The sequence below is a fragment of the Rhinopithecus roxellana genome, chromosome 2, assembly GCF_007565055.1.
Source record: "Rhinopithecus roxellana isolate Shanxi Qingling chromosome 2, ASM756505v1, whole genome shotgun sequence".
Classification (NCBI taxonomy): Eukaryota; Metazoa; Chordata; class Mammalia; order Primates; family Cercopithecidae; genus Rhinopithecus; species Rhinopithecus roxellana.
This window is the reverse complement of record NC_044550.1, coordinates 887,325-1,031,503: the sequence shown is the minus strand read 5'-3', so window position 1 is coordinate 1,031,503 and position 144,179 is coordinate 887,325. Positions and strand designations below refer to the sequence as shown.

The 144,179-nt window shown below is 38.7% G+C and overlaps 1 protein-coding gene across 5 annotated transcripts; it reads left to right on the top strand.

The window, feature by feature from the left end:
* Positions 1-73,772: 73,772 nt before the first annotated feature.
* Positions 73,773-141,496, top strand: GPRIN3 (GPRIN family member 3). 5 transcript variants are annotated; one of them, XM_030916811.1, is made up of 3 exons: positions 122,150-122,373; positions 123,362-123,470; positions 132,569-141,496. In XM_030916811.1, exon 3 carries the CDS (start codon positions 132,693-132,695, stop codon positions 135,021-135,023), a length of 2,331 nt encoding a protein of 776 aa, XP_030772671.1. In that variant the 5' UTR covers positions 122,150-122,373; positions 123,362-123,470; positions 132,569-132,692; the 3' UTR covers positions 135,024-141,496. The 5 variants fall into 5 exon arrangements, 4 of the variants coding, with proteins under 4 accessions (XP_010374584.2, XP_030772668.1, XP_030772671.1 ...); XM_010376282.2 differs by lacking the exons at positions 122,150-122,373; positions 123,362-123,470 and adding an exon at positions 73,773-74,170; XR_004053243.1 differs by lacking the exons at positions 122,150-122,373; positions 123,362-123,470; positions 132,569-141,496 and adding exons at positions 74,739-74,930; positions 103,760-109,208.
* The last annotated feature ends 2,683 nt before the right edge of the window (positions 141,497-144,179 follow it).

Here is a 144,179-nt window from a genome sequence, read left to right as displayed (position 1 = left end):
TCTTTTGAAAGAGGCCTGCGAGGAGATAAGGAAGTATGCAAACAGGTAACAATTCTGTTCAAGCGTTATAGAAACAAGGTGAACCTGGCAAGCAGTTGACCACAAACAAGTTTTGCAACCTCTTCACACCCCTCCTGATGCCCAGATGTCCATAGGCACCAGTTACCACTTGACTTTAACCCCCTCTTTGTTCCCCGCTCCCCTAACATAAAAGGAGCCTAAATTTTTTTTTTTTTTTTTTTTTTTTTGAGACAGAGTCTGGCTCTGTTGCCCAGGCTGGAGTGCAGTGGCCGGATCTCAGCTCACTGCAAGCTCCGCCTCCCGGGTTTACGCCATTCTCCTGCCTCAGCCTCCCGAGTAGCTGGGACTACAGGCGCCCGCCACCTCGCCCGGCTAGTTTTTTGTATTTTTTTTAGCAGAGATGGGGTTTCAACGTGTTAGCCAGGATGGTCTCGATCTCCTGACCTCGTGATCTGCCCATCTCGGCCTCCCAAAGTGCTGGAACTTAATATGGTTCTTTGGGGCATTAGTCCTATATCTTCTTGGCTTACTAGCTCTCTGAAATACAGTCACTTTACTTGCCTCAACACCTTATCTCTCAACTTACTGGCTTTCTTGCAGCAAGAAGTATAAGCTTTGGATTCAACAGCATCATAAGGGCTTAAAATATTTTCTGCAGAAGTAATATAGCCTTGAGTCTTATAAATTATCCCAAGGTAAATTTAATTTAGTCAATTAGTCTTTTCTAGATAAAGAAAAAAATTGAGAGAAAGCCTCTATTGAGGACTCAGAGAATCTCCTGTGGGTCTATGGAAAGATCTACACCAAGTAATCAGAATATAGAACACTTTCAGTATCCACAGTTTGTCCTCTGAACAATTTCTCCTTCCTTGCTTTTTCTATTGTCTTTTAAATAAAAAAGATCAAAAGCAAAATTAATTGATGGATTATTATTTAAAATAAAGGAGTAAAATAGTAACAAGGGTATAGCAACAACCCCTCCAACTTGGTAAACAAAGTTGCCATAAGAATCCAACAAGAATCTTTATGGGAATTGGAAATAATTAAATAAAGTATATCACATCTTGAGTGTCAAATGAGGTTTAATTCAGAATTTATTCATAAGAGAAGATGATGGATAAAGCATTGAAGGCTAACTTCCTTGGCCAGAAAGAAACCAGGAACAGATTTTAGAGACTCATAAACCTAATGATAACAGCACTCACAGAGTTGGCAAGCACCCTGGGACTACACTACATGGCCAATGGAAAGGAAAATCAAGTTGAGAATGGAAATGAGAAGAAGTAGAATCATTAGGAATAACAGTAATCGTTAACATACACTGAGCACTTACTAGGAACCAGGCACTGGGCTAAGGGCTTCATTTACATCATTTAGTTCTCATATCACCTAACTTGTCTCCGTTTTTTTTTTTTTTCCCCTGAAAGCTTATTCTCTTGATGACTGGAATGATGCTTTAAAATGTAAATATGAGCTTATCACCCCCTCAAAATCCTCCCAAGTCTTCTAATCCACATCTTCCAAAGCCTTCTAATCACACAAGATGTAGTATATTTTATTTAAAGATTTCCAATTCCCATAAAGATTCTTGTTGGATTCTTACAGCAATTTTGTTTACCAAGTTGGAGTGGTTGTTGCCATACCCTTCTTTTCCTATTTTCTATTGCTTTACTCCTTTATTTTAAAGAATAATCTGTCAATTAATTTTGTTTTTGACATTTTTCTTTAAAAGACAATAGGAAAAACAAGGAAGGGGGAATTATTCTGAGAATAAGAACATTACAGGGAGAAGAAATAGCTTGAGCAAAGCAAAGGCATCAGATGGCTTACAGGCATGAATGATCCAGCCACCAGCTGACCCCAAGTTCATTTTCTAAAATTTCATAACCCTAGTGAGACTTCCACACTATCCTTTCTAAATTATCGCATTCATCTCTCTCTCTTTCTTTCTTTCTTTTTTTTTTTTTTTTTTTTTTTGTGACACAAGGTCTCACTCTGTCACCTAGGCAGGAGTACAGAGGTGTGATCTTGGCTCACTGAAACCTCTGCCTCCTGAGCTCAAGCGATCCTCCCACCTCAACCTCCCAAGTAGCTGGGACCACAGGTGCACACCACCATGCCTGGGTAATTTTTTGTGTGTTTTTTGTAGAGATTTGGTTTCACCATGTTGCTCAGGCTGGTCTCGAACTGCTGGGCTGAAAGCGATTCGCCTGCCTCAGCCTCCCAAAGTGCTGGGATTACAGGTGTGAGATCCCACACTCTCATTCATCCTTTTTCTATCCCCATACTCTACTTAACAGCACTTATCAGTACTTGAGATTATATTATATAAAATCAATTATTATTAATCATGGTACTTAAGTTCTGAAAAGTTTCTGTGAATACTGCATTAGCAAACACTGAACAATTACTCCTAAGAGAAATATAGGGTGAGGTTCCTATGAGTCTCTGGAGACAAAATGTTTGTCAACTGATCAATATATAACCTTGTTTTGTGTGTGTTTCTGTTGAAAGATGTGATTTAATACATATTGTTGATTCGTTAACATTGAACATATCGCCAACAGCACTATAACTCATACCAGAAAGCAGCTTATCTAACATACATATTCTCTCTGTTTAAGGCATATCACAGCCTTGTTGAGATTAGTAACACTAGACAGCACTTCAGCACTACTCTCAGGGGCCAGTGGAAATAGCAAAATAAACAGAAAGCACAAAAATGTGAAAAATGTTGCACCAAGTAGAACACACAAAAAAGCCCACTTTACATTATAAGGGTTAAAACAAGAATGCAGAGAGCATGGCCTTGACTAATTTCAGCTGAGAATGTGTGCACAGAGTGACTCAAATTTTTTGCCATTCTGGGCCGATGTGTGAATGACCACAAAGTTGTTATAATTGTTAATTTTGGAGATTACAAATATACTTTAGCAAGTAGATAATTAGCAAGCACAGAATATGCAAATAATGAAGACTGGCTCTATGTATTCATCCATGTTGCATTATGTATCCCCCCTTCTTGATATCTAAGCAAGCTCTACAATAGCAAAGATGTTTTCTGGTTTGCTTTTTCTTCAGCATCTAGACCAGCACTGTCCACAAGAAATGTAATGTGTGTGCACCACAAATGTGAGCTACTTATGTAATTTTAAATGTTTCAGTAAACACATTAAAAAAGAAACATGAAATTAATTTTCATAACTTATTAATTTGCCATAATATATCCCAAATATTATTTGAACATCTAGTAAGTAACAAAGTATTAACATAAAATTTTACTTCCTTTATTTCAGATCTTTGAAATCCACATATATTTCATACTTAAACAGCACACTTCAATTTGGACTAGACACATTTTAGGTGCTCAATAGCTGCGTGTGGTTAGTGGCTTATCATATTAGACAGCACAGGTCTAGAAAAATGACTGGTACATATTAAGTCCCCAGTAAACATTGATGAGTGAATTCATTTATTAATTTCTTCTAAATCCCAGACACTGGGCTGAGAAGTTTACATCCTTTACATCACTTAATCCACACAATCACCCTTCTGTTAGCTATAACTATCCTCATTTTACACACTTAGTAATAGAGATGCACTAATAGAGATGCCCACAGTCACATAGAATTCCAGAACAAGGAAGGACTTGAATATCCAACCATCTGACCAAATCTAATGTCTCCAAATATGTCTTCATTAAAAGGTACTAATACAGTTTTACTTACACTACCCATTAAAATATTAGTTGAAATATTTTTGACTATGGGAGGGACTACCTGGTTCTAGAAGAATTTCAAGTTTGGCCAAATACAGAGTGTATAACTTACTGTTTTTAAAACTAGATAATGCTAATGAACATGATTATTATATGCCTGAGTGGTATTGTCACCCAAGAGCCTATCTATCTGCTCTCTCCATAACCTACTGGAGACTAATTAGAAAGACAGTAGCAGTAGGCTTTGGGGCACGAAGCAACAGGCATCTTGCACTATTGTTGCTGACAACCTGAGATGCTTTGCATTATTGCAGGGAATGAGGTGGAAAAAGGCATTGTTTTCCTTGGAAACCACATGGTGCCCCCTCATTCTCAAAATCTGTGAAAGACCTTTCGCTCTTTTTCCTTATCCATGAAACAAACATTACATTTTTACACAAATTTATGAAATAAAAAAATACCGCATGACATCTAGTGAATGGCAATGTAATAATCAATTCACAATATTTACCTTCTTATGATTCCAAAAACAACTCAGGGCAGCTTAATCAATTAATAAGAACAACCCATCACTACTTAACACAAACAACTTATTTTTTCTGCTCCAATCCTGCTTGCACAAAAATCTGCAAGATTAATCAGAGTTAATTCATTAGAGAGCAAAAAATGGAGACAAAAGAAAGTTACTCAGTCAGAGCAGCCACCGAATAATAAAACTCATTTCGTTTCTGTTCAAATTGAAGAGCTCTTGGTATCAGACTAAAAATTGCAAATCATGTTTTCAATTTCCCTGAAGCCAGACTCTGATTACAGCAAATGTTACACCACTGGATTTCCTCGGTTGGCAGAATGTTACACACTCATGGAAAAAGTAACCAGGACACTTCAGTCCGTGAAGAGGGCTCCACACTCCAGGCCTCTGCCTCTAAAATAAGCAACATGCAACAGGCGCTACTACAGACCTTCAAGTGTGCTGCCTAAGTCATATTTTCCTACAGTGAAAGAGCTTTTAAATAGAAAAAACAATCAGCACTGTTTTCCTAATTCACATATTGTTTCTGTGTTGGGTTTTTGTTTTTGTTTTGCCTTAGTCTCTCTCTGAATGTGGAATTCCAAATAAATAAACCATATATGTCTACCAGATATCATCACCAAAGCAACTTGAGCTGAACCACAAGTTTGCATTCAGGTTTAAAATCTAACATGATGAGAAGAAATGGTCCATCTTCTCCGAGAAGATCATAATGTTTTAGGGAAATGTCTAAGAAACAAATGACTGGAGTTGCTGGTATTTCAATGCAAATGAGAGAGGTACGTATTTAGAAGTGGCAGTGCTGAGAAAAAATTAGTCTAACATAGATTTTATTTTGATTCCGTTGGTTTTGGAAAATTTCCCAGTATGAAACTATAAAACAAGTCCCATGAAAGTTGTTTTAAAAATTCAAATGTGTACAAGGTGGCAAACTATATGCTATAATGTGACCTGTAGTTCAATTGGCAATTTTAGTCAGGACACAGAAAATAGAGCAGAGCCCAACAGGGAAAGAAAACATTGTTCCTTTGCAGGTCAGATAGCATGGTTGGAGGCCATAGGGAGGCCTAGAAGGGAAATGAAAATAGACAGCTCTGGAAGGATCAGCATTCCAAACTTGCACCAGCCTTGGCTGCAGTCACTAGCCAAATTGGCTACATGTCACAATGCCCAATCTGCATTTCCTTATAGGAGATGATGTTGATGATATCCCTCATTTAACAATGTGTGTTCTGATATTCCTCACAAGACCTTCTGTAATATCTTCCCTAAGTTCTCTCTATCAAAGTTATTGTGATCACCATGCATATAGCTGAGGTTTGAGAAGCTATGCTGTGAATGTAAAATATACTTCCTTCAGAGAAAGACTTTCCTTCATTATTCACTCATTCATTTACTAAACACATATTTATTGATGTGCCTTCCATGTGCCAGTTACTGTTGAAGGGTCAGGCATACAGAAATTTATGCCACAAACACAGCTCTTGACATTCTGGCACTTCCTTTCTTGATGGAGAAGACAGATATTAAATAAGACAGCATGTAAATAATATAATTCCAGACAATGAAACACCAGGGTCAAGAATCAGATCCAGGCAGGCAGTAGTGCAGCTCAGACTGGTTAACTCTTTCAAATTCTGTAGAAGCCTTGCGGTCTCCCAACTTGCTCTAGCATGGATTAGGTCTCATTGAGCTAACTTATACAGAGTATCCTGAATGTCGCTGCCAACCCTACAAAAGAGCTGACACAGAGTAGCAATAAAAGGCAGGGCAAAACTGATGACAGTATCATCAGGGAAGGAGACAGGGTGACCAGGAATCATGCTAAGAAAATAGACAGTGGTGTTGTAGAGAGTGGAGGTTGTACTCTAAGTAGGGAGGTCAAGGAGGGCTTCTAAGGTACTGATACTTGAGAACAGAAGTCTCATGGTGCAAAACTCTGGAGGAAAACTGATAGAGGCAGAAGAATCCTGAGCCCAGATACAGTTTCAGGTAGTCAAGGAACTGTAAGAAAGTCAAGGAGTTTAAATTATGATGAGCAAGGAGAATCAGCAAAAGAAGACGAGATCAGAAGGCAGATCACATAGGATCTTGTACACCATGGTAAGAAGTGGGGTGTTAATTTTAAATGTAGTGGAATGCCTTGGAGGGCATTAAATTGGAGCAAGTTGATGTGAATCAAAATGGTTAAACTCTTCATATGAAGATGGCACAAAAAGAGGACATAACCAGCAATCATTTCTCTGTTGTAAGTTGACATCAGCCCTGGAAGTAGAGAAAATTAGAGCTGGGAGCAGGCAGATTATGCAAACAGGCGCTGTAGAAAAGATTTGAGAATTATCTGAAGCCAGTGACCTAGGTCAAGTGATAGAGCAGTATTATGGAACAGACATGCTTTTTCAAATATGTAGCACTCAGGGAAGATAATGGACTATCAACATGTCATGAAGTCTGCTGGGTCTTGTCAAACCTCCTGGCCATTGCTCACTCTTGCTGCTTTTTGTGGGAAGAAATGCCACCTCCAAAAAAGACTAGAAAAACATCTTTAGTAACTAGGATATGTTGGGATCAGAAACTGAAATGTTTAGATTGAAAGGTGTTGATTCTCTGGTTACCTTCTGTAGTAGCTAGGGTGGAGTTTCCTTGGACCTTCCTTCAAGAGATACTGCTGCAAGTTTCTCTCCTGCTGCAGTCCTTCAGGGTCCCCTGCAGAGACCCCTCTCTCTCACCTACTGTCCCCAGGTAACCCCCAGCCAATGACATGCATGCTAGAGGTACTGAGACCTGCCAATTTCTACCCAATGTAAGACTCCTCTAATGGATACTTTCTGCTCTAGAGAAACTGCCCAGTGGCTGGCCAAAATGCTCTCAGACCTGGCACCACAGTCTGAACGCCTTTCTACCCAATTCTTCTCCCATCACCCTTTCCTTTCACAGGATTCAGATCTGAATTGCCCTGTAAAGGTTTTTCCTACTCCTGTTGCTGCTCCTCTTTATCTTTCATGGACAAAACTTATAATAAATCTCTCATATCCCTAACTCCATCTTGGCATCTGCTTCTCAGAGAACCTGACATGACACAGAAATTGATACGCTTCCACTAAAAGTTGGAAGTGGAATGTGAATTGCAAGCAGAAACATGGCCTTGTGGTGAAGAGCCCACATGCCCTGTCTTTTGTCCCAAAATTTTGACACAATTATTCATACTAATAGGATAGAGGCACAAAGCCAAATGTTCTAGGAGCTATAGGAGCTCTTAGAAAACATGTTTGATACATTCAAGGGGATATGAGAAAGAGGGGCCCCTTAGGGAAAGAATGAATTCATAAGAAGAGAAAGGCTTAAGATGAAAACAGTTGTGAAAAAGGAACTGAATACAATAAGAAAATAATATGAAAATCCCCCAAATACAGCAACAAATTTAAAGTCAGCATTGGTGGCAATCAAAAAACAAAACATTAAAGGTGGAAAACTGCATTAAATGATATTAACAACCAAATTAATAGATAAAATAAAATAAGAGGAAAAACAAAGAAGCCAACGTATAAATCATGAATATTACTAAAGACCAAATATGAGAAATGGAAATGTAATAATAGTAAATAAGGAAATCTTTGCTGAACTGAATGGAAGCCTGTGTAGGTACAATGAAAACTTTCATTGTGTTCCATGGAAAATTAATTTTAAAATACATATATTATAGCAATTTTAATTTCAAGGATAAAGAAAAAAGGTTAACAATCACCCAACCAAGGGGGAAAAAGAGAGATTTACCTACAAAGCACAAAAATTAGGCTGGCTTCAATATATGTGGTAGTTAATCACCATATAAAATATATTTACTTTTACTGGTAATTAAATAAATTTGTAGCAAATAGCAAAGTTTTATGTTTCCTTATGTTTTTAATGATGGAAAGGAATATGTTAAGTATTTTCAAAACTGCTCTTGAAAGTAGATTTTGTGACAAAATATTTTGGATTCATTTGGTTTCATTCATCAACATTTCACTTAATAATTCTACTTCTGGCAATCACATCTAATGAAATAATGTGATATACAAACAAATATTTAGGCATAAAGATGTTCATTAACTTGTTCTAGTAAAAATGGAAGCAATGTCAACATCCAAAATAAAGAAAACTTTAAATAAATGATAATACATGATTACAATGGAATACTTTGCAGCTTTTAAAATAATATTCATAAGAAATTTAAATAATAAGGAAATGTTTTAATATTATAATCTAATGATAAGAGAGAAAGCAGGACGTAAAGCTATCTAGCTATCTATGTACAGGCCTACTTCAGAGATATAGTTAATTGAGTGCCAGGCCACTGAAATAAGGCAAATATTACAATAAAGTAAATCGTGCAAACTTTTTGGTTTCCCAGTGCATCTGAAAGTTGTGTTTACACTATACAATAGTCTATTAACTGTGCAATTATGTCTAAAACAACAATATAAATATCTTAATTTAAAAATACTTTATTGCTAGAAATTGCTAAAGATCATCTGAGCCTTCAGAAAGTCATAAACTTTTGGCTGGTGGAGGGTCTTGTCTTGATGTTGACGGCTGCTGACTGATCAGGGCGGTGGTTACTGAAGGCTGGGGTAGCTGTGGCAATTTCTTAAAATACGACAATAAAGTTTGCTGCATCTATTGACTCTTCCTTTCATGAAAGATTTCTCTGTAGCTTGTGAGGCTGTTTGATAGCATTTTACCCACAGTAGAACTTCTCTCAAAATGGAGTCAATCCTCTCAAACTCTGCCACTGCTTTTTCAACAAAGGTTATATAATATTCTAAAGTCTTTTTCGTCATTTTAACAGTGTTCATGGCATCTTCGCCCAGAGTAGATACTATTTCAAGAAACTGCTTCCTTTGCTCATCCATAAGAAGCAACCCCTCATCTGTTGAAGTTTTGTCATAAGATTACAGCAATGCAGTCACATCTTCAGGCTCTACTACTAATTCTAGTTCTCTTACTATTTCTGCCATATCTGCAGTTACTTCCCCATCTTATGCCCCTCAAAATCATCCATGAGGGTTGGAACCAACTTCTTCTAAACTCCTGTTAATGCTGATATTTTGACTTCCTCTCATGAATGTTCTGAATGGCAACTAGAATGGTGAATAATTTCCCGAAGGTTTTGAAGTTACTTTGCCCAGATCAAACAGAGGAAACACTCGCTATGGAAACTACAGGTTTACAAATTGTATTTCTTAAATAAGAGAAACTGAATGTCAGAATTACTTCTTAATCCATGGACTGAAGAATGGATGTTCTGTTAGAAGGCATAAAACAGCTTTAATCTCCTTGTACCTCTCCATCAGAGCTCTTGTTTGACTAAGTGCCTTGTTAATGAGCAATAATATTTTGATAGGTATCTTTTTTTCCTGAGCAGTAGGTCTCAACAGTATGCTTAAAATATTCAGTAACCCACACTATGAACAGATGTGCTGTCACCCACACTTTGTTGTTCCATTTATTGAGCATAGGCAGAGTAAATTATCACATAATTCTAAAGAGCCCTGGGATATTCAGAATGGTAAATGAGCACTGACTTCAACTTAAAGTCACCAGCTGCATTAGTCCTTAACAAGTGAATCGGCCTGTCCTTGGAAGCTTTGAAGCAAACCAGTGACTTCTCCTCTCTAGCTATAAAAGTACTGCATGGCATCTTCTCCCAGTAGAAGGCTGTTTTGTCTACACTGAAAGTCTGGTTTTTAGTGTAGCCACCTTCACCCATGATCTTAACTAGATCTTCTGATAACTTGACTGCAGCTTCTACATTACCTCTTGCTATTTCACTGGGTACTTTTGTGTTATACAGATGGCTTCTTTTTTTAATATTCATAAACTAACCCCTACTGGCTTCCAATTTTTCTTCTGCAGCTTCCTTACCTCTCTCAGCCTTCACAGAATTGAAGAGAGTTGGATTCTTGCTCTAGATTAGGCTTTGACTTAAGAAAATGTGGCTGGTTTGATTTTCTATCCAGACACTCAAACTTCTCCATATCAGCAATAAAGTTGTTTTGCTTTATTATAAGTTCTTGTGTTCACTGAAATAGCACTTTTAATTTCCTTCAAGGACTCTACCTTTGTATTCACAACTGGATTATTTGGCACAAGAGACCTAGCTTTTGCCCATCTCAGCTTTTGACATATCTTGCTCACTAAGCTTGCTCATCTCTAGCTTTTGATTTACAGTGCAAGACATGTGACTCTTCCTTTCACTTGAGCACTTAGAGTTCATGATAAGGTTATTAATTGGCCTCATTTCAATATTGTTATGTCTCGGGGAATAGGAAGGCCCAAGGGATGATGGAGAAGTCAGAACACATACAACATTAATCAATTAAGTTTGCAACTTTATATGGACATGGTTTGTGGTGTCCCAAAACAATTACAATAGTAACGTCAAAGATCACTGATCATAGATCACCATAACAGAGATAAAAATAATGAAAAAGTTTGAAACATTCCAAGAATTACCCGAATGTAACACGGACACAAAGTGAGCAAGCGCTGTTGGAAAAATGGTGCTAGTAGACTTGCCCATTGCGAGGTTGCCATAAACCTTTGAGTTGTAAAAATTACAATATCTATGAGGTGCAATAAAGTGAAGTACAATATAACTTGATGTGCCTACATATGTAAGGATATTTGTGAGTGGGTAGGTACATATATATTTTATCAGTGATCATTAATCTTAATCACAGAAAAGTGTACATCAGAATGTTATCCGGCATAGGAACAATAACTTTTTTATTTCCACATTTTTATGCTTTTCTGTACTCTCGAATTCTACTTCTAAAATAAGAATGTGCTCATTCCATCATCAAAATTTTAAATTTTGTACTTATTTGTTTTTTTAAGTTCCTTGGATATTTCAGAAAAGATAATACTGAAGTAGAATTTTCAAAATTATAAGGTAGAGGTTGAATCTAGTGACCTGTGAGTTAGATTTAGACTACAGATCTGTTTTCATTTCCTTCATGGTGTGTTTTTGTAAGTTGATTTTGTTCCCAATATTGAAATGTAGAAAATTTTTTTATAAAAATCCAGATATCTGTCCTTTCTAGAAAAATGAGAATATCTCATGATGCTTAGCCTGAATGCCCACAGGGCAGCCATCACTGCTGAGTAGCAGCTGGTCCCTTTAAATGGGGCATGAGCTTGTCTGACCCAGTCTGTTTTCCTCATTCATGTTACGTGCCCTGACCTTCATAAGCTTTTGACTTTGCTAGGAATGCTTTGGAATTGTAAAGCATTATCAGCACCACTGTATTCTACATAGTGAATGCCACCTCCTGGCCCTTGACTACCAAGCTCAGCTGTCTGACAGCCTGGAGTGAAGCACATTCCCTGCCATGAGGGCTTTGCATGTAACAGGTGCATACTCCTCATCTCAAGACTTCCAAGCTGCTCTACCGTCTGTCTCTCTTCTCCAATGTCAGTGGTTGTTACATATCATCAACATAACCAGTCCTAATCGGTGGCTAAGTCACTCCATCATGGCTGGATTCCATTACTCTTTGCTTCCATTTCTTTACAATGTTTCATTTTTTGTTTCTTAAGCTTCCAATTTCTTCTGAAGTGCTTTTTGATTTTTATGTAGACTGGCTTTTATAGAGCATCCTAGCCCTTTAAAGCATTTTTCCTTCATATTAAACTGTCCAGTTACACTTTATTTATTTAGTCATTCATCAAATAGTAACAGCATAGTGTTAGGACATAGCAGTGGAAAGACAGACAAGCCCCTGCTGTCCCCAGCTCTGGTGCGGTTACATTTTATGGGAAAGGAGGACAGACAACTAAGAAGTGAACAAATTAAATAATTTCAGAGTGATACATATGCTATGAAAATAAAGCAGTATGATATAAACTAAAGACTATTTTATATTAAATGGATAAGGAAGGTCTCTCTGAGATTGTCCCCTCTGAGTCGAATGACAAGAAGCAACAAGTCACTGGAAGACCTGGAAGGAGAACATTGCAAGATGAGAGAAGAGCCAGTATGAAGGCAGTAAACTGGGTGCTTGACTAAAAGCCAAAAAGAGAAACAGAAAGAGGTTGCTGTGGCTGAATCACCATGAAAGAGGAGGGGAGGAAGAGATGAGGCCAGTCAGCTGGGTAGGGCCAGTTCAAGAAGGTGGAGCCTTGCAGGTACTGTTAAGATATTTAGATTTTTCTTCTGAATGCAAGGGGAAGCCATTGGAGAGTTTGCAAAGAGGCCGTTTTGGAGGCTGTAGCGATTGCTCCAGTGAGAAAAGATGATGGTTTGGACCAAGGTGGTATTAATGGAATTCTTAAGATTAATGGGATTCTGAATCTTTAGATTTTTATCAGGTATAGTCATTTTCCCCTGAGTCTTCAAATGCTATTTACTCACTACCAATGAGATTTTTTTTTTCTTAGCTATTAGTCTAGAAGTTGGGAAAGTTATGAAAGGCTGCATTTTGAAGAGCTTATGTTTCACTGTACTTGAGGGAATAAATTACTGCATTTCCTTGACTCTGAGATGCCATTTATTGAAGATGAGCCATTATTTTATGTACTACTAAGAAAAAATGTTACCAGTTAAACTATAATACAAGGCTTGCTGATTATACAAAAATTTTGTTTCACACTTATTGAAAGGATCCTTTTAGCATTATTTAGACGTAGGTTTATTTTTCACATTTCTGTTTTCACTTTTCTCCACATGCACTAAATTTTAATTGCAAAGCTAAAGTCCACTGTAATCTTTTTGGAGACATTAGCAATGGCAATTAAAATCAGCATGTGTGATATCAATAATGCACATAACTCAATTGAAGTGGCTATGAAAATATGTAAATCTATTTCCGCATTCATGCACTTAAAGGCAATGATAGCCCATGCTAACTGCCCCCCCGACCAACAAGGATTGGAAAACACTTTTATTTGTAAGACACATCCTGATCTTGAAGATGTTAAAATGTAACTAAAATATGCATCTTATGATTGATGATGCAGTAGTAGTAGAAAATTTTCTTAATAAACAGAAATACAAATAGGGCTGAGATTGAGTCTCTTGATTTATTGCTGGTTCACTCTGCAATTTATCTTTCCAATAATCATAAAACTTGCATCTACCAAAAATTTAAAAAAGACACCCACCCACAGACATAGTTGCATCATATTATGTACATACTTGTACACATATATTCACATAATAATTTAAAGTGTTCTAAAAATGTGAGGATAGATTGAAAAAATAAATTTCCTAGCCAGGCATGGTGACTCACACTTGTAATCCCAGCACTTTGGGAGGCTGAGGCGGGTGGATCACCTGAAGACGGTAGTTTGAGACCAGCCTGGCCAACATAGTGAAATACAAAAAAATACAAAAAAATAGCTGGGCATCATGGTGGGCTAGCTGTAATTTCAGCTACTAGGGAGGCTGAGGCAGGAGAATCACTTGAACCCAGGACACAGAGATTGTAGTGAGCTGAGATCACACCATTACACTCCAGCCTGGGCAACAGAGCAAGACTTCAACTCAAAAAAAAAAAAAAAAAAAAAGAAAGAAAAAAGAAATTTCCCTTCTTCCTCTCTTAGTGCAATAGCCAGTTGAGCCCCCACTTCAATGTTTCACTCCACCATTTATCTGCTCTGGTTCCCAGGGCAGTTTTCTCTCTGGGATTGAGAGGATTATGGTCAACATTTTTTTTTATTAAGAAACAATTCTGTCACTAGGAGCCCAAGCAAGATTTTTGTTTGTTTGTTTTAAGGGAGCTTCCTCCAAAAAATGCTAGACATAATAAGAAGAAAGTTTTCCTTGATAGCTAAAGAGAAGTTCACTGAAAAAAGGAGTCCTATCTGCTGTCAGCACAAAGCTCTTTAATGTATATGGGAATATTGTTGTAAATTAAATTACATCCCTGAAAACGATACGTTCAAATCCTGACCCCCGTACCTGTGACCATGACCTATTTTGGAAATAGTGTCTGCAGATGTAATAAAATTAAGATGAGGCCATACTAGATTAAGGTGGATCTTGATTCAATGACTCCTGCAGTTGAATTTGGCCACAGAACCAGGGAGAAGGCCATGTGACTAGAGAGGCAGAGAAAGGAGTGAGGCATCTACTAATCAAGGAGCACAAAGGATGGTCGGCACCCACCAGAAGCCAAAAGTCAAGGGAGGATTTGCCCAGAACCTTCAGAGGAAGCATGTCCCTACTGAAACCTTGATTTTGGATTTCTAGCCCTCAAAACTATGAGACAACAATTTTCTGTTGTTTTAAGCTATCTGAATTTGTGGTAGTTTGTTAAGGCAGCCCTAGGAAATTAATACAGACTGTAAAGAAAGCTCTTTGCACCCAGATGAGTAGCCCAGCTGGAGCTCTGGTAGCACGGACCGCAGCCCTTCCCATGTGGTCCAGAGGAGTTGGCAGCCATTGAGGGCAGTCACCCTAGAGGAGCAAAGCTACTACACGCACTGGAGCACAAGACTTGCAGAATGATGGGAGGCCACTTTAATCACGTAATGGGTGACTTGCTACTCCTCTCCCTTCAGAACTGACCTGAAACGGCCTCTCCCCAAAGACAACTTCTTGAACTACCTAATCTAAGTTATATTCCCCACTTTCTGAATTACTGGCCATTTTTGCACCTGACTTTTTGCTTAGGGAGTTCGAAATTGTAACTTTTTTTTTCTTTTTCCTCTTCTAGACTGAACTCCATGAGAGTCTAGTCCACCATAGATCTCTAACACAAAGAAAAATGTCTGATAATTGCCTGTACTCACAAGGTATTTCTTGAGTGAATGAAGGCACCCATCCTTTGGGAGGATCTATCTGGAAGAGACAAAAGGAAGGATCACTCTTTAGCCCTGTGTCTTGGAAGGCGAAGTTCTGCTAGTTCACAATTTAATGGAGCCTAGAGAATATGCTGATCAGGTCCTGACTGCTTGGACCATTCCTGAAGTCCCTGGAGTTCACACTAATCTGACCCAAATCCTTTAGAAAGACACATACAAAGTGGATTGTGTTTAGCAGTGGGTGCTAAGGGGAGACAGAATAGTGCCACGGAATGCCACAAAAAAAGGAAAATCTTTTGAGAACTAAAACATTTGGTACTATAATAATTATCTTCAACTGTAAAAGGCATAAGTGTAGAGAATACAGTTGTTTTGATATTTTTTTCCTGTTTCTTCGGAGGGCAAAACAGATATCAATGAGTAGAATTTATAAGAAAGCAAAATTTGGAGGAATTTTCAAGCAGCTAGGTGTAGGTAGATAATAAAGTTTGTATCATTAGTTATATTTCAGTTGCAGCTAAATAGTCTTTTATCAAGGGTAGTATTAAAAAAAGATACAAATATCTAATGAGAGTGAGATGGAGACTAGTTGGATTAAATAGTTGCAGAAATCCCTTCCAATCATGCAAATTTATGCCTGTATGAAACTGGATACATAAAGCTTAAGTATATTTAGGTTATTTTACTTAAAAGTACGAATAAAATCTGAGTGAGGTTTTTTTGTTTTGTTTTTTTGGGGTTTTTTTTTTTTTTTTTTTTTTTTTTTTTTACTTTTATCACATTGTTTTCAAACTATTGGGAGTTTAGTACTAGCATTTTTTTTTTTAGTACTTTTCTATACCTCCACTTATAAAATTTGATTACTTGCCTCTGCTAACACAATTTTAATAGAGTTCTTTTGCACCGTGCTGCTTTATTGTCAAACATATTATTAGATACTTACAAAGCACAAAGTGCTTCAGGTTCATTTTAGAGGACACATTGAGGTCAGGAAGTAATCCACTTAATAAATGAAGCCTCACTGTAGTTTAATGACTTACAAACGTGGCTTAGCAAGTCTTAAGTGGGGCAGGGATTACAATCTGTGTCTGCAGATCTGCTCCACAACACAACCATTCTTTGCTTGGAAAGGAGGGAGTTTGGTTTCCTGACTTGCCAATTTCAGGAGCTTACCACAATGATAAAGTCTCAGGGAAGAATGGCAAGAAATTTTAATTTATCCATTTTAAGAGAGCACATCTGGAGGATACTAAAAGTAAATCTGTCACTTGGCAAAATAAGGAAATCAAGATGTTCTGAGAAATGATGACATTTCATCTAATGCAAACCAAAATTACAGAATAAAAATGATGAATATCTTAATTATCTTGAAATGGAGAACACAATGAATTGTAGGAAAATAATAGATTGAAGATACATTCTTGTCTACATCCACATTATATTTCTTGGATGATGTGCCATTTATATAACCACACATTGGTTGCTGGAGACAACATTATAGAAATAGGTTTAATATTACTTGGAATTTTGACATCTAAGATTGGCTACAAATACAAATCATCATTGGGCTTTCTCATGTCTCAATTTCCACTTAATTGGGAAGGGACTTAACTCATCTTCACCAAGCTGTGACTGCAATTGAATATATAAGTAATTGTATGGCGTATGAGGTGCACAGTGCTTTATTAACGGGGAGAGAAAATGGGGGTAGGCAATGGAGGGTCATAGAAATAAAATTTGTAAAAAGCCATCTACAAAGTTTACACTTATCAAAAATTTGATTCATGAATCATATCCTGGAGGTTTTTTTTTCAAACAAAAGTTCCCCTGGTTATATACTGATTTGGATTTTTTTAAGTGCTGTCAATGTGGAATCATGTCTCTAACAGAGACAGCCCCTTAGTGCTGCCCTGAACAGCCACCAGGAAACAATTATGATGCCACTCCTACCCATCAGCTAACCCACAGCATCCATTATCTGATTGGTACATTTCAAACAAAATCAAACCTTGGTAATTCCGTCAAAATGATTTATCACATAGAAATGATGCTGAACCTACATGAGGTATTTTCATTGTCCCACAGCAATGCAGGTCTACAGCAGTTACCACAGCTTTCTAGTAATGATCACAGCAGGCCCATGTCAGTGGTACACAAAAGGTTATTTTGTTGTCTTCAATTGCTAAGTGAGTTTCTTAGCTACTTATGGTTCTCTAGGGCCGCACAGTAAATCTTGGGGGTTGAAGCCATAGCTGATAAGACTGCTGAGTCATATTTGTGTTTATTTCAAAAGCAATTATAATGATTTATGCTTAGGAAGAAAATATAATAAAGGGAGACTCTCCCAGTTCTCCATCTCTTCACAACCATAAATTTTAATTGCCTGGTTTTTTTTATTCAAAATGCAATCAAAGAACCTACGTATTTTCTCAAAGCTGAGGGCACATATCAGAATCTAAAATAACATGTTAAAATATTTGCTGAGGCAGATCTTTGTTCTAAATACACAATTCAATAATGTGATTAGGTCAAGTTAATTAGCTAACCAGCAGCTCAGAAACAAAACCTTTAGTTGTCAAGTAGATTCTTCTTATGTGAATACTAAGCTATTGGAGCTATTTAAATTTTTGTTTAGAAATTCAAAATGGTTATTTTAAAGCTTCCACTTTGCTTGAGCCATTTATACTTGGGATAGAAGAGAAATATTAAAATCATATTTTAAAAATATGATTGATTCATTTAGAGAATAATTATTGAGTGACAGATATTTTACAGAAATTTTTCTCCTTATAGTATTAACAATGAAAATGTAAACACCTTTGGGGTACTCACAATCTAAATACAACAGACATGAGAAATTCTAGAATAGAGGTCTGTCCATTGTCCCACAGGAGCATAGCATTATAAATGAAAAGGAAAAGTGTTGAATATAGGCTGCAAATGGAAGGAACTAGCCTTAAGCCTCCATTTGGAGCAAAGGTACCTCTATGTACACCCTATTCCAAGAACTCTTAGTGTTCATTGGTCTAACTCCTGGGTATTAGAAATTAGAAAAAAAGGAAAAAAAATTGCATTAAAATTCAAAAACTAAGAATATTTCTCAGCTTAGTTTTGAAAATAGAAAGATGATATTTTGAAAAGTTAAAGCAAAATCACTATAAATTTTGAAACAATATGAGGAAGATTTTGGAACATTTACCTAAATAATTTGGAGGAGTTAATTTGTTTTTGAAAAAAGTGATTTTAGCTATTCAACAGTAAAAATACTTATTGTTCTCAGTCCTCTGGAAAATACAAACTTATGACATAGTTTTTCAGTGCATAGAACGTATTATCTCACTGAATTCTGATGACAGCACAGAATGCAAGGAAAGTGATGTATCACTCAGTTCTAAACTGTTGACTAAGATGTCTGGCTTTATCTCTTTTCTTTAAAAAAAAATCATATTACAATGATATGACAAATACTCAGCAATCCTGTCAAAATGTGAAATGTGTCCTCAGCACATGAGAACAGAAAGATGTTTCTGATGAGAGTGAACTGATGGAGAAAGGCAACAGTGCTGAATCATTAAGTAATCCTAAATTTAAAGGCAATGAGGCCTAAAAGAGTAGTTTTCTTGTTGGCTGGGCCAATGTTTCCAGAAGCTGACTCTCAGCAACTGGCCTTCAGCTAAGACCACATTTAGAGCCTATACAATGGGAGCCCGGGAATAGGGAATCAGGATTGTGCCCCAGGGGACTTCGTGCAGCCATAAGGACATTGGGAAGAGAGAAACAGGATTGTGCCTCAGGGGACTTAGTGCAGCCATAGGACATAAAGGTCCTGCACTTAGAAAATACATAACAAGTATTCCCTGAAAGAAAGCTAACCTGGCCATGCTTTTGCTACATGCACACACATGTACACACACATGCACACATATAGACAAGGAGTGAAGTCTCTTGTTGAATCTGTGTTCATTTCCAGGAAAACGTAAACTTTCCTTTGAATACTGAAATATTCTGCTGCCAACAGCAGTGCAAAATATCAACTATAGGTAGAAAAGACTAACAAATATTCAGCAATCGTTTCAGCAAACGCAAAGACATGAAAGAAAGCTAACAAAATCCACAAACAAAAGAACTAATGCCCTAAAGCAACCAAGGAACATTTGAAAGTCAGCAAAACCAGTAACTTCTGAAAGATTCAAAAGGTTAATTCATCCATTAAGAATAAGGCTGCTAAGAGAAAGAAATTATCAAAATGATCAATAATTGGGAAAAATAGAAATGAAACACAGTTGAAAAATCAACCCTAGATATTGCCCCAGAATGTTATGCAAATAAATAGAAAAAAAAAAGCTAAATCGTCATAAATATGAAAGAACGGGTAGAAGATGATACATGGAGTATAGGTCTAAGAATTCCAGTGTCCATCAACCAGGTGCTTCTATGAAGGGATTGGGAGGAAAGGGAGAGAGATAGGGGAGAGGGAGAGGGAGAGGAAGACAGGGGAGGGGGAGAGGGAGAGAGAGAGAGAGAAAGCAAGAGAGAGAGAGGGAGAGAAAAAAGGCAAGCAAGAGGAGAGAAAGAAAGAAACAGAGAAAAGAAAGAAAGAGAAGAAAGAAAGAGAGAGAGAGAAAGACAGGAGAAGAGAAAGAAAGAAAGAAAGAGAGATGAGAGAAGAGAGGAGAGAGAGAGGAGGGAGAGAGAGGGGAAGAAAGAAAGAGGAGAGAGAGAGAGGAGACGAGAGAAAGAGAAAAAAGAAAGAAAAGAAGAGAAGAGGAAAAGAGAAGAAAAGAAAAGAAAGAAAGAAAAGAAAGAAAGAGAGAAAAGAAGAAAGAAAGAAGAAAAATAAGAACATACGTATTAAACTGTCCTATTCTTCCAAAAATACTCTAGGTCTATAGTTTTCATGGCTCCAACTACTGTGGGCAATTTTAGACTATCAAGTCAATTCTAAAATGTATATAGGAGAATAAAGGACAAGGAAAATAGGAAATGTTGAAGAAAATCAAAATATGGGCTTCTCTTTTCAGATATCAAGTCAAGGTGGAGCAATTAAGATAATTGTGGTCTAGGACAAGGAAAGACAAACGGTGCTGTGGAACCTGGAAGAGAGCCCAGAAGGCATTTAGGAAAGCTTGATGAATAACTAAAGTGGTACAAATCCATGGGGAAGGAATGAGCTAGTCAATAAATGGTGCTGGGGTTAGTGATGGGAATCTACCTCACTTTTTACACAGATAAAAGCATTCCCATGTGAATTAAAAACTTAAATGTAAAAATCAAAACTTTAAACTAGTGAGTTCAGAAAATATTTGTAATGAGGGCATTTTTTAAAAATAGAAGGTACATATGCTCTAGGAGTGAGTGAAAATTGGTTTCACCTTTTTGAAGAGCAATCTGGCCATATTTATTTAATATCTATTATTAATGATTTCAATGGAATGTGTGCATATACCCAGCAATTCTATGTCTAGATATTTAGCCTAGGAAACCTAAAACATACTCTCAAGAAGACATAACAGGGTTATTTAAACAACAAAATACTAAATAAAATGAAACGAAGTTTAAAACTGAAACCTCAATCAAGAGGAGCATAAATAAATGATGGCAAATTTCAATCAAGTTCATAAATTGTGGTTTGATACCTCAAATACTATATAATAGGTATAAAAACAAGCTGTGAAAACAAGCTGGAGCTACTTAAAGCAACAAAAATAAATCTCAAAAAAAAGCAAGCTGCAAAATTCTGTAATAGTATAATACCACTTCTTAAAGTATACAAATACACAAAACAGGCCAGGTGCAGTGGCTCACACCTATAATCCCAGCACTTTGCGAGACCAAGGCGGACAGATCATAAGGTCAGGAGTTTGAGACCAGCCTGGCCAACATAGTGAAACCCCGTCTCTACTAAAAATACAAAAAATTAGCTGGGCGTGGTAGTGGGCGCCTGTAATCCCAGCTACTTAGGAGGCTGAGGCAGGAGAATCACTTGAAACTGGGAGGTGGAGGTTGCTGAGTCAAGGTTGTGTCAGTGCACTTCAGCCTGGGGGACAGTACGAGACTCTATATCAAAAAAAAAAAAAAAAAAAAACAAAAACGACAACAACAAAACACAAAACAACATCGTGTGTGTGTGTGTGTGTGTGTGTGTGTGTGTTTCAAAATACTTAAAACGGCGTGGGAAATAAAGCACAGCACTGCATGGTGACAGGGCGTGGGTAAGGCAGTAGGCCCAGGGAGAGTTACACAGAGGCTTCAGCTATGTCTAATTTTTTTTCACATGTGTAAGAAATATGACAAAAATCTCAAGATTTTATAAACCTGTTACATAATTACTCAAGTCTGTCTTTTATTTTTCTCCACATTTTTCTGTATGTTTAAAATGTTTCATAATAGTCAAATACTTCACAATTAACAAATACTAAGTACAATATGATTTTAAAATAAACAGTGAGCAAATACATCTGTAAAATGTGTAGTTAATTCCAAATAAGGGTTAATGCAAGATATTTGAAAAATTATTTACAATCTGAAGAGTCTAAGTGCCTTTCCTAGAGACACACAGCTGATAAATGGCAGAGCCACAATTTAAACTGAACTTCTCACGAGGACCTCTCTCCTCTGCTTTAAATACTAGAACAAAATATAGGAGCTAATTTAGAATACTGGTTGCGGAGGACATCTTAAATAAGATATAATTCCCCAAAATCATAAAACCAAGCAACACAAATACAATTATAAAATGCAAATAAATCATGGCAAAATACTTGCAACATATATTTCTAAAAGGATTAATATTTAGAATACCTAAGGAGATTCAACTCAAAGAAAAAGATGACACAGTGAGAAAGCAAAACATATGTAGAAGCAATTTACTTTTTTAAATACCAAGAGACAAAAAAGGAGGAAATACTTCAAAATAAAAAATAATAAAAATAAATAACAAATAATAAAACAATATTAGAGTGGAAGATTTTGAACTGTCCCTCCATGCACTGCTGGCCAGAGTGTGGGGAAACACTTTCGTATATCATGGTTGAGACTTCAAAGCTGTAGGGTAATTTGGCAGGATCTTTCAAAACCATAAATGTGCAAATCTTATGTAATTCTAAAACAGTTTTCCTACATAAACTCAAAGCTGTATGTATAGTATTGTCTGAAATAATGAAAAATTGGAAGTGTACAAATTACCCATCAATGGAAAATGGCTAAAGTGTAGAGTACTCACACTGTGGAATATAGTGCAGTTATATACAGTTGTAGATACTATCTATATATAGTTATAATGACCTTTTGGTCAATGAGGAACCACATGTGCAATGGTGCACTCATTAGATTATAATGGAGCTGAAAAATTCCTAACACCTAGTGACATTGTAGCGATCGTAACATTGTAGCACAAGGCATTAGTCATTTGTTTGTGATAATGCTGGTGTAAACAAACCTACTGCACTGTCAATCATATAAAAGTATGGCAGTATAGTTATGTACAGTATATAGTGCTTGATAATGATAATAGATGACTGTATCACTGGTTTCTGTGTTTACTATGCTACTCATTTTATTGTTATTTTAGCGTGTGTTTTACTCCTACTTCCTTATGGTTAACTGTAGCAGAGCCTTAGGCAGGCTCTTCAGGAGGTATCCAGAGGAAGGCACTGTTATCACAGGAGATGACAGCTCCATGGGTGTTATCATCCCTGAAGACCTTCTGGTGGGACAAGATGTGGTGGTGGATGACAGCGACATTGATGATTCTGACCCTGTGTAGGCACAGGCCTGAACACATTAGTGTATGTTTATGTTTTAGTTTTTAGAGAAAAAAATTTTAAGGTTAAAAAATTTTTAAAGCTTATAGAATAAGATTGTGAAGAAAAAAGTATTTTGGACAGTTGTACAATATGTTCACAGTTTTTTGGGTTTTTTTGTTTGTTTGTTTTTCTTTTTTGAGAGGGAGTCTCGCTCTGTCGCCCAGGCTGGAGTGCAGTGGCTTGCTCTCGGCTCACTGCAAACTCCGCCTCCCAGGTTCACGCCATTCTCCTGCCTCAGCCTCCCGAGTAGCTGGGACTACAGGCGCCCGCCACCACGCCCGGCTAACTGTTTTTTATTTTTAGTAGAGACGGGGTTTCACCGTGTTAGCCAGGATGGTCTCGATCACCCGATCTCGTGATCCGACCGCCTCGGCCTCCCAAAGTGCTGGGATTACAGGCGTGAACCACTGCGCCCGGCCAATATGTTCGTATTTTAAGCTAAGTGTTATTGTAAGGGAGTCAAAAAGTTAAAAAATTATTTAAAAGTGTATAAAGTAAAAAAGTTATAGTAAGGTAAGGTTAATTTACTATTAAAGAAAAAAGTAATTTATGTAAATTTAGTGTAGCCTAGGTGTACAGTGTTTATATAGTCCAAATAGTGTACAAGAATGTCCTACGCCTTCACATTCACTCACCACTCACTCACTGACTCACCCAGAACAACTTCCAATCCTGCAAACTCCATTCACGGTAAGTGCCATGTGCAGACGTGTTATTTTTAATTTTTTTATACTACATATTTATAGTACCTTTTCTGTCTTTAGATATGTTTAAATACACAAGTATTTACCGCTGTGTTGCAGTTGCCTGCAGTATTCAGTACAGCAACATGCCATACAGGTTTATACAGCGTGTAGCTTAGGCTACGCAATCTAGGCTTGTGTAAATACACTCTGTGATGCTCACACAATGACAAAATGTCCTAACAATGAATTGTTAGTGTATGTTCTCAGAACATATCCCTGTGTTAAGTGACACATGACTGCATATTACTTTATATTTTAAAATGATTTATTATATCTAAAAATAATGAGCTATGTACACTTGTACTGCCATGGAAAGGTCACCATGAACAAAGAAAGTTAACTTAAAAATAACAAATTATTTTTATTTTTATCAAATAACAATTTATTTATGATATCAAATAACAAGTTATTTATGATAATTCTATTACCTTTAAAAATGATTAAATTATGTTATATGTAACAATTGTAAAACACAATCATGATGACATATACATTACAATGTAATTCGCACACACATATATACATAAAAGTTATTTTAAGAAACAATACTATCACAAGAGTGATTAAGGGGATAAAAGGGAAAATAATAAAAGGACTTCAACATTTTACTGCATGTGTTTCTGTACTATATGAATGTTTTTTATAATGTATGATTTGAATTACTTTTTCATCAAAAATTATAAAACATCCAAAAAATAACTTTCATGCTATGATTATTGATAGTAAATAAATGCATACTTAGCATTTCATTTGGCTTTGCCTTTATAGACATAGCCTTAGTAAAAGAAGTATGTGGGAGAATATTAATGAAGCAGTGAGGTTCAGTTTGGTTTGATTGTGTGGCTCGTTATAGAATCCACTTTTTATTTTAATTTCCTTGGATATAATTAGGTGGGCAAATAAATGCTTTTTATGGCAACGTTGATAATCTGTAAACATTATTAAACACTTACACTGTACCCTTTAAAGGCATTACATAAATTATCTCAGCTATTCCTTACAAAAACCTCCTGTAATAGGTACTCATTTAATCCCCATTTTAGACAAGAATACTAAATTTGGAAAGATCAGGTGCACTTGCAATTTGAACCCAGGCAGTCAGGCTCTAGGACTTGTTTTTGTAACTGATTACCCTCTAAAGCTCCTCAGACTCAAAGTCACATCTTCGTCTTTTTGTCTCTTCTGTACCATGTGTGCTGCCTTTAGAGCAGCTGGATATATTCAAGATTAAATCAGTGTGTTATCAAATCACTTAAATCCTCAAGTTTAATAGACTCTGACAAAATTCAGAATAAGCTGGCCATGCATGATATTACTAATTTACTTGCTATACCAATAATAATTATTCTTTGAATAGACTGTATGTTACTGAGTTAAGACATGCTGTCAATTGTTATTGTGGTATTCTTTTATGTTATTGACTACTCTGGCAGCCATACTTCATTTAGAGTGACAGTAAGTACTACCTAGCTTGTCTCTTTTGCTACAGTGCATCAATATTGATCCTTTTCCTAGCTCAACGTTCTTAATGTGCCTGAATATTTACTGCTAGTCTTGACTGAAAGTACAATAAATGGTAACATATATCAAACTCTAAAAAGTCACAAATTTTAGAAAAGACAAAAGTGTATTTGATTTAAAAGCCTTTATTTTGAGGGTTTACCTCACCTGGCTTGTGATCTGAGTGTTAGTATCCTCTCTCTTTCATTGTTACTTTCTTCTAGCTTAAGTTGGGAAAGAGGAGGTTTGTCTAGTATTTGTTCCTGAACCATCTTCCAGCCAGCTAGCTGCTCATCCTTAGCGGATGCTTCTCCCCACCTGTTCCAGCTTGCTGGGGCCACAGTTCATTCATTGATGGGTCTACCTTGAACTTCTGAGCTATAATAGGATCTTCTTCATGGATATCAGGAGAGAAGTAAATATGAGGTGTACCTGGTGTTTAGTTGCTGACACATCCCTTTATTTTCCACATCGCCATCAAAACTTCATGGTGTACCAGAATTTACAGAAGGATTAAGATAAGTACATTAAATTTGAATATTGCAAAGGAAAACATTTATAACTGTGCATGTGATCTGATTTTTATTTTTAGTAGTCCAAGAAATAAGCATCAAAAAGTTGCCTTTAACATTCAGTCTTTTGAGTATCTTACCACCTTGTTTTCCTGTCCTCAGGTCACCAGCATTGGAAAGAATGGCAGATGACATGTATTCTAAACCGTTGTGAGGAAACTCACCCTGTACCCCAAAGTTGGTGTTGTCTTTTTTAAAATCTGCTTATACCAGCAGATAACACATGAAAGAGAGTTGTACTCAACAACACATTTCCCAGCATCATGATTATCTAGTTTGGACAAACCTCTGGGCTGGGAAAAGTGTCATGCACATCCGTGTGAAGAGACCACCAAACAGGAGCAACATGGCTGTTTATTTCACCTGGGTGCAGGCGGGCTGAGGCCGAAAAGAGAGTCAGCGAAGGGAGATAAGGGTGGGGCTGTTTTATAGGATTTGGGTAGGTAAAGGAAAATTATAGTCAAAGGGGGTTGTTCTCTGGTGGGCAGGAGTGGGGGTTACAAGGTGCTCAGTGGGGGAGATTTTTGAGCCAGGATGAGCCAGGAAAAGGAATTTCACAAGGTAACATCATCGCTTAAGGCAAGGACCGGCCATTTTCACTTCTTTTGTGGTGGAATGTCATCGGTTAAGGAGAGGCAGGGCATTTGCACTTCTTTTGTGATTCTTCAGTTACTTCAGGCCATCTGGGCATATACGTGCAAGTCACAGGGGATGTGATGGCTTGGCTTGGGCTCAGAGGCCTGACATTCCTGCCTTCTTATATTAATAAGAAAAATAAAACAAAATAGTGTAAAGTGTTGGGGTGGCGAAAATTTTTGGGGGGTGGTATGGAGAGAGAATGGGCTATGTTTCTCAGGGCCACTTCAAGTGGGATTAGGGGCGGCGTGGGAACCTAGAGTAGGAGAGATTAAGTTAAAGGAAGATTTCGTGGTAAGGGGTGATATTGTGGGGTCGTTAGAAGAAACATTTGTCATATTGAATGATTGGTGATGGCCTGGATATGGTTTTGGATGAATTGAGAAACTAAACGGAAGACACAAGGTCTGAATAAGAGAAGGAGAGAAAACAGGTATTAAAGGACTAAGAATTGGGAGGACCTAGGACGTCTAATTAGAGAGTGCTTAAGAAGACTCAGCATAGCTTTGCTAGCAAAGATTATTTATTTACTTTAAGAGGGAATTTAGAGTGGCGGTTTGGGATAGCACCAGGAGATATCAGCTGTGATGGCTTGCAGAAACAGTGTAAACCGGCAGTGTAAACACGAGCAGGGCATTTATGAGTAGTTGAGAATGGTGAATAGGAGTATAACTAGACAGAAGATAGTAGGGATGACAAGTGTTTTTGGGGTGCAGTCCAAGTTGGTCTGGTGTCTGGAATGAGACTGGGACCTGATAAAAAGGAGTGTCCACGCAGGAACTCAAACGGGCTGTAACCTGTAGCATTCCAAGGACAGGCCTGAATTCTGAGAAAGGAAAGTGGTAAAAGTATTGTCTAGTCCTTTTTAAGTTGGTAACTGAGCTTGGTGAGGTGTGTTTTTAAAAGACCATTAGTCCATTCTACCTTTCCTGAAGATTGAGGACAGTAAAGGATATAAAGGTTTCACTGAATACCAAGAGCCTGAGAAACTGCTTAGGTGATTTGACTTTTAAAGCCTGGTCTGTTATCATACTGTATAGAGGTAGGAAGGCCAAACCACGGAACTATGTCTGAAATGACCGCAGTGGCCTTCTCAGACCCTGTGGGAAAGGCCTCTACCCATCCAGTGAAAGTGTCTACCCAGACTAAGAGATATTTTAGTTTTCTGACTCCGGGCATGTGAGTAAAGTCAATTTGCCAGTCCTGGGCAGGGGCAAATCCCCAATCTTGATGTGTAGGAAAGGGAGGGGGCCTGCATAATCCCTGAGGGGTAGTAGAATAGCAGATGGAACACTGAGAAGTGATCTCCTTGAGGATAGATTTCTAGGATGGAAAGCAAATGAGAGGTTCTAAGAGACAGGCTAGCATCTTGTAACCTACATGGAAGAGGTTATGAAATGACGACAGAATAGAATGGGCCTGAGGCTGGAAGGAGATATTTTCCTTGGACTAAGAACCATTTGCCTTGTGTGTGAAGAGATTGATAGGTGGAAGTTTCAGTGGGGGAGTAGGTGGGAGTGGCCGATGTGAAGGAGGAAAACTGCCATGAGGGATAGAAGTTGGAACGCTAGCTGCTTTTTTAGCTAACTTATCAGCTATCAACTTATCAGCATTGTCCTGAGCAATGGTTGGGGGAAGAAAATAGATTTTGGAAGTTATGAGAATTGTAGACAGTTGAACATAGTTTGTGATTTTTAGGGCCTCTAACAGTACTAAAGCAGTGGCAGCCGCTGCACGCAGACGTGAGGGCTAGGCTTAAACAGTAAGGTCAAGAAAGTCTACAGTACACGGTCCCGGCTATAGTACGTGGTCAAGGCTCTTGTGTAAGAATTCTGTCTGCATTAACCATGCCTAGGAAGGAAAGGAGTTGTTTTGTAGAAGGGATTGGGGTTTGGGAGATTAGCCGGACATGATCAGCAGGGAGAGTAAGTGTGTATTTATGAGAATTATGCCAATAGGTAACAGATGAGGAAGAAATTTGGGCTTGATTGAAGTAATGGGGGCTGTCCGTGAGGCCTTGCAGTAGTAGTACAGCCTAGGTAATTTGCTGAGCCTGATGGGTGTCAGGGTCAGTCCAAGTGAAAGCAAAGAGAGACTGGGATGAAGGGTGCAAAGGAATAGTAAAGAAAGTATGTTTAAGATCCAGAACAGAATACTGGGTTGTGGAGGGAGGTATTGAGGATAGGAGAGTATATGGGTTTGGCGCTACAGGGTGGATAGGTAAGACAATTTGGTTGATAAGGTGCAGATCTTGAACTAACCTGTAAGCCTTGTCTGGTTTTAGGACAGGTAAAATGGGGGAATTGTAAGGGGAGTTTACAGGCTTTAAAAGGCTGTGCTCTAGCAGGCGAGTGATAACAGGCTTTAATCCTTTTAAAGCATGCTGTGGGATGGGATATTGGTGTTGAGTGGGGTAAGGGTGATTGGGTTTAATTAGATGGTAAGGGGTGACTGATCAGTCGCCAAGGAGAGGTATCCTATACTTGTAGGTTAAGGTGGGGGGATACGAGGGGAGGATGTGAAGGAGGCTTTGAACTGGGGGAAAAGGTAGCAATGAGGTGTGGCTGTAGCCCAGGAATAGTCAGGGAAGCAGATAATTTAAAATGTCTCGACCTAATAAGGGAGCTGGGCAGGTGGGGATAACTAAAAAGGAGTGTATAAAAGAATGTTGTCCAAGTTGGCACCAGAGTGGGGAGTTTTAAAAGGTTTAGCAGCCTGGCTGTCAATCCCACAACAGTTATGGAGGCAAGGGAAACAGGCCCTTGAAAAGAAGGTAATGTGGAGTGGGTAGCCTCCGTATTGATTAAGAAGGTGACAGACTTACCTCCACTGTAAGAGTTACCCAAAGCGTCTGTGATGGTCCAGGAGGCTTCCGAGGCCATGGGGCAGCATCAGTCTTCAGCCGCTAAGCCGAGAAGATCTGGGAAGGAGTCAGCCAGAGAGCCTTGGGCCAGAGCTCCAGGGGCTCTGGGAGTGGCTGCCTGGCAAGTTGGACACTCCAATTTCCAGTGGGGTCCCGCTCAGATGGGACACGGCTTAGGAGGAATCCCGGGCTGCGGTAATTCCTTGGCCCGGCACTTGTAGCAAGCTCCTGGGGGAGGAGGTTCTGGAGGAACCCCTGGCAGCTGCGGTTCAGGCATTCGGAGTTGTTTGCTGGAGATATGGCTGGGGTTTTTCTCACAGTGGAGGCAAGGAATTGCAACTCAGAAATAAGTTGCTACTTGGCTGCCTCTACTCTATTATTGTACACCTTGAAGACGAGGTTCATTAAGTCCTGTTGTGGGGTTTGAGGGCCGGAATTTAATTCTGGGGGTTTATTTAATGTCTGGAGCAGATTGGGTAATAACATAAAATGCATATTAAGAGTAAGACGGCCTTCTGACCTTTCAGGGTCTAGGGCTGAAAAGCGTCTCAGGGTTGCTGCTAAACGGGCCATGAACTGGGCTGGGTTTTTCATATTTGATGAAAAAGAGCCTAAACACTAACTGATTTGGGAGAGGTCGGTTAAAGAAAAAGGAGCATTAACCTTGACTACGCCTTTAACTCTAGTCACTTTTTAAAGAGGAAATTGCTGGGCAGGTGGGGGAGGGCTAGTCACAGAATGAAACTGTAAGCCAGACTGGGTGTGAGGAGGGGAGCTGATAAAAGGATTATAGGGTGGGGGAGTGGAGGCTGAGGAAAAATTGGGACCTAGCTCGGCCTGGTGAAAGGAGAGGTCAGATGGGTCTGTAGAAAGGAAGATTAGAAAGACTCAGTGGTGCTTGGGGTTGGGACTGAAGGGACAGGCAGAAGGGAAAGAAGGAAGATTTGGGATGAGTTGCATTGGGAACAGAGACTAGGGAGGGACCAATGTGTAAAAGAATGCCTGGACGTCAGGCACCTTAGACCGTTTGCCCATTTTACGACAAGAATTATTTAGATCTTGTAGGATGGAAAAATCTAAAGTGCCGTTTTCTGGCTATTTGGAACTACTGTCGAGTTTGTATTGGGGTCAAGCGGCATTGTAGAAGAAAATAAGGCATTTAGGTTTTAGATCAGGTGTGAGTTGAAGAGGTTTTAAGTTCTTGAGAACACAGGCTAAGGGAGAAGAAGGAGGGATGGAGGGTGGAAGGTTGCCCATAGTGAAGGAGGCAAGCCCAGAGAAAAGAGAGAGTAGAGATACGGAGAGAAGGAGTTCAGGGGTTCTTGCCTTCCAGAAAAGCAGGAAAGGGGTCAGGGAGCAGAAATAAGGTATTGGGGCACAAAAATAAGAGATCGGGGTGCAAAAATAAGAGGGGGTGCAAAAATAAGAGGTCAGGGGCGCCAAAATAAGAGGTCGGGGTTCTTGCCCCTCCCCCAAAAAAGCAGAGAAGTGGTAGAAACAGGGAGAGAAGGAGTCGGGGTGCTTGCCCCTCCCCCAGAAAAGCAGAGAAGGGGTAGAAACGGAGAGAAGAGGTCGGGGTGCTTGCCCCTCCCCCAGAAAAGCAGAGAAGGGGTAGAGACAGGGTGGGTAGGGGTTTGGGTGCTTGCCCCTCCCCCAGAAAAGCAGAGAAGGGGTAGAGACAGGGTGGGTAGGGGTTTGGGTGCTTGCCCCTCCCCCAGAAAAGCGGGACTTGCCGCTTTGGGTGAAGGACCAAGGCAGGCATCCCTGCAGCGTGGTCAGACACCCCTGAAACGTGGATGAGTAATCAGAGAGGCGTCCCTGCAATGATTAAACACCAAGGGAAGGCTGCCTTCCCCAGTCTGTGACCGGCACCAGCATTTTGGGTCCACGGATAAAACGTGTCTCCTTTGTCTCCACCAGAAAATGAAAGGAATTGAAATTAAGAGAACGGAGAGATTGAAGAGTATTGCCAAGACTGAAAGGAGAAAGAGGTTGAGAGATAGTGAGAGAGGTTGGAGAAGAGACTAAAAAGGGGGCCGCTTACCCGATTTAAAATTGGTGAGATGTTCCTTAGGCTGGTGGGTCTGAGGATTAGAGGTCATAGGTGGATCTTTCTCACAGAGCAAAGAGCAGGAGGACAAGGGATTGATCTCCTAAGGGAGGTCCCCTGATGCGAGTCACGGCACCAAAATGTCATGCACGTCCATGTGAAGAGACCACCAAACAGGCTTTGTGTGAGCAACACGGCTGTTTATTTCATCTGGGTGCAGGCGGACTGAGTCCAAAAAGAGAGTCAGCGAAGGGAGATAAGGGTGGGGCCGTTTTATAGGATTTGGGTAGGTAAAGGAAAATTATAGTCAAAGGGAGGTTGTTCCCTGGCAGGCAAGAGTGCTCAGTGGGGGAGCTTTTTGAGCCAGGATGAGCCAGGAAAAGGAATTTCACAAGATAATGTCATCACTTAAGGCAAGGACCGGCCATTTTCACTTCTTTTGTGGTGGAATGTCATCAGTTAAGGTGAGGCAGGGCATTTGCACGTCTTTTGTGATTCTTCAGTTACTTCAGGCCATCTGGGCGTATACATGCAAGTCACAGGGGATGTGATGGCTTGGCTTGGGCTCAGAGGCCTGACAAAAAGGAAGTTTTAGGTAGTCCAGAGGGCTTCAGTGCGTTCTGGTATCAAGTGAGGAATCAAGATTTTTGCTGATCTTACAGGAGTACCTGTTGAATTGGACTTACACATCTCTTCCAAACATAAGCATTTATTCTTCTAGAGAGTAGAGTCTAGATCCATATTTTAAAAAGAAAAACAGTGTCCTAAATGCAACATAAGCTGCAAAAGCCCAACACACAATAGAAGTCAGGCTTTGCACTATTCGAAAGAACAATATTGGGGGACTTCCAGTTCCAAAATAGTGTTATAAATGTAAGCTGGCTTTAGTCCCACTAAAGAAAACCAAAAACAAGTATATAGCACCAAGATTATAACCAGCAATATCGCAGAACTCAAATATGAGGATGAGTCAGTTCCTGGGGCCACAGAGAAGTTAAAAAATTCTGAGCAGATGGTAAGAAAATCAGATTTTTTGAAAGAACATTCCATGTTCATGGATAGGAAGAATCAATATTGTGAAAATGGCCATACTGCCCAAGGTAATTTATGGATTCAATGCCATCCCCATCAAGCTACCAATGACTTTCTTCACAGAATTGGAAAAAAACTGCTTTAAAGTTCAGATGGAACCAAAAAAGAGCCCACACTGCCAATGAATCCTAAGCCAAAAGAACAAAGCAGGAAGTATCATGCTACCTGACCTCAAACTATGCTACAAGGCTACAGTAACCAAAACAGCATGGTACTGGTACCAAAACAGAGATATAGACCCATAGAACAGAACAGAGCCCTCAGAAATAATACCACACATCTACAACCATCTGATCTTTGACAAACCTGACAAAAACAAAAAAATGGGGAAAGGATTCCCTATTTAATAAATGGTGCTGGGAAAACTGGCTAGCCATATGTAGAAAGCTGAAACTGGATCCCTTCCTTACACCTTATACAAAAATTAACTCAAGATGGGTTAAAGACTTAAATGTTAGCCATAAAAACCATGAAAACCCTAGAAGAAAACCTAGGCAATACCATTCAGGACATAGGCATGGGCAAGGACTTCATGTCGAAAACACCAAAAGCAACGGCAACAAAAGCCAAAATTGCCAAATGGGATCTAATTAAACTAAAGAGCTTCTGCACAGCAAAACAAACTACCTTCAGAGTAAACAGGAAATCTCCAGAATGGGAGAACATTTTTGCAATCTACCCATCTGACAAAGGGCTAATACACAGAATCTAAACAAAACTTAAACAAATTTACAAGAAAAAATCAAACAACCCCATCAAAAAGTGGGCAAAGGATATGAACAGACACTTCTCAAAAGAAGACATTTATGCAGCCAACAGACATATGAAAAAATGCTCAGCATCGCTGGCCATCAAAGAAATGCAAATCAAAACCACAATGAGATACCATCTCATACCAGTTAGAATGGCGATCATTAAAAAGTCAGGAAACAACAGGTGCTGGAGAGGATGTGGAGAAATAGGAACACTTTTACAATGTTGGTGGTACTGTGAACTAGTGCAACCATTGTGGAAGACAGTGTGGGGATTCCTCAAGGATCTAGAACTAGAAATACCATTTGACCCAGCCATCTCATTACCAGGTATATACCCAAAGGATTATAAATCAGGATGCTATAAAGACACATCCACACATATGTTTACTGTGGCACTATTCACAATAGCAAAGACTTGGAACCAACCCAAATGTCCATCAATGATAGACTGGATGAAGAAAATGTGGCATGTATACACCATGGAATAATATGCAGCCATAAAAAAGGATGAGTTCATGTCCTTTGTAGGGACATGGATGAGGCTGGAAACCATCATTCTCAGCAAACTGTTGCAAGGACAGAAAACCAAACACTGCATGTTCTCACTTATATGTGGAAATTGAACAATGAGAACACTTAGACACAGGATGGGAAACATCACACATTGGTGTCTGTCATGGGGTGGGGGGAGGGAGGAGGGATGGCATTAGGAGATATACCTAATGTAAATGATGAGTTAATGGGTGCAGCACACTAGAATGGCAGATGTATACATGTGTAACAAACCTACACGTTGTGCACATGTACCCTAGAACTTAAAGTATAATAATAATAAAAACAAGAGAATCAGCTTTTTTCATATGCATGCAATCCCTCCCCTCAATCTTCCTAGCACCAAGTACATAGAAAATTTCCCATAACTTGTGGTTTCTAAACTGGAAAAAGTGAGGTCAGGGTGCAAAACTACCTTCCACACAATCTTGAGTTCTTTGACAGGAGACCTGCCCATACCTGAAACTGTAGGAGACATCATGAGTTCCTGAAGGAAGACATATCTCTGAGGACAGCCAGAGACAAAGGTGGGAGGTAGGACTACCATTTCCAGCCTTGGAAACTGCTCTGTGACTCAACTAAAGAGGATGCCAAATCAGTGACTGTTCAGCAGTACCATGCTGTAGGAAGTATGTTTCACAGTTCCCCTGGGCACGAACTCCTGGCCAGACTTTTCACACTACTGGGATATCCTCTTTTGGACCTCCATATTCAGGATGCAGAACAGAACAGGACTCCTATCATTTACTAGAGCCAAAGCAAAACTGGACTTAAGGCACCATTCGTACTGAAAAGGAGGCAGTGACCTAGGGGAGAAAAAAAAAAAAAGAAATTCAACAAGTAAATTCTAAATAATTCTTAAGCAAACATTTCCAATAAAAACCAAACCAAGCCAGACAGAGAAGACTGGAATAAATAAATAATCCTTCAATGCAAAGACATAGATGTATATCTACAACAAACAATAGCAAAGAGGAAATCATGACCTCCCCAAATAAAAAAAGCAATAAACCAGTGACTAACACTAACAAGATAGTGATATATGAGCTCTCTGACACAAGAATTCAAAACAGCAATTTTAAGGAGACTCAGTGATTTCCAAGATAATACAGAAGAGAAATTTGGAAATGTATCATAAAAATTTAACAAAAAGATTAAAATAATTTTAAAAATCAAACTGAAATCCTGTAACTGAGAAATATATTTGCTAAACAGAAAAATTCATTAGAAGCTCTCAACAGCAGACTAGATCTTAGAAGAAGAAAGAATCAGTGAATTCGAAGACAAGCTATTTGAAAATACAGTCAAAGAAGAAGAAAAGAATAAAAATAAATGAAGATTGCCTACACAATAGAGAAAATTACCTTTAAAAAAATCTAAGAAATATTGGCATTCAAGAGGGAACCAAGCAAGAACAAGGGATGGAAAGCGTAAAGAAATAATAACTGACAACTTTCCAAAACTTGAGGAAGATACAAATATCTAGGTAAAAGAAAGTCAGAGAACACCAAACAGATTTGACCCCAACGAGACTATCCCAAGGCAGAAATGTTTAAACTTTGAGAGTTTAATCATCAAATTCTCAAAGGTCAAGGACAAAGAGAGGGAAGATCCTAAAGGCAGCAAGAGAAAAGAAGCTAATAACATACAAAATAACATACATCAATTTACCTGGCAACAGAGTGCTCAACAGAAACCACATAGGCCAGGAGGGAGTAGAACAACAGTTTTCAAAGTGCTGAAGCAAACAAACAAAAAAAAACTACCGTGCAAGAATATCTTATCCAGACAAGCTATCTTTAAAATATAAAGGAGGTATAAAGTCTTTTCTAGATAAGTTGAAAAACTCATACAACGCCCCATCTCATAAGAAATGCTAAAGGAAGTTCTTCAATCAGAAGGGAAAAAAATCCCTAATGTGTAAAAAGAAAACATTTGAAGGTAGAAAACCCACTGGAAAACAATATAGACAACCCCAGAATACTCTCATACTGTAATTATGGTGTGAAATCCACTTACAACTCTAGTAAGAAGCCTGTAAGACAAATCTATCAAAAACAATAACTACTGCAACCTATTAAGAAATAGACAGTATAAAAAATATATAGAGACTGGACACTAGCTCATGCCTGTAATCCCAGGACTCTGGGAGGCCAAGGCAGGGGGATTGCTTGAGGCCAGAAGGCCAAGACCAGCCTGGACAACATAACAAGACCCCATCTCTACAAAATATTAAAACATTAGTCAGATGTGGTAGAATGCACCCACTATAGTCCTAGTGACTCAGGAGACTGAAGTGGGAGAAACACTTGAGCCTTGGATTTAGAGGCTTCAGTGAGCCATAATCACACCACTGCACTCCAGCCTGGATGACAGAGTGAGACCTTGTCTCAAAAAAAATAAAAAGTAAATTGAGGTGACAAAAAGTCAAACGGATTGGGGAAGGACTGGGGTGCAGCTAAAGAATAAAATGTTGTTGCTTTTTGTTTGTATCCTTTTTTGTTATCTAAGTTGTTGTATTAGGCCATTTTTGTGTGGTTATAAATAAATATTTGAGGCTGGGCAATTTGTATAGAGAATAAGTTTAATTGGCTCACAGTTCCTCAGACTGTACAGGAAGCACAGTGCTGGCATTTGCTAAGCTTTTGATGAGGGCCTCATGAAGCCTACAGTCATGGCAGAAGGTGAAGGGGGAGCAGGCATATCACACAGTGAGAGTAGCAGCAAGAGAAAGAGGGGAGAGGTGCTACACACTTTTAGACAATTAGATCTCACCTGAACTCAGAGTAACTCACTCATCTCCAAGGGGATGACACTAAGGCATTTATGAGGGATCTGTCCCCTTGATCTAGACATCTCCTACCAGGCCTTATGTTCAACACTGGGGATTATATTTCAACATGAGATTTGGAGAGGACAAATATGCAAAACATATCAATTGTCATTTCTTTAAAATAACTTGTTGTATCTATGAGATGGTTTCTATAAGCCACATAGTATTCACAATGCAAAATTCTATAATACATACTAAAAATGCAAACTAAATAAATTAAAACATACTTAGAAAGAAAATCACTTAACCACAAAAGATTTCAGTATGAAAGAAATGAAGGAAAAGACTCGAGTTAACAAAACAACCAGAAAATGAGGAATAAAATAGCAGTAGTAAGTTTTTCTTATCAAAGATAAGTATCGCTTATCAACAATAACACTGAATATAAACAGAATGAATCCTCCAATTAAAATACATAAAGTAGATGAATGAATTAAGAAAAAAAAAACCAATTATATGGTGCCTACAAGAAACTCACCTCACCTACAAAGACACGCGAACTAAAAGTGAAAGTATGGAAAAAGACATTCCATGCAAGTGGAAAACAAAAAAGAGCAGGAGTAGCTGTATTTATATCAGGTAAAATAGACGACAAGTCAAGGGATAGAAAAAGAGACAAAGATAGTAACTACATAATGATAAAAAGATCAATTTAGCAAGAGGATATAGCAATTATAAATATGTATGCATCCAACACCAGAGCTCCTAAGTATATAATGTACACATTAATAGATCTAAAGGGAAAGACAGACTGCAATACAATAATAGTAAGGGTTTTCAACACCTCACTCTCAGTAAGAGACAGATCATCCATACAGAACATCAACAAAGAAACATCGGAGTTGAACTCCATACTAGACGAAAAAGGCCTCACTGACCTTTACAGAGCATCTTACCCAACTGCTGCAGAATACACATTGTTTTCATCAGCACATGGAATATTCTCTAGATTAGACAAAATTTTAGGCCACAAAATAAGTCTGAAAAAATTCAAAAAAGCAGAAATTATAGAAAGTATATTTTCTGACCACATTGGAATAAAAGTAGAAATCAACAAGAGGGACCTTAGAAACTACACAGGCACGTGGAAATTCAACAACATGCTTCTGAATGATCAATGAATCAATAAAGAAATTAAGAATGAAATTTAAAAAGCTTTTAAACAAATTAAAATGGAAATACAACATACCAAAATCTATGGGATACAGCAAAAGCGGTATGGGGAGAGTAGTTTATAGCAATAAACACCTACATGAAGAAAGTTGAAATACCTTAAATAAACAACCTAACGATATACCTCAAGGAAACAGAAAAGCAAGCACAAACCAAACCCCAAGTTAGTAGAAGGAAAGAAGTAATAAATACCAGAAGAGAAATAAAAGAAATTGAGACTAAATAAACAATACAAATCAACAAAACAAAAAGTTGGTTTTTTGAAAAGATTAAATTGGCAAACCTTCAGCGAGACTAAGAAAAAAGGAAAACACCCAAATAAATAAAATCAAAAATGAAAAAGGAGACGTAAAAGCTGAGACCACAGAAATACATAGAACCAATGACTATTATGAACAGATATATGCCAACAAATTGGAAAACCTGGAAGAAATGGATAAATTTCTGGACACATACAACCTACCAAGATTGAACCATGAAGAAATTTAAAAACCTCAACAAACCTATATAACAAGTAACAAGAACCGAAGCTGTAATAAAAACTCTCTCAGCAATGCAAAGCCCAGGACATGATGGCTTCACTATTGAATTCTACCAAACACTTAAAGAAGAGTTAATATCAATTCTATTCAAACTCTTCAAAAAAATTGAGAAGGGAATACTTCCAAATTCATTATATGTGGCCTGCATTACCCTAATACCAAAACCAGACAAAAACACAACACAAAAGAAAACTACAGGCCAATATCACTGATGAACATAGATGCAAAAATCCTCAACAAAATACTAGCAAACCAATTCAAGAATACTGTTAAAAAGATCATTCATTATGATCAAGTGGGATTCATCCCAGAGATGCAAGGATGTTTCAACATATGCAAATCAATAAATGGGAAACATCATGTTAACAGAAACAAGAACAAACCTTTATGGTTATTTCAATAGATGCTGGAAAAACATTTGATGAAATTCAACAACACTTTATGATAAAAACCCTCAACAAACTGGGCATAGAAAAAGCATACTGCAAAATAATTAAAGCCACATATGACAAGTCCACAGCCAACATAATACTGACAGGGAAAAATTGAATGTATTTTCTCTAAGGTCTGTACAAGACAAGGATGCCCACTTTCACCACTTTTATTCAACATAATACTGGAAGTCCCAGCCAGAGAAATTAGGCAAGAGAAAGTAAAGGACATCCAAGTTGGAAAAGAAGTCAAATTAGCCTTGTACACTGATGACATGACCTTATATTTAGAAATATGTGCAGACTCCACAGGAAAACTGTCAGAACTGAAAAATTCAGCAAAGATACAGGATATAAATTCAACAAAACAAAAATCAGTAGCAATGATATAAACCAATAGCAAACAATCTAAAAATGAAATCAAGAAAGCAATACCAATATACAATAGCTACAAAGAATATAAAATACTTGGAATCAATTTAACCAAAGATGTGAAAGATCTATACAAGAAATACTATAAAAAACACTGTTGAAAGAAATTGAAGAGGATGCAAGCTAATGAAAGATATTTCATGCTCATGGAATGGAAAATTAATATTGTTAAAATGACTACCCAAAGTGATTTGCCAGTTCAATACAATTTCTATCAAAATACCAATGACATTCTTCACAGCAATAGAAAAATTAATCTTAAAATTTATATGTAACAAAAACTACCCTGCCTAGCCAAAGCAATTCTGAGAAAAAAGAACAAAGCTGGAAACATCACACTACCTGACTTCAAAATATACTACAAAACTATAGTAACCAAATCATCATGATACTCACATAAAAACAGACACATAGGCTGATGGAACAGAATAGAAGATAAAGGAAATAATCAACAAAATGAAGAGACAACCCACAGAATGGGGGAAAAAATTGGCAAACTAGTCATCTGAAAAGGGATTCATAAATACTCAGAATCTATAAGGAGCTCAAAAAACTCAACAGCAAATAAAAAAAATTCAATTATCACATGTACCCCAAAAAATGTACATCTAATAAGGGTCAATATAAATAAAGTAAATAAAAATTAAAACAAAGAGAAACAAACACTGTATGTTCTCACTTATGTATGGAATCTAAAATAGTTGACCTTGCAGAAGTGGAGAGAGGAATGGTGGTTACTAGTGGCTGGGGGAAAGCTGGGGAAGATGTTGGTCAAAGGATCCAAAATTTCAGTTAGATGAAAGGAGTAAGTTTAAGAGATCTATTGTACAACATGGTAACTATAGTTAATAATAATGTATTGTATTCTTGAAAATTGCTGAGATCAATTTTAAGTGTTCTTACAACAACAAAAAAGATAACCGTATGTGGTAATGCATATGTTAATTAGCTCGATTTAGCTATTCCACAATGTATACATATATTAAAACATCATGTTGTACATAATAAATACACATCATTTTTATTTGTCAATTAAAAATAAAAAAATAAATTAATTTGGCCAGGCATGGGGGCTTATGCCTGTAATCCCAGCCAGAACTTTGGGAGGTCAAGACAGGCAGATCACTTGAGGCCAGGAGTTCAAGACGAGCCTAAGCAACATGACAAAACCCCATCTCTACAAAAAATACAAAATTAACCGAGTGTGGTGGTGTGCACCTGTAATCCCAGCTACCCGGGAGACTGAGGCACAAGAATCGCCTGAACTCAGGAGGCAGAGGTTTCAGTGAGCCAAGATTGTGTCACTGCACTCCAGCCTGGGTGACAGAGGGAGACTTGGTCTCAAAAAAAATTAAAACTAAAATTAATTAATTAATTAATTAACATAACAATGTTTGTTCTGTCCTCCCCTCTTCTCAGCTTTTGAGTTGTTAATTGAAAAATCACAAATGCAAAATCATCCAGCCACTGGTTCCTAGAGAAAAAGCACTCACAGTTCCCATTTTTCTATCTCTCATCCCATTCCTATTTGCATATTACTCTCTGTAACAGAATGAAAAGTAAATATTTATAAGTGTTCTGTACAACACTGAGGATGGCAAGAAGGAGAGTGGTCCTTTCTTCTACCTAGAGGAATGAAAGATGGCGTGATCATGTCTTTCTAGTGTATAAAGGATGTGTGCTTTGGTTTGTTTAAATGATTGGCATTTTAAAAATCTATCCTTCTATATGTTGATTAAAATGTTTAATGAATTTTAATCTGTAATTTTCTCAAATTATTTTAGTTCCTCAGATTTGCAGATGATATAGAATTAAACTCTCAAAATATCATTTTATATACATAAATACCTCTCTATGGAATTCAAGTTCAGTTATGAGTTTTGTCCAAGTAATTTTTTCTAACATTAATGTTAAACTCATAGATACTGTCAATGAATATAGAACAGTGACCTAATACCTGAATGGCATTTTTATACCCTAACTGAATAATTGCTGTAATCTACTCTTCCTCTGAATTCATCTACTTTCTTAACTTCCACAACTATTGCTATGCAGATAATTTTCTGCTGGAAATAATATAGGTATACACATTCCATTTTTTTCTTTTTCTGTTTCTTTTTCTTTTTTTTTTTTTCTTTGAGACAGGGTCTTACTCTGTCAGCCAGGCTGGATCTCCCAGACCCTAGTGATCCTTCCACCTCAGAGTTTTGAGGACCTGGGACCACAGGCACATGCCATTGTGCCCAGCTATATTTTTAAATTATTTGTAGAGATGGGGTCTTGTTGCCTAGGTTGATCTTGAACTCCTGGGCTCAAGTGATCCTCCTGCCTCAGCCTTCCAGTGTGCTGGGATTACAGGTATGAGCCACCGCATCCTGCCTCAATGTATAATGCATGGTATTTTGGAGATAATTAGAAATGTGTATTTCAGAGTAACTTATTTGCATATCTAAGAAGAGTTGAAGTTTCTAAGCAAAAACCCTATTATTTACAAATAAACATTTGAGGACAATAAATCAGGAAGGAAGACAAGCTCTCCATAACTTGAAGATTCTCATGTTCTAGCTACCAGGTAGGAATATGAGTAAACTCCATGAGGACAGGAGTCATTGTTGTACTTACTCATGTATTCTACCTGACTGGGAGAGGGCCCAGCACAGAATTGGTTAGCAATAAATACTTGTAGAATTAATTATTTAATTGATTAATTAATTAATTTAAGGTCCATATCTTTACTTTATATGTAGGGAATTACATTGACACTATTTGCCATTTAGCTTCCATATTACAGCGTAAGGTCTCATTTGCTGAATTACACACTATATTATCTAGGTCTTTGTCCTTCTTGTTCCCTCATACATAATTACGGGCAGATATTACAAGACTGGAGGTAAGATCCTTGGGTAGAAAAGGGAGCAATTATAAAATTAGGAGAATTGGAGTCATTATGGTTTGAGGGTTGATTTGGGGACCATAAGAATCCTTTAATGTCTTGAACTTTTGGTATTTTTAATTCAACATTCACTAAGTAATTATAGAAACTTACTGTGTGCCAAGCACCACTTAGGCACTAAAAGCATAGCAATGATTAACACACATGAAGATTCTTCTTTCATTCATTTGCAGTTGGGAAGCAGGGAGACAGGTCAGTTTTCTTTAAAAGGATAGAAAAAAGTGATTAATTGATTGATTAGTTGATTTCAGAAGTGATAAATGCCAGAAAGTAAACTTTAAATTGTCTGATGTACTGGAGAATGACAAGTGGAGCACACACATGTATATGTACACGCACACACAAGAAAGGGAAGTCAGGGACTTCCTGAGGTAAAGCAGGATCTGCGATCTGAATGATGATGATGCCAGCAGTGGGAAGACATGGAACATGTTTTCCATGCAGAGAGTGAGTAACCTCAAAGGCTCCCAGACAGAAACGATCCTGGCAGGTTCAAGGATCTGATCCTATGCCAGCATAATCAGAGGATATCAAGCCAGAATGGATGAAGTAGTAGAGAATGAGATCAGAAATTAAGGGCATGTAGCCATGGAAATATTGTATTCCCAGTTCATTGGGAAGCCACTGAATATTTTAAAATTGGAAAGTAACACAGTCTGACATTTTTAAGAAGTTCATATTAATTGTTTGTTTTGTTTTCCTGTTGGTGGTGTATCCTCTGCCTGGAAAACATCTTCAGCTCTAGAGACTTAAAGAGATGAGGCCAAGCTAAGAGAAAAGAAGAGCTGAAAAAAGACACTTGGGAGAGTTCCTTACTAGTTGAGAATTCCTAAGAATCAACAGGGCTTGTTTAAAATATAGATGCCTAGAACCTACTTCTAGGAGATTCTGATTCAGGGAGTCTCAAGCAAACCCAGGAATTAGCATTTTAATTAACAATTACCCTAGGTAATTCAGGTATAACTGATTGACAGACCACTTTGGTTAAAGAATTAATTTTAACTGAAAAGAAAAAATTTAAGAGTCTTTTAGGTTGACCAACGCAGTTCAACATTAGAAGAAAATAGCAAGAATTCTGGGAAGGGGTTTTGTCTGGAAAACAACTATACCCCTGACTAGAATTGGATCTCCAATGGAAGTAAGTTTTTACATCTTCCTTCAAGAAAGAGAGAAATAAAAAAAGAAAGAGAGAGAACAGGAAGGATATACACTTGGTATGAATAAAGTCCAACCTTACCTGATGTTTTAACAGGACATCACAATAAAACGACATCCAGCACATTTTATTAAATGACTTCATTTCCTAATCTGCGCCACATATCCCATACTTCAATCCTTGCCCCAATTCTCTTCACAATTGTGCTTACATTTGCACTCCTCATTAAACTCTTGCTTCTTCTCCCTGAATCACAGCTAGTCTCATCTCTCATGGTTACAAATATTTGATTCCAGCTCTTGCATCTCTCTTTCAGCAGCACACAAAAAAAGCTACTGTGGATAATGAGCACCCTGACTCTCCCCAGTTTTCAGACTGGCTCTTCTGACTCTTTTATACTTGAGGGGAGATAAAATGATAATAATAAGCCATTTTACACATGTGGTTGGGGATCACTTGCCTTTAAAACTGTACCCATTTCATTCTGCAACCTTGGTGGCAGAAATTGAAACTTGTCTCTTGACTCCTGAGAAAATAGATAGGGCTGGGCATGAGGCTCATTGTAGAATCCCATGTACTCACAATATGTGGTCTAAAAGAATGTTGTCCTGAGCATATGGCTTCAAGAGGGGATTATGAAATATTTTTCTACCCAAGGTATGAAGAAGTTATGCTTTAACTTTCACATTTAAATCTATAATTCACCCAAAATTGATTAGGGGTTGGTGTGAGAGAGAGATCAGCTAAATAGCCAATTAGCCCAGCACCACTTATTGAATGAAAAGCATTCTTCTGCCTATTGTACTTCTATCATTATCATATATCATAGTCACTATCATCGTTATCATCTTCATTATTTGTTTATAAACCTGTCTTCTCCACTAAACCAAGACACCTTTGAATAAGACCATGTTTTGTTTACCAGTTTTCCTCTGTACATAACACAACTGCCAGTTAAAAGCCTATGATCAATGAGATGTTTATTTGATAAGTATGTCATGTCAATCTAAAATATAGGTAGAGATCATGTAAGAAATCACATGATTATTTTCAAAGTTCCGGCATCCTGTCTAGTGTATCATTTTAAAGCTATTAACAGAGTGTGGCAGACAGTGAAACACTATTGAAGATCCACAGAGAACAGGAAAACTGCTAAAAGACTGACAATAGTCTTGTTTTGATTTTTTCACTGCATTCTTGTGAGTTTGATGTGGATTCTCAGAAATACAATCAAATGAATTTTAAGAACATAAAGAATGGAACAAAGAATTCTAGGAGCTTAACTGAGAACAAGTCATGACAGACTCAATTTAATTGCTTTTTTATAACACATTTAATTTGGTAAAGTAGGAAAATATAGTTTATGTATTTTAGAAACACACTTGATATGCCCTGTCCTGATATCTTAGTGAAATAATAACTGTGACTCCTGGACAATAAGTTTCTTTGAGGACAGAAACCATGACTTTTTACCTGGGTACTCTGCCTAGCCTCTAATACACTATAATAACTCACTGTTAATAAGTGATTTATAATACAGTTAAGATTATTCTTTTACAGCACAGTGCCTCTGTTGAGCATAAACTTGGACTCAGAACCTGCCTGTTTGATGAACTAGTAATCTATCCTATTTGCATGATTTGATGAGCATGGAGGTTTTTATTTGGGGCTGAAATGGAATGGAGAAGTCAAAGAAGAAATAAAGAAGAAAGATGAGGGGGACAGGGCTGGATAAGACAAGGTGACTCAGATCTACTTCTCTCTGGCTTGAGGAGCTAAATTCGTGCCCTGATGATGATGAGAATTAAGGTCAGAAGGGTCAGGAGATGTTTTCATGAAAGTCACCTGAGACTGTGTGCATAAATGTTACTACACTGGGTCCTCCAACTTTGTCATTGATCACTGAGGGGGATTTGGCAGTCTGTGGGCTCAGAGAAACCACCTTGGGGGATTCCTATAAAGAATACCAGCAGCAAAGGACGTGGTGATGTGACTCAATGAAGAACACGAGCCACCATGTGACACACCCTGACATCCCAGTAATAACTACTGATGACTTTACCAGGGGATGGAAGAAGTCCTTCAGTATCAAAGGCAGAGGCTAAGTCACTATAACTTGGAAAATAATACTAATGTGACTTCATTTTAACATGCTACTAAGACTTAGGGAAATTCTATAACTTGTAAGTACTAAATGAACATATATAAAAGTAGTGATTTATTAAAATCTAATCTATCTCAAATTCTTGGAATGCAATACTTTATTTAAACTTGTATAACTTTACTAAGTTTTATTAGCAATAAATTTAGTTGTTTTTGTCTGTCTGTTTTTCTGGATAAACATTGTAAGCATTTGCAAAGTTGATTTGTAATCCCATTTGAATATTTATTAGTATTATGTTTGTATATATATTTATTTAGAAGAAAAAAATTGGCATATACAGACTCCTCATATATAGAGGAAGCCATGTTTCTCCAATTCTCTTCTAGGTATATTGCCTATTCATTTAAAAAAATTAGTTTGCTTCATATAAGCCTTGTGGTATTTGATAAGTTTATTTCTATCTTATTTCAAGTATTTTGCCAATACCATGAATGAGCTCATCTTTCATTATATTTTCTAAATGTGAATTGTTGGAATAACCCACATTTATTGTTACGTAGTTTTCATACATATCATTTTACTAAACTTTATCATAATATTTTTTGACTTTAGTCATATGTACTTTCTAGGTATATCTTCCTATCTACAAATAAAAATAACGTTGTCTTCACTTTTCCAAAACTTATGCACAACTTGCTTCTATTTGAGTCTTACTACCTTAACCAGAACTTGCAGAACATTGATAAATGATCGTGTGACTGTGAGAAGAATTATCTATCTTTAAACCCTTCCATGTGGTAAAATGGAAAGAATTTAGATGCTTCCTAACTCCTTTATAATTAAATTGAAGACAAGAGGAGAAACAATCCTAAAAGAAGGCTGGAAGGTGATAGGGAGACAAGCATATTTATGAATCTACATATGGGAAACTGAGAAAGAAGCTATAAGGGGCAAGCTGGGATCCAACGGCATTAGCATGAGTGAGTCTACAAGACTCATCCCTGCAAGCAGGTCTTGGAAGAAGGAAGTAAAGAATGAATGTGAATGTTAGATACAGTGTCGTTGGTGAGATATAAAGATGAGGTGGCAGGTGGAGGGAAAGGAGGGAGTGGGCCATGAAAAACAAATTTTGTCTTCCTCACAATCTCACCTGGGATTAAGATTGAAATCATATGACAGATTGTATGGTGCTGGTTTTCAACGTTAGCCAGAGCAATGAGTTCATATATTTGATGTCTGTATTTCCATTCTGAAGTAAACAAAATTTCATTGTCACCATCTTATGCATAATCAATTTAACCATTTTCTTGAGGAATTTGTGATAAGAATAAATATGAGGTCTTCGAGTCAAAGTAACAAATATTTGGAGAGAGATGGAATGATGTTTTTCCACAAGAATTGCCTAAAAGAGGAGAGTTAATTAGAATTGACTACCTTCCTAGTCATATTGAGATGTCAAACTTGCAGATGGAACCAGTACCCTAGATTCTGATGAGGTTGAGATTTCTCTTCTGACAGAGAAAAGGCTTTGAAGGTTCAGGAAGATGCTCCCCACAATTGGTACATTCCCAACTGATGATGGAAACCTCTTGACAGAAAATGCTGTTTTCCAGCAGATGCTTTTCGTTCAGAGAATTAAATTTTAGAGAGCAGGGGGTGGGGTACCAGGAACAATGAGTGGAAAGACTGTGTCCTTGGAAGCAAAACATCAGCTCGAATCATAGCCTACCCCTTATCACACCGTATTGTTTGAGTGGTAACAAAACTCTACAAACCTTCGTTTACTCACCAGTAAAATAAAACTATGCATATAATAGGTGGTTGTAAAGATGAAGTTAACATATATATATATATATATACGTTTCAGTTAACATATATATATATACGTTTCAGTTAACATATATATATATACGTTTCAGTTAACATATATATACATATATGTTTCAGTTAACATATATATACATATATGTTTCATGGCCTGACACCTGGCATTTTTGAAGGAAATTTTAAATATTGGTTCTCCTTCATTATTATTTGTGTAGCATTTTGAAATATGTTATTACTTTATTTACTGCTCCTTTTTTCATCTTTGCTCATGATCTTTCTCCTTTTAGCCAGCAGTGCCTATTGCCTCAGAGAAGTTTAGTATCTTTATAGCTGGGATGCATGCAGAAGCTAAAAATCCATGTTCATTTCTAGACTTCCAAAATAGGCACTTGAAGTCCATCTCAGGAACAATAGTCCTGAAATCAGGGCTTTTGAATGTAACTACTTAGTCTTTGAGATAGAAAAGAATGTTCTAAATCCCAAAAGCTTCTTTTTAAATATCAGAGAACAAAGCTTGAAGGGCTGACCACATTGTTTTCACTATAAGTCATAGGCCAGAAAAGAGGAAGAATATATGGTACAAGTGCATGTCCTACAGTGAGGTGATTATAAGTTAAAACATACACATTTTGTATTCCAAGTAGTTTGCATATATGAACTCATTCATCCTTATAGCAATCTTTTGTACAGATAAGAAAACTGAAGCTCAGAGAGGTTAAGTGATTTACTCAAGATTATACAGCTTGTAATTGATGGTGCTGGTATTTGACCTCTTTGATTTATCTCCATTTTGTGCTCTTAAAAATTACACCACAGTGCTATAAAAGCTGGTCCTGAAGTTGGGAAGAGGTGCTTGGAGAGTGTTAGTAGGAATAAGATTGGTCTGCCTTCTGAGAGCCAAACACTTGGAGGGGGTAGATCAAGAAATTTCCAGACATGTTTAGCAATTGCAAAGCAAAGGAGGCTGGGTCAAGATGGCCTCACACTTATAAAATGTTCTATATGGTGCCAGTGTCTCTTTCTTGGTCATCATGATGTGATTACTTTGTTGTACTAAGGAAATGTTTCTGATTCTCACTGAGTCTGATTCCAGGGACAGAAACTAAGTGCACAAGCCGACTTCAGAGCAGGGGTCACTTTCTTCATTCGTTCAACTGCCCTCTCTGCTCTGGAATTCTATTTTATATACTTCTCACAAGTCTGACACCTCTGTTCAATGTGTCTTGTCATTCTTGGTTAATAAAATTGGTCTTATGCCAAGTCAAGCATTCTCTCAAAACCTAGTTGTCCCATCTCATCATGTCTTGCTTTCATCACTGAATAAAGTGCAGCCCTGTTTAACCAAAAAAATAGATGACTCCACAAAGGGTCTCTGGGCCCACCTGCACCCCCACCAAGCACACGTGCACGCACACATCCTGACACTGGTGAGTGCTCTGGCATGGAGTGTTTGTTCTGAAAGGGGCCTTGGAGTCGCATGCCCTCTGCTCCCCACGTTTCACATGCCCATGATGCCTGTGGGGCATCCTGAATGTCACTGAGGCATCCAGTGCTTCTGAAATTCAGAAATGGACAGAGGTGTGCTGAAATGCTCCTGCTCAGGGACCACTGACCAGGACATTTCTGGGGTCTGGACACTGAGAATGCAGAATGAGCTGCCTCAGGCTGGGGTCCAGGGCCCCTCGTGTCAGCACACAATGTTCACTGATCAAGCGACATAGAGAAGGCCAGGTCAGGTCCATACAGCCTGAAGTGTATAGAATTTTAGGAGCCCACTTTAAGAAAAAAGTATACAAAATAATCAATATCATTCTAAGAATGAAAGTGAATATTTATTTATTTATTTATTTTGAGATGGAGTCTCGCTCTGTTGCACAAGCTGGAGTGCAGTGGCACCATCTCAGCTCACTGCAACCATCACCTCCCAGGATCAAGCAATTCTCCTCCTGCCTCAGCCACCCGAGTAGCTGAGATTACAGACATGTGCCACAATATCTGGCTAGTTTTTGTATTTTTAGTAAAGATAGGGTTTCACCATGTTGGCCAGACTGGCCTCGAACTCCTGGCATCAAGCACTTCTCCCACCTCAGCCTCTCCAAGTGCTGAGATTACAGGCCTGAGCCACTGTGCCTTGCCAAAAGTGAATTGTTTTTTAAATTGAGAAAAAAAAATGTAAGAAAGCTTACAAATACTACAAGTCTAACAAAATCTAGGTAACATTTTTATTAATTATTTGTTTATGCCTTAGTAAGACATTTTTCCTACATTTTGGACTGCATACTCTTTGATCACCTCGGCATAGGATAATTATTTTGTAATATTTTCTATAGAGAGGATAAAAAGGTAGATAATTCACATTTTCCTCAAGTATGCTAAACTTTTTTTATTATTGATAATTGGAAAGCATAAAACCCATGACTTCACGCATAGATATACCTCTGTCCTACAAACACAGAAATTCTGAGTTCCATTTTGCATGATTTCCATCAGAAAAAATATATGTATGCATGACATTTACAAGTATATATGCTACATTATTCAGTATATTCCTGGCCTGAGAAAACTTCTGTATATCCAGTTGTCAGTGAGAATTGAATCCTCTGTTACTATTTTACCCCTCAGATGACTGGAGGAAACTTCTATAGGCTTCTCCCAAGGCTTTTTCTCCTCCACTCCCAACACACTTCCGGTGCCAGGCATTCTAGGCAGTATATCCTGATACCACTCCAGCCCTGCACATTGTAAGTAGGTATAGCAAATGACAGGAATATTTCTGGAAGCCATTATTACCAAAGGTTGTCCAGCATATAACTTAACCATTTGTGGAAGTGACTCCAAACCATATAAATATATCACAGTAAATACAAACTGAGGGTATCCCCATGTCACCTTCCCCTTAAATGACCAACATTCCTACAGCCACTCGAAAGCCACTTTATACGGCGGACAGTTTTAGTGAAGGGGAAGTCAAGTGGTGGGCAACAGTGTCTCAATCAATTGCTGTTAAAGTGTTTTACTTTCATTAATGTGACAAAAACTATGACCATGTGAATCCATCATTAAGGCCCTTTCTAAGAGCCTGCAAATGAGAAGCTCTGTAGTTTGAGCTTCATTAACTACATAGCAAATTCAACCCTGGGCATGAGACACCTGAGGGAGTAGAAAGGACAAGAGGACAGAGAGAGGACTAGGAGCCTTCCCCCTGGCTTCTCCATCCAGGGTCTCGCTCTCATCCTGGGGAAGGGAAGGAAGCAGAAACACTGACTCACCCTGGAAAAGAAGAAGATTTAAACTGAAAATGACTGAGAAAACGTGGACGGGCAACTTCAACTTTTTCCTCATTCTTGACCAGAATCGGAGGTCTTATGGGTAAGGTGAGTTCAGGTACAGAAAATAAAACTACATTTCTGGATTTCTAAGCAATAACTTTAAGTAAGCACCCCACTACATATGAAAATAAAATGACTGAAACAGGAAAAGCTAAAGAATATAACCCTCTGTTTTAACAGAATTGTGAGTTAATATGAACACTTAAAAAAGGAACAGATAACAGCTTGGATAGCTTTAAATAACTTTCTGTGATAACTTCTAAATCCCCAAGTTTCTATGTAACTTTGACAAAGACATGGACCCAGAATGAACTGATCTTATCTTGGTTTCACTATGGCACTGACTAGTGATGGCAAGGTCTGGAAATAACACCTGGTGTCTGCAAGGAAGTTTACCCCTATGTTGACCCTTTTCTCTGGGTTTGCCGGAAGACAGACAGTTGCAGCAGGAACAAATTACTCCACCAAAAGATAATGTAAAACAGTAAATTTGGTTGATCACTGCTCTGGGCTAGATTGCATCCCTGCAAAATTCATATGGTAAAGTCCTAACCCCCGGCATCTCAAAATGTGACTATATTTTGAGATGAGGTTTTAAAAGAGGCAAATAGTTTAAAATAAGGTCATGTGGGTAGGCCTTAGTCTAACATGACTGGTGTGAAGAGGAGATTAGGGATGCAGACAGGCACAGAGGGAAGACCAGGTGAAGGCACAAGGAGAAGACAGACCAAGGAGGAAGACCTAGAAAGAAACCAATCCTACTGTAACCTTGATCTCAGATTTCTAGCCTGTAGAAGTATAAGGAAACACATTTCTGTGTTTCACTACCCAGTCTGTACTACTTTGTTAGGGAAGTCTAGTAAACTAATACAACCCCTAACTGGGGTCTGGGTAAAATGGAAGATTCATTTTATGCCCGTAAATGACCATGATTTTATAAAAGTTTAAAAAATAATCTCTTGTTCATATCTACCAATTTTTTCTTCATATCAGACAATCCTTTCTGGGCATTAATAAGATCTTTTTTAAAAAAGGAAAAATGTCCTAAATATTAACATGTCACAATAGGACTCATACCCCTGTTGTTGTGTGTTGTAAGCACACACTGAGGATCCTGGGAACTGGTAACAACTTCTGCGCAAAAAATTATTCTTCCTCTGTGATGTTTCTTGGTTTCTCTTGTAAGGGGAATTTAATATTTTTGCTCTTGAATTAAATACCTGAGCCTATATTTGGGATGGGGTGTGGTTGGCTGAATGAGTAATGCCCTCCCACTAAAGATGCCCACATTGTAATCCCCAGAACCTGTGGATATGTTACCTAACGTGGTAAAGAGACTTTGCAGATGGGCTTAAATTAAGGATGTTGAGATGGGAGATTACCCTGGACCGTCATTATGATATTATCACAGGGGTCCTTGTAAGTGAAAGAAAGAGTCAGGAGAGTCTGAGTAGGAGATGTGATGATGGAAGCAGAACTCAAACAGAGAAAGGTATTTGAAGATGCAGATAAGGGGATGGAGTGGGCAGGAAGTGCTGTGGATGGAGTGGGCAGGAAGTGCTGTGGATGGAGTGGGCAGGAAGGGGCCACGGCCAATGAACACAGTTGGAAAAGGCAAGGAAATCAATTTTTCTCTTCGAGCCTCCAGAAGGAGCACAGCCCTGCCAACTCATTTTAGACTTCTGACTCCTGAACTGTGAGATAATAACTCTGTGTTGTTTTGAGCCACCAAATTTGTGAAAATTTGTTACAGTCATAGGAACTAACACTCAGTGTGTACTGCAGGCTGCCCGCAGCCCTGAGCCCTTTCTTGACCCTGAGAACATCAGGATAAGGAACAGGAAGTGTGTCAAGACCTTCAGTTCCACTCTCTACTGGAACATAAATTAAGTTGTGCCATTATCTGCCCAATAACTGGCCCCCTCGGGGAGAATCCTGAGCAAATCTCACAGCGCTTGAATCCATAGCACTTCTTGCCCACTCTGTCCCCTGATCGGCGTGGGCCTAGTCGCCATGCACACAGACTCACATCTTGACACCCACTCCAGCAGCCTGCTGCCCAGAGCATGTCTCAGGCCTTAGCAATCTTACTTTTCAGTAGGAGAAACTATTCTGTAAGAACTGGAATTGAGAAGAGAGATATATAGTTTCAGAATCATATGCCTCTTGGTTGATAAAATAAAACTGGATTTTGATGAAGAGTAGCAGTGATAGAACACCTCAAAAGGATGTGAATTTCATGTCAGCAACATTGCCAGTCCAACTTCACTTTGCCTTTGATTTATGTGAAAGAAAAATTAACCTCAGTCAGCATTGCTCTGTTTAAGACTTCTGGGGTTTTCCTTAGAGCTGAATCAATAAAGAAAGGCCTAATGGCTTCAGAGCAAATTGATAGAAGTTTTATTTCAAGTCTGACAATTAAAGCAAAGCCATTATAAGTGGTTTATTTACCCTGAAGGAAAACTTAGATATAGACATGTGGTGAGTTCAGACTGTTCTTCAGGAATGAGAAAGGCTAAGATTCATTAAAATAGTAACCATAATGATAATGATAACTGCCATTCATCAGACATCAACTACAATGCCAGACACAGAAGTGCATTCCTTACAAGCATCATCTTGAGTCCTTGCAACAATTCCAAAAGGTAATTGATATTATCTTTACATATGAGAAACTTGAGATTAAATACTTTACTTAAAGTTGCACAGATAGAATATGTAAGGGTGTGTAATATTTACATGACAGATAAAAGTCACTTTGTTTTATTCACATGAATAATTTATAATGTGCATTTTTCTAAAGACTACCTACTACTTCTGTTTTCTCTTACTTCTGCCACTTATATTTTCATCTTCAGATGTTACATGACTATGTGATGTTTCCCCAAAATTCCAAGAAGCAATGGTAGACATCTGTTGTTCTTGCCTATTTGGCATTCACACCCACTTCAGGTAATAAATAGCACCTCTGTGTACCCTCAATCCAGATGACTAAAGTGGGCCTACCCCATCTCCTGGCTCCAGAGCTGGGAATTTTAGTTAGGATTTTGGGTCTGGATTTTGACTGGGTCTAGCCAGTCAAAGAACTGTATTACCCTGGCACAAGGTGACTGTTTCCAAGATGATCCTATAACCTTGCAGGGTAAAATAATTGTTACCCAAACTTTTGATGGAATGCATAAGAAAAAGAATCTGTCTTTCCACTGGAGTTACGCAAATGATGAGGCAAAAGCGCCTACAGACAAAGAGATAACCTACCTGAATTTGTAATTAGCACAGAGAAAAGGAGCACCAAGTGATGAAAAGAGGCAGATTCCTGAAGATCTGTTTGAACCCCTGGATCCACCTGTGCCTAAAGTCACCTAGACTTCTTCATTTAATGTCCTAATAAATATCTATTTTTTCTTTATTTCAATATATTAATCAAAAAATTCTAACATGGAGTATACTTTCCCTTTGAAGATGAAGGAAGTGGGCCATGAGTCAAAGAACGTGTGTCCTCTAGAAGCTCAGAATGACTTTCAGCAGGCAGGAAGAAAATGAGAACCTCAGTCCTCCAACCACAAGGAACTAGCCAACAACCTGAGAACCATATTCTCCCCTGGAGCCTCCAAAAAGAAACAGACTGCTGGCATCTTGATTTTAGTCTAATGAGACCCACACCAGGCTTCTGACCAGCAAAATATAAGATAACAAATTTGTGTTGTTTCAAGTCACTACATGTGTAGTGATTTGTTACAGAAGAAATGAAAAATTAATATGGATTTTAATCACTATATTTGTCTTGGAGAGTCTGGAGACTCAGACAATACCACCCAGAGTTTTTTTGGAAAGATTATCTGGGCTTTGGGGAAGGAAACTTTGGTCCTGAACTTCAGGTTGATGATGTTAGCACACTCATACCAAAAGGGAGGCTAGGAGGAGAGGCTGCAGAAGTATAATATAGAGAAGGTAGGGGTCTTAGGCTATCAAAATATGGCAAACATGTGCCCATTTTGTGTTACTCAGCAATCACTGGCGAGGAATATGTTTGCTGTGTTACTCTTGGGCTTTGACAATTATGTTCGAAATTCCTAATGTGGTATTAGTAAAGAAAAAGCAGGACATTGGACCCTTAGAGGTCCAGAAAGCGTTCATTGGTAATGGAAATACTTCCCTCCGACACTGTTGGTACCAACAGCAGAAGTTCTGACGGCAAGTCAAAGTATTGATAGGGAGAGAGAGCACCAAGACTACTGAATGGAAGTAGCAGCAGCAGCAATAACAGTGACTGGGGTGGGGTGATCTAAGCTGAGTTGTAGCAGCCACTGAGAAAGAACATGGGGTCCCCAGGGCCCACTCAGTGAGAGAAGAAGAAAAGAGAGTGCTGGGATCCCAGTGAGAATTCTGGAGAAGGGACGGGGAAGGTCAAGGAAATAACTATTGCAATTATTGTAGAAATTCTAAGTGTTTCCAAGGGCCCCACAGTCTGGCAATATAAGGGTTACATGCACACTAGTTTATATCCACTGAGACTTCTCAGAATGTTCTAAATGAGCTTATGCCCCTTTCTTCAAGGATGTTGTTGCCCTCCGGATGATGCCTCAGAGGCCCTATCAAGGTCCCTCATTCAAGGCTCATGATAATGATTTTATACTACAATAGCCAAACACCAAGGTTTAAAACACACGACTCACCTGGCTGATTTGACACAATGCAGAGAAGGCCTAGGTACTTCTGGCAAGATATTCCTTCTACTTCTCCATTTACCTGGCTTCTGATGTCTTCTGAAGGGAATTAATCAGGGATTCTGAAGAGACTTAATCATAAATCTCTAAAGAAAGTACTTGAGAAAAAGAAATGGAGTTTATAAAGTGGAAATCTCCAGAAAGATATTCTTTTCTTCATTCAAGGAAAGTTACATTTATTACTAAAGCACCCAAGTCAGCTTTCTTTCTTAAGTAAATCACTGTTTCTTTTCTTTCTTTTTTTGTAATGAGCTAAGTTTATACTTTTAAAATAAAAGGTGATGTCTTTAGAAAGTTTGTATTTTTGAAATCCTAAGAATAATTGAATTATTGATTTAACTTTTTAAGAATACCAGAACCCTATTTAAAGGTACTTCTGGCCCTGGTATGTGATCAGAAGCCTGTCGGGGGATGGGGGCAAGAGGAGGGAGAGCTTTAGGACAAATACCTCATGCATGCGGGGCTTAAAACTTAGATGACGGGTTGATAGGTGCAGCAAACCACCATGGCACATGTATACCTATGTGACAAACCTGCACTTTCTGCATATGTATCCCAGACTTAAAGTAAAATAAATAAATAAATTAAAAGAACTTACAAATGAAATGCTCCTGGTTTTTCCCTGTATCATCAGCTTTAGCGCTTATTTTATGTAATCGGTCTGTAAGCTCCATAAGGACAGTTTTATTCATTGCTGTTATCTTCTAGAATTGTCAAATGTGTGAAGGTGAAACAGATAAACATTAGTATCAAATATAGCAACTTGAACAGGGGTTGGCAAGAGGCTAAGTATATTGGATAAGCATATTGAATGGATGGCCCTTGTGTTAAGAAAAATTTCCAAGAAAATAATTTAAAAACCATCTTTCACCAAAGTGTTTAATAGGGGAAGCCTTTCCTATATCAACCTTCCTATCACTAATAATGACTATGAAGTTTCACTGGGTCCCTGGATGTGTTTTATGTACTTATAAACAGTAAAGCATTATCAAGAAAAAATAAAGACGCTTCTAGCTATTCATACTTTGATATTACATGTGTCAAGACAGAAACAACAGAGAAATTAATAATTGTGTTAGAAAAAAACAAGAATTCCTTGGGACCTAAACATACTGTATACTGAGGAATCATAAGGAATTCATAAGGATAAATACTATGGTTTTAAAAGTCATAGCTTATCTGTTTTATTCACACATTCTTTTTCTTATTCATACACAGCTACAACGCCTCTACCCATTAATGACTCAATTGAGCTGATTGCAGATAATCTATAAAATGGAAGCTAGTGGTCTCTTGATATACACAACTTGGAAGAAAGGATTCTAGTTCATATTTCTTACAGCAGCCTGAGCTTGGGAAATTTTGAAGAAGACAACGAAAAGCGTTTTTTCTACAAAGCTATATTTAGTTTTATTTGGTTATCTTCCTTGCTACTTAATTGAAATGTGAACAGAAGATAATTCGATTCCTTATTTACCAATAGATGTCTACCAAACAGAAAACAATGACAGGTCCTTCCCAAGCCACAGGGTTCTCTGAGCTGAGAAGGGCAGTTAATTGCATTCGCATAAATTATCCAGTGGTAAATAGCAATGCACAACCTTTCTTTGATCCCTAAGATTAGTTGTTCTTTGTGATTCTGAGAAGTAGCAATCAATAAGGCTAATAACATACAGTAACCCAATATGGGTTTTTCTGCTCTTTGCTTTTCTTGACAAGTAAGGGCTAGAATTTAAAGTGACATTAAACAAATGTTGCTCATTAAACTCTTGCAGTAGAGACAGATAAGAAACAATTCTGCTGAGAAATTCTGTTCTGTGAATTGCTTTGATTCCTGGGTTTATAAGAAGTCCTTTTATATGATATCAGGAGATTGATTTTTAAAATATTTTAGGAGTCGTCATTTTCTTACCAGCCAGCCTTTCTTTCTACTTGTGAAGAGTTGCTAACAAAAACAATAAAACTACCACAGAACAATAAAAAAACAGGAATTTGGATTTCATGAAATCTCTAATTTCAGCTTTGGTTGCCTAATGGTGGAGAGAGTGTCTAAGATGACTCAGAGAATTCAAGAAGTGGAAAGGACATTGACATCATCTGCCCTGTGCTCTCCCCCCTGACACCCCACAGGCCTACTCTCTGAGCAAAGAACTTGCCTTGTTTGCTCTTCACTGAACTTCATTACAAAAGACGAAGTCAAGGCCCAGAGAATATGAGGTGACCATCATCACTCCACTGACTACTAAGACAACAGGACTTCTAGCTTCCAGTTCAATTTTCATTTCCTGCATCTACAGTCCCTGGAGGATGCGAAGGGTCAGATCAAGAATACAAATAATGATGTTGATATAATGTTAGGACTAGAAGGAATGTAGACATCTAGTCCAACTCCCATATTTTTGGGGTGAAAAATATGAGACTCAGAGAGACTGTGACTTGTCTGAGATCACATAACTTGTCAGAGGAAAAGCAGAACTCAGTGGTACTGTCCCCTGACCACCATCACCATCAGTGGTCAACAGGCTCTATGTAGTGTGACCTGAAAAAGTGAGGCCAGCTCCAGGGACCTCACTGTCTCTGTCACTTTCTTGTGTCTCATAGAGTTCTGTGTAGGTGACTTTCTCCAAATGGAGTAAGGCAAACTATTTCAAAGGTCCAAATAATGAAAATCTGCAAGACATTCCTAAATTCCTTAACTTAATAATGTCATACAATTGACCTTTGGAAAGAAACACAGTAACCCGCCTGTCATGTCCCCCTGCCTATGGTACTTGAAGGAACAAAGCCATCTTCTGCCCTAACTTGGGGTTAAACCCCACAGTTACTTTGTAGATATCCCAACAGAAAATAGAAGTTATGATGTACCATTGGAGTACAACTCCAATAGGACACTTTTTAATTAAGATAGAAAACATGTCCCTGAGGAGAGGCAATTGTTTAATGGATCAAGAGAGGCAGACTGTTGCTTTTCGTTGTGAATTTTATTTAACATATAGTCTACATTTTCAATAGGAAGAACAGTGAAATACACATTACTAGACTCTCAAACTTGGCAGGGCATTTGGGAGCCTTGGTGAGAAAAATATTAAGTAGATTTAATAGGGATAGCTTTATAATTGGGTACTAAAGACTACCCTTGTCAGAGCCAAGCTCTTTAGGCTCCCTGCCACATTTACTTGATACCCCAGGATAAGTATATGTTTGCCACAATGCCTCTGGAAATTTTAATTCTTTAATTCATTTACAAGCCCTGTTCTCTGCAAAGCAAATAATAATAACAATAACTGCTATTAAATGAGTTCCACCTATATGCTAGGCACTGGGCTGTGTGCTATTTCCAGTCTCACAAGAATAAGACCAGTCATAAGACCTACACAATAGGTCTTATGATGCACCCTTTATAGGTGATAAGTCTCAGAAGTCCAGAATTTGCCCAAAGCCACACAGGTAAGGTAAGGACAGAGATTACTTCTACTTGTGTCTCAGTTGATTCAGGATCTTTACAGATTTCTCCTCTCTTCTAATCCTATTTTGGCTTACAGTCCCCATCCTCTGGCTACATTACACCTAAATTGAAGGTTTGAAAATGACGTCCACCCTCAGAGAAATTGCTGTTGCTCTGGCCTTGGAGATAGCTTGCTTTCTTTTTATTGTTCAGGTTGAAATAACAAAGAGCTGGGGAAGTTGTGCGTTTCACTTAAGCTGCAGCCTACATTTTCAATAAGAAATACAGCAAAATCCACATTCCTAGACTCTCCAGCTCAGCAGGGCATATGGGGACCCTGATGAGATAAGCATTTGAGTGGGTTGAAGAAGATGTTTGAGCAAAGGAAAACTCAGAGATTGAAGCTTGACACTCCTTAATCAGAATAATATTCAAATCCAAAAAAAAAGTGGAGCAAAAATAAGTACTAACTTTGGGATAGAGTGGGAGAAGGAAACAATAAGATTAAAAAGGTTTTAGAAATACGAAGTAAGATAGAAGGAATGTAGGAGGTGATGAGGGTAATAGTGTGGTTGGCAGGGTGGAGTTTTGGTATAATTTTAAGTGTATACCTAATAAGATTTAAACATGAGCTGTCAGAGGAGTCATTTCTAGGTTAGAATAAGGTATATACAGAGACTCAGGATCAGAGATTTATTACTGTCTCTTAACTCCTTTTAAAATATTACATAATTATGTGGACTCCCTCTGCTATAGAAATTGACCTACCCTTCACAATAACATAGAAGTTAATCTTGTCCATGGTTATTCAACAATCTTGTAACATTGACACATTGCCCAAGAGAAATTAGGCCTTATGTTTTTAGTGAGATTAATCATCGAGTTGGTTCATATATTAAATCAGTGAAGAAATGGTATTTCTGAATCCAGTGCCTTTTCTCTCTGATTCTAGTGATGCATTAAACTGTTATCTTTACCCTTACAGGAGTGGGCCTATTGACTCTCAAAGGCAATTATAGATTGGAATGGACTAAAAGGTAAAGAGTACATGCATTGTAACCTATGAGTGAAAAACGTATAATGTGTTTCCTGGGTTTCAACTATTAAGCAACATATTAAAAAATATTGTTACTGTTCACTCTAACGTGTACAGGTTTCATTACTCTTGTAACCATAGATTTTTTTGTCTGTTGGTTTGTTTTGAGACAGGGTCTCATTTTGTCGCCCAGGCTGGAGTGCAGTGACACCACCACGGCTCACTGCAGCCTTGACCTCCCAGGCTCAAGGAATCCTTTCATCTCAGCCTCCTAAGTAGCTGGGACAACAGGCGTGTTCCACCACATCTGGCTATTTTTTTTAAACTTTTTTATTTCTTGTAGAGACAAGGTTTTACCATATTGCCCAGGCTGGTCTAGAAACCCTGGGCTCAAGCAATCCACCCGCCTCAGCCTCCCAAAGAGCTGGAATTACAGGTGTGAGCCACCGCATCCAGCCTGTAATTATAGTTTTTAAACTATGCATAGTTGTCAACAATGCTCTGAAATTGATATTTGCTATAGAGTGATAGATGATTAGATTAGATAGATAGATAGATAGATAGATAGATAGATAGAAATGGATAGGCAGGCAAATACATGCATGCATTTGTGTAACTCTCTGTGATATGTGCATATTTTATTATTTTGATCAAATTTTGATTAACTAAGATATATCTAGATTTTAGAATTTTTAAATACTCATCTCCAGGTTCATATCTGGCTATTTGTCATCTTTAGAAGTTTTTAGTATTAAAATCTCTTGCGAATTACAAAATTAGCCCATGTTGCAACAATCATGAAAAAAATATTCAAAAGAGAAAACAAATAAACACTCTTGCCCCTGTGTCCCTCCATGCCTACCTACCAACCATCCCTATCCTGAGACAACCTTTCTTGTCTTTTTACTTCTTTGCATAGTAATCAGCTCAGGTTTGGGAAAAGTCCATTTTTCTCAATGCCCTGATAATTTTAATGCTATTTTGTATCCATTTTTTGACAGAAACATGTTACCTCACAGGTCCCAAAGGTTTACATGTACTCTCATAAAGTTCTGAAATTGAACAGCAAAGAGGTCCCTTTACAGTCTAGGAAGCCCTATGAAGCTTCAATTTCTGTCACAAGAGCAATAGAATATAGGAGGAAATAGGTTCATCGGTTTTAAGTCTTCCTCCACTGACAATATAGAGGATGAGGAGACCAACTCTTCCCATGGTTAAAATCTGGAGAGGGTCCTGAAAGAGAAAAAATTTATAAATCCTTTGATCTCATGGATCTTAACCTCTGTGGGTTAATAATGTCATTCAACCAGTCTGGAATAAAACATGTATTTCTTAACACTGCGAAGTAAGTACTCTGCACTCATTTTTATATTAGCAGGGTTTTTTTTTTTAGATAAAAGTTGAAAAATACCGCTCCATGCCACATAGATTTTCCTTTCCTTCCTGTTATTGATTATTTAGTTGCTGGACAATACACATACAATCATTAAAAGTTCTACAGAAAATCAGTGTTATTTTACTCTTATCCCTTTGCATAATTTTCTCATTGTATTTTCCACAATGCCATTTCCAAGCTTTTTGCCCACTGTGAAGACTCTCCTTTAATAAGCCCTGAAGCATCTATTTGTACAGAGGCTTCTAAAAGTGCAGGTAAATATCTTTTAAAGAACTTTATGCTCTACATGAAATACCTGCAGGAAAGCCTAGAGATGACCACAGACAGTAAGATATTTGGCCAGATATTTAGAGAACGTACTTCACACAAGCAACAGTGACTGAGTTCAGCGAGGTAAATGTGACTGGATTCCTGTCATCAGGGGCTCACATCTATTGTTCTTGGCTTACGGAGAGTGCAACAATATAGCACTTGATATAAGTGGGGATTAAGGGTGAGTTGAGAAAGAATTAAGAAGACAAGAAGACGATTCATATTTAAGAAAGTAATATGAACAGGAGGTAACATGGCTGGGCATTATCGCATAAATTAGCAGTTGGAAAATATTTTCTATAGAGGGCAAGATAGAAAATATTTTAGCCTTTGCAGTCCCTGTCATAACTACTCAACTCTGGTGAGTTCTAATTAAACTTCACTGACAAAAACAGGTGGCAGCTGGAGTTGGCCTGAGGGCCATAGTCTATTGACCCCTGACATAAATTATCACAGTTTCAAATTAGATGTCTGTTTAGAGGGTGATGCCATTAATAAAGAAGAAAATGGAAAGTAAGATAGGTTTCCTGAGGAAAAAAAACAATGGGTTTGAAATTAATAAATGTTTTATTTAATATGAAAAAATATTTCCTGAGCTCTTCTAGGCATGAAATCCAGTGTCAAGGATAAGGAAGTAGACAAAATATGAGCTCCATTCTAACGGAACTTGCAATCTATCATACAATGTGGTAAGATTATAAGATTATATCATACTGCCATGGTTTTAAGGACATATTGTGTACTAGAGTAAGCAAGCCATGAACAGGGACTCAATGAAGCGCCTCCATTCAAATCGCTTTAGTCCACAAAGCCACTCATGATTCAGTGAGTTGGGGTGAGTAGGGCAGGTAGAAAAATATGGCAGTGAGTGCTGGCAAAGTGAGGATAGGAAGACTTGATGAGTTTTGAAGCATGCAGTTGGGAATGTGATGAGTAATCCAGGCAGATCAAGGCTAAATTGTTATCAGTGGTGAAAATCATACTTATCCCCTTCAGTGGAGTAGTGGAAGTTGGAACAGGGCATAAAACTTTAAATGCAACAATATCGTGGGGATATTGATGTTTTCGGTAAGCATATCATCTACTTTAAACAGGGTGTGTTCTGTGTTCCAAAATTTACCATTGTAGGAAGAGAAAAGGATGTGCCACCACGGTTTCCAGATATTAGTGTTCAATCAGAAGAGTTTCCCTACATGTCAATTTTGTGGTTTTGATGAAGGAAGGGAATATAACTATCCCATTCCTAGAGAAGTTGAAAGAAAAAGAGAAATGTCATTATAATTATCCAGTGCAATGATTTTAGTATTTGAAAAACATGTAGACTCAGAAAATATAATGAAAAATAGAGATAATATTTCTCCCATGTTCACATATACGAACAAAAATTGCATGTAAATCCAGAGAATCAAAAATCTATTAAAAACTATTAATTTCCTAGAAATTTGCATATGAGAGTTTGAGAAACTCCACCCACAGTATGTCAACTGGTTTTCATAGTTATCTCAGTTGATCTTCAGACAACAGACAACAGTTGACAGAGATACCATTATCACTGCTGTGGAAAGATGAAACCAAGGGCCACAGAGACTAAAGAATTTGCTGGAGATCACCAGACAACAGTGTATTAGAGCTGAATCTCTGAACACCCTGATCCATAGCATAATGGAACTCACACTTGCCTTCATGCTATAGCGGTCTACCTGCAATCTGTGAGAAAGATAATGGAATCATTCTTCTATAAAACAATTTGTATGACATTTTAACTGAAGCTTTCCCAAAAAGAAAATACTTTCTTTGGTCTTAAATATTGAAAAAGTGTGGTAGCCTAAACAGCATGCTCCCTTTCCCCAAAAATATCTATATTCTAATCCTCAGAGCTTGTGAATATGTTATTTTCCATTGCAAAAGACACTTTGCAATGTGATTAAGTTAGTGATCTTGTGATGAGGTTATCTGGGATTATTCCAGTGAGCCTGAATAAAATCCCAAGGCTTCTTTATAAGAAGGACACAGGAAGGTCAGGCAGAAGAGAGGGTAATCTGATTATAGAAGCAGAGATTGGAGTGATGTAGTCACAAGCCAAGGAATACTAGCAGCCTCTAAAAGCTGGAAGAGACAAAGCACAGGTGCTTTCCTGGGGCCTCCTGAAGGAACCAGTCTTTCCAAACCCTCGATTTTAGTGCCATAGGCCTCTTTCCAGAACTGTAAGAGAATAAATTTGTGCTGTTTTTAGCCACTAAGCTTCTAACTATGGTAACTGGAAATTAATACAAAAAGTGAAACCAAACTAAGTCATATTATTTAATATAATCAAACGCCTTTTTTTTTTCTGAGCTCTGCAAGAGCAGGGAGTTTTGTATTCCAAGTACCTAGAAGACTGCCAGAAACAGAGTACATGCGCAATAAAAAATAAAATAAAGCACCCAATTCTTGGTAGTGACATGGCACTTCATTTTAAATTTGCCAAAGATGGCCGGGCGTGGTGGCTCATGCCTGTCATCCCAGCACTTTGGGAGGCCAAGGCGGGTGGGTCACCTGAGGTCAGGAGTTTGAGATCAGCCTGACCAACATGGAGAAACCCTGTGTCTACTAAAAATACAAAATTAGCCAAGCATGGTGGCACATGCCTGTAATTCCAGCTACTCAGGAGGCTGAGGCAGGAGAACTGCTTGAACCCGGGAGGCGGAGGTTGCAGTGAGCCGAGATCACACCGCTGCACTCCAGTCTGGGCAAAAGAGCAAAACTCTGGCTCCAAAAAAAAAAAAAAAAAAAATTGCCAAAGATAGGCAAGTTTAAAATGCAGCTAGGGGACCATTTCCACAGGGAGAAAAAAGAAATGTTTTAAAATATTGTTGGGAACCACAAAAATAACTGTCTTAGCCACAGGTCTGCACCAAAAGATGAAGAGGCAGGGAAAGCATTATGCAAATTTTAAGGTGAATTTATTAATTAATGAGCCAAATTCTTCCATACACAAGTACTTTCCTCATATGATCTTTTTTTACTTATAAAGGAGGTGATCCAACTTCAGTTCTAATAGATAACTATATTTTTCTTTTTCTGATTTGTTCTGATCATTCCTGCTATTCTTGTTGGAAGTGGTCAGGAAAAGAATCTCGTAGAGGCAGTTGTGGGCAGAGGCTGCAGCTGAGAACCCTCGCAACCTGGAAGTTGATGTCTGCACCTCTCCACATCACTAAAACAAAGTAGGATGACCATCCCTCTTCTCTTTAAAACAAAAACTTTCAAATTGATCTTCTGTGGCCACTTTGCTTCCCTAGGGTTGTCTAATCTAGGGGATATAGGATAAAGAATGAAAAAATAAAAAATAAACTCAAGGGTCAGCTTTATTAAACACTTCTTTTTAAACCGTAATTATTCCAAAGCTTTATTAGTGAGGGCCCCCACATTTTGGTGCCTTAGTATAATTAACTGTATTATGTGCTTATACAAAGTCCAATGTAAATATTCCTAGTTACGTGATCGGAGACCCAGGACTCCCCAGAGCCTTTAGGTCTTCTGTGGGATCCTGTGCATCTGGCAAGCAAACAGAAGAGAGAATCACACACAACATTTATATAAGTAAGTCTGAAAGTGATGCATTCCATTAGGCAGAAATATTTCATGTGTCTACATACCTAACTGCAAGGCATGCTGAGAAATACAGTATAGGCTACCTAATTAGGAAGTAGAAAAAATAGCTTTGGAAATTCAAAGACTTTGCATAAGCTAGCCACTTCTGCCAACTCATTTCCTGTTATTCGTCTACTCATTTAGGTTGCTCCAGACACTCTGGCCTCTTTGCTGATCCTTAAGCATACCAAACCATGGTCCTGCCTCAGAGCTTTTGTACAGGCTGTTCCTAGTATCTGCAATGCTGTTCCTCATTAGACAGTCACATGGCTTGCCCCCAACTTCATTCAGGTCTCTGCTCAAAACCGCCTGTTTAGAGAGGATTTCCTTAACCTCTTATCCCTCAATTTAAAATAGCACCCTGTCACTTTCCAGGCCCTGACCCTGCTTTTTTTCTTTTATGACATTTATTATCTCTAACATTGTGGCATACATTTATTTGTATGTTCAGTTTTTATCTGTTTGCCACACTAGAGTTTAACTTCCAAAAGGTCAGAGATTTTTTATTGTTTCATTAATCATCATGTTTGCAGCACCTAGAACCTATTGCCCAGTACACAATAAAACACTCAGTAGGCATTTTATTTAATGAATTATGTTTCTTAACAAGCACTTCAAATATGTGCACATTGCAATGATTCTGTTTTCTGATGACCCAATCTTGAGCAGAGCCTGAATTACCCACTCTCTAAATTATCTCTGTTCATTTCACTTCCTCACCTCACTAACCCGTTTTTATCTTATATTTAAATCCTCATTTCAAGGATTCTCTCTTTTCCCAAAACTCTAGCTGCCCTGTACCCTATAGAGCCTCATGCATAACTCATGCTTGTTTGGAAATCTGCTACAAGACCAGGTTAAGGCTACATATTACTCAAATTTGTATCTTCATTGCCTAATATACTGTGCCTGGCATACTGTAGAATCTTATTAAATGTTTGCTAGTCAGAACTTTTCAATAATTTTTAAGGCTTCTTCTTGCTTCAGGAAATCAAGAAAAAAAAGTATGCAAAATTCCCTAAGCAGTTTCAGTGCAAATATAACAAAACATTATTTCCTCCATCATCTTCTGAATCACAAGAATACAAACAAAATTAATCCTTGAATCATGTGTAATTAAAATAATGGCTATTAGAGCTAGAATATTTGTTTTAAATAAGAAATGTGAGTGTGTGTTATAATTGTTAAGGGTTATATATGTACATCTTGGTACAATAAGTTTCCTTGAATAGTTGATGTACACAACTTATTTGTATTATTTTTATAGATTTTAGAACATAACCTTATTTTAAATGACTGCAGAGATTTTAGTATTTGTTTCTATTTGTTAGTTTTTAAACTCTGAATTATTTTATTATTGTATTCATGATCAGAGAAGACAGGCCTAATTACAACACTATTGCTATAGGGAAAAAGAACCCACTTCACACTGATATGCATTGTGATTCAACTTCTACAAACATGGGGATTTCCTATAGTAAATGGATAATTAGAGAGACAAGCCATTCCTTGAAATAACAAATTGAAATGATTTTCAATTAGATGATTAGAAAAATTAAGTGTTTTTGTTAACTAGACAAGGCTTTTTTGTATTTATCTTTCATGTGTATAAAAGATTTCCATAAAATCTGGTAGCATTTAGACAAATGTATCAGAGACACCTTCAATCTATATAGAATAAAACATATTATTTTTGTATCTAGATTTATGGATCTATCTCTCTATCTATCTATCTATATATATATATATATATTCTGTGTAATAGGCAACAGAAAAAATAGGATATAGAGAACCATTTTTTTTTGAGGTTCCAAATTTCTTTGAGGTACCATTCTAGAAGATTTATTGGGTAAATCAGACTTCCCATCTTCTACAATCTAGAAGACACCACATTTGCAAAGAGCATAATTCAAGTCATACTAATTGAGTGGTCCAATTTCATTATAACCAGACAAACTTAACCAATCTGGGGCAAACTGAACACATTCATCAATCCATAAACATTATGCTTATGGCATGAGTTCATTCATTAACTCAGTCATTAGCTGATATAATGGTGGTGCTGAATGCCAAATCACTGTTTATTCTTGCTTTGTTCTCACAGTCCATACAGAAAACAAAATCTAGAACTGTATTTTAGTTTTAATTTATTTTGCTTTATTTTTCTCTTGTTATGTGATACCACATGTTTCCACCAGAAATATTTATAGTTCTGCATTGAAAAAATAATATCCAATTTAATATATGGCAGATTAGACTTGTCAAGAAGAAAGAACAAGAGGCCAACTGGTTGGTTCATGGGCTATTTTAAGTAGGGTTCCTTGGGGATGTAGTACCTGTGCGAGGTTAACACAGGCCAGGTGTTTAGTTGTGTGGTTTGCTAAAGTCAATTCTATCAGTTCACTCCAAGTGTGATCACACTCTGGGGAAATTATTTAGACTGGAAAAACCTGTAAGAGAAGAACATGAAAACCAGAGTATCCATTTATTTATATAAATTGACATTTTGGCAGGATAAGTGTCATTGATCAGGGTAATACAGCAGGGAAACTGAGTTAGAAATTAAAGGTTGCTCAGTGAGCTCAGCCTAAGTGTAATGGTAGTTAAGAATTCTTAAAAAGTATTCTGTCAGACTAAAATAGTTGTTCAAATATTTTTAAGCAGTTTTATTGAAATATAACTCACACACTATACAATTCACCTTTCTAATGTGTACAATTCAATGGTTTAGTTCATCCACAGGGTTGTGAAACCATTACCGTAATCTAATTTTAGAACATTTCATCTCCCCAACAAAAATCTCATACCCATTAGAAGTCAGTTCCCATTCCCTCTTTCCCTCAATCTTACTGCCCTAGGCAAACACCAATCTACTTTCTGTCCAATAGATCTGACCATTCTGGATATTTTATATTAATGGAATTCTGCAGTATGTGGTCTTTTGCGACTGGCTTTTTTTTTCTAACTTAGTGTAGTGATTTCAAGGTTCATCCATGCTATAGCATGTATTAATACTTTGTTTCTTTTAGTTCTGAACAAAATTCCATTTTATAAATATGCCACATTTTACTTATCCATTCATTCATCAGTTGGTAAATATTTGAGTTGGTTATTCTGTGTGGATATCAGTTATAATGTTGCTATGAACATTTATGTACAAGTTTTTGTATGGACATATGTTTTCATTTCTCGAGGGTATATACTCAGGATTGAATTGCTGGGTCATATGGTAACTGAAGTAGCTTCACCATTCTTCATGCCCATGAGTAATGTGTGGGTGCTCAGTTTCCCCATATCCTCACTGGCACTTGCTAGTTTCTGGTTTTTGATAATAGACATCTTAATGGGTATAAGGTGGTACTTTACACTTTATTATGGTTTTGATTTGCATTTCCCTGATGGCCAATGATGTTGAGCATTATTTTATGTGCTTATTGGCCATTTTTGTGTTTTCTTTACAGAAATGTCTGTTGTCTATTTTCAAACTGGAGCATATATTGATATCATTATTTCACTCTTTTGTTGACAAATTATATATATATACTGCATTTTATGTTTCCATTCATCAGTTGATGTCCTGAATAGAATAAAAAGGCGATGGAAAGACAAATGTGCTCTTGTCTTGAGCTGGGATATCCATCTTCTCCTCGCCTTGGACTTCGGCACTCCTGGTTCTTGGACCTTCGGGTTTGGATGGGAACAATGCCACCAGCTTTCCTGGGCCTCCAACTTACAGATGGCAGATCATGGGAGTGCCCAGCCTCCATATTCACGTGAGCCATCAACATCATACCTCTCTTTCATTATATCTCTTATCTCCTAGTGGTTCTGTTTTTCTGCAGAACCCTGAATAACAAAAGTACTATGAGGAAAGGGAATTTCAGGAGGAGATAGGGTGGAGCACAAATAACAAATTCATGTTGTTGTGAAACAATATATTAGTGTGTTATAAAAACTACTATTGCAGGAATGGAACATGTAAAATTAGGAGCCGCAAAAGGTGAGGCAGTAGGACAAGGAGCGATTCAAGTATCTATTATCCAATCAGTTGAACAAGTCTATGTTAAGAGTATTCCAGATGGAGACAATCTAAACACTCAACAATAGGGCATTGATTAAACGTACAATGGAATACTAAGTATAGACAAAAATTGATGCTGGAGAAGCCTTATTTAGTAACAAATAGAAAGGGGTGGAGAGAGAAGAAGGGGAGGAAGGAAAGAAAAAAGGGAATCAGAGGGGAAGGGAGGCAGGGAGAAAGTAAGGAGTGAGGGAGCGAGCGAAGGAGGGAGAAAGGAGGTAATAAACAGGAGCCTGAGTTATACGCTTGCCATGATCTTCCAGAAATCTAGACACACTCAGGTAACATCAAAATGCACTTTAATGTGAGCCTTCAGTGTTTCTCCACTGATTTTCTGGGAAAGACACTGCTATGGGATGATCCTACAACCTGCCTTCCTTCTGCGTTACCAACACAAGCTCAGTTTTCATTGAGGTAGCAAGATGTCTAGCCTAGGAAAAGCAAGGCAACACCATGGCTGCATGCTTGGTGCTTATTTCCACAGCCTACTTGAGTGATCTGGTGACCACCTTCTGGTCAATGGCTCGAGGGAAGGCAATGGGTTCTAGAAAATACATTTTCCTCCATGAAAGACAAATATATATAAATATATATATAAAATATATATATATATAATATATATACACATATGTATACTGTTGTTTTCACTGAGATTCTATTTCTTCCAGCTTTGTGTGCAGTTTGTAAAGATACAATTTTTAGGAAGATGGCAGCCTTCTTATAGTCATTCAGTGACAAGTCTATTTTGAGTCCAGTATTGGGCAGAAGGCAGGGATATAAAAGAATTAGAAGTAATGGTCCCTGTGCCCAGAGAACCTGTAATACCAAGTGTCAAGATGTGCACACACAAATTAACTTGAAAAAATTACAAAGCAACTTACAGTATTGCTCAGTGCCAAATAACTCAGAACCAATGGCAGCCCTCCAGAATCCACTGTTGGTAACTCTGTCCTGCCAATTCTTCTTGCCAATCCAGTTAAACTGATGAAGTTTTTAGGAAAGATGTGACATTTAGAGAAGATTCTAGTCTCAAATTCTTATATTTTAAAAATTCATTGCTGCTGCTGTTTAAACATCACTAACACTTTCACTTGGAAAGGAAGCACATTGTCCAAAAAGCACTGGGCTGGACATTGGATTTTAGTCTTCGTAAAGTCACTGAATAGGACATTGTAAAGGTTCACTTAAATATCTGGGATTTTGGATCCCTAATTGGCAAACTGAGAGTAACAATTCAGTAACAAATATTACTGAGCATTTAATAAGTGTTGGCACACTGTTTTAGGCAATAGAAATACAGCAATGAACTAAAGAGCCAAAGATCTCTATCCCACTGAAGGTAGACGTATAATAAGCAAATGTATACCAATCAAGCTGTAGTACTAAGTTCAACAGAAAAACATAAAGCAGGGTAAGGAGGATAGAAAGTATGCCAGGTAAGTGTTGAGGGGAGCTGCTAATTTATATAGAACAGTCAAGAAAGTCTCTGATAAGAGGCTCGCATTTCCTTTCCCACATTGGGTGCATGTGCGTGTGTGTGTGTGTGTGTGTGTGTGTGTGTGTGTGTGTGTATGCACTCCCACATGCACTGGTCTGCTTGTCTAGGGGGAGAGAAGAGGAGGTTAAATGACTGAAAATACATAAAAAGCACTTTGTAAATTACTTGGCACTATGTGAACATAATGTATTATTACCATTGTTATCACTGTGGATTAAGTCTAAACTCCTTAGCTTGACATTTAAGATCCTTACAACACAACCTTCCAACCTACGTTTCTAGTTTTGTCTCCATTCCCCTGGATAAACCTAACTTGCAAATGAAATGTTCACTTAATCTACCTCACTTGTCAATTAGCAACGTACCAGGTCAAGTCGCTTCTATTGTTTTTTCTGTTTAAATCCTTTATGATTTCATTTTTTATAAATTCTGTGTTCCCAATGAAATGACAAACTTCCATATATCAGTCTTTCTACAAATGCTTTGAGTACAAAAGGCATTCAATAGCATTTATTGATTTCGTTTGATGGACTGATTTAGTGTGTATCATCACTCTGAAAACTACGACCCTGTTTAGAATTTGGTGCTGTACTCAATTCTGCATGAGTTTTGAATCACCTTATTCATCATGGAACTGTGTACTGTTTGAGTTGCAGAATTTTTAAAACCTTTGTATTCCTAAAGAGGTCCTTTAATTGTATTCAGGATGTCCCTCAAGGATCATCTCAGAGTCAATCAGACCAAAAGCAGCTCTACATCTTATATGTCTTTTTCATGATCATAATCCTATGTATCCTTTTCATGATTTTTTCATGACTTTGGGGTATTTCTTGCCAATACTGATTTGTTATTGTTGTATCTTGGATAACTTTCCTGTGTATTTTTGAGGTGTAAAAACTTCCCAGCAGTCTGAGAAATGAAACAGCGGAGAAGGATGAATAAGGTCTAGTAGAAACTACAGTGTAAGTACTAAATGTGGTTTTGATAGGCAGAATAATGACCCTCCCTAGTGATATCTACACCCTGGGACCTATGAATATGTTACTGTACATAACAAAAGGACTTTGCAGATGTGATTAAGAACGTTGAAATGGGGAGATTACTCTGGGTTATCCAGGTGGACCCCATGTCATTACAAGGGTCCTTCCAGGAGGGGTGCAGGAGGATCAGAGTTAGAGGAGATGAGGCAAGAGAAGTAGAAGTTAGAGTTCTCCAACCAAGGAATGCAGGCAGCCTCTAGAAGCTGGAAAAGACAAGGAGGTAACAGGTGATCCCCTCAGTCTCCAGAAAGAGTGCACAGCCTCTGCGGGCCTTTGATTTCAACTCTAAAAGATCCATTTTCAGATGTCTGACTTCCAGAACTGTTAGCTAATGAATTTGTATTTTATTCAGTTAGTGGTACTTTGTTGGCAGCAACAGGAAATGAATACAGTAACATAGTAAAAACAGCCCTAGACAGAACTAGAGCTCGGTCACAATCTAGTACCTACAACACATATAATATATTCATTGTATAATCTCAGGAAAATCACCCTATCTCAGTTTCCTTTCCTGTAAAGTGAAATTATATCTGCCTTACAGTGTTGTATAAAGACAAATAAAATTATTCACATGAGCACTTCGTAAAGGGTTTCATCCTATACAAATGTTAGGACTAAAATTTTGGCTTAGTTTGCTTAATGAGGGGGAGAACTGGAATAAAGACATCTGTGCTTAGCATATTTATGATATGAATACGATGATGACATAGATATTATGCCACAACCACTCCTGTAATAAAGATGTCCTTTGAGAAGCAGCCTAGTGTAGGGAAGATGACCCAGCTCCCTTCATCTTCAACCAAAATGAACATGGCTAGCCCGAGAACCCAGACGCAGCCTAAGAATCCTTCTTAACCCACCTTCAGGAAGCAGCTGTCAATTAACTACACCTGGCATAAAAGAAGAACCTTATTTAACATCCCTGATCTAGTGGCTTAGAAAGTTTGATCTTTTGGCCAGTAGCATGGGCATTACCTGGGCACTGCCTATCCTGAGCTGGGTGTGGCTCATGCCTGTAATTCCAGCACTTTGGGAGGCCGAAGCGGGGAGATCACCTGAGGTCAGGAGTTCCAGACCAGCCTGGCCAATGTGGAGAAACCCTGTCTCTACTAAAAATACAAAAAGTAGCCGGGCGTGATGGTGGGCGCCTGTAATCCCAGCTACTTGGGAGACTGAGGCAGGAGAATCGCTTGACCCCGGGAGGCAGATCTTGCAGTGAGCCGAGATCGCGCCACTGCACTCCAGCCTAGGAGACAGAGTGAGTCTCCGTCTCAAAAAAAAAAAAAAAAAAAAAAAGAAAGAAAGAAACTAAAGAAGCGTTTCCTCAGTCCCTACCCTAGACCTATTGGATCACAATCAGCATTTTAACAAGACCCCCTAGGTGAGTGTTGTGTACTAGTTGAGAGGATATATTTTGGATTGGTTTGAATCCCAGCTGAGCAGGTTACTACTGTGTGACCTCAAGCAAAGTGTTTAGATCATCTAAGCCCGTTTCCTAGTCCACATAGTGAGGCACCTCAATGGGTTGTAGTAAGAACTAAAGAGGCTGAGGCTGTATGTAAGGCATTTTGCACAGAGCCTTCCAACAAATACCCAGTTAATAATGAAGTTCTTTTCATCATATCATTTCGCACCATCTACAGCTGCTAACCATACTACACATCCATTCAGAATTCTGGAGCTGCTCAACAGGGACGATTTCCAAAGCCCATAAAGCCCTCCAAGCCCATGGGGTAGGGGGAAAGGGGTGGGGACGGGAACACTCTCAGCAGTGCCTCTCGGAATACGCAGGATACTGTACATTTTGCAAAACATATTACTCATCGGATGATCTTGCTTTCAGATCTTCACTGCACGTGGCTTTATTGGAAACCTTCTGCTAGAGTCTAGACTCAGCCATGGAGTCTGGTGACCTGTGGGAGGGAGCAAGGGCCAGAATGCCTGTTAAATCGCTCTGGGCCCCCAGCCCTCTTCCTTAATCCCTTCTTAACTTTCCATCTGTCTCTGGTCTCCAGGGGTGCAGAACCGCAACCCACCAGCCCTTTCCCAGCTCTCCGGCCCGGCGCTCAGCAGCCCAGGCTGCAACACTTTCCCCCAGGACCGGGAAGGCGGGGGAGGGGGTTTGGAGGGGGCGGAGCTCGGCCTCCTGCTGCCGCCGCTGCTGCTGCCGCCGCCGCCGCCGCCGCCTGCAAAGCTGTCACCCCTCTCTCGGATGCTCAGGCTGGGCAGCGCTGGACAGATGGGTGCACCCCGGGCCTGACGGATGAACAGTCGGGCAAGTGAACTCTCACCTCCATACTGGCTCTGCGCCCGGCTGGGGCGGCGGCGGCGGCGTCTGCAGCCCCGCGGTGGGGGCAGCCCCCTCGGTCTCCGCCCGACTGCTACGCGCCTCCTCTGCTCTTGGCATAGTAATTTCAGTTCCTGAACGCACGGAGCTCGCTCCGGGACCGGGCTGAGAAGGACCTCAGCTCGCGGGCCCGCCGGAGCCATCGGTGTGGCGCCGAGAGACGGTGCTTGGGATATGCGACGGGGAGCCCCCGCCACAGCGCAGGCAGTGGCCCCGCCGCGCCGCGGAGCCGGGAAGACCAGGTAGGAGACCCGCGGCCGTGGGAGAAGACGCCCCCTGCGCACCTACGCCCGGCGGCCAGCGCCGGGTACCGGAGCCTGGTGGTGTGCTCTGTAGGGATGCGGAAGGGATTCGATCCCACATTTTGCCCAGGGATCCTTTGCCTGTTGCTCTTGTCTCCGTCCCATCCTGCGCTCTAGGAGGGGCAGTTGTTCTGGCAGGTGATGAATTTCTCTGCAAGGTCATTGCTCTCTTAGGCTCTGGCTTTGAAGGTAAATGGGAGAAGACGCCTGCTGATCGTGGGCAGGGGGATTTATAATCAATCCGGTCTGCACACTGCGAATATTCGAATATGGGGTGTGCGTGTGTGTGTGTGTGTGTGTGTAACATTTATCTCATTTTCCTATGCTTGTCCCCTTTAAGGTCAAAACACCATAGAAATATATATTAAATATGCATTTATGTATGTGTGTGTATACACATTCGTATGTATATAGGTTTTCTTGAGGTAGGCAAAAAGAAGAGGAAGGGCGGGCAGGGGTTGATAAAGGGAAATCGTTGTAGAGACCTGTTCACTAATAGAGGCGAACTTTGGAACCACATTAAATCAGGGTAGAGACTAGAGGCGATAAACAGTTCTTTCAAGATGGGCTTTAGAAGAGATCTGAAGGAGCCTGTCAGCCAACACACACAGAAGATCTTCATGCTCTCCAGGCAGATGGAGACGATGTAAGCAACATTTCAGACGCAACAATGGATAGTGAAAGAGGAAAAAAAGGAGAGGTACTTAATATGCCACTGGGAAGTGATTTTTGGGTGGTGGGAAGGCATCGAATCCAGACCAGGTTTCAAGGGCTTGCTGGAGGGGCGTTGGGAGAAATCACCGCTTGGGGTGTAGACAGTTCAAGGTTAAGATGATGTGAATGTCCACAAAGCAGCCGAGGAGGTGAGCAAAAGGCTTGGAGGGGGAGGGGAGAAACGGAGCTCTGAGCAGTCACTCAAGAAGCACCCACCTTTGAGTAAGGTGTCTTCTTCCTCTGGGTTAAAGCAGTACGTGGATATGCGCCATCTAAATATTTTCACAACACATTTGTTTAAAGATCCATTGGACTATGTTTTTATTTTGTTTTTGCAAGGTATCTGGGTCATGGTGGGACTGGAAGAAACTGAAGTGTTTACAACACCAGCAAGATTTGGGAGAGAGGGTTGATTAAGGCTTAGCTTCATGAAATATTTACACATCTCCTGCGTGGGCTTTTGTTTGCTCTTGTTGGTGCTGCTGCATATTTTACTTTGATAATGCTTTGAGTGTGCTTCTCCCGTATGTGCTTATTTTCCAGTTATAAACTATTCTTTCTTTTCCCATTGTGCTCACCATTGGCCTGCCCTGAGTAACAATTGTGGGAATAAAGGTACATGAGTCACAGCCCAAAGCAGAAAATCTCTGCTGCTATCTGCAAAAGACAGGAGTTTGCATTAGAGAATGTTCTTTTGAAATAGAAGCAGAAAGAACATTTTTCGAGTTTTTGTGTGTGTTTAACTTTTTAAGTTTTGTGTGTCTTTAATCAGGGGAATAGGTTATTGACTCAAAAGAGAAAAAAAAATCCAGTAATTGCAATTGCAAGTCTAGATGTTATATGATTGAAATTTATTTTGGAAACAGCAGAGGAACTCATGGAGAGCTATGTACAGTGTATTGTGGTGTGGTGAGCCTTCACCTAATCACTAACTAGACTCCTACGAAAATGATTAGGACAAAATCACAAGTGCATCAGCTTCACATGGGAAGTAGAGGACTGAAGCGTTATATGAGTCAGATCAGTGTCAATTGGAGGGCAGGCTGGATTCCAGCAAGTTGTTTTGAAATTTGAGTGTTTTAATTGCCTCAAAAGAATTGCCCAATATGCTTAATTATTTGTTCCTGCAACATTTTCTTAATTATGCCTCAACATACTTAAAAGACTATATTTAGATCTAGCTATCCTTCACCGTTTGAATTTCCAGTGGCAAAATCTGCAGCCTGCAGGAAGCATGGAAATATTGGTCCTGGAATCACAAAATTATAAAATATTGGGCTCAGAGAAGCCACAGCTCATATTTGAGCTCTTTCATTGGCAGCTGCTCCTGCCATTTATGCACTCATTTATTCACTTTTTTGTGAATATAGGTTGATACATTCAACATATATTTAATCCTGGACTAAACATGGTCCTAGATTGTGGAACAGAAGAATAAACAAGACATAGTCTCAGCCTGCAAAACTTGGGAGGGACACTGCCAGTAACCGCTGGTGGAGTGCCCTGACGGGGTGCTGTGGAGGCCAGGGTAGAGGTGGAGAGAATAAGGAGAGTTTCCCATGGACCTGAAAGATGAGAGGACCTAGTCCAGTGAAGAGGAGAGGAAAGGACATTCTTGGCGTGGGAACCAAAATAAGCAGAGACCAAGGAAAATACGCAGCTCCAGGTGGTTGAAAAATAGTGTGAGTACGTAAAGATGGCAAGATGAGAATGGAAAGGGCAGCAGGATCCACCTACAAACTGAAGTCCAAAAGGCCTACCAACTCATTTGGTCAGTAAACCATTTTATCAGGGTGACTTAGGTGAATGCATTCATTTTAAGGATCTATGGTATTCAGATTACCCAAATTTATATTCTTCAAATATCTGAAAACTGTATTTACCTTAATTTACAATAGGCTGCTTAAACGGGGAAAAGTCTTAATTCTTTTTGGCTCAAATATTTCATCCACAAATGTCTACCACCTACTTTGCATATTGGAAAAATAAGAGAGAGAATGAGGGAGCAGAGGTTTGAATTTTATAGAAATGAGTTATAAAAACTCAAAGATTCTTACTTTTATGAGAATAGAGTTCAGGGGAAAAGAATTACAAATAATATATATTCTAAGTATTTACATGTCCTAGATGACTCCAAAAGGCAAACGTATGATAGTGTAAAAAACAGACTGAGCAAACAAGTAACTCAGAAACACACGCTAAAGAGACCCCAAAGGCCACATACATTTTTAAAAATTATTTTTTAAATGAGAGAAATAGTTACAGTAATCCCATGGTAATCGTTAAGTGCCCTTCAAGAATGGTGCTTTTCAAACCAACACACTGTGAAGTCAGTTTAGTGGGTCTGATCAGCATTTTTATTTTTGAAAAATAAAAGAGTGAAACAGAAGAGTAAGTATTGTTCATGAAATTCCTTAAATATATATACATATATGTGAGTGTGTGTGCACACCTGCATAATGGACTGTGATGTAAAATTTATACCTCATTATACATTATGTTCCAAAAAGTCTGAAAGCTCCTGCTTTATGTGATACAAAGAAGAGATGCTCCCAGTTTGCGAGATGCCAAGAGCCGACCAAGAGATCTGACAGATCTGATAGACAAGCATTTTCCGCAATATTCTGAATAGCATAATTGCCTGATTGAGGAAGGCAAGACTTATGATTTACTGACTGCATGACAGTAAAGTCAAAGAGCAAGATCCTTGGGTACTGAATTAGTCTGGAAAGACTTTAAGGAGGAGGGGAACCTTGAGTTAGTTTATAAAAGACGGATGGATCTGGATGGGCAGTGAGGAAGGGGTGCTGATTTTGTGTCTATAGAAGGAGGAAGCAAAGAATGAGTGGAGTAATGGCAGTTATATCGAAGAATCATTAAGAAAAGAAAAAATAAGTATCAAGTTGGGGGAAGAGAATTGCAGTAGAATTTCTGATGGACTGAAATATTACGTGAGTTACTTTTTAAAAAAGTAAAATTCATTGTGTATATTTAAGGTATACAACATGTTATAAGAGATATACATTATGTGTGTGTGTATATATATAGTAAAATGGTGATGTGTCTGTAGTGGAACCAAATAACATATACATCATCTTTTATATCTACTACTTTGTATCCTTTGACCTGGATGTCCCCTTTTCCTCCCTGACCATTTTCACCCTGGTAATCACTGTTTTATTCTCTGTCTCTGTATATTTGATCTTTTTTGAGTTGTTAATTATTTTATGACTAAGATCTATTTTCCTAATACTGCTACTTTAAGAAAATCTAGCCAGAGTGGCCATAATATCATAAATCTGCCATTCCCTGCCATCTTTTTATTTATTTTGCAGTAATTTACTGGTTAGGCCTTGTTCAGTTGAATCTTGCTGTTGAACTATTGACATTACGATATACACCACATTGTGGCGTGATTATTTCATTTCTCAGAATGCAACTACAATAGTTGGCACAGAAGGCTGAGGTGGTCATGTGAGGAACTGACAGGCTGTGAAGATGAACCAGATCGCTTGGTAGCCATGAGCTCCTGAAGGAAGGGCAGCATCTGCCATATTTTCTTTTCGTCAGTTGCTCTGTGACTTGTCCGTCTTCTTAGTTAGATATTTAAATATGTTTGTATGCATTTTTAGACATTTTATTCTTGTGTTTTGCTCTCCCCTAAAAGTTATTCTGAGGAAAACAGTTATTCTGAGGAAAAGTTAGAGAAGAAAACCTTTACTTGTGTTCCTGAACATTTTCTTGGTGGGCTTCATTCAGCTCTCACTGTCTTTTCTCTGGAATAGAACAATTTTGTGATATTGACACCCTTTTATATGAAGCTATACCTTTAAACAGAAGAACAGTGCCAGTTAAGTCAGAGATTTGTCTGCTTGAATTAGTTGGAGTGCAACCAAATATGGCACTTTGCTTTTAAAAAAAAATTACTTGGACCTCTTTCTTGTCCATATCAGCGTGTTCAAATTAGTGATAAACTAACTTTTTTCACATAAGCATCAAGTCTGGAATAATAAAAACATTTAGAGTCTGCATTTGGATTGAAATTCTGAAATTACTGAATTTCAGGGAGAAAATGTATATACTCTTACAATTTAAATCACGTACTGTCTTGAATGCCAGTGAGAAAAGTTTTCACAGCTTTTTAACTGGGCATATTGGAGTTGGCAACATAGTAACAGCTTTCTAATCGTTCATGTCGGTAATTAAATTATTGGCTTTATTTTGAAGCTAGCAGCATAATCTGGGACCCCAATTATTATTACCAGGCAGTTATAAATGATGTTAATCTGAATCTGAATCTGGAGGTGGGGCTTAGAAATCTGTATTTTTATAAAGGTCCCAAAAGGATTCCAGTACCCAGATTTGGAAACCACTGCCTTTATTTACAAAGAAATAAAATGATTACAGATAAGTCCCAAGGAAGTTAATAACTGTTTCTAGTCACTAATAGAGCTGAAGCTGAAAATCCAGAACTCCTCTTTCTAATTCCCCATTAATTCTTGGCTAAGGGGAAAATGACCAGGACCTGAAGACAACGTCCAAGAGTCCTCTCCATGGTGAGGGAGGAGAATCAGTTACTATGCACCCCTTCCTCCAAAATTGAGAGTCAATTCAGTAAGTCTGCCTAAATGACAATGCCATGATCTCATCTCTGTCCCAAGGGTCTAGTGTAGCAGAAATATCGTGGGGATCAGCTGGGTGATCTAAGACAAGACAATTTATTGGCCTTACACACCAGATTCCATTTAAAATTTTTAATTCTTGGATCCTAAATAGTGTGGATACCAAGCCACCTCTAAAAGATTGGTTTAGTCAGGATTCACAGCCTTGTGACCCTTACAGAAGCAAGAGAACCCTTAAAAAAATTCTGGAGGCTAGAGAGTAAAAACTCAGTGTCAGGCATCTCCGGGGACCTCAGCATTGTTGCTAATTAAGTAATGGACAGACGGAGATCTATCTCCAAAGCTCCTTTGACAATCACGTTTGCATCTGTTAATTTTCTAGAGGAAAAAAGAGTTACAGATAATTTTTTTAAAACTTGAATTGCAAATAGTCCATCCAAGTGGGAGATCTGGTTTATGAAGAATAATCAGATGCTTTATGTTAATAGATTCTTGATTGTTTTTCAGAAATCAGTTGTTAATGATTTCTAAATAGCGTAAAATTAAAATAACCATATTGTGTCTATGGGAGACTCCTCTCTTTCTTTATAATGTATAACTTTGGTTAAATGAAATGCCTGAGGGAGTAAAGTGTTTGTGTGAACTATATTTTCTGAGTAATCAGAGCATTTTTTGTTTCAATTCTTGTTGACAGTTTTTCTAAAATGTAACAGCCTGCAAATATTATCAAGATTTAAAATTTTGCATTGCCTCTGTGTCTTTATTCTGAATTATGACTGTATGGGACAGATATGCTGAATATAACATAGAAGTTTTTCTTGTATTTCTTCCTTTTTACTCTGTAATGTGAATGTGCTTTCTCAGCATACATTTTTTTAAAAAATTGTTCAAAAATGCAAAAGACATTTGACTCATTGTGAGTTCCACTTTCTTGGAGCTTGCTCTCTGCTTTTGTCATGACATCACTTTGAAATGCTCATTCCTTCACTCCAAATTAGTTTCTCAATCCACTCAAAGCATGGCTTACAGCTCCGTGATTGCAGCAAAACTTTCGTAATCCTTAAGACCTGTTTCTAATTTGTTTTATACGTAGCATGATTCTTAAATTTATACTTAGTCATATTGTTAATTAAGCATGCCTTTCTTTGAATTTTTCTACAAGGTATTTCTTCTTGAAAAATGCAGGTAAAAATGAAGCAGCTAAAATTTTAATTGTTAATTAAAATTAAGAATTTTAAATTCCAGTAAAAATTTTACTCGGGGCTAAAGTTAGTAAATGCATGTTTGTTTTCACCTGCATCCTTGGTTGAGTAAAAATTGCTTATGACAAGTGGGTATGGATGATTGTTCTTATTTTCATGTCGAACATGTTCTGAAAACAGTCAGAGAGCAGAAGTCTATCATTTTGTCAGGGTAAGGGGCTGAACTCTAATTAAGTGAGTGAAAATGCACTACAGTCTCCTTTCACATGAGGGATTGTCTACCCAAGTGGATTCTCAGAGTAGAAGAAAGCTTTGCTGTGAGCATCTGAGAGACCTGGTATACTTCACTTTACCTGTCTGGGCCTCAGATTTGGAGATGTACGTACCAAATCAGAATTGCAAATTGGCAGTCTGTGCACCCAGCAGGAAAACTGTGACCTCCAGGTATTTATTTTTTAATTAAGCCAGTGTTTAAACATCAGATCTATTATATAAAAAGAAATGAAGCCCTCACCCACATTCTCTAGGCTGGAGCTGAACAGCGATATATATGCTACTTCATTATTTTGCTGTAGTCCCCACTTCTCAATGTCTCACTGACATTGAGCATTTATATAAGTCTCTTGTGCCTAACAGCTTCAATTCATTGTGTTACTACCTCAAACCTGTAGGTATTGAGTCTGTAAAGTCTGGACTACTTAGGTGTTCTCTAAGTACCATTGAGCTCCAAAATGCTATGACTATACTCGTGAAATTGATGTGTCTACAAAGCTGAAAGGTAATGGCACCAAATACAGTTAACCCCCGTGAACCATAGTGAGGGTCTCAAAATTCTACAATATCAAAATATGTAGAGTCTATGAACGTTTAATAAATTAAAATTGAGTTAACGTAGTCTGTTAAAGAATAACAGAGTTTTTCATCTGTGTACTTGCTTGCTTTTTACTGTACCACAAGTGGTGAATAAAAAATATTAGCAGTTTTAACAATAATGTAATTTATTTTTTCTTTACCGTAAAGACCAGTGACTGAAATCTCACATTGGATTGCTTTATGTACTTTTAAATGCACCATATCTTTATCTTATGTATAATTTTTAACATATAGGCCAAACTTGCATAGCTTCCTGAAAGTCCAGAGTATATCTCAATCTTTCAAGTAATGCTGCATTTTATTTAGCAGGCCTGGCAGTTGAGATGAACTTTCAGGAGTAGTATCAACTCGTGTCCCAGCTTGTATTTCTGTATAGCCTAGAAATGTTCAGTTATTGATTGCAGTAGGCAGTGTTTGCAACCCCTCTCTGAGGCTAGGCAGATCACTGCACAGTCTGGCCACTTGTGCTATGTTAATATGGCTAAAAAATGAGATGACTGCATCAGGGTTGATTTATTCATGTTGCAAACAAAGACAAATGCCCTTTTGAGGCAACAAGATGGAAAACTCAGGCAGATCTCTTCCATAGGGAAAGCTGTCTTCATAGCGCTCTGAAATCTCTCATGCCTTCTCAACTTCTGCTGCCACTTTCCTTCCTCATGCACACTTCGCGGCATACCACCCCCACTTCGTGCCTCCTACTTTATTTCTAAAAACATCCCCTCATCTAATTATTAATCCTAAAGTGCCGGTGCTTCAGCAACTTCACTTAAAGACAGTGCCGAGAATAGTACTGATCGAAACTAACAGAGGACACAGTGCCACACTGACTCTACGCTTTCTTTGGAGAGAGTGGCATTTCCTTATAGAATGGTGACCGTGTTTAAGTATCAGGCATCCTGTCACCTAAAATGAATTGATAATATATAAAAGACCATAGGTGTTAAAAGTCTTTAGAGTTAAAGTTATTTTTCTGAAAGTGCCATTTAAAACACAAATTTAGTTCACTGAAATGTTTATGTTCTTTTATGAAGAAACTGTTCTGCTATTCCCCTGGTGGCTATTTTGATGTTTAGAACTACAATGATAGGTTTTTAAAAAATCCTCCCTGTGGGGTTTGTGGCTTTTGAGTGATGAAATCTGAGTCTCCGAGAGGGAGGGGAAACGATAATAACCTGAGCTGGACTGGATTGAGGGCATGTCAGCTCCTTTTACTTTGCAAATTGAATCAAAGCTTTCCTCCAACTGGAAATAGGAATTTATTTAGGAGGTGAGAGATAGAATGTGAAATGGGGTTGGCAGAAGGCCCTGGTTTAAGAAAGGTGAATTCTTTGGATCATTTAATATATATGTATCGAGCACTTTATGTGTGTGTGTGTGTGTGTGTGTGTGTGTGTGTGTATCCCTGTTCTGTGTGCTAGGGACTCAAAATTGAATAATACATAGTCTGAACTCTCAAATAATTCCCAGATGATGGGAATAAGCTTAGTAATAAATGTAGTCCAACAAAATTAGAATGAGCTGTTTTCCTGGTCATGATCTCAGAGAATTCCCCTGGTAGCCTAACAACCTGGGTCCCTCCTCTGTCCTAACCAAGAAGCCCTGTACCTCTTTCTTCCTTCCTGTATGCTGAGCAATTCAGCTTCATTTCCGTTCCTCTTCACAGCTTCACCACCTGCTTGCCACACCTGGGTTCCTTTCCTCCCTGCCAGGCTAACTTGAAAAGTATACGTCTTTCCCATACTCCACTTCCCTAATGTTGTAGAAAATAAAGTCACAGACATGTGCATTTTTGACTTAATTCTGTTAAAAACAACTAAGTAGCAGAGGGTAGCAGAAGTGACAAAAATGGAACAGATATAAGATGTAGAATTCTTATTAAGAGTCTGCTCGGTCTGTGTACTACAAGAAATTTCTTTCTCCTGAGGATACCAGAACCTCAGTGTAACTTCATTTCCATTTTTTTTCCTATTCAAGAAAATATCCACACATGCCAGTGAGATGAGTGAGAGTGACATTATTATAGAAATAACTTGATTTTTGAGGTTAATATAATTCATTAGAGAAAACGGCTCTAAATTATACTTTAATAATTTGCTGTCGTTGGTACTTTATCATTGCTCATAAACTCTTTGTGATACACGAGTGTATTTTAAGACTGTTTAAGGGCCACTGTTTTAGATAATTGCTTAGACTCTCAGGAAGCTCTTCCACCATTGGGGAATGATCTTGAGTCAGATCAGTATTGGAGAATGTACCCATTCCAATGGTACTGTAAATAGCCAGCTGTTTACGTAGCTGCTCTGTGAAGTACCCCATGCCTTCTTGCTATCTTTTTATCCTGAGGAGGTGCTCACCACTCTCCATTGGTCTCCCTCTCCAGGGCTTCAACTTTGGAAGTTTAAGTGGTAATTCATGCCTCTGGAATGCCTAGTAAGTGATTCCATCTCTGTGTATTTTCCCCGACTGGGAGGAGAGCCTCCTTTGCTTTGGAGCACAGAGAATGGTGGTGTAGGGGAAATAAAATAAATGGAGCCTCCATTGTAGAATTAATGATGATGAGTGGAAAAGAATGAAACACCAGCTAAACACATGCAGGAAGAGGGTTTAAAATTCATTAAAGAAGGAACAAGAAACAAAACAAAACAAACAAAAAAACACTTGAGGCACTTTGCCATCTTGATTCTAGAGCATAAGAGAACCCTAACACGTGTATCCATATATATCCATCTACTTTCCAAAGGAAATGGGTGAGGGTTAGACTATAGATATGTAAAAATCCTTCAAAATTTTATTCTTCAGGCTTATCTGCCACTGGCGTCTTGCTAAAACTACTTCTCCTTTAAAGAAATCTCTGAGGTTTGTTATTACTATTAAATAATAGCACATTAATAATTCCCCATTCTAGAGATGAGGAAATAGATAACTTGCCCAAAGTCCCACAGATGGTAATGGAGCTGTGTGAATTCAGTTGTCCAACTTCAAAGGCCATGAGCCTCACCCCTATGCTGCACCGCAGGACTCTGTTGGTGATGCAAATCACAGTGGGTCAAAATGTAAGGACTCAGTATGATTTTATGAACTTCTGTCTTCTATCTTGGATTTCATCTTGTATTGCTTAAAAAACAAATGTGAAACTTCTAAATCAGCAATAAGACATTAAAAAAAAAAAACAGGATGAGTTCAAGGACAGGTATTTTAGGTTAAAATTTTATAGAGCATCGCATAGGTGATAAAATTGGCAAACATAACTTTTTATCAAGATACCAGGTAACACATGTGTCCAGCAAACAACATTTCTTTGTTTCTCAAAAGAAAAACCAATTGCTTTTCTTATGACACATGTGCGTGCACACCCACACACATACATACATACACACACACACACACACAAACAAGAAAAAACAAACATGTGTCTTTGTTTAACTGCCTATGGACTTTGGACCTAGAAACTATTTATAGAACTAGTGTTTCCGTGATTGATGTTTTAATCATAGACATTCATTTACTTATGAAAGTTAAGCGATTCCTTATTATAGCTTACAGCTAAGTGTTCTCATTGCAAATGGAATGGAAAAAAAAAAAAGGTAATCTACGCACAGGAGGCCCATTTGAGACAAATTCCTTCTTAAAACTATAGTTATAACGAATTAATGGTACTTGGTAGGAGGAGGACCTGTCTGTCCATTTGGAAGGTGAAAATCCAATAACTGAAAAAAGCCATGATTTCTGCCTTAGTTTTTTAGTTCCTTAATAAGCGATTGATTTTTTTTTTCTAGTAAAAGAAAATGGACAGAAGTCACCTAGAGGCATTAGTCTTATAACTGGATCCTTTCAATCATTCTGGAATGTCTTTACCACCTCATGTCATTTCAGAATTCAAACCCTTTGTTTCCAGAGGTAACACAGTAGAGGGCACTGCTTTTCAAAGTGCAGATTTCCGGCAGCGACCTGTGAGAGGATCTCAGGTAGTATACAGACTTCCTTTTGATTTTAATACTTATGAATTTATTTAAATGTAGAAATATGTTCAGAACACATTTCAAAATATATTTTTAAAAATTTTTGCTATGAAAAATAATATAACCAATACATCAAACCTGTAATTTCACATATATTATTTTTTAGGACAAGGCTAATGTTTTCAACCAGTGCACTAGTTAAAGTCAATTTAATGGAAAATTGAGTAAAAGAAAAAATGGTTTAGATAGGAAGCACATGAGGCTAAAATCATGAAATGGGTACACAAATGTCACAGTCCCTGAGAGTGGTACCTGAAGTCATCTCATTGCCCACGGCACCTCAGGTTCTCTCTAGAAATGAGAGGGCTGGTCCAGAAATCCCTAAGATCAATTCTAGCTCGGATGCCCCACCACTTGTTTTTTTTAAATCTTGCTTGTTTTCTTCTTCATTCATGGGTTTATTTTCTGAATTTTAGGCCCCTTCTGCCATTGTTGGAACCCAAACGGGCCCTTCTTATCTCCCCCTCTTCATCATCACCAAGCATGTATGCCTTCATTCATTTACGCATGTAGTCATTTAGCCCTATACCCTAGGGAGAGCTTATGGGCTAGGTAATGTGGGCATGCAAGAAAGCTACAGAGTTCTAGACCTCTGACTTCTGGGTAAAATGAGTATATTTGTCTATGTTTCACATTGAAGTTAAAGCCCTTGAATGAAAGGCCTGGACTTCTGCCATCATCTTGTCTTTGTAGTTCTTGGACAACTAAGAGATCTTCAATGGAAGGCCCCTTCATTGATAAAATGCATTATCAAGGCTCATGTTACAAATTTAAAATGTATGTTGAGGTACATATGAGTGCATAATGTGTGAGAATGGAAAAAAGGGGGTTCTACATTTCATAGCTAGAAATGTGTAATTCTTGGGTCATTTTGAATACAAAAGGAAAAAATTAGTACTTTCGTTATTTTGGAGTAGCTGTTAATACATCTTTGTTAGAAATCTTTATAAGTCTGAGTCATATGAGGAATTTTAACACTTGTCAGTTTTTTGGGCTTTTTGTAAACATCAGCTACATTGAGAGGGGAATCAAGTTTCAATAGTGCTTATTGCTTTTTCATACAATTAAACTCCAAACACGTGGTTAAGGTACATAATTATTTTTCCTTGAGAATTTGTCCTTAAGAAACATTGTTAAGATGTTTTACAGCATTTGAGTGTGGTGAGTATAAATTGTCACAAACGTTTATGTGATGTCAATGGAACTGTTTTATGCTTGCCAGCAATTCATAAGATTTTGCTATAGTGGTGAAAAGGATATAGCAGTGGTTTCCTGCTGGAGTTTCTATATAATAGTGAGAAAAGCATCAGAGGATGTAGTTGGTTGTGGTTGTTTGCTCATACCCTGCTGCTCTTTTCTTTTTTGTAAAAAACAGGAAGCTGAAATGTGTTCTTTACTTAGTTCAATTGATGTTTAATAAGGACTTATCTGTGTGCCAGTATGGGAGGATGTAAAAATGAGAAGATGCATCTCTGTCTTTAAAGACCATAAAATCTTCAGAAATTATATAAAACATTAGGAATTTAAGTAAAAAGTTTGAAGTGCTTCATGGCAGTATTTGTTTATTCTCAATGCACATACATTATGATAAAAATTGATTAACTGAAATTGGTTTCAATTTTCTTTCTTAGAGGAGGTGGGTCTCATTTTGTTGGCAAGGCTGGTCTTAAACTCCTGGGTCAACTGATCCTCCCACCTTTGCCTCCCAAAGTGCTGAGATTACAAATGTGAGCCACCATGCCCAGCCTGTTATCAAAATGTTAATGTTTAGATTTCATCATGAGTGATATAACTTTCCAAGTGTCACATTAAAACATATTTCAAAGAAACAGCTAATTCACTCAGGTAGTTTTTAACTCATTTTTACACTGAAGTTCAAATTAATTGTTAGTTTTTCTGTATTCTCCGGTTATGGAGCAGACTCCGAATTCCTCAGCTTACCAGTTTCGAGAGGAATTGTGTGAAAGAGCATATTCCAAGTCCCTATTCCCAAAACAAGAGAGAATAAAATAACATACTTAGGCTCAGTACATTAGTACTATTTCATTTGACAGTATCATACATTTTAAAAAAAGAAAGGCATGCACAAAAGAATATTTGTAACCCAGTACGTATTCTGAATAGAAATGATTTAATGGAATCCCTATCACTTAGAGAAGCAGAACCACTATGGTAATATGGAATAATGGATTTAGTTTCAGTTTTAGACCTTGCACAATTGTGGGAGCTTTGCAGTTGCTTTCACATCTGGTATGGAGCTAAAGTCATCATAGGTTAGCAGAGCTGGCAATTGGGAAGAAAAGCTGAATTTGAAGTAGAGCTGAGCAAGGGCAAACTAGAACCTGCAGGAGAAAATGAAACCCATAAAGATAAACTGGAACTTGTATTTGACTCATACTTCTCCATCCTCAATGACCCTGACTTGAACAGCCTGAAAGGGACTGGCACTCTTCACTGCAAAGCCATTCGTGCACCTGGCCCAGAAACCAAAAGAGGAGATCTGTGGGGAACCAAAGGTCCGGCAGCCTGGCTGCTGCCTGACATGGACAAGGTGAGCTGGGAGGTCAGTGAGCTGCACCTGTTGACTACACTGACCTTCAGGCAAGAATGCTGTTGTTTCACTTTTACCTTCCAAAGGTCACACAAATTTCCCTTGCAGCCAACTGGAATGAAGAACGATTTAGGAAAGGGAATTCTGGGAATGAGTTTCCATCAGATCTAGACAGTGATACAAAACCAACACAGAGGATGCTAGCCCATAAAAGGAGAAATGTTTGCAGTCAGGAAATCCCTTGCTTTTAGTTCTCCAAGAAACCTTCCAACTGAAGGATAACTAATCCATGCTGCTCATGAACTATGTTTAAGAAGTTTTCTTCTGTAGACTTCTATAGACTTATGCAAATTTTCTTCTATACACAACTAGAACTTGTTGGTTTACTTCCATTCAAAAACTGAAGTTTCAGAAGAAGTAGATATTAATGTAAAGAAATTCCAAGATTCGTGTCATTTACCACTGAACTCATCTCTCTAAAGTATGCATCATCCTGTGATATAAAAGTTAATGAGATTAACTCCCATGTGGCTGGTTGATGTAGTGACAAACTTATTTTCTGCCACAAGAGATTCTAATCTCCATTTTTAGATTTCTGTAGATGCTACAGAAAGTTTACATAATATAAGGTTACAGAAAAATGAAAGTTCAGTTAAGAAGTTGCCTCCCCCATGTTTCTTTTATTTATTGTTTTGTTTTGAGTCTCTTGCTTGTAAGGATGTATGAATTGGTGCTGTATGAAGTGGTGAGCTTACCAATGGTGGAAGCCAGATGCTATAGCCAGGATTCTTTCAATAAATGGGAGGTTGGCCTCTGTATCTTCTGAGAACCTTTCCATTTTCAAGATTCTTTGAGTCTTCATCAGTGACTCTCAACCTCTTTTTGGCCCCAACTCACTTGACAAATGGTAAGTACAGATCAGGTCCCCTCTGTAATTCCAATTCCTTCTCTCTCGCCTAAAAAACACATTGAAATATATGTGATCTAATTTGTGAAGTTAATTAATTAATAATTCTTAATTTCTTACTTAAGTATCAGTGAGAGCAATCTTGTCTTCTGTATAAGCACAAGAAATTTGTTACACAAATATTTCACAATCCCAAATATATTTTCCAATTTAGCCCTTGTTAAAGCAAGAAAACAGAAATCTGTTTTTTCAGACATATAAATGAAAATGGAAAAATTCATGAAAAGGGAAGGAAGTAAACAGTTTTATTAAAATTCTTTTGGTGTTCCACAATTGACAAAATTAGCCAATGCTAGGTTAGCCTTTGGATGTATTAATTGTGTCACTGTATGTATTAAGCTAATCTGATCACACAGAAGCATTTATTTAAGTAGCATGTGTTATTTGCAAAACCCTGCACTTGGGATGGGGTGGCAGAGCTTCATGTATACAAAGATGACTTACCCACAAAGAAACCTTCAGTCTAGCGGGAGAGCTAATACAAATAACCAAATGAAGGGAGAGGAGGAAAAACTGAATGTGGGCTGAGTATCAAAGTAGAAATATTTTGGTTCTAAAAAGATGAAATGTTAAAATTCCATCCCACGCTATATACTAAGAATGGCAGAGAAAAAGCAAAAAAAGCCGGGCGTGATGGCTCATGCCTGTAATCCCAGCACTTTGGGAGGCTGAGACAGGCGGATTACCTGAGGTCAGGAGTTCGAGACCAGCCTGTAACAACATGGAGAAACCCCGTCTCTACTAAAAATACAAAATTAGCTGGGCGTGGTGGCGCATGCCTGTAATCCCAGCTACTTGGAAGGCTGAGGCAGGAGAATCACTTGAACCTGGGAGGCAGAGGTTGAGGTGAGCCGAGATAGTGCCGCTGCACTCCAGCCTGGGCAACAGAGCGAAACTCTGTCTCAAATAAATAAATAAATAAACCATATACTAAAAAGAAAAAAAAAAGCCCTGACAGTACCAAGTGTTGGTAAGGATGTGAAGCAACTGGAATGCTACTATGTTACTAGTGAGAATACAAAATATGGTAGAGAAACCATGGAAGATATTTTGGCAGTTTCTTATAAAGTTAAACATTCACTTACTATATGACCACTCTTATTTAGCTAAGTGATGAGAAAACCTATGATAACATAAAAACCTATTTATAGTGGCTTTATTCATAATCTCCAAAAATAGGAAATAACTCAAAAGTCCCTCAACTAGTAAATGAATAAACAAACAGTGGCACATTCATGCAGTGAAACAATGTCCAGAAATAAAAAGGAACAAAGTATTGATATGCACAATAACAGGGATGAATATCAAGTACATTATGCTAATTAAAGAAGCCAGACTGAAACAGCTAGGTGTTTTTATATTTATGTGACATTCTGGAGAAAACAAAACTATGCAGGTGGAGAAAGACGTCTGCATTAAAGGTGAGGAGAGTTTGACTACAAAGTATCATGAAGGGGAATTTTTTGGTGGGGGACAATGGAAATTATTCTGTCTTGATTGTGGTGGTGGTTACACAGAAGCGTTTGTCAAAACTCATAGACCTGTACACCAAAAAAGAGTAAATATAACCGAATGTAACTTGTGTTAATTATTAAAGAAAAAAAACCAGTCCCAAATCATGGTGAGGAATATAGCGAATTCCTAGTTCTGAGGTCAGAAAAGCAGGCATATGGAGGAGATGTTAATCCTGCTCTCTGTTTATTGACACAGAAAAGTGTACTCTCTGAACAGATTTGCACTCTGATATCCAGAAATCTTGGGTTAGTTTCTGTCTCAAACGTCTCTTTAAATGGATGGAGGCAAGTATCATGGGACCCTGGATGTCAGCTGACAGTTCTGTTGCCTAAAATAATGTTATGTTCACCATCTGGTGAGCGTGTGTGGGAGTAGTGTGTGCTCACTGTGTCCTCTGCTGTTTGTGTGTGAATGGAGCATGCGGCAGGCTCTCCCCAACCTCATACTCATAGAAGCTGAGAGAAATTATTTATTCCAATATTTGTTTATTGAGGTCTTGTTAAATGAGAAGTCCTGTACTACATGCTGTGAGGGATAAATAGGGAGATCCATAGAGTCGCTATCAAAAATGGAGCTTATAACACAGTATGAGAGATAAGACACATGCCTCAATAACTGTAATCCAATCAGATTATGGTAAATCCTATAATCGAGGTTTCCTCAGTGTTCTATGGCTGTTGAGAAGAGAAAGTCCTCACTTCCGGCCGAGGGTATCAGGAAAGGATTATTTTGTGGAGAGTATGGCATTTGTTCTGAAACTTAATGCTTCCAGCCCTTTGAGAAATGGATCCTTCCTGCCTTATTCACCGGCTTTTTTCTGTACCTAGCCCAGTCCCTGATACACTATTGCTCCATCAATGCTTTGGTGTTAATTAATGAATAAAAGAAAGAACAATCAGCATTTTCAAAGGCAGAGAAGACATTCCAGGGGGCATGGCCTAAGCAGAGGAATGCAGGCAAATGCTTCAAGCATATTTGAAAAACTAAGAGTAGGGCCAAGTGCAGTGGCTCACTCCTGTAATCCCAGCACTTTGGGAGGCCTACACAAGAGGATAGGTTGAGCCTCAGGGGTTTGAGGCCAGCCTGGGTAACATGGCAAAACTCCATCCCTACAAAAAAAATACAAAAATTAGCCAGGCATGGTGACACGCGCCTGTAGCCCAGGTCTCACTCTGTCCACCCAGGCTGGAGTCTAATGTGCGCCACTGCCCTCCAGCCTGGGTGTCAGGGTGAGACCCTGTCTCAAAAACAAAACAAAACAAAAACACCGAGAATAGTTCAGCCTGGCTGGTGTATGGGAGGATATGGGAAGCAATGTTTCAAAATGGTGTTGGAAACAAACTGGAGAGTGCCAGGTTAAGTGATTTGAACCTTTTTCAGTGTAAGAAGCTACTGACAGATTTTTGAACTGAGAGTGATGTGATCAGATCTGTGTTTTAAAAAAGATGTCATTTAACAATGATTATTAGACAGTCACTATTAGTGATTACGTAAGCTGCATTGGAGCAGTGGAAAAACTGTGTCTGAGGCAGCTGTACCTGCTGTACCTCACGCATGAAGGTACAGGCAGTTGTTGGACTATTACACCTGGAAACAGGAATCAGAAGACCTGGGATCAAGTCCTCACTTCGCTTCTACACTGAATAACAAAATTCATACGTTTCTGAAACCTCGGTTTTTGTATCTGTGAGGTTAGTGTGGAAATTATAAGAAATAGTATCTGTGGGAGCTTCTTTTATTTTAAAGAGCTATATAAACATAACAGTTATTGACATTTGAGTCTCAGATGTTGGAAAGATAGTTGCAAATGTTTCTGGAGAGATACCACAGGAGTCAGTGACTCTGTGACTCTAGGAGCTAAGGGACAGAAGCTGTCAAAATGACTTCAGGTTTTGACTCGGAGAACGCTGGTGCCATGAACAGAATTAGTGATGTCAAGAGGGAAAGTTTGTTTTGTCAGAATGATGTTGAATCTAGTGGTGGATGTTATTTGGGACCCTGGCAGAATATGCAGGTCAGATATCTGGTCCGCACTTATTATATAATAGAAGAGGACCAGGCATGTGAGGAAAGGGAGATGCCTGGATTGAGAGCAATTAAGGTCAGTACCATTAGCTATCCTAAGATTAGACGAGATTATCAAGGACAAGAAACAAGAGGCCTAAAGGAGAGAATTTTCAGTAAAACCGACATTTCGGGTCCAAGAAGGGATTAGTTTGATCTAAGGCTACAAAGGGATGATCTGAAAGTGGAAAGAAAAGTCGACATAGGAAAATGTCAGAGAGGTAACCGGTGGTAAAAACAATGCCATGAGTTCAAGGTGGATAAAGAATAAAATTCTTTTTATTTCTTGATCTTAAAACTGAAAAACTAATGCCTGCCTGTTTCTCGATCTTAAAACTGAAAAACTAATGCCTGCCTGTGGGCTTGTTGTGGAGAGTAAATAAGGGACAGTGCTGAGTGCCATCTCTTATATACAAGAGGCCAAAAAGTAGAAGCTATTATTAGTACTGTTATTGAAATGTATTCTCATTTTTAACGTTACCCAGCTCTTGTGAGGGTTATATGTGATGATTCCTTTTTATTTTAAGATAAATCATAGGCTAAATTTGCTGCATAATAATATCTCCTGGCCTTAAAAGGGTAAAATGTAGTTCAGCCCCAGTTTTAGAAGAACTGCATTCTGTTCTGACAAGAGCATATTGTTTTTCGGAAACTCTCATGAAAGTGCCCTGCATGGAAAAACAAATTCCCCTCATCCAGGCCAAAGTTGAATCCTATCAAGGTACACAGAATAAGCACAACTTGCTCATCAGCTGCCTGCTGCCCTCATGTAGAATATATTAAACCTGAATTTCACTCTGAAGGTGGCAATGAGATGCATTTATGCAAACTTAATTGACCCAGAAAATCATTTGTGAAAAGGAAAAAAGTGAAAAGAATACACTTTCGACAATTTCTTATAAGTGAGTGACCAAGACAGCATGGAACAACCATCAAATCTATTTATGTCATATTGATTATATTTTATTCTTGATCTAGAAAGCCAAGCAAGAGCTAGTTGGCTTTGCAGAGAAAAAAATAAAAAACCTCTCTTTGGGATCACATGTGTTTTCTCAAATCGGCCACCTTAAAAATGTATGTAGTTAAGATGTCACAGAGAGAAAACAGACACGGCTCAGGGACAGCTGTTACTGCTCTGGGAAAAACTATCCAACACCAGGAGCAAGATTCTGTGATCTGCACGAGCCCTCGAGGCACCGAAATTAGATAGTACCTTATTCCACGTGTTCAAATGATCAGTCAAAACTCATGAGCACTCCCAAGAAAACTGATGAAAACAATTTTTTTTGTCATTATCTGGTATAAGTTTGCTGGCCTGATGCTGAAAATATGCAAATTTTCTTCCATATTTGCAGGGATCAGTAAAAATCAAGATTATCATGGCATCAGCCTATCAGTCTTTCTTAACTTTAGGATTTATTATGATTTTCCTGATATTCAATAATGCTTCTAAACACCCCCAATATTTCTGTCTTCTCTTTCATTCCACATTTTATTTAATGGAGTCATTCATGTTTTACTCATTTCAGGGTTAGAACTTTGAAACAGTTTCTGGAATTAAATCCATTTCCTTAACCTGGTATTGAAGTCTATTCATAACAGGCTTGTGTCTAGAACTGAATTTCCTAGTGAGTATCCCAAGCCCCAGCCCATTTTCTCCCCACCCCAGCTCTTCCTGCATATACTCTTAAGTTCCTGGTAACAGTGTACCACAGGGACCACAGTAAGTCTGTACCTCCCTGCCTTTGAATCTTTCCTTAGCGTCTTCCCTCTGCCCAAAGGCTCAGCTTTTAAAACCCAACTCAAATATTTATCCTGTGCTAGGAAATAGCACACAGTTCAATTTGGTCAGTTTCATTGTATTAACCACAGGTTGTAACATACAACCCCAAAATTTCAATAGCTTAAGGAAATAAAATTATATGCATTTTTAAAAAATCTCTGCCAGATACCTCCAAAATACCTTTTAAGTTCATCCTAATGTTAATTAACTATTTGCTTTCTTGCGCTTTCATGGCATTTTTCTCTACATGTCTAGTACAAGAGTTATTTTTCATGGTGTACCTTCTCTGAAATATTTAGTTTTGGAGGCCAGTTTTGTATATCTTGTATATATCTTTGTATAGCCCCCACAGAATTTAGCACAATGCCTTATACATAAGAAGCCTCAATAAATAGTTCTTGAATTCATTTCAGTTTTCCATTGAGTTCACTACTGAATTCCTCAAAATTCTGAGGCCAGAGTTTTTTAGAGACGGGGTCTCCTTATGTTACCCAGACTAAAGTGCAGTGGCTATTCTCAGGCATGATCATAGCTCACTATAGCCTCAAACTCCTGGGCTCAAGTGATCCTCCTGCCACATCCTCCCAAGTGCCTGGGAATACAGGCACATACCACTGGGTCCAGCTGGAGTAGTAGAATTCAAAAATAATTTGCTTTCTAAGTATTTTGGGGGTACTACCTTCTAAATCCTTGTAAGATTAATAGTTGTTTCTTTTTGTGTGTTTTAAGTGTCTTGGTGTCTTTATTATAATGGGAGAAAGAAAATATTTTCCCCATCAGTAATTGGTGACTTTTCTTCTTTGAGAGTATTGTTTTCTCAAAGGAAAAAGAGAAAATTAATGTATAAAAAGGTATGTATGTAAGAAACAAAAAAATTGAAATTGGAGTCACATTCTAAAAAACACAAAGAAAAAAGGCAAGAGAACTATAAACGTGTTTAAAGTAAGCTTTCTGAATATGATGAGGTAGATTCTCTGATGAAAAGAAATACCCGCTGTAATAAAGACACAGTGTAGGAAAGCACCAGCGAAAGGGAAACTTGGCTGAACGGGAAATACCAAAGCTGTTCCGAAGCAGGTCCTAGACAAAGAACAAGCAATCAAAAAGTTGAGCACAAGATTTTGGGGACCATCATTACACCATAGTTGTAATGAACACCGTCCGCCTGATACCATCTGTACAACTTTAATAAGACCATCAGCAAAAAACATAGTTTAGTTGAAACATTCTCACATTTTGCAAGTTGTTGTTCCTGCTAACTCCTGCCTCCATTCACTACCATTGTTAAAACAGTCAGAGAATAACACAACTATTCAAACATTATTTTTCTTCATTTTTATTAACAAATTAATATGTCATCTTAGTTTACGTATATGTACATACACATGTAGTTGAGTAACCTCTGCAAAAAGGAAAATGTCTAAAATTTAAAGAAAAGGACATGTTCCACAAAAGAAAAAGTGAGAGAGCTGAGAATCTGTGCAACTGAGGAAGTCAAGCTAGAAAATGACTAATCCAAATGAAGAACTAGTGTATGGCTTCTCTTTCCCCTGAGGATAAATTAAGCAGTTGGAGGAGCAGAGTTGGAGATTCAGGCAAAAGAATGAACATTCTAACAAGCTACTTATCCATTGTAATTCCCTCCCAAACACCAGTTCATGAGCCAGTTCTTCTTGGATACACTGATTTACTTTACATGCCTTTTCCCCATCTCTCTCAGTTTCAGTTTGTTTACAGAAGAATATTTTAGGAATAATTATGGAGAAAGGAGATAGTAAAATTTGGGAAAAGTAAAAAGAATTGAACTGGGTGACAGAACAGGAAGTTGAGATACTTGTGATGCAGCCTGAGGCGTCCAACACATTTTCAGAATTAAAATGGCATGTTATAAAGCATGATCTTTGATCTTTTGGTTATTCTATATTGTGGGATCGATGAGGTTAAAACCACCAGAGGGTTCTTCCTGCCCACTGCACAAATAAAGACTATGGCACTGCAGTAAAGAAAGAGTTTAATTGATGCAAGGCTGGCCATGCCACATGGTAGACAAAGTTATTACTCAAATCAATCTCATAAAAGCTCATATGTTAGGGATTTCTCTTTTTTTTATTATTATACTTTAAGTTCTAGGGTACATGTGCACAAGATGCAGGTTTGTTACATAGGTGTACATGTGCCATGTTGGTTTGCTGCACCCATCAACTTGTCATTTACATTAGGTATTTCTCCTAATACTATCCCTCCCCCGTCCCGGTGTATGATGTTCTGTGCCCTGTGTAGGTTAGGGATTTTTCAAAGGCAGTTTGGGGGAAGGGGTGGAAGTGGCTAGGAAATGGTGCTTGCTGCTGATTGGTTGGGGTGGAGATGAAATCATAGGGAGTCAAAGCCGTCTGTCCTCTTGAGCTGAGTCACTGCTCTGTGGGGCCACAGGAGCAGTTTGGCAGGACCAGGTGGAGCCATCAGTGTCAGACATGCAAAAAACCTGAAAAGATATCTCAAAAGGCCAGTCTACATTGGTGATGTATTTGCAAGAGTAATTGGGGAAGCTGCATATCTTGTGACCAGCCTATTAGCAGAATTCAGGCTCTTCTCCTTCCCCTGGCCTGATGGTCTCATTATTCTCATTTAAACTATAACCTAAATGTCTTCCAAAGTTAGCTAGGCCTAGGCCTAAGTCCAGGAATAATTAAGGCAGCTTGAAAGCTAAAGGCAAGGAATGGGGAGTTGGGTTGGCTAGATCAGATCTCCCCCACTGCCATAATATTCTCACTGATGTAATTTTTGCAAAGACAATTTCAGGATGAGAAAAGGGAGCTAGGGAAGGGGCAGTGAACTTGGAAGGTAGGCCTGATGGTGAGTTCCTGTTAGTAAGAAAGCCCAGGTAATTCTACTACCATGATCACTAATATCGCTGTCACTGCTAGCTAATCTGTGTGCAAAGCTCTCTTCTAAGCGTTAACAATCCTAGAGGTAGGTGTTATTTTCACTGCTGGGTGGCCAGTGTTACAAACCTTAGGCACTGGGGAGTCAACTAATTTGCCTGAGGCTACACAGCTTGCAAGTGGCCAACCAGATGTGAACCTGAATAATCTGATCCTAGAGGCATTGTTAACCACCATGCCTCTCACACAGAGAAATGTTTCCAGGAGGTAAGGGACAGTAATTCTGAATGGCTGGCAGTCCTCCAGCATGTAGTCTTCAGCCTCCTGTCTCTGCTCATGCGTTCATTTGCTTTAGTGGCCTCTTCTACCCACCCATTCCTTCACCTGGCTGACTCCCCATCCTTCAGGGCTCATCCTGCCCAGCACACCTTTCCAGAATCCTGCTGAGGCTCTTACCTCACCAGCTTGTGGTGGGTACCCTGTGATTCCATCTGTCATAGCATTTACCTCAGCACAGTTGCTTTTCTGCCTTGTCTTAAAACCTTGGATCCTTCCATTCTTTCATCCTTCACATTCAATCAGAGGGCACAGCTGATTTGACCTCTTCAGTATTTCTAGGTCCATCCTTCCCTCGGTTCCTGCTGCCAGTGCCCTACTTCTCACAGTTCCACTTACAAAGCCCCCCACAGTCTTACTTTGTCACTCCCTTTAATCCTATATCTTGCATCCGGAGCTGCAGCCATGCCAACTAAATATTGTTCCAGCCCCACCCCACCTTCAACCACTTCTCCAGCAGCTGCCTGTATATCTGTTCATGCTTTGTCCATATGCACCTGAAATGCCCTTTCCTCACCACTGGTGAAGTCTTGCTCAGTTTTCAAGGCAGCATTGCTGTTGCTTATACTCAGAGGCCTTGGGTGGGCCTTCTCTTAGATGTGCCAGCATTGTGCACTCATAACACCCTATGCCGAGCTCTACCGAAGGGTTCACCGTTATACTGTAGTCCAGTCTCCCTTTATGTTTCTGCCTCCCCCACTAGACAGGAAATTCCTGAAGGTGAGGACTGGCAGATTCCACCCACCTTGTGTGTACCATGATCTGTGTGATTACTTACTCTGTTCCTGGTATTTTTTTCCTTCCCTGTTTTACAGCAGATCTCCACTGGTTCCCCGGAAGCCTTCCCTGATTGCAAAAGTTGGGATGAGTCATTCTTCTCTTGTGTCACCATTGAAATCTGTGGCAATGAAATCACCTTTCTCGCCAGTAGATGTGAGCCTCTGAAGGCAGGGATTGAGTCTTTGTGGCTCTCTAGTACCTACCACAGGACTGGCACATTGTATATGTTAAACAATTTGGGATAGCCTAAAAAGTAATGTTTTATGTTTGTGCTACATAAGCCTGTTGTTTAGCTGCATGAGTTGAGTGAATAAGAAAAATACTCTGAAGGCCTGGCTTTACTTCATCTCATAGCCCTCAGTGAAGCAAGGGATTTTACAAACAAAACACTAAAGGCCTTGGCTATCTTTGTTAATATTAATAACAATTGGTCTTTTAGGCCCAAACATATGTGCATAATGTTCTTATCACTTTCAGAAAAACAGTCCTCCATTACCATCTGAGGGTAACATAATTGCATGTGTGGCAAGTCATCAAATTAGTGAATTCTTACAAGTCCAGCTTATTATATCTTTATTAGGCAAATTTCCACAGATTTGTGAGGTCTTCGATGTAAACTCTGAGACTGTGATTCATAGTTCCCGTGACAGCAAAGTGGGGACAGCTCAGTGAGCCACCTCGGGCCACGAAGAGGTAGTTTTTACTGGGTAAAAATCCCATACTTCTGAGAAGTGATTTGTCAGACTGATATTCTACACCAGGGTTGTCCAGTCTTTTGGCTTCCCTGGGTCACACTGGAAGAAGAATTGTCTTGGGCAACACATAAAACACACTAACACTAACAATAGCTGATCAACTAAAAAAAAAAAAAAAAAATCACATAAAATTTCAAGAAAGTTTACAGATTTGTGTTGGGCTATGTTCAAAGCTGTCCTGGGCTGCATAAGAACAAGCTTGTTCTACACACTTTGGATCCTTCCTTTCCTAATGAGCCTTATAAACCTGTGAGTTTATCCCAATAATAGATGCACACCGCTGAAGCAGGTGACAGATTATAACCCCTTGAGGGTCAAGGTAACAAGTCATGTTGGAAACATTCCTGACTCCCAGTATCTTATTGTTTACAAAGGATATTTCTGTTATTTAGATACTCATATGACATTGATTTTTGTTATAAACTACTATTCAAAGCAGTAAAATAAATTGGAAGCAAATAACTCATGATTTGAGATAGCATGAACATAATTCTGATCATTGCTAGTGAATATAATTAACTTCAGTCATAGAAACAGCTATTCTTTTATGTTACAGTAATTTTATTGTCAATGCATTACACTCATTGGCCTTACATGAGATTTTATTTTTCCTATTAACATGTCCACTCTACTTAATGATTTGTAGTACTCCATTTGAATGAAATAAAAATGACACCTCTTTTGAGGCATGTTAACATTCACCGAACAGTAACTGTACTTCTTTTTCTTCTTGCCAGTGCCATGCAGGATACTGAGACTACCAGGTAGGCACCCACTCAGTCTCTACAGTACTCTTACTAAAGAGACCAAAAACAAACAAAAAAAAAAAGCTGACAGCATAGCAATGCATTATAACAAAGATCTTCAGAATGCAATGAGACAACAGAGGAAAGACTTGTAAATAAGGGGGAATAGTTTAGGGATGGGAAAGTGCAAGGAAGGCTTCCCATAGAAGAAAATGCTGAGTCGTGTTGAGATTATTAGCAATGCAAGAAAGAGTAGGGAGGGTACTTTAGTTTCCTAGAGCTGTCATAACAAAATACCACAAACTGGATGGCTTAAAACAACAGAAATGTGTTCTGTCCTTGTTCTGTGGGCTAATGATCTGAGATCAAGGTGTCAGCAGGGTTAGTTCCTTCCAGTGGCTCTAAGGGATAATTTGTTCCATGTCTGATGTAGATTGGATCTGTGTCCCCACCTAAATCTCATGTTGAAATGTAATCCCCAGTGTTGGAGATGCGGTCTGGTGGGAGGTGATTGGATCATGCGGGCAGATTTCTATTGCATGGTTTAGTACCATCCTCTTAGTGCTGCCTTCACAACAGTGAGTGACTTCTCTGTGAGAAGTGAGATCTGACTGTTTAAAACTATGTGGCGGCTGGGTGCGGTGGCCACACCTGTAATCCCAGCACTTTGGGAGGCTGAAGTGGACAGATCACGAGGTCAGGAGTTCAACACCAGTCTGGCCAACATGGTGATACCCAGTCTCTACTAACAATACAAAAATTAACCACGTATGGTGGTAGGCACCTGTAATCCCAGCTACTTGGGAGGCTGAGGCAGGGGAATCGCTTGAACCCGGGAAGTGGAGGTTGCAGTGAGCCGAGTTCACACTATTGCACTCCAGCCTGGGTGACAAGAGTGAGACTCTGTCTCAAAAAAAATAAAAAATAAAAATAAAGGAACTATGTGGCACCTTGCTCTCTGTCTTGCTCCTATTCTGGCTATGTGATGTGCTTATCCCCGCCTTCACCTTCCAACATGATTGTAAGTTTCCTGAGGCCTCCCCAGAAACCTAGCAGATGCCAGCACCATGCTTCCCATAAAGCCTGAAGAACTGTGAGCCAACTCAACCTCTTTTCTTTTTTTTTTTTAATTTTTTTTTTTATTATACATTAAGTTCTAGGGTACATGTGCATAACGTGCAGTTTTGTTACATATGTATACTTGTGCCATGTTGGTGTGTTGAACCCATCAACTCGTCAGCACCCATCAATTCATCATTTATATCAGATATAACTCCCAATGCAATCCCTCCCCCCTCCCCCCTCCCCATGATAGGCCCCAGTGTGTGATGTTCCCCTTCCCGAGTCCAAGTGATCTCATTGTTCAGTTCCCACCTATGAGTGAGAACATGCGGTGTTTGGTTTTCTCTTCTTGTGATAGTTTGCTAAGAATGATGGTTTCCAGCTGCATCCATGTCCCTACAAAGGACGCAAACTCATCCTTTTTTATGGCTGCATAGTATTCCATGGTGTATATGTGCCACATTTTCTTAATCCAGTCTGTCACAGATGGACATTTGGGTTGATTCCAAGTCTTTGCTATTGTGAATAGTGCCGCAATAAACATACGTGTGCATGTGTCTTTATAGCAGCATGATTTATAATCCTTTGGGTATATACCCAGTAGTGGGATGGCTGGGTCATATGGTACATCTAGTTCTAGATCCTTGAGGAATTGCCATACTGTTTTCCATAATGGTTGAACTAGTTTACAATCCCACCAACAGTGTAAAAGTGTTCCTATTTCTCCACATCCTCTCCAACACCTGTTGTTTCCTGATTTTTTAATGATTGCCATTCTAACTGGTGTGAGATGGTATCTCATTGTTCAACCTCTTTTCTTTATAAATTATCCAGTCTCAGCTATTCCTTTATAGCAATGCAGGAATAGCCAAATATAATGCCCCTCTTCTAACTTCTGGTGGTTGCCAGCAATCCTTGGTATTTTTTGGTTAATAGATGCATCACTTCAATCTCTGTTGCAGTTTACATGGGACTTTCTTCCCTTCTTGCTTGTGTGTCTGTGTCTGTGTCTGTGCCTATGTCAAATTTCTTTCTTATAAGGACACCCGTCATATTGGATTTAGGGCCCACCCTAACCCCGTATGACCTTGTCCTAACTTGATTATATCTACAAAAACCTATTTTCAAATAAAATCACGTTCACCCATTCTAGGTGGACCTGAATTTTAGGGGACAGTGTCCAACACACTAGAGAGCATTCAAGGAACAGGAAGCAGCATGGAAGAAGGCAGAGAGGCTGTGACATATTTGAGCAACCATTGATCCTTCCTTATGGTTGTATTGAAAGACTCTGGGGGACCTAACAAGAGGCATGAAGCTTAAGAGGCAACAGAAGCCTCATCTCACTTGTGTGCCAAACTCAAGAATTTGAACTTCATCTTGAAATATGTGGGTATCATAAAAGGATTTTAATTCTGGGACTTACATGATCATATTTGCATTTTAGAAAAATTTCTCTGGCAGCAATGTAGAGAATTGAAGAAGGTACAGATCGGAGGCAGAGAGATCACTTAAGAAGGCTTATTTCTGGCAAGAAATGATAGAGCCTACATTACATCAGTAGGAAGACTAGAGAGGAGGTGGGTAGATATAGGAAATACTACAAAGGAAGGGTCTATAAGACTTTGTGTTTAGTTGGATGTGAGGAATGAGAAGAGAGAGGCGAAAATGGCTTTGAAGTTTCTGGCTTGGATAGGAGAAGATGAAGATGACATTTGCTGAGATAATTAAGAAGGAAGAACATGCTTAGAGGTGAAAACGGATCAGTTTTGGACATACTTAATTTGAGATATCAATAGGACTTCTAAATGTGGAGTTGCTATTTTGGATATCGATAGGGAGCTCTGGCTGGAGATGAATTTTGAGATTTATGAACATGTAAGTAATTAGGTCCTCCAGGTTGAGTGTATAGAGTGAGAAGAAGAGAAGGTCTGGAAAATGCCAATATTTAGGAAATGAACTGAGAAAAAAGAACTGAAGAATGGTGTTAAGGAGGAGACTTCTGTAGAGAAAAGAGGAAAACCAGGTAAAAGCCTAGCGCAGATAAGGGCTTCCAGAGGACAGAGTGGTCAGAATATCAAGTGCTGCAGAGAAGGCAACAAAAATAAGGAGAGAAACATGTTCATTTGTTTTGGCAAAGTCCAGTGATTGGTGGCTTGCACAAGGGCAGTTTCGGTGGAATGGCAGAAATGACGAAGAAACAACATGATAGTAGATTTTGGAGTGACTGTGCAAGAATTGGTGAGTTTGGGGATTGTAGACTGTCTTTTTAAGAAGTCGAGTTGTGAGGAAAGCAGAGCTGCATAGAAGTCAGTAGCTACATGGGCCAGGAAAGACTTTTCCCTGACGATAGAGGCTTGAGCACCCTGTCATCCAACTGAGGTGGGAACACATGGACTCTATGGAGTGACCATGTTGGCGGGGCATGGGTGGTGAGACAGGAAAAAGTTGGGACATCTCTTCCAAATAAAGGAGTCTACTGAGGACACATTTTAAAGGCAGTTGAGGAATGTCTCACACAGCTGTCATTGTAAGCTATTTGTTAATGTGAAATAAAAATCTCCTTTCCTTCATGCTCCATGTAATGGGCAATGTTTTGCTGTCCAACCTCCCAAATTCATTGTTTTCTTTTTATAATCCTCCTGTCTTCTCTAGGGGAACCGGTTCTTCCCTCTGCGCTCAGCCTTTGGTGAAACTGCCAGTCAAGGTGCCCTGCCCTCTCCTCGTCAAGGCTGAATTGGGCCTCCCTCCCAGGACTTTGGATCTGGAGCCTTTAAATGGAATCAAGGGTTTGGGAGATGAGAGTGATTAAAGTTTCTTCCAGTGACAGGCCTCTACCATGACTTGGTTTCTACTGTCTTTGAACCTGCTTCCATAGGTTTCCCCTCAATTCTGTGACTGCCCCAGATCCTTGGACAAGATGTAGTGCCTAAAACTCTGGAGCTACACATCTTGGGTTCAGATCCATATTTAGCCATACCCTAACTGCACAACCTGGAGCAAGTTACTTAACTTCTTTGTGCCTTGATTTCCTCATCTGTAAAAGTGGGGCTAATAGCAGTACCTACTACACAGGCATTCATCTAGAAATTAATGAGTCCAGTGCTTAGAATGGTGCCTAATCAAAGAAAGTGCTATAGGTGCTGGTTATTGTTATTCTAATAAATTCTTCTTGTCTGTATGCTAGCCAGGATATTTTCTTCTGTGTGCTGCCAAAGAATCCTAATGGATGCCTCCTTTATTCCAAATTAGTAACATTTTATTGTACTGAACTTGAAAATGTAGACATAATTAATAATTTTGTAGAAACTGATTATTTTTGACAATTTGGAAAAAGAAGAAGAATTTAAATATGTCATTATAGCTGTGGCAAATGAACGAAAGCTCTCATTTAAGAATCAGATAAAGGCAGTTAACGAGAGACACTAATGGCATGTTTTTACAGAATTTTGGAGAACAAACATAAGAGAGAGATTTTTGAAAAATTTTTGAAATATGGTAGCTCATTAGCTGTTCATAGAAATGAGACAGATAATGATCGATCCTTTCTTTAAGTTCAGAACACAGTAGAAAATACAGTGAACTGGAAATCTGATTTAGAACACATGTCACTCATGTCCCCGAGAAGTTCATTTTTCTCACTGAGCCTCACTTTCCTCACTCAGAAAATGCCAACTTCTGTCTGACACTGAGTTTCAGGGTAGTTGGTTACATAGCAATATTGCAACAATAGCTAACTGATACATGGGGTTATAAAGCAGTGGGATTAGGAGAGAACACCCAGAGAAAATAGAGGGTAGTGAAAAACACCAAGGAACAGATCTAGCTGAGGAGCAGGAACTACCCAAGATGAACCAGGCAGAAAGACAGAAGAAAACAGATAGGCTGTGTGGGTCATGGAGGCCAACAGAAGCGCATATTTCAAAGAAGAAACATGCACATGTTGCTAAGAGGTCAACTAAGATGAGGGCAGAAAGTCCTTTGGATCCCTCCACATGAAGGTCATCAGTGACCATAGCGTGAAACTAGATGGACTCCAGTGATGAAGGCTGGACTTTCTGAGTGAAACAATGGGCAAGTGGTGACAAGACAGTGAGCCCAGAAGGCTCAGACACCCAAAGGCAGAGGATGAAAAAGGAGTTTGGAATTACTAAGATGTTCACGTCAGGTGATTCAGCAGTCGGCTGACAGGGCAGACATGGCAGTCTCCTTGTTGCAGACAAGCAGCCTGAAGGTCAGCATTGTCCACTGACCCTATAAGGTCCTGTGACAAAAGAGGCAAAGCTAAGCTGTAGACCTGGTGGGTGGAATGAGGGTCAGCAGCCAGGGATAGTGAATAGGAAACGTTCAGTCCTGCTTTCCCTGGGGGTCCTGGTCCCTTCCCTGGCATGCCGAGTCTGTGGACTGCAGACCTCTCCTTGGGGATGGACCTTCTGCTCCTGCACGTCACTCATGCCTCCCACCTGGACAAATTCTGTCAGTTTTCTTGTGAATTTAGCCCACAAATGAAGGGAATACTGGCCACTGTGGTTACCATTTGGGCCTGGATCTAAACTATTTTGAGCAGTCAGCCATGACCCCAAAAGCTACTACAATGGAAAATAGATTGTTCTAAGACCACAGCACCCTCCAACTTTAATAGTTCTAGGAGAAAAATTCTTTGTTTGTACTGAAGACTCCTCCCAAGATGTGTATGAGAAGCTCATGTATCAGAATAAATAGTTGAAAAGTTAAAAAAGACATTAAAAATTATCTTTTTAATGTAAATTATTATACATAGGTCCACCTAAACCAGCATATTTGACACATATCTTTATGAGCTTTCATTTCATAGGACACATCCTCCTCCCACCCCCATATAGGAATATTAATTATGCGTTCTAACTAGAGCTGCAGGAGCTCATCTCATCCTGCTAGATTCTCAGCAGGTGAAGCACCACCCAGCCAACATGCCCCCTCCACAAATGAGAGTAGGAGAAACGATGCCATCAACTTTGAACTCCCATCATGGGGTAATAGGAAAGTGGCTGGGAAACACTGTACTGTGCTAATAGGCCTGACAAGAATAATAGTCTCTGACTTCTTCCTTCATTTCTTAATGGTTTGCAATGCACTCACATTATCTTCTTCTTTTACTTTTCAAGGCTTTCAGGTGAGGGGAGGCTATATGTCTCACGTGTAACAGATTACCTGTATTTTCTGCAGAGGAACACTAGAGAGATAGCTAGTTTTTCAAAAGAAATTGCTGATGGTGTCTTTTTCAACTAGTCTGTCTGTGCATATAAATGATAAGCAAAATTCAAAATCTAGGTGATAATTGAAGTGACTAGTGCAGTACTAACTAATAAAAGGGGTCTGTAATTATGAAAGATTCCATTAAAAGATGAATTAGAATATCATCAGCAAGAACTATAATAATCTTACTAAAATAAATATTTTAAAGACACCTAAAGAGCAGTGCCTAGACAAGTTGCAGAATAAATAAGAAGAGAAGTAAAAATTATATAAAATAAAATTGTACATGTTATCTGGTGCATAGTAGGTACTCCATAAGTATCTGTTAAAGAATGGCCGGTCTATTCAAAATTCATTGTTATCATCAAAAAATACTGTATATTATTTGCTGTGTGGCAAGGGACAAGATGGGCTCTGGGCTCAGAGAAAAGTACTGCTGTTTATCCTAATTCTACTAATTATAGCAAGAATTTCTTGGAATTCAGTTCTCTTGAGGCAGGTAAAACTCGCAGAACCTTTCCTTGAAATTAAATCGGCCTGGCCTAGGTTAATTGTAGACATTATTCATTATGGAACTGGGAGCTCCACATAAAACTGGCCCCGTTAAGGTGAGTTAGGCAGATTGGAGTTTTTTCTTTGCGAAATGTGTTGGCAAATATTAACCCATCTGATCAGTATCCCAGATTGCATTACCATGACGGCATTACAGTTCGTCATTGCTGGTGACGTGGACAAGGTGGCAAACAAAGGTCTACTTCATTAAATGAAGGAAAAAATAACAACTGAGTCAAAGGTTACACAACCATTTCTTGGGCAGCTCTGTGCAGGGCTGGTAGGAAATGGGTGAGAGGAGGAAGGAGAGCTGCATTGTGCTCCTCCAAGAGTGGATGCAATTATTATCTTGTTAGCCAGGGCACCGAACTGCCAGAGCAGATCTTACCCAACTGTCAGGGAGTCTGTTCTGAAGAAAGAAGAGGAAAACTATCCTTTTGTCTTTTATGTCTGTTTTGATTCTCTTTTTCTACTGATTCCAAGATACCCACATAACCTAAGGTCAAGGAATGTGCTAACTCAATCCAGCATTGACTGGCTGCTGGCTCTCGGCAGGGTACTATTATTTTAACATCGATTAGAATATCTTGACTAGCAAAATATAGACATTATTGGTAAAAATTTCAAATTAGATATGCAGCTTTTGTTCTATTACCCAAATCACAGGGCCAAACCTGTCTTGCAATTGAGCCTTCTTTGCAAACAAAGTCATTGCTTTACTCTTAGGGTAATTGCTTCCCACCCATACCCAATGTATGGGCTCACATACCATACACTGTGCACATGCGTGCGCTTGCACACACACACAGACACACACACACACAGAGTTACTTGGTCCATTACTGGAAAATATAGAAGCTACCAGAACACAGTGCTTGCCAAAGAGGCTGAAGCTCTTCTGGCCACATCCACAGCTCCTATACCCATCCTGCCTCAGTGTTCATATTTGGTGCCAAACACCAGTCATCCACCCCTCCTCGTTTACCTCATTTACCTGTCAATAATGAGTCTTTTCCAGAGTAGGACAGCAGCTACCTGTTGTCATTCCTCTACCTCAGTGCCAATCTTATTAGCTCTGAAAGGTTTTCAGGAAGGCAGGCAACACTGGAAAGACAAGGGGTTGGGAGAGAATTGCTGACAAATGCAGTCGTTTCTACCCTTTCCCACCCACAGCATCATCCCAGAAGGCCCAATCTCTGCCTCATCCTACAAGTTCCTGACACTTGTAATTTTTTTAAAGCCTTCCAGATCATTCTGCTGCACAACTAAGTTTGGGATCCACAATCTAGGCCAACCTTCTCATTTTCCAGATGAAGATACTAAGGCTCCAAAAACATCAAGTCTGTGTCTTCTAAATAACAGTGTTTTCCCCATTGCCCTGTGCTGCCTTGCTGCAAGTTTTCTTTTGGACATGCCTTCAGGGACACTGTGAAAATCAAGATGATTACTATCAAATAATTACCCTTTTGTCCAGTCAGTGCAAATATCAACATAGTCAAAAAGGCAAGTAACTTTTAGTACAATTATGAAAGAAATTTTGACCTCACAAACCCCCCGAAAAGAGACCCTGGAACCCCAGAAAAGCCCAGGAACTGTACTTTGAGAACTTCCAAGTAGATAATCAGCTTCCTTGCTGTTATCCTACACCTTAGTAAGGATAGCAGCAACAGGCAAAAATAAACGTGTTTCATCTCAACAAGCACAATTAAACACAAACATACTTCACCTTGACAACAGCACAGTTAAGTAGCACTTCGGGGTTATTTTGTCTTCTATCACCAATCGTTTATTCGGTGTGTTGTTGCATGTGTTAGATTCTTTGTCATGAGAAAAATGACACCACTCATCGGGCAGAATCTTTGTCTTAGTCAAGCCCTCTTCCCCCATTTGTCTCATCCTCTCATTGTCTGCCTTTCCCACTCTGGAATTATCATTTGTTTAGACATCTGCCTTTCTGACTTCATAATACGCTTCCTGAGGGCAGAGTCTATGTTTACTCATGTCGTATCCTCAGTGCTCTTAGTATACAATTGCTTAATTAATTGGACTAAATTAAACTGGCATTGGATATAACAGTGAAGATGATCTACCATATGGAAGGAGGGACACATACCATAACATGGGTCATGGGTCATGGGTGTTTTACACACAGGTCATTTCTAGGGGGTTCGTGAGGTCATATCACAGAGATTTGCTTGCTGGAATAGAGCGCCTGTGAAAAAAGTGTTTCTGTAATCATGAGGCATGTTTTTGTTTGTTTGTTTGCTTGTTTGTTTTTTGAGATGGAGTGTCACTCTGTTGCCCAAGCTAGAGTGCAGTGGCCGGATCTCGGCTCACTGCAACCCCTGCCTCCCTGGTTCAAGCAATTCCCTGCCTCAGCCTCCCGAGTAGCTGGGATTACAGGTGCCCACCACCACGCCCAGCTAATTTTTGTATTTTTAGTAGGGACAGGGTTTCACCATCTTGGCCAGGTCTTGAACTGGTATTGAACTCCTGACTTCATGATCCACCTGCCTTGGCCTCCCAAAGTGCTGGGATTATAGGTGTGAGCCACCATGCCCGAACCAGGCACATTTTTTAACATTAGTATATGTTCTAGCAATTACCGAGGCAGGAATGGTGAGATTGTGTTGCCATACATATATTTGACTCCAGATTAACTACTTTTTGCAGCTTGTTGAAATTCTATATCAATTAATGTTATGTTCTAAATCGATGTAATATTCTGCTTTGTCATGAATATGACCTTCAGGAGATGTAAACCTCAATTTGTAGATTTAAGCTCCAATTTTTAGTGGTGATTGGATTCAAGTTATAACTGAGGTTATCAATTAACTTGAATTTGGGATTGGGAACAAATTTACTGAATTTTCAGATGGCATAAACTTAGTGAGATTGCTGTGTAATGTATTTACTGAATGTTTCTTAAATTAAGAAAAATAAATGATCTACAAAAAAAAATGTGGCTCACTCCTTCTTTCTTGTTTTCAACACTTCTAAAGCTCTTTGTGCCAGTTTCTGTGACAGCAGAGAGCCCAAGCTGAACACATGGTTGCCTACTTGGTTGGAGCTCTGAATTAAGCTTGCCGTTTTCAATCTGTGGGTCACTTTGGATGTCAATTTGGAGAGTTTCAGTGAGCATTTTAAAATGGAATAGAATTGAGTAGAAAATATGAGAAGGTAAGTGTTGTTTTATTAACACTGGATTTTGGTAAAATAGGTAGGTGGTTGAATATGAATGTGTGTACTGGGTTGTTATATCATTTTTTTTTTACACTGGATGGTGTCAGAAAAGCATGAAATCCACTGGTATAGCTGATTAATGGAGAAAGTTTGTGATAGCCTAAATATTCCATTAAAGCAAAAGTTCTACTAACCACAGTCATTTTAAAACAATCAGAAACATACCATCAGAAAAGTACCAAACAAATTCAGGGGAAATGGAAGTTTGAGTTAAACGCTCAAAGAGTAATGGAGAATGTCAAAAGAAATTTCATTTTCATAAATTCTAAACTGATAAATGCAGTGATCATCGTGACTGCCACTCTGGTATGACTGATCATGAATCTTCAAAAGGAAATTGCTTATGGAGTCAGCAGAGATGTATGTGATATGGTAGGCATGATCCCACTCAGTACCCAACACCAGCAATCGCCATTTTGTGAGTCCATTGCCTTCCTCTTTCCACTCATTTCCTGCAGTCTTTTTCTAGAAACCCAACTTTTACAGCCTTCCCACTAAGATCCAGGCCCCGTCTCCAGGTTCTTGTTTCCTCCACCACCCTTCAAAACCTGTTAGTCTGTCTTAGTTCTTTCAGGCTGCTGTAACAGAATACCACAGACTGCATAGCTTACAAACAGCAGAAATTTATTTCTGGAGGCTGGAAAGTCCAAGGTCAAGGTGCCAGCAGTCAGGGTCTCGAGAAGGCTCCCTTTCTGGTTCATTGACAGCTGTCTTGTTGCTGCATCCTCACATGGCGGAAGGAGGTTTCTGAGGTCTCTTTTACAAAAACAATAATCTGAGAACTCATTAGGTCCCTGACCTCGTGACCTAATCACTTCCCAAAGGCCCCACCTCCAAATAACCATCACATTGGGTTTGAGGTTTCAACATGACTGTGGGGAGACACAAATATTCAGTCTGTAATAGAGAGCAAGTTCCGATCATTCTGGCTTCAAAACATGTATTGCACTCTTGTCTTTCTGTCTTTACTGCCCTTCTCATTGCTTGTCCAGGGACTATTGTTTTAACCGCTTGTCCATCTCCTTTACTCCACTATCCCCAATACAGCCAGCCCTCCCTATCCATGCATTTCACATCCATGGATTCCTCCAACTGTGGATCAAAAATATTACTCGAAAAATAAAAATAAAAAATAGCAATACAACAATAAAAAAATACAAGTTTTTAAAATACCATATAACAACTCTTTACATAGCATTTACATTGTATTTGGTATTATAAGTAATATAGAAAAAATGTAAAATACATGGAAGGATGTATGTAGGTTATATGCAAATACTATGTTTTGTTTAATGGGCTTGAGCATCCGTGGATTTTGGTGTCCGAAGGGGGTCCTGGATGATGGTATGTCTGTACCATGCACTGTCAATGGGTCTTTGATCCTGCCATTCCTATCATAGTACCATGTCAATAAGCTTACAAAGAATGCAGGCTCTAAAGTTAGTAGTATTTCTTACTAGCTATTTGACTTTGGGCAAGTTGGTTAAATTTTCTGAGCTTCAGTTTCATTGACTATAAAATATAAGTTAAATGAGTTCTACCTCCTAGGATTATTGTGAAGTTCCAATAAAGATAATGCTTATGAAATCTTTAGAACATAAAAGCACCTAGAGCATAGTAACTGTTCAACAAAATATGTTCCCACATCATAATATATTGCTAACCTCTAGGATGGGGTGTATACTCTTCAGGCCACTGATCAGCTTCCCATAGTCTGACACATTGTATTCAAAACACTAGTCAGATCCTTCCGCTTCACAGCCTGACCATGGTACCTATCCCTCAGCATTGTAGCCTTTGACATGTTTGTCTTCTCTTTCAGTCGCCACTTACGCAATGCATATTTATTCTTTTAGGCTGCACCAAGTTCCAATTTCTGCATAGCACTTTTTGTTTTCTGTCATTCACTTGGCCCTTAGCAATATGTCTAATTAGTTATTGTTACTCCTTTGTCTTCTGTCATTCACTTGGCCCTTAGCAATATGTCTAATTAGTTATTGTTTCCCCTATGTGTATCTTGATGCATGAAATTTATAGCAAACCAGCCTTGGCAACCTGGTGAAACCTCCTCTCTTCAAATATGAAAAAAATTAGCCAGGTGCAGTGATGTGCCCCTAAATTACCAGAGAAGTATACATTTGTCTGACAACTTTGATAAGTTACTTGATTTCAGTTAACTCACTTTTGTTTTTTTGACTTTTTTGTTTGTTTGTTTGTTTGCTTGTTTTGGCATAAAAGAGAATTGAAGAGAGACTGACTTCACCAGATTTTTTATACAGACCTTACAAGTCATGAACATTAACCTTGTAAGGTTAATGAAGATCTACCATCTTTATTTCTGAGAAGCTGTAGCACCACTAGACAAAGGGAAGCCTTTTTATCTTTATTTCTTCTGTTCCTTTTGCCCTTTTTATGGTGAATAAATTCATCATATCTCTCTTGTCACTTTCTTTATATTTTTTAATGTCACCATGTATTCTGTTTTGGTAACTTTAAAATGGTAATGAATTGACAAATCATGCTAAATATTTTCTCCTTAAATGAGAATTAAAGATACTCAAGCTAAGAGAATTAATACTCAAGATTTGCATATTATTCATTGAGTAAATTAATCCAACAGTTGAAAACATTATTTTAAGTTAAAAGGGCATTTATTCTCTTAGTTCCTCAAATATTTGATATAAAGCTTAGTGTAATGGAACCTTACTGTTACAGGAAAATATTCCAGTCTTTCCACAAACATTTTTGAGCACCAGTTATGTGCTCAAACCACACAGCAAGATATTGGATTACTTTGTAGCACCTAATCATCTTTCTTGAAGATGAAATGGAAATTCCTATTGCACAATCCTCACTTTTTTTCAACAGTTGACTAGGCTTGAAGAACCATATTTTGTCTTGTATAGGAGAATATGTTTCTAAATCATGGTATCTTAACCTTAATCCAAGCAAAACATCAGTTAGATATAATCATCTCTTGTATCTTGCCTGCTCTAGTGAACAATTTCTGTAATAAATTTCACAGTTGAAGGATTAAGCCTTAGAAATGATTCATTATGAAAAGAGTGAGTACAAAATACACTAGCCTTTTGGAGGAGGTAGGAGAAAGACTGTGCAGATGGGGCTTGTAGAGGGGGCGGTGTGGACGTTGTAACACAGATCTAGTTCTGAAAAGATACCCTGAAAGAGAAGTTTAGTATTATACTACCATGGTGATTTGCTATCTCCTTCATAATTGCTTCCCACATTCAGCAGGCTAGCCTGCTGAAGAAATTCATTATTGCTCAATTTAAGTATTCGTCTAATTTGTAAAGGAAACCCAGCAGGACCATTCTAACAGGAAGAATGAGAAGCAGGAACAACGGTCATCTTTGAAAAACATTATTTGTACCAGAGTATTAAACATTGTTTAAAAAATCAGAGGAAATTTTTTCCTCGAGGTACCAATGACCAACCTAGAAATATTTGGAGATCCCTTCTGCAAGGCAATAAATTTGCCATCCCACCTTTCATGAACTTTCATAGCCATGCATATCAATCATACCTCAAACACATGAGCTTCTCCTTTTTCTCCTTCCAGCTGATATTCTTAAAGTTTACCTTAAGAGTCATTCAAGGGTTATGTAATACTTCACTATTTTTCTTGCTTTCATAGCCAGTTCCTCAAGAGAGATATAAATATTTAGCAACTGGCTTTCTGGGGGAAAAGTGCCTGAATTTAGAGGGTTTGCCAATTTCTGGGGTGTGAATATTCCCACAGTGGCCCAGTTTCAGGCTACCTACAAGATGTCACTGATCATGGCGTTGGGAAGAGATGAACACAACCAGCTCTGTGAGCCAGCTCCACCACACAGTTGGTTGTGGGCCTGCTATTCCCATCTTTCCACACTTGTATACTTTAGCAGTGGCTTCGGAATTTTTACATAAAAGGGAATTTCAAGATCAACTCAGTTGGAAGGGGAGGCTTCATAGGAAGTACACTGCTTTTATTGGATTATGCATTTATTTGAAGTGAGTTGTGGGGGGATTCGGGAGGGGTAGCAGAGCTGCCCAGCCTGTGCTCTTTGCCTACCCTTGGCATAGCTACTTATAGACATCTTCTAGTCTAGCCTTGTTCCCTGAGCTTGAACCATCTTTGCAATCTCTCCAGCATTCTCCTAATCACTCTGCTCTGAAATCTTAGAATCATCCCTGATTCTTTTTCTAGCCTTCCTTCCTACATGCCACCAGTCATTAAATGCTGCCAATGCCACTTCTGTAATAATTTCTATATCTCTTCTCTTTGTATTCTTACTAACAACATTGATGGATTCTTTCCTATCTCTTGTATGGAAATAGCCTCATAGTTGATATCTCTACCTGTGTACTTTCCCCTGCTAATCAGTGCAACTTTAAATCTGCTTCCTTTGTAAGTTTTCTAATTGTTTCACTGGTCTGTTGGAAAACCTCTAGTAGCTTCTTATTGCCCACCACAAAAGCCCAAACTTGTTGAGGCTATTAAGGCTTTCCAATTTTACTCAATCTAAGATGTTTGTTATCTCCCAGTAATAGCCACTTTTGTGTAACTACATCCCAGTATTATGGTTTTACAAATATCACCCAATCTGATAAGTCAGGCACATCTAGGTGTATGCTAGATGATAAATGTTTCTAATGATACCTCTGCTTATGAATATACTGTGCTGAAGCTTTCAGGACAACCCACCCTTTCCTGAATAAGTAGAATATTCCTCTAACATCTGCACCTTTCTTTGTGTAGGTTTCTCTGATGTTCTCCCTCCTGTACAGTTGAAATCTTCCCTATTCAAAGTCCAACTCAAATGCATGTAGTACTTATAGACAGTAATAACAAAAGAAGAAAAAATAGATACTAAAATCAGAAGTAAAAGAGACTGTGGCATCTATATGGCTTACACCAGAAGCCAGAGATGGACTGGGGCCTAGACAGGAAAGAATGTTAAGGACCAATGAGGAGCGGTGAAAAGCAACTCCTAGAAAAGGCATTTTAATGCTGTTGAACCAGGGGCATCATGTGCCTCCATTGTCAGGGTGACAGTGAACCTTCTAAAGCTGGCAGGTCTAATCCCAGATTTCTTCCCAGATATCTAGTAGAGCCTAATTATATACTTGATACCCGTGTGTAGAACTGGTTTAAACAAAGTAAGAACGGGTGTAATACTGGAAAACCCAGAGAGTGTGTTGAGATAAAACAAGATTCAAAAGTGCAATTGCAGAGAGGAACGCCCTTCTCAATTTTGCACCATGAATATTCTTAGCGGTGGTTAACTTGGAAGATTTAACAAGGATTGTAAAATGGGAAACCTCTTGGCTATGGGGTTCAACTTGGTAGGAATCTTGTTTTCCCAGTCTTACCCTTCTTTACATTTCGCTACATTTTACACAGTTGAAATAAGACTATGTTTCCAGAGTTTTTCAAATACAAAAGAATAGTTTTAAAAGTCACCCATAACCCCACCATATGGTAACCAACTGACATTTAGTCTACTTCCTTCCAATATTTTTTCTACATATATATTTCTCTACGAGTTATGTTAGATATAAATTTCTTGCAGCCTGTAGCATCACAATTTATTGATATACTTTATCAAAAATTAGTAAAAATGAAGAATTATAAAAATGATACATATATTCCTAAGGTTTTTCTTTCAACTTAAAACACTTGAATTTGTATCATTCACTAACGATTTAGTGAGTTTATATCATTCACTAATCATTTATAAGGCCAGATGTCTTCTTCAAGAATGGATCCATTGGTTGGAGTTTTGGTTCATCTTTCTTACAGAAACTCACTATGGAACTTCAGTATTTTTCTGCTTCCATTTTGTTACAATGGAGAGAGGCAATCATAATTAAGAGTAAGAATGTTAGGTGTTCACAACGATTTTCCTATCTTTTACAGCTGTCTCACTCACCCTTAATTCAATAGCAACTTGGTTTTAGCAGCCCACCTTTTTCAAGTTTTCCCAAACCATTCAACTTCATTTCAAAGGAACAAGCACACTTTTTGAACCCATACTTCATCCTCTTTATATAATACAATTATAGTCAAATTATGTGGTGACAAGAACAAGAGTAAGTGGCATGCATAAGTTTATGAAGAGCCACTTACTCTTGGTCTCATGCAATATCGGTGACAGGTACTGGGCCAGCCTGCCAGAGAGAGGTCCACCAGCTACCACGATTCCTTGAGTCATGGCCTCCTCAGGAAGTCCTACCTTGGGAACAGAAAGCTTGTCTGTCCGTTAGGGGCAGGTTATTGAGAAAGTTTCTTCTGTATAACCCTGTAATGAACTTGATTGTTCATAAACCCTAACCAGTTATTTCGTTAACTATCTTAAATTCAATTCCAAGGGGTAGAATTACTGGCTCAAAGGGTGTAAATATTGGTAATATTCTTAATCCGTTGGTTAATTTGTGTTCCTATAAGCAGTACTGAGAATACTTCACCCCACCCTTACAACAACTGAACATTATTCTTAATCTTTGACATTAAATATACAAAAATACAGAGCTTTGTGTTAATTTACCTGAGTATGGTATTACATAACATGGTGGAGCTCACCCATGCGTGCATTTCAACTTCTCCTAAGAAGTGGCTTAAAAATTGTCGTATCTTGTCATTTCAGTTACAAACTATATTACATTGTAACAAAGTAAGTAATGAAAAACAGCATATCGATTCTGTTATAAAATATTGGCAAATAAATTCTATTAGGCCTATGCCAAATAAAAAGGAGGGGCAAGGGAAGAAGGGAAAAAAGGAAGGAAGGAAGGGTGGAAGGAAGGAAGGAAGGAAAAGGCAGGCAAGCCCAATAATTCATAGTATAGTATAATAAATAAGCGTCAGCTGAAATTTTATTGGAAGGGAAACAGTATTTTAATGTTTAGCTTTGTTCTAAAGCATAGTAGTCTGCAAGGTCAACATATGTTCCTAGCCACTGCTACCCTAATGAGCTCATCACAAAGTTTTCAGTGTTCCAGAAAACGTCCAAGGAGCAAATATAGTTGTAATAAGTATTCCCTAGGTTAGAAAGACAAATTTGAAAGAATATTATTTAATTTGGGGTATTTTTCTGTAAATGTATTTATTATTACATTTTCCAAAGTATTTTAAACAAAAAGGGGTATTGTAATCAGTTGCTTACAAGTCCCCAAATAAGATGTACCCTATCTACAAATAGAATTAGAAAGTTCCTGTCTCCATAGCAGATGACTTTAGAGGAATAGAATTTATTATCTAAATTAGCCCCCCAAAACACTGATCTATATCCCTTTATATTAAAACCATATCTTAAGTGAAAATTGAAAGTAGTGTAAGAATACTTATGGTGGCAGTATTGCTTAGTGTTTGAACTATAATTATCCCCAAAACACCCAGAATGTATGATTACCTCACCTATATATGTCCTCAGAGAAAAATCTATCTTTGAGTGCAATTAGTAAAAGCTAACCGAAAACCATAAAAACTGTAGCGTACTACAAATGCAGGCTAAAACACAAAAGGCAGTATTTATTCATTTAACAAGTGTTTGCTGAGAGCTAATCATGGGCTGTTCCCTCATCTAGGCACTTAGGGTATCAATGAGCATAAAAGGACAAAATCTTGCCCCCTTGAAGCCTGCATTCCAGCAGGGGAAGATATTTCACATATAATATTCACAATAAATGGGTAAATGTTTTGGTATTTTAGGTGATTAATGTTATGGAAAAAAATAATAAGTTCAGCTGGGCTTCAGAAGTGGCAGAATGAAAGTCAGTGGACTTGCAGTTTGAAATAGTTTGGTCTGCAGGAACCTCTTTGCAAATGGACGCATGCGCAAAGCCCTGCATAATCCTTCCACCTTGTGTCTCTAATCTTGCCCCTTATTCGCTCCTCACCTGGTTGGCTCCAGCTGCCATTCTGAACTCCTCACTCTTCCCCATGAGCCCCTGCACAGGGCCTTTGCACTAGCTGCACCCTCTGCCTAGAACTCTGGTTCCCAAGCATTCACGGAAGAGAAGGCAGCCAAAAAATAACCAAGTATAAGGCTTAGTTTGTTTGTGTTGTTGTAAAGGAATACCTGAGACTAGGTAACTTATAAAGAAAAGAGGTTTATTTCACTCACAGTTCTACAGGTTGCACAAAAAGCCTGGCACCAGTATCTGCTTCTGGAGAAGGCTTCAGGCTGCTTCCACTCATGGTAGAAGGCAAGAGGGAGCCAGTGTGTGTGGAGATGACATGGGGATAGAGGAAGGAAAAGAGGGACAGTAGGTGCCAGACTCTTTTTATCTATCAGCTCTCATGGGAACTAATGGAGAACTCATTCATCTTCAAGGGAGGACATTATTCACAAGGGATCCACCCCCATAACCTAAACACATCTCACTAGGCCCAACCTCCAACATTGGGGATTAAATTTCAATATGAGGTTTGGAAAGACAAACATCGAAACTACAGAAGAGGCAATATGTACAAAGTGTCCTGAGGGTTGGTAAAACAAAAAACTGATATAGAAGAAGAGAAATGGAACAATTGCTGCTGTTTGGTGTTATCAGAAAAGATCTTGGGGCGAAGTTACCTTTCAAAAATGCTTTTGAAATTTACCCCTTTTGTCTGTATTTTCTTTTATCCACATACATCATGAGTTCATGTTTAATTCCCATTCTGTACTCTTGGAGACACTAAACATGAGTTTAGGAGTCAGACTTGGTTTTGAATTTCAACTCTGCTACTTAGTAAATGCACACCTTAGATGAGCTGAAATTCTCTGGGCCTCAGTTTCCTAATCTGTAAAATGAAGACCATAATCCTTCTTTGAAGCTTGTTTTCAGATACGTAAATAACACACAGAGTCTGACAAATGACAATAATGCTGCAGGACTTTTTCCTTAGTTCAGCTAAAGATGGAGTTCTTTGTCCAACAGCCACGAAAATTCGGGCTCACAGACAATTTGAATGGTTAGTAAGACAGGGTTTTGTTGAGTGAAAAGGAAGAAAAGGGGGAAAAAGGGACTCTCCCAAGGCCGGAGTCCCTACTGAGCACTTCCTGCCTGGCGTTTGAATCCCAGGTTTCACACAGGAAGAGGAAGGGCCAGGCTCCTCCCTGCGGCAAATGGTGCAGACTTGCTGGGGCTCCACCCCAGTGCACGTTCCCTGCAGTGTACAGGCTGGTTGGAGATTCTCTGGAGACCCCCTTCCCATCTGGCTACCTCAATAAGAGAACATACCAATCAGAAAATGAAATGGATCATATAGTGAAGGACATTTTTTAAACTGTGCCGAAATATATACATCTTATTTTGTAGATGAACGGGGAACCATTAAACATTTTTTTTGTACAGACAAGTGGCATATTTGTTTGTTTTACAAAGGTAACATTAGCAGCAAGTGGAGGGTAAGTGTTTAGCATTGACTAAATGAGGCCAGTTAGTATAATATTGCGCTTTCATGAGATATGATAAATTCATTTAAGCCCAGTACTGACAGAAGAGGTGGATTTGATAACTGGCAATTAAAATATGTCTTTCTAAATTTTGTATGTTGACATTTAGTCAATTCCCAAAATACAGACTAGAGAAATAAAAATAAACGCATTTTTTTCTTAATCATTTTTATTGATGTTTTGACTTAATTTCGTAGTTGTTTGTCTAGGTCATCTTTGGATTTATTGTTTGAGGAATGTATGATTTGAAAACCAACTGCTAGAGCTACCAGGAATAGGAAAGTAGGCGGGTGGTGGAGAGTGGGCAGGGCAGAGAAATCAACTAATAAACAGGAGTCAGAAAGTCTGGGAAAAGTAACTTAAGTAAACTTTTATTTTGTGACCTAACAGACATTACTTTAAAAAGCATTTCTCAGCTGTTGACTTTGAAAACTACTCACATTGCCCAGCTTGGAGCTTTTAGATAACCAAGATGGATAAGAAAATTATGGTTTCCTTAGTTGCATGGCCAGGCTGACCTCCCCGCACAGCAAAGGGCAGACGGAAAGGGTGTTGAAGCATAGACCAGCACGAATCCATCATCACTGACAGAAACTTCGGAGTGCATGCTTGCTCAGTTTTGCCTAGGTGAGGAGCACCAGATCTTAAATTTTTTATTATTTTTGAGTAGGTAATAAGTTCATATAGTTTAAAATTCCAAAAATACAAAAGGATGTTAAGTGAAAACTGTTCCATCCGTTCTGTCCCCCAGGCACCATTTTCCTTCTCGATAGCAATTTTTTATTAATCCTTGCAGCAATATTTTATATATCTACAAGCAAATATACTCATTTTTCTCTTCTTAATACAAATGGCAGCATACAAAATATGCCTGTATCTTGAAATTTTGTTATTATTTTTGGATTTTTGTTTTGTTTTAGCTGCTGTTTTACTTAAAAATGTATTTTGGAGATTTTTTTTTTTTTTTTTTGGAGACGGGGTCTCACTCTATCATCTAGGCTGGAATGCAGTGGCACCATCTTAGCTCACTGCAACCTCTGCCTCCCATGCTCAAACAGTTCTGCCACCTCAGCCTCCCAACCAAGTAGCTGAGACCACAGGTGTGTACCACCATGCCAGGCTCATTTTTTTTTTTTTTTTTGCATTTTTAGTAGAGACGGAGTTTCACCATGTTGCCCAGGCTGGTCTTGAACTCCTAAGCTCAGGCGATCCACCCCCTCACAGCCTCCCAAAGTCCTAGGATTACAGCCGGAGCCACCTCACCCAGCCCTGTATCAATTCTTAAAGAGCTTCCTCATTATTGAATATGGCTACTTAGTATTCATTACATAAAAATAGTATAATTTTTATAACTAACTCTTATTAATAGACATTTAAATTGCTTCTAATCTTTTGTTATTTCATGCAGTGAAAAACTTTGTGCATATATCAATTAGCACATTTATTTATTTTACTCACAACATTAGTACCTAAGGTGAAATTGCAGAGTCAGTGTGTATACAACCTGGTATTTTTGATAAACATTGTCGAGTTGTTCTTTATAGGAATTATACTAATTTGCATTCTCACAGGTCAAGTATGAGAAGTGCTCTCTTTGACTGGAGAGCCGAAAACTATATCATTAAGTCATATCCAGCTGGAGTAAGTTCTCTTACATCAACTCAGAGGCATTCATTCTAAGGACGTTTCTGTCTATCAAAGGTGAATATGCTCACCTCCTGGATCTGTGGTTCTCTCAATCAGGGACAATTATGTCCTACCAGAAATGCCTGGAGACATTTTTGATTGTCACAGCTGGAAGTGGGGGCACTACTGGGATCTAGGGAGAGGTCAGGGATGGGCTGCTAAACATCCTACGGTGCATAGGACAATCCTCCTTTCTTCCTTTCCCCGCCACAAGCTATCTGGTCCAAAATGTCAATAGTTCCAGGGTGAGAAACTCTACCCCAGATTAACATCTAGCTCCTCTTGCATATTAAATACATCTCACAAAGCTTAGGATTCTCCACTCTAATTTAAGATCTATGCTGAATAAAACGACAAATCCTCTGTACTTCTATAGTACATTTAGGGGGGTTGTGTTCTGTTTCTTTTATAACAGTTTAATTCTGTTTAATGCAGGAAATGTGAGCTCCTCATAGACATAAGTGTATTTTAGTTATATTTGTATACTGAATATCTGGCACAAAAAGGCAGTCAGCTTCTTAAGTGAATGAATGGATGTCAACAGTATTTCTTAATTGTCTTTGTGTGATTTAAAGGGTTATTTTATCTTTAATCAAAGACCATTCTTTTCACCCTTACTTAATTCACCTTTCTCTTATTTCAAATGTTCACTTTTCTTTAGACTTACATAGGGGCAACTTTTTCTAGCCTACAGAATAGCTGTACAAGAAACATCAATTGAATTAGAAATATTGGCCTTTTCCTGATTTGAACATCTCTAAAGTAGTTTATTACTACCGCATTAAGTCACTTAATTATATACATTCTTGCTCACTTATAGCTTCTGATTGAATTTGTCTTGTCTCCTCAAAAAGATTGATATCTCCTTAAGGGCAAAAAGCAAAACCTTTATGTACTCGCGATGCCTAACTTAATGTTTTACAGACTGTAAAGCAAGAGAGTGACGGGTTCTTTCCTTCTCTCCCTTGCTTTTTTAATCACAACTGACAGACCAAACCTGAAGATTGTGGCCCCAGCAAAGAAGCTGTTCATTCTCAAGAGCAGAGCACCCCAAATTCTCTCAGGCAGCCTGGTTCTCCTTGCAAACAGCAAATGGGGAGCACAGAGCAGGTATAGACCACAAGACCCTGAGTAATCCGCTTCACAACTTTGCCTATTCCTGGGTTTCTCCGTATTCTCTAAGAGTGGAAGAGCCCCAAGGCACCATCTCAGTGAACAGCTCCCTTTCCACCTCGATTCCTCACTGCATATATATTGCCACCAGACATTTTTCCATCCTCCAATGTGATTAAAGACCCAAGTAGGGCCAGGCGCAGTGGCTTACGCCTGGAATCCCAGCCCTTTGGGAGGCTGAAGCGGATGGATTACCTGAGGTCAGGAGTTCTAGACCAGCCTGGCCAGCATGACAAAACCCCGTCTCTATTAAAAATACAAAAAAATTAACAGATGTGGTGGCACATGCCTGTAATCCCAGCTACTCAGGAGGCTGAGGCAAGAGAATTGCTTGAACCCGGGAGGTGGAGGTTGCAGCGAGTTGAGATCACCCCACTGCACTCCAGCCTGGGCGACATAGCGAGACTCCATCTCAATTTAAAAAAAAAAAAAAAAACCCAAGTTGGGGAACTAGAGGAAAGACTTGGTGGTATCTGATGTGAGCTAAAAGCAGAAATCACATATAAGTTCTCAGCCTGTTACAGCATAGCAGGGGTCTCCCACTTAGGTGTCCACCTCTGCATTTGGAAGACGCCTTTGCCAAAAGGCAAGCAAGTGGAGTGGAAGACTTGTTTTAATGAGTACCTGGAATAGTTGGGGGTGGTAGAAGGGGGCAGTGTGGCAGCCAGGGAAAAAGGCAGCAAGATCAGTAAGGTCAAGAATGCAGCAAGGACAAGAATACTTGTTCTTAAGGCTGAATGGCACTTTACTGGTGCTAAATATATCCTGTAGAAAATTGGGATGCAGAGCAGCTTTGATCATATCTAACACAATGCAAATACAAAAACATGCAAATGGAGGCTGCCTAGTTTACTTCTATTAGCGTGTTGTTTAACCACCACTTAGCCCTGAGATCCTGTTGCATTCTCTTTGCAATTAAAATAAGCTTGCAATTGAAGTCCTTCAAAGCTGAGCTGCAAAAGAAGAAAATATTCAGATTTGAATATTCGTCAGGCAAACCAAGTGGATGATAAGATCCAGCTTGATTAGAGAAGGTAAGAATAACAAACCTAAATGTTTTAATCACCTCTTCTGGAGAAGAGTTCAAGTTTTTTAAAAAAATGTTTCTGTTGAAAACGGAGCAAAAAAGTCTATTCCTCTCACCTGATTGAAAAAGAATAAAGCCCATTGTGGGTTAATTTTCAAGTTAGCTAAATGTTAGCTCTTCAAGTGATAGTCTTTAGATTGGGGTTTGGGGGAACATGTAGTACACTTATTTAAATGTTGGACCATGTAAGATGGACTCTGCAAAATATATTGCATAATTCCTGCCTCCATAGATAAATTATGCCAAAATACTAATTTTTAGGAATAATAACTCATGATTGTTTATTATATTCTAAGCAGCATGCTAAGTGTTTAACTTATTTCATTTGAGTTCACAACAAGTCTTTGAAGCAGGTCCATTTTATTTTGTGACATTTTCCAGTGCCACAGAGAAAAGGATACTAATGTACAACAGTGGAAAGGCTGCCAGTGGCAGGACTCAGAACACACTACCCCGAAATAGGGCGCCTTGGCAGAGTGACTATTTTAAGCTGAAGAAATTTGAGAAATGCCAAGTACAGGAAGGACTCTCACGCCCCTTTCTCTCCAAAGCGGGTCATAAGACCCTCATGTGAGGGGCACCCTCCCCATAGCCAGAGGGAATCCAAGTGAAGGAACAGGCCTTGCTAAGTTTCCTGCAGTTTACTACTCTTAGCTTCTGCCCATTTGTCTTATCACATTTTTCCATGATTTTCCATTCTTCATCAACCCTACTATAAAAATGTGCAGGTTTGGCCAGGCACGGTGGCTCATGCCTGTAATCCCAGCACTTTGGGAGGCCGAGGGGGCAGATCACGAGATCAGGAGATGGAGACCATCCTGGCTAACATGGTGAAACCCCATCTCTACTAAAAATACAAAAATTATCTGGGTGTGGTGGCGTGCGCCTGTAATCCCAGCTACTCGGAAGGCTGAGGCACGATAATCGCTTGAACCCAGGAAGTGGAGGTTGCAGGATGGCGCCACTGCACTCCAGCCTGGTGACAGAGCAAGACTCTGTCTCAAAAAAAAAAAAAAAAAAAAAAAAAAAAAATGCTCAGACTTAACGATTTCTGCAAGTCTTCGTTTCCTTATGAAGGCATCTATGTCACATAAAGCTTATATTAAATACAGTCATATGCTTTTCTTTTGATAATCTGGCTTTTGTCTGGAAGTTCTTTTTCCTACTACCTTCCTGCATTCTCAGGGCTCCAGCCAGAGAACCCAGGAAGGCAAGAGGAAAAAGAATTTTCCCTCCCCTACAACACCAAGCATAAACCTTCTAAAATGATCTGCAAATATGTGTGTGTGCACACGTACATGCATGTGATTCTAGAGGGTTCATGGTTTTCATCAACTTCTCAGAAGAGTCTATGGTTCTTAAAATGTCCAAATTGGATTAATCGTTATGAAGAGCAGGAATTTCTGTATTGCCTAATTTACCTTTATTAGCTTGGGTTAGTAATGGGTTTAAAGGAGTGTTCCTCTACCGCTATGCTTCTTGAGTTTTCTGTTACTGTTCCTATTGTCTGATGATGCTGCTTGCCCAAGTCATTGAGCTTGCCTCCACAAAAAAATAAAAATAAAAAAGGTCTCTCTTCCCTGTGTAAAACTGGTGGACAACATGGACTCAGGAGCCAGCTAGTCTGGATTTAAATTCGGTCTGCACAACTCGCTAGTGGTGTGACCTTGCCTCAGATTCCAGATCTGCAAAGCAGGGCACGCAGTAAGACCATCCTTATAGAGTTGTTCTGAGGAATAAATGAGTTCACATACAGAATAGTGTCTGCAATAGAGAAAGCAAGAAATAAGTGCTTGCTGTCCCATGATTCTAATCTGTTGTGAATTTAGAAGCCATCTGTTCAAATTGTATTTGACAAAAGAGGGGGGATATTTAGGGTCATCATGCTTCTTAAAGCCCTTTTTTTTTAACCTCTTAGTTTTTATCCAGTCCTGCTTACAGTGGAATTCAGTAAGATAACAGGTCATGCACTCGTTTTTCTAGAACAATGTTGAAAAGACCAACTGGATGGGGAGAAGGGATGCAGCTTGTTTCTCTTGAGCCTTTTGTTAAAGTAAACATTATAATTGAAAGTCTACATGACACTGTTAGTAGCACTAAGCAAAGCAGCCTTCCTTTCTCTTCAGCCATTCTGACTTGCTTTAGCCACAGTCTGAAGGGACAAAACAATTTTTCAGCTAGTGTCTTCAAAAAGTGCATTTTAGGCAGCTGTTAGTGCCAGGGTATGATGTTTTTAAAGAAAAAAGAAGGGACTGCTCTTCCCAGCCTGTGAGTGTTTCCTGAGATTGAATCACCTCTCCTTGAAACTCTGCACTGCCACAATCTGCTGGGTTCAGAATGCAAATGACCCAGGCAAAAGTTCCCAATTAAAGGGAGCAATTAGATCAGATTGAATAGGATGCCAGATGATGCTTTTTCTTTCCTCTTTTCTTGAGGATTAGTAATCTCTTACTTTTTGCCTTGCTGTTCTCTGGGGGTCTTTGCATGAGCTATCTGATTACTAAAAACGGCTATCTAATGGCTGGAAAGAAAGGTGCTCAGTGAGGTCCCTGTAACTCTTATTTAATATCAGTAAAGAGGCTTGATGACATCCCGGAGCCCTTGTTCTAGCAGTGCAGTGGTTCCGAAGTGGGCTAAGGTAATTGCTGCCCACAGGATTATCATCATGACCTGCACTGCATCAGCCTCCTGTCAGTCCAGGGCCACCACGCCTCTCCCCATCCTTTCTGCTTAATGCTCTTCCCATCAGCGTGGCTTTGGGGGAAGTCACAAAGGGTTCAGATTCCCTGCTGCCTCTCTTATTAAGTGCAGGTGTCTGTTATGAAAATAGGCAGTGTGGCATAGTAGCGGAACTCATTATTTTCAGAATGGGCAGTGGCAGTGTCAGCTTTCAACAAGCTGGCTGGACTTTTCCTAAGGTGACCAGTTATGAATGTCACTGTAGTGGATGTTAATGCCATCTAGGCTGCCCCTGGATTGCAACTAACTTGCAAATAAAAGGTTCCCTCTCCTCTAAGGAGATATGTATAGATATATAGATATCTATAAAAATTAAAAAAAATTTTCTTTCTTTCCATTTTCTTCTCAGAGTTACAGTTAATAAGGAAGCAGCATAGGAAGGGCCCAGGCATTAGCATCCATTAGAATTCAGTTCAACAAGAATTACAGGTATTCCACCTTGAGTGGGTTACTTAGCCTCTGGGCCTCAGTTTCCCTCCCTGTAAAAGGTGGATAATGTTTACCCTGCAGTCTCGCTGTATTACCAGAACAAGGCTTTAAGTCTTTGCTCATGATTTTAAGGATAGGTGCCAAAAGAGTCTGCTGTTAAGGAGACGGTGCCCATTAAACAAAGATAAACTCACTTAGCGTACCATTAGCTTCTGTGTGATTTCTGCTCAATTCAGGAAGAATTTATAATGTTACAGCGAGTCTTTTAAGAAAATCCTTATTTGCTGAGCCCTCTTCTCAACCAGGTCTTGACCTTAGGCATCTTTGTTCATCTTTTGCAGAGTCCAGTTTTAACAAGAATCTTGTTAAGCCAGTTTAGAGAGAATTCCCCATCCCTGACATCTGATCACTTTGGTCAACCATGCTTTCAACAAGAATTTGTTAAGTGGTTTAGTAAAAATCCCCCTTCACTTGATGTCTCCTCTTAGTAATTTTAAATCCACTGACACACCTGCCCCCCACCACAACCCTCTCCTTGGCTACATATCTCTACTTGTTCTTGTTGTATTTGAATTTGAGGCCCATCTCTCCACCCTATTGCAATATTCTTGATACCCATCACAAAAGTCCTGAATAAAGTATTCTTACCATTTTAACAAGTGTCAGAATAACTTTTTCTTTAACACAGATAAAAGCTTAAATCACCAAGGTTTCTAAAAGAGGCTAACACTTATATGGTGCTTAATATGTGCCAAGATGCTGTTTGTTCTAAAGGCCAAATCTATTCCTCATGACAACCCAGTGAGGCAGTACTATTATTATCCTCAGTTTATAGATTAAACTGGGGCCCTGAGAGGTTGAGTTACTTGTCCAAGCACACAGAGCTAAAGCTAGGTAGTGAAACTGATATTCTAATCCAAGGAGTCTTCCCCAGAGTCCATGTTCTTAAACACAATGTCAGACTGCCCTCAGAGGCCTGAAAATTAGAGTGGAAAGTCTACTTTGTCAGTACTCTTAGCACAAGGTCTTCAAACCCAGCTGCACACACAACCCCAGCTAAGTAATGTTAACAAGTGTAGCAGGACCCCTGGGGAATGGGTCACTTGGAGAGTCCCCGCCCATCAAGAGGGACAGTTCTTCTCAGTGCCACCTAGTTGTTGCCATCTGGAAATGCAAACCTTACAATAAATAGAAGCAAGGGAGAAATCTGGATTTGTATGAAAGATCTCTTCAATTCAAAAGAAAAAGAAGGAAAAGAAAGGGAAGGGAATAGGGAAAGAGCTCCATCACTGTGGAAAACAGTGTGGTGATTCCTCAAAGACCTAAAAAGAGAACTACCATTCAACCTAGCACTTCCATTATTGTGTCTATTCCAAAGGATTATAAATCATTCTGTCATAAAGACACATGCATGTGGATGTTCATTGCAGCACTATTCACAATAGCAAAGACATGGAATCAACCTAAATGCCCAACAATGATAGACTGGATAAAGAACATGTGATACATATACACCATGGAATACTATGCAGCCATAAAAAAAGAATGAGATCATGTCTTTTGCAGAAACATGGATGGAGCTGGAGGCCATTATCCTTAGCAAACTAATGCAGGAACAGAAAATCAAATACTGCATGTTCTCACTTTTCAGTGGGAGCTAAATGATGAGAACACATGAACATATACAGGAGAACAACAGACACTAGGACTTATCAGAGGGTGGAGAGTGGGAGGGGGGAGAGGATCAGAAAAAACTAACTAATGAGTACTAGGCTTAATATCTGGATGATGAAATAATCTGTGCAGCAAACCCCTGTGACATGCGTTTACCCATATAACAGACCTACCCATTTACCCCTGAACTTAAAAAAAAGTTTAAAAAAAGAGAAAGAAGGAAAAAGAAAGGGAAGGGGAAGGGGAAAGGAAAGAGGAAGAGAAAGCCATGCAGCACACACACTCCACACACACACACACACACACACACACACACACGCACACTGATGCAACACACCCTTCTGTAGAAGGGACTCATTCAGTCTGGGAGCCACCTGTTTGCATCTTATTTTTAGTGCAAGTTATTAAATCATACCATAATGGACTCTGGTTGATGATAAAGACATATACTCCCCACTCTAAACCAACAAGTAGTTATACTTTTTAAATGTCCGATTTGTCTGACCTACTGGAGCCCATAGATTTCTGACATTCAGTGAGGGAGGGAAGGAGGGTTGGTTCAGAGCTTGGGTGAGTCTCTTCTGGGCTCGGGGAGATGCTGTGACAATTCCATTAGCAGACAGATTGGGGAGTAGTATTGATTTGTTATCTATGCATAAATACAGAGATTTCGAGTGTCAGGTGTTAGCCAAGCAATTTGGGCTTTTTTTCTTGATCTTCAACTGATGGACAATTAAACCTCTATTACCAAAGCAAATGAAATAAAACACACTTTCAAAGTTAAACTAACAGCTGTGTGTTAGAAATGGAAGTGAACACAATGGACTTCTGAGAGTTTTGTGAAGTCATCTTCATCTAAATCTTTTAACTTTCAGTTGCTGAACTTTGAGCTGCTCATGTTTTATAGTCCTCTTTGGCGAACAAGCTTCCTTGACACCAGCCTTACAACACAGGAGATATTCTGTGTCCCTGGCTTTATGAGACCTTCCAACTTTTCATAGCAGGTGTTCAGTGTTCTTGGTTTTAGTTATCTAAACCTGGATTACAGATACATAAAGTTTAATAAGTAAGATAACACCATTTTCTCACTTCCAAAAGCACTCTTTTACATTGTGTTTTTATTAACATTTCATGCCATGGATCAAATTTTCCTGTAAGTTTGACATTTGGCAGAGCTTCTATAATGGCCATTTTGGAGGGTAACAGGATCAATTAACAACGTTTTATACACAAGACCCTGCACTGTGTCCTGTAGAGTCAACAGAAAAGAATCAAAATGCTTCTTTCTTTTCCTTCTGGGGCTTGCAGTGTTTTTGGAAAAATGAGGCATTTATGTAAATAACAATGGTGCAAAAACAGTGCATGAAAAGAACAATGCGGAGGACACAGATGACCAACCAACCTGGAGGAGTTTTTTTTTTTTTTTTAAGAAAAGAGAGACTTCATAACTTGAAGGCTTTAGAGGGCTTCAGAAAAAAATGGGATTTAAGTGGGGCCTTGAAGAATGGGTAGGTTTTTTGAGGATGAGGAGGGCAGACAGTGGGAGGAAAAGTATAAAAAATGCAAATGCAAAAGAGAGTGAAAGACTGGCTGAGGCAGGGCAAATGATTTTGCAACAGAATACTGGGGTAAGGAAGAAACAGAAGAGAAACCTAGAGAAATGGTTTGAGCAGAAAGCAGTTAAGACCAGGGATGGGAAAATATTGAACCTATTCATATAAAGAATGAAGTTAGAAGGAAGAGCTTGTGTAGAGGAGAAAATACATTCTATTATTGTTAGGTCTTATGTAATAGTAGGTCTGCTAGATTACATTGAGCTAAAAGATAAAATTATGTATTTTCAAAATCTGGGCCCAACCGGATTTGATTTTGCCTTACTTTGACACTTTGTAGCCTGAGTGAAGATCATACAGTTTGATGTATTATTCATCATGTGCAAAGAACTGGAATCCATGAATTTTGGAGCTGGAATGATCCTCAGAAATCATTTAATTGATTTTGCCAGTGAGTCAGTTTGGGGTTCAGAAAGATTAAGTGATTAGCCTGAGGTAATATGGCTTATTAATAATAAATATTAAAGGAGTCATCCACTAATTTCTGATCCATTGCTTTATCCACATGACCTAGTGTATAGTTACCTTTCTAAAAAATGTTTATAGGTCAGGTCCATGGGCTTACACCTATAATCCTAGCACTTTCAGAGGCTGAGGCAGGAGGATCACTTGAGTCCAGGAGTTGAAGACTACCCTGGGCAACATGGAGAGACCCTGTGTCTACAAAAAACTTAAAAATTAGTTGAGCATGGTGGCATTTACCTGTAGTCCCAGCTACTTGGAGGCCGAGGTGGGAAGATAGCTTGAGCCTGGGAGGTAGAGGCTGCAGTGAGCCATGACTGCATCCCTGAACTCCAGCCTAAGTGACAGAGCAAGACTCTGTCTCAAAAAAAGAACAAAAGTTTATACATAAACACACACATATAATTTTACATAATCCTATGCCCTAAATCATTTCAGATTTTTTTAATTCAGCATTTTTCCACCTTTAGGTACTTTCATCTCCCCTCTCTGTCCACAGCTTATCACTTCCCCTCTATTTAATAAAACCTAATATGTCTCATTCCAATGTTTTTAGAATTTATGTTACCATACACAAACATATCTCTGTGTGTGCCTGTTTGTGTGCACACATATGCATTGTTTTAGGTCATTGTTTTACAAAAATGAAAATGTATATGCTGTTTTCTGGACCTTGTTTTTCTCATTCAGTCATACCTTGAGGAAATCTCTTCCATGTGAAAAGTTATAGCTGAATTATTTACTTTACTGGTTGCCTAATACTCCGTAGTAGAAATATGTCATGACTTATCCTATCATTCCCCCTATTTATAAAGACCAGTCTGCTTTTCTTCTATAAATAGTACGTCAGGAAACATCCCCATATTCATATATGTTGGCGTTTTTATTTCTGTTGATAGAGTTGGTATCACTGAGTCAAGGAAATGTGTATTTTTAGTTTTAAAAGTTAAACTGCCTCCATAAGAAAGCTGTAACAATACATATTTATTTGCACCTACAATTAATAAAAACACTTCCTTTTGCTAGGTCTCCCTAGGGCTTACTATTAAAAGTCTATTGTTTTTTAAGTTTTTGCAGATGCAACTTGTGTGAAGTAAAATTGCATTGTTACTTTATTTGCATTATTTGACTACAAATGAATTTGATCGTCTTTTCATAAGCTTGATGGTTATTTAAATTTCGTATCTTGTAAACTATGTTCTTATATTTGTTATCCATTTTTTCAATGGATTATTTGGTCTCCTTGTAAATGTTCAAGATCTCCTGCTATATTATAGGTATTTTTGCCTGCCCTCTAGGGTTATACACTTTTTATTTCCCCCAAACATCTTTTATTTTTTATGGCATCTTTTGTCATGCCATAAAATTCAGGTTTTGAATATTATTTAGTCACCTATGTTTATGTTTTCTCTTACAGTGTGTCTACCTTCTCAGAAAAAGCCTTGCTCACCTGTCTCTAGATTACATTTATAATTCCTAGGTTTTCTTATATGAGTTTATTTATTTATTTTATATTTTAACCTTTAATCCACTGCATCCACCTAGGATTTATTTTTGGAATTGGTATAATATAAAGATCTACTTTTCTTTTCTTCCAGATGAATAAACAGTTTGCCAGCTCCTTCTACGAAATAGCTCAGCCTTTCACCACCAAATTGTAATGCCTCTTTTGTCATAGATTAAGTCCCCATTTGTATTTGAATCTGTTCCTAGATTTCCTATTTCACATATCTGTTTATGCCTATTTCAATACTTACTTATTGATTTAATTAGAGTGGCTTTACAGGATTTTCTGATATCTGCTAAATCAGATTACACAAGTAACTTTTGAGGTAGTTAGCAAACTTAGGTAGATACAAGAAAAACCAATTTGCTAGACATTAGTGGGATGCGAGCAGAAACTAATATATCAGAATAATATTTTTGTAATTATAAATTTTTTCAAAATCTTTTTCTCAAGTCTATTTTTATTTAGTTTTTTCTTCTCCCTCCCCACAAGGCCTATTTTTATATCAACAGATATAGGAAGAAAAGTTTTTAATGTGCTCTTATAAAAATGACAGTTTGGTTTATTTTTCAATCCTTAAGCGATGTACTGAATTAATGATGCTCTTTCCTTGATTCACAGACTGGTTCTTCGGAGGAATCACCCCTGACTGTGTCATCACTCTGAGCTTTGACTGCACTCCCCCTCCCCTACCAGTGGGAACACTACCCGAGAGAGCTCTGGAGTGCTCCTGAAGAGAAATTCCATGGGGACTGTACCTGACCCTCTCAGATCAGCTAAAACTTCCCTGATTGCAGTTTCTGGAAAAGAAGAGGATCTAGGAGAGCCACAGGCTGCCTCACCTCGGCATCAACCAGCTCTCCTGTGTAAGAATGCCAATGGCTTCTCAAGTGCCCTTGCAGAACCAGACCTCAGCCCCAGGGCAGCTGCCAAAGCCCTGATGCAGGTTTGTGAGCATAAGACCACCCAGCCAGGTATGTCTTCTCCTGGTGTCTTCAATGAAGTCGAGAAAGCACCTGTCACATTCAACCCTCCCGGCAATTCCCAGCTGCCAGGGAGCAGCCAGCCCGCAGCGCCAGCCCCGAGTTCTGCAGCAGGAAGGGATCTTATACACACACCATTGACAATGCCTGCCAATCAGTACACCTGCCAGTCCATCCCAGGTGATCAGCCCAATGCCATCACCTCATCCGCACCTGAAGATTCCCTGATGAGATCACAGAGAGCCTCAAATAGAGAGCAACCTGAGAAACCAAGTTGTCCTGTGGGAGACATCCTCAGTAGCAGCAAAGATCAGGTGTCCTGTGAGTTTCCTTCCCCAGAAACAATCCAGGGAACAGTGCAGACTCCAGTGACAGCAACCAGGGTGGTCAGTCACTCATCCTCTCCTGTAGGTGGACCTGAAGGGGAAAGGCAAGGAGCCATCTGTGACTCTGAAATGAGGTCCTGTAAACCTCTAACTAGAGAATCTGGATGTTCAGAGAACAAGCAACCCTCTGTCACTGCCTCAGGCCCCCAAGGCACAACTTCTGTGACACCTCAACCAGCCCCCCTCACTAGCGAACCTTCGGCATGTCCCCCAGGTCCAGAGAAGGTGCTGCTGCCAGCACAGCATCCGATGTCAAGGTTCAAAGAAGCCAGTACGATGACCAGCCAAGCTGAAGGTGAAATCAAGGAAGTTCCCAGCAGGGCTTGGCAAGATGCGGAGGTGCAGGCAGTGGCGAGTGTGGAGAGCAGATCCGTCTCCACCAGCCCCAGTATCCTCACTGCATTTCTGAAGGAAAGCCCTGCTCCTGAGCATTTTGAACAAGAGCAGCTGCGTGTCATTTGCCACAGCAGTGGGAGCCACACACTGGAGCTCTCTGACAGCACGCTAGCCCCCCAGGAGTCCAGCCAGTGCCCTGGCATCATGCCACAGGTGCACATTCAGGCAGCTGCAGCTGTGCCCACCGCTTTCCAAAGGGAAAATAAACTAGTGAGCCTACCAGGTGGGGTCCTTAAAACCTCGTCAATCAATTTGGCCTCCAGTAATGCCCAGCATACGTGTAAAGAAGATGGGAGGTTAGCAGGAATGATGCCAACAGGGGAAGAATCAACTGCTAAAAAGCTCGCAGGTACTAATTCTAGCTCCCTGAAAGCTACCGCCATTGACCAGATTTCTATCAGTGCACGCAGTCAAGCTGAAACAAGTTATGGATTGGGAAAATCTGAAACCAGGCCATCTGAGTTTGCAGAGAAAACCACAAACGGCCACAAAACAGACCCAGGTTGCAAACTATCTGACTCTTGTGGCTCTATCAGCAAAGCTGACCATTCTGGGAGCTTGGATCCCACTAATAAAGGAGATGCAAGGGAAAAGAAGCCTGCATCTCCTCAGGTAGTAAAAGAAAAAGAGTCTGCTGGCACTGATACCTCGGATACCAAAACCCTACTGCTCAATCCTAAATCTCAAGAAAGTGGAGGCACAGAATCAACTGCTAATCCTACACCCTCCCCAATTAGGAAGAACCAGGAGAGCACCTTAGAAGAAAGCAGACAGACCAAGACAGCCACCAGCCTGAGCCTGCCACCTGATTCCATGGGTGACTCCAGCCCAGGTTCCGGCAAGAAGACCCCATCTCGCTCCGTCAAAGCCAGCCCACGCAGGCCCAGCCGCGTCAGCGAGTTCCTCAAGGAGCAAAAGTTAAATGTGACAGCAGCTGCTGCTCAGGTAGGACTCACTCCGGGAGATAAGAAAAAGCAGCTCGGTGCAGACTCCAAGCTCCAGCTGAAACAGTCCAAGCGTGTCAGGGACGTCGTATGGGATGAGCAGGGAATGACCTGGGAAGTGTATGGTGCGTCCTTGGACGCAGAGTCCCTGGGAATTGCGATCCAGAACCATTTACAAAGACAAATCAGAGAACATGAGAAATTAGTCAAAACTCAAAATAGCCAGACCCGGAGATCCATTTCCTCAGATTCTTCTTCAAATAAGAAGCTCAAAGGAAGGCAGCACAGTGTTTTCCAGTCCATGCTGCAGAACTTCCGACGCCCCAACTGCTGCGTCCGCCCTGCCCCTTCTTCTGTGTTAGATTGAAAGGGAGTATTTATGGGAGTTTGTGTATAAATTTACGGTATTCACATGTGTCCCTCTATGTCAAAGCTTGCTTAGTTTTTTGCTGCAAGACTAGGAAGAAAAAGCAAGTATTCGCTATAGGAAATTGCTATTAAAAATTGTTAGATCCTTTGACCTGGAGCTCTATAAACAAAAATGTCATTTCAATTTGAAAGAAGGAACAAGACAAGAGAAACAAGCTTCACTGAAGGTTTGCAACCTTAATAAATTGAAAATAATACTCACTGGGTTTAAAAAAATATGATGTTGTTCATAGAATTAGCATTATTATTATATCATTATACATGTATTATTTTGTATTACTGCCTCAATTTAACACACAATAGTATTCCCATTAAAATCCCTGCTTCATATTGAAAGTAGCAAAAACACTATTGGTAAAAACATTGTTATAATTTCTAGTCCTATTGCAGTAAGAGTGCTGTAACCACACAAATTTTAAATAGGTGATAAGAACCAGAATGAAAAAAAATGAGAACAAATTTGACTCATTCCTAGGCCAGACAACATTAAATAAAAGCAGTTAAATGTGTAAAATATGAAATCTGAATTGATGTTTGTAAACATCTGCAGACAACTCTTTTTATAAACCTTCTTATAGCTGTTAATAAATATAAGAAAGTTATATTAGGAACATTAGCTAAGCTTTTGACTATGAAAACTGCCTACATTAAACATGGATTTATATAGACACATTTTCCTGCACTGAAGGCAAGGCGCCTGTCTGTGATTCTGACCAAATATATTCATATTTTCTTACCCTAGAGGAAGTACATGGGACTGAATTCTTGAAAAGCATCATCAAATTAGGGATAATACTAAATTGATATTGTGCAGGTGTTCTCCATTCTACTGAGAATGCTAAGGTTCTGGTAAGAAACTATAAATAGCAGATTACCAAACACTGCTTTTTCTGTGATGATAAAAGCCTCATAAGTAACAACAACAATGTTTAATTTAGACTCCTGTAAACAGGATGCAATTTGTGATTTTTTTTAATTGGTTCAGTAACCTCCAGTAACAAATGTGATCAACACCAAATTAGAATGTGAGCTTCTTTACAATTTTTGTACATAGACTACTATCATCTAATTGCTTAAGTGTATACTCTGGAGTAAAAAGGTAACTTCTGCAAACTTACTGATTTTAAGAGAAATACCCATAATATCCTTCAAACCCAATGAAAGAAGAGGCCTGTACGAAAACATGGCTTGTGATTTGGGTGGATTATACTTCCCGGGACCCCGGCCCTACCATGTCTCCAAAAGAGATGCGTGTCCCAAGACACATGAGTGTCCTCCAAGGCACTGGCCTGGATGAGCAGCATTGGCTTGAGAACTGGGGTAGTGTGGAAAGGAAAAATGAACAACGGCCCTGGGAAGGCTTCCCTTCCTGCAGACATTGTTGGGGGAGTGCTGGTTTTAGAAAACCAGACTTAGATGCTGGAGGGGCACCGTTGCCCTCTTTGAACTCATTCCCCGTAATGAACTAGAAAAGAGTATCTAACCATAGGTATTCTCACTAGAGACTCATGTGTCCCATGGGTACAGTCAATTCACAGTATCTGTTCTGGCTTTTTTCACTTTAATTCTGTTTTGCACATTCTGAACATACGCAGGAAAAAAATCATTCCTGAACTTTAACAGCACAACCTACACTCGGCACAACCTAAAAAGCCTTTGATTTATTCTGAAGCAGTTTAACTGTAGACAAAGCTTGCATACGTGGACCAGTATTCCTCAGAGCCTGAGAGTTGTTACAGTTGTTATATTTGGAAATTAGAAGGAATTTTTTAATAAGGCACATTTTTCAGTTTCTTACTCATTGGTGTCTATTAACAATACTATGTAATGCAAAATTTCCATCAAATTACCAAGCAAATTACTATTAATGATTAGAGATTCAGCCTAAAACTCTTTCTTTGGGCCTTAAATACCCATTTGTAGTTGTGTTCGTGTCACTTCTGTCTCAGATGCCTCTGCCAGGACATAACCTCTCTGCTAGTTCTCGCTAGCTGGCTTCTCCCTCCCACATGGGCATACATGCTGTGTATACACAGAGTACAGCCTGTGTACACAGTAGCAGCTGTCAACAGTGCCTACTCCAGATGGGTGGCCCCAGGTAATCCTCTGCTGTGAAGTGGCTAGAACAGGCTGTCCCTGCATTAAAATAGGCGAGAATAAGGAATTTCGCATCTAGTAATAATATTTATTTTCATGACTTTAGAGTAACCACATTATTTGTAAACAGTTAAATGAAACAGAGGCCTGAGAGAGTTGTAGGCATTTGTCTCACATTAAATACATTAAAATTGCTAGCTTTGCTATTGTGGTTATGCCTCTCAAAACTTTAAGAAAATTTGTTTAATGTACTAAGTTTAACTGGTTTTCTTCGGTGCTAGAACTAAATTATTCACTTGTACAACACTCAAGAGATTGTCACAAAATATTACAAAAATATTGTTTGTTTTGTTGCTCATTAAGTCCTATAGAACTAACAGCTTTTAAGGACAATAACAGAAATATATCTTCAGATGGATAAATAAGATAGGGACCTACTCAAGACAGCAGCATTTTTATATTGTGATACCTCCCCTAAGTTACTCTCACAATAAAACCTTATTTGAGAATTTTCCTTCACTTCAATCTAGGACATAGCATTAGGCATTTAGTATACCTTATTTGTAAAACCTAAGGTTCATTCAACAGATGAAGTTGCAAAACAGTTTTCGTGGCAGACTCTTTGAACTTGCTCAGTTTTTTCCTTACTTTACCTGCATGACACACATTGGGTTGAAAGTTGTCTGGTTTTACCCTTCATTTCTCTTATATATGATTTGGTTCTTTTTCATGCATTTTGTTTTGAAATATATGGAGGAAATATTTTATTGAATCAAGAAATAGAAAATATTCCTTAAACCAGTAGTAAAAAGATGAGTTAGAACTCCATGTCTGGAAGACAATTCAACATTTAAAATATTAAGATGCTCTGCCACTTAACAAGTGAATACTAAAATTTTTAATTTAAAGATTGATTGTTCTATTTTTATGACCATGAGAAAAATGTGACAGCTTTAGCTGTCATTTGTTTATCTTCAATGCTTTTCTAATTATGTATTTCTGGATTATTGACTTTGAATGCCACAGACCAACTACTTTACATAGAGTAAAATATTGATTAACCTTTGTGCTTTGGGTCACTGGCAAAAGTTGAACGGATTGATAAGTCAAAGTTAACCAGAAACCTTTTTGTTCATGTCTGAAATGAAATATTTATAAAATGTGTTAGTATGTTTCCTGCCTTGATAAGTTCATCTATATTGAATGTAATTTGATCTTTGATGATTTTTTTAATCTTGAGAATTCTCTGATACTGTTTGAATACCAGTGTTCACCGTGTTATACGGTTAAACATAAAAATTGAAATAAATTGAACTAAATATGCACGTGTAACATATACCTTAGAGGCTGGATTTCAGAACCAAATTCATAATAGGAGCTTACTGTCTTAAAGTAGAAAGCAGAAGAGGAAAATAGCATTTGTTTGTATTATAGCGTATTGAGGTTTCACTGTTCCTAGCTTATACTAATGTTTTTCCTCTCATTTCTGGGAATGCCTGTCATTCTGGGAATCCCTATATATAGCATACCAAGAACAGAGTAAGATGTTACTTTAAAATGTGTTTACAGAGGATATATGGAAGTGTGCTGTTAATATAAATTGTTTGGCCTTTTCTGCATCCACTTTGTTACTGTTTTGCTGCCAAAATGTGAGAAATGTGTGTCTCCTCTTCCTCCTACATATTGTGCCAAGTGTTTAAAATTTTGTTTACTCCTAGTAACACATAATTCACCACATCCCTTGTCTACTTTTATGAATCAGTATAAAGAAAAAGAATACATTAGGATAAGGTTTGCATATATGTATATATGTTTTTATTGAAAACTGGGCACTTGTAGCCTTGTGTAGACCTCTCCCTGCCTGATTTACTAATTATCTGTAATGCTGCCATGGAGATGATGCTGTTTACTTTCTCCTGCTTTGTTCTAAGTGGTGTTTGAGAAATGAGGCCTGTGAATTTCCCTTTGTGACAGAACAGTGAACTCAGCAGTATCTTGGATAAGTGAGCCAACTACCTTATTCCCACACTGTTTTTGTCTACATGGTGAAATCAGAAGTCAAACATCCTCTTCAGTGTTTGTTATTTTACATATGTATCTGAGCATTTTGTTTTCTGTTAGCAATGCTTCTTGATGTTGTGCGTGGCCCTTTTTGGTTGATTCTCTCCAAATTCGGGTCAGCTGCTGCCACCTGGCAAATAACAGGGGATATGCTGAATCTCCTGTCCATCCTTGTAACAATATCCTTCTTAATGAAATTCTTCAACTGGCTGAGCAATTGCAAATGTCATCGGTTCAGATACATGGGCTTAAGGATGTCTATAAAATTTTAGACATTTTTGCAAATGGGAAAAAATAGTCTTGTAAATACTGAAACAGATTTCCATGAACTTTATTCTACTCTTGGAAAGAAAACAATTCTCCTTGGCTGCAGAAATCAAATAAGCTGGGTTTGCAATGTCCAAGGACATAAATGAAGATGGATTGAAATGGAAAAATTCTGTCTCCCAAGTGATCAGTGACATCTGCCAGAGGTCATTACAGCTACTTTTAACTGTGAACAGTCACCAGCTAAACTACTCACTTGCCACAACCAAATAACCTCTCTCAAAGTAAATCCAGTACATCTGTATATATGTGTAGAAAGCAGCAACAAACAATCCTGAAACATTACTTTTGGCTGTTAGGCAAGTAAAAGCGATGATAATTATAAACAACATTCAAATAACCATGGACCTTGGTTGAAATGACTTGTGGTGGCCAGAATGGTGCAACAAGATGTTATTTACAAGTTTTTTTAAGACACAAATATCTCAGATACTAATAATGAGAATAAAGACTGTTGAATATGAAATTAAAGTCAAGCAATAATGTGCCAAAAAGAGGCAGTTATACCAGCAAATGCTTCTATTATGGGCACACCATTATATAATGATGGTTTGCTTTATGAAGACTGACTGTAACCCACAGGATAAAATAAGCAAAGGCATAGTTTCTGCTTTCTTCCTGGAAAAACTTGTTTAGAAGCTTCATAAAGAGGTACAGCACTAATGATCATTAGTAAGGATACAGTTGGCATCTATGTTTTTATGCGAGCCCAGAGTGAAGAGGAGCCACTCAAAGTCTTGCTGGCTTAAAACTCAAGACAGCTGCAACCAGAAGTTTTGTTGAAATGGAGACTTTAAACTTATGGTAATTACTCTTTCTGGACACTAGCATGTAGAAAGCAATTCAATTAACTCTGCCCAGAGGATTACCAGCTTTAGCTGTGAAAAAATGGGCTCCCGGATGTAAAATCACTAAAACATGAGTACTTGTATCCAAAGAGGCTTCAAATGATGCCTTACAGAAAATGATGCTCCAGATGGGCACTTCTAATGCTAACTCTTCATCAAGTGTCTTTCTGGATTCAAGCTCAAAATTAATTGGCTGCAAAACAGTAGGAATAAAAAATTTTACACTTTAGAAAAAGATACTGATGATCAACCTGCATGGTAATAATTATAATGAGATACCCCAGTGATTTAATGATGTTAGAAAGAATTAAATGGGAGAGAAATGCTAACAACTTTCTTTATCTCTTAACTATGGAGATGTCATTCATTTATTTCTGGGGCGAAAATTATAGCTTGCTTTTTGACATCGCTGCTAGTATCGTTCTTTGTTGCTTTAAAAATTGTCTTTCTTTAGAAAAATTCTTGAACAGTTAAACAATTTTTTTCTGATTCATATCATTGCTTTCAATAACATGTAAAGGCTGTGTGTAGAGCAAACTATATAAAATGAGTAGAAAGGGCTTACTCATGTTAATGGCATCCTTAATGATTTTAGTTTAGATTCCTTAACATTTATTTTAGATCACATCTTTAAGTAACTTATTTTTCCTAATGTTTTCCATCGTGTCTTAAAATGATGCTGATATATCCGGAGATTGCAGTATTATAGTCATAGTCACCAATCCCTAGAGGAGAGGAGAGACTAATTCTTGTTTTAAGGGCCCCTGGAGATTCCTTTTATTAAGGTTGAAAAAGGTCAACACAGCCTGAAAACAAGAAAAATATATACTAGCAATTACTAAATTTCTAAATGTGTGTATCTCTGCTTTACTAATGTGTGAACAATATGTCATGCCTAATACTGTACCTGGTCGTGGTATGTCAATACATTCTGTGAGTTGTACAGTCTGAGTGATCAGTTTTCTATTTTTATGTGTAGAAAAAAATCACTTGTCATATCCCATTTAAAGGCCAATTTCTGTATTCAGGCAGGCACATGTAAATACATGAATAAAGCCAACAAAAGTGTGCACATGTATTCAGTAACAGAATTTGTCCTTTTTTTTTTGAAGGTCAGAAAGGGCTGTTTGATGTTTTTTTTTTTTTAATTGTCTCCTTGAGTAGGTAACATAATTATCACAAAGTCTGAATATAGTAATCAGTACATTGGCATGTTATTAAATATGCCAGGGCTAATTAACCATGCCATTAGTCACAGGTAAGGTCAGTTCTTTGACCACTGGGATAATTTACATTCCTCACACATCCTCTCTGTGTTAAGTGTGTGACTAGGATGTACATACTATGGGTGTGATTGTGTACATACCTTGTATGAATTATCTAAATCCTCAAAGCAGTTGCAGGAAAGAAGGAAGATGAAACAGTTGTTCAAAAGCCTCAGAAGGGCTAATCAATATATATTTTCATTTTCTACACATAAAAATGTAAATAGCTTATTCACATATATATGCACACATAATACATTTTATTTATACTAGTATATTCAAATAAATCACAAATTAAAACCACTAATTGAAAGCTACATATTTCCATGACTGCTCTGTTTTACAAATATTATTATTGGATCAGATGCCCCCCATTTAATGGTGTTACTCCCTGGTAGCAGATTTTGTGCTTAGAAAAGTCCAGCCTCTGAAGCACAGACTGGTAACTGAGTAGCTACAGAGAATTAATGCTGTTCTTTAAGCACCTAATTTTATATCTGGAAATGGCAAACAGTGATGAAAACCAATTATGTTTTGGAGACTCCTTTTGGACATGTATCAATGTGTTGATTTGCACAAACCAATAAAAACCCCACATTTTTTGGAAATGGATCCCTAGATTTCAAGCACGTATAATCACTCGAAGTGAATATGATCACAGGCATTTTTCTCTTGAGCTCAGCAAAACTATGCACTATGCTTACCAACACCAAAGAGAAGTCAAAGATTTAAATGGAGAAAAATGGCAGATGATGTTGGTGAGATAATAGGATATGAGCAATGAACCCATGGGTGGGGTTCCAGGGCACTTAAATTGCCTCATGTCTTGAGTTCCTTAAGATGGACTCAAATAAAAAATTAGTATTATCAGTAACAGGTGATACTGTGTGGACTAGGTAACAATGTTAGAATCATTAGCTGGCAAGTGTCAACTCTGGACAAGATTTGTCAGCTTATCACAATTCCAACCAGTTAATTGATATTGTTCGAATTTATCTCATTTCTTCTGAAAGGAAGTGCTCGATTAGGGATCAAAAATTCTGACCTGGTTCTTAAAACCTAACACAATTTGACCTTGAATCCTTGACACTAAAAATTACGTTGGCTGGGTATCAGATTGAAAATATGCATGGACGCTGGGCGCAGTGGTTCACGCCTGCAATTCCAGCACTTTGGGAGGACAAGGTGGGCGGATCACCTGAGGTCAGGAGTTCAAGACCAGCCTGGTCAACATGGCAAAACCCCGTCTCTACTAAAAATACAAAAGTTAGCTGGGCATGGTGGTGTGTGCCTGTGATCCCAGCTACTTGGGAGGCTGAGGTGGGAAAATCACTTGAACCTGGGAGGCAGAGATTGCAGTGAGCCAAGATCATGCCATGCCACTCCAGCCTGGACGACAGGGCAAGACTCCATCTCAAAAAAAAAAAAAAGAAAGAAAATATGAATGGAAATACCAGAATCACCCCTGATAGAGAATTCCATTTGGCAAAGTACAAACAACCACTTCTCAGTAGAAAGTTAAGAATGACATTTAAAAACATAGTCATGTTTTAGAGAATGAATGTGCCATCTTTGTATATTAAATAAAAATAAAAGATTAACCAGATATAAGAACACTACAATTACAACTAGAGTGGCAGTGTTTTTTAACTAATAGAAGTATAGATGTTTATAAGTGCAGCATACCTGAAATCTTGATGTTTGTCAATACTTATGGTTGCTTAAATGATAAATTTATGTGATTGTTTTTGGAAGATGTGTATTAATTTAAATAATACCAAGAAAAATATGACTTTAAAAATTACAGTTTTCAATATGAGAATCATTTATGTGTGTAAATATTCAACTAAGAAAGATCAAAAGTGTGGTATAATATTAAATCACTGAAGAAAAAATATTCAAAATGGAAAGTCCATTTATGAATGTATTAATATTAAAATCTAAAGTTATGTTTTTTTATAATGTCTATATACAAAGGTCATAAAATCATTTCAGAAAGTTCTCATCCTCCAGATATTGACCAATAAAACTTATTTCCTAGAAAAAAGAAGAAATGTTATAATTTATACAAAGATGAAATAAGATTTTAGAATGGCATATACTTACACCTTCATTTTGGATTTGATCTTTGAATGGATGCTTAAAATTGTGAAATTCAACTAATGACTTAGTTTTACCCTCAAAAAATTTAGAATATGATTTTTTTGCATCTCACTTTTCATAATAAATGTAATGTAGATACAATTTATTCTGGGTTCTGTTGATGTTATTGGTGTTTCCATTGCTATTGAAATCGTTCTTTTAACCATGGATGCGCAGAATCAGTTGATTTTCCATGTGACACACTTCTGCTAGGAATCTGCAGTGGAATTGGAATTACTTGCAATGAAAGAACATTTTTCTTTAATTAAAATAGAATTCCCATAGAATCAACAATGCCTCCTGGTCATCAAAAGCAAGGTTTTTCCTGTACTTGGCAGAGCAGAGTGTGTGTGT

Coding starts and splice junctions, on each gene's coding strand:
- GPRIN3 (XM_010376282.2), top strand. CDS start 132,693: ATGGGGACTGTACCTGACCCTCTCAGATCAGCTAAAACTTCCCTGATT.